At 45.6% G+C, this 127,380-nt stretch overlaps 1 pseudogene; it reads left to right on the plus strand.

Moving 5' to 3' along the window:
- The first annotated feature begins 35,799 nt into the window (after window positions 1-35,799).
- LOC136573483 (vomeronasal type-2 receptor 26-like) lies at window positions 35,800-96,112 on the plus strand (annotated as a pseudogene).
- The last annotated feature ends 31,268 nt before the right edge of the window (window positions 96,113-127,380 follow it).

The raw sequence follows: 127,380 nt of genomic DNA on the forward strand, positions 1-127,380 counted from the left end.
GGGCTGCCCAAGCAAACAGAATATATGGGACCCCTGGCTAGACACATATTCCACTTTACCTATTGAATAATTATGATACCATTGGAATAATATGACCAACACAGACTGTTTTTTATTGTTGTTGAAAGTTTGTCACAACTGCTGATTACAATAGATAGAAACTGTTTTTTTTTCTCTGATATATATATTTTTTTAAATATAATTTTTATTGTTTTTTTTTTCTTTGAAGATACATAAAGACAAAGCACTGCATATACAGAAGGTGTTGTTAGTATTTCTGCGTACACTGCTGAATAAGCCAATGAGAATTACAAGTGCTAGATATTTTAGCAAAGACATATGCAGTGAGTTCAATTATTTCCTGATAGTTGCGATGTAACAGAAAAAAAATATAAACAGAACAGACTTAAACATATCAGAACATATATTTTAACTCAAATTGCTGCCAATATTTCCAGATGCGGTTAAATTTGACGAGACAGTTATTATTTTTTGCGTATATTTTTTCATAACAGTAATGGTCTGAGGTTACATCCAGGAGGTCTTTAATAGAAGGAGGTGAGGCTACTCTCCACTTTTTGGCTATAATATTTTTGGCAGATAGAAAAAAGTGGCATATCCATTTTCTTTTTTTAGTTGGGATTATTTCGCAATCTATGAGAAAAAGAGCAAGTTGGGGCGAACGAGTTAGTCGCATACCAGTGATGGAATGGATGGTGTTAAATATGTACTCCCAATATTTTCGAATTAAGGGGCAGTCCCAGAACAGGTGGTATAGTTATCCTTCGTGGCCACAGTTTCTCCAGCACGTATTATCAAGATTTGGGAAAAATTTAGCCAATTTTGTGGGTGTATTATACCAGCTAGTTAACACTTTGTAATGGGTTTGAAGAATATTGGCAGATAGAGTGGCTTTATTTGCCCATTCAAAAGCTTTCAACCATTTTGGAAGTGATATGTTTCTTTTTAAATCATATTCCCAATTTAGTAGGTGTATTTTCTTTGAGTTGTTCATATTGCCGGAGGTGGAGTTGTTGAATATTCTAGTTTGAGAGTCATGGGAGCTTGTGCATTTAAAAATCAGGTGTTCCAGTTCCAGGAAAAGAGAAGTTGCTTATATTAGAGTTGTTGAGGAGGGAAAGTATTTTGATGTGAGAGAAGGCCTCTGTGTCGGGTAAGTTAAACTTGTTTTTAACTAGCTGGAATGGGAGAGGTTTCCTCTTATCTATAAGATCCGAAATGTATTTTGCTCCTTTGCTAAAGCCATCCCTTGAGATTTAAATCTCATATGAAATAGGAGAGAACCTCTAGGGGGAGCTATGCTGGAGGGCCTTTGGGACTTGCTCTATATCTATGTGCTAGTTGATTCCAGCAGCGAAGACTATATAGCATTAGAGGCGGAATATTGTGGAGTTGTAGAAGAGAAAAAGTCTCTGGATATAAGACACCAAGAATTGAGGCTTTAATCAGGGAGCCAAGGGATCTGTTTTTGTTTCTAGCTTTTTCTATGTGGGACCAGGAGGGGAGTTGCTAATCCCTCAACCAGGTACCAGATTGGCTTAATAAGGTTGCATCGTAATATGCTAGGAGGTTAGGTACCCCTAGACCGCCTTTTTTCCTATGGTGATATAGGATTGAAGCAGCTAGTCTGGGTTTTTTATTGTTCCAGATGAAGTTTAGCAATTGTTTTTGAAATTTAGAGATTATGGATTGGGGGATTGGATAGGACAACGTGCGAAAAAAATATAAAATTTTCGGGAGTATTAACATTTTGTAGAGAGCTATCCTTCCAAACCAGGAGAGCTCTTTTTTGTCTAATTCCTCTAGCTCTTCTTTGAGAAAGAGTAGTCATGGGTCTAGGTTTGTAGAGACCGTCTCTGATAAGTTTCGGCATAATTTGATACCCAGATATGGAATCTCTGATTTCCACTGGAAGGGAAACTCCTTTTGAATGACAGTTTTTAGTTCTGAATCTATGTTGAGACCTAAAATCTGTGATTTATCAGTATTTAGTTTATATAGGGAGGCTTTGCTGCACTTGGAGATGCAATTGCATATGCCTCTTAGAGAATTCAGGGGATCGGTTAAAGAAATAAGAATATCATCGGCGAAGAGGCCTATTTTGTGTTGCCTCAGGCCCACCGGAACGCCTCTGATTCCTGGAGACATTCTGATCAGTTCTGCTAAAGGTTCTATTAACATGACAAATAATAGTGGGGACAGAGGACAGCACTGTCGGGTACCATTGGAAATATAGAACAGTGAGGATAGTACTCCATCGACCAGGACCCTGGTAGAGGGCCTCGCATAGAGGGCCTGAACTGCACGGTGGAAGTTGTCACCCACACCAAACTTTCGAAGGACAGCGAAGGCAAAACCCCAATGAACTCTATCAAATGCCTTCCCTGCATCCAGGGAAAGGAAGAGAGAAGGCGTCCGACTCGAGCCCACCAGCTCCATCAGGTTCTGAGTTCTGCATGTACCATCTGCAGCGTTTCTTCCCCTGGTAAATCCCACTTTGTCTTTATGAATGACCGTGGGTAGGACCTCCAGAAGTCTTGATGCCAGTATTTTTGAGTAAAGCTTTACATCGAAGTTTAGAAGAGAGATGGGTATAAAATTTGCTGGTGTTGTGGGGGACTTTCCTGGTTTAGGTAGTGTGATAATGGTGGCTTGGAGCATTTCCTCAGGCATCGTGCCCTGGTTCATTGAATCGTTAAATATAGAAGCTAAGTAAGGGGATATAGGGGGGGCAAAGAATTTGTAATATTCATTTGATAGACCATCTGGTCCGGGGGATTTATGTTTTTTTAAGCTATTGATGGCGTTGGATACCTCTGCAGTGGAGATCGGTTTGTTAAGAAAGTCTCTTTGTGAGTTTAGGGTGGGGAGAGACACGCCATCCAGGAACTTATTTATAGATTCCGGTGTGGGTTGGAATATGTTTGTATTATCTGCCAGATGTATCAGCATATTTAACGTGTAAAACATTAACTAAGGAACAGGCAGAAACAGTAATAGGCCTGTTAATAGAAAAAGGTAGATATAATAAGCTACTCATGTTGTAATAGAGAGCAAGAAATGTATGGAAACTTTTGTTACATAGATACACACGATTATGCTCTCTAAGACGGGAATCTGTAAATAGAAACATATAAACCGTAATAAGAAGAAAGGTATAAAAACCTGAAGCATGTTGGGGGTAAGAAAAGTTCGGCTAGCAGACAATCAGCCTTTTGCCTTTTGCAAGCCAGGTTTAGGCCCAGCAACCAATGTTAAGTAGGCACCCAATGGAGTTCGGTTGCATCTTTTAAGGAGGAGCAGCAGGAAGAGTGCGGCGATGTGGGGTCTTGAGGGGTCTTTGAGGCTTAGCTGGTTGGGAGTTTTCTGGAAGCAAAATGTTCCATTTTGATAGGATGTTGGTGCCCTCTTCTGGAGAAGATAGTGTGTGCACAGCGTTGTCTTTGTGGACAATTATTTTGACAGGGAAGCCCCACTTATATGGTATCTTGGCGGCTCTTAACGATGAAGTAATTTGCAAGAAGGCTTTTCTAGCCTGAATTGTATTCTGAGATAAGTCAGTAAAGAGGCTAATATTAGCATATGGAGGTGGGAGAGATTCGTGGTTTCTTGAAGATGACATCAGTGCATCTTTAACATGAAAAAAGTGAAGTCTTGCAATTACGTCACGTGGGACAGAGTCTGGTAGGAAACATGGTTTCATTAATCTATGGGCTCTGTCTATTGTGCAGTCCAGTTCTGTAGAGTTTGGGAGAAAACTTTTAATTAGCTTGGTGAGGAAATTTTTTAACTCTGGTTGAGAAACGCTCTTTGGGATGCCCCTGAATTTGATGTTATTTCTCCTGCTTCTGTCTTCCAAATCAGTGAGCTTGTTTTTGATGGATTCCACTTCATCTTCTAGGGAGTAATGTGCGTCAATTAGTTTGTTGTGGGACCTGGTAATTTCTCCCATTTTATTCTCTATATGGTCAGTCCGCGTTTCAAGTTCTTGTAGAGATGAATTAATTGAGTTTGATAGGGTTTTGATATCTTTTTGTAGGGATCCACGTAATGCTAAAATCATGTGTTTTATGAAGTCTTCAGTAGCAGGAAGGTTAGATGATGGAACATTGTTAATTGGGTCCTCCTCTATCTCAAGATCCCTTTCGGATGGGCTAGTAGGTGGGGAGAGACGGGGACACTGCTTCTCGGGGCTCGCAGAGGGAGTGGAGGGAGCAGATGTGGAGTGAGGGCTTATCGGCACCATTTTGTGGCCGTCTGGAGTGACCGTGTCATGTCCCTCAGCTATATCACTCACCCGGCGCCGGGATGAAATCAGCGGCGACTCTCCTCTCGAAAGCTCCGGACTGACAGCGCAATCCGCTCCATTAGTAGAGAGGTTAGGAAATCCTCCGCGATCGTATGAGAGCTCGTGGATATGGGGGAGCCATCTTTGTTTGGCGGTCCTGATCTTCTCGGGCCGCGGGTGACGAAGAAGTCGGAGACTTTGCTGAGTGGGGTCTTTGCACTTCTTCTTTTTGGCATTGTCTTCAGAGAGACTTCCGAGCTGATGCTGGAAATTTTTCTGAGGCTGGAATAGCTTTTAGTATCTAGGCAGGCTGAATACTAACGGAGCTCAGGACTATGCGACTGTCCCAGTCTGCATCTAAGCCACACCCCCCACTCTGATATTTTTTACTCTATGCAAGAAACTGCTATTTACTATGTATGCCATAATTTAATAATTACGCTTTCTGGTCTTTTTTTATTTCTTTTATAAAAGAGACACTGTTGGGTGAACTTCAGAGTTTCTGCCTCCTCTTTGCATGGTCGCTTTCTCCCAAACCCCTCCACATTCTCCCTCTTGAGATTCTCACACTTCTCTTCTCCACGATACACCCTTTCTCTCTCCCCTCCCGACTATAACTACTACTCTAACTCCTTCCCTAAGTGTGACTCTATCCTCACGTCATCCACAATACACATAACTGTCGTAGGCTGACCTGACACACAGCACAGACATCAGTACACATGTAAAGACTGTAAGAACACATAAGAACAAACACATGCAGAAAGACACTAACTCTGGGCCATTACACATTGGTATCACGCAACTCAAAGAAGCAGTGCAAAACCAAAAAACATGGAGGAAGCTCGCATTTAAGGTTGCCTAGGGTTATGAATGACTAAATGGCTAATAACTACAACAAGGTTCTGGAAGATTTGTTTTTTCTTTAAAAAAGAAGAAAAAAAAAACACAATTCCAATTGCCAAGAAATAGACTGTGTGCAAAATGGACACACAACACTCTGCAGTTAAAACCTCTGAACAATTACTGTACACTACAGTACAATCTGTCTCTGCCCCACAATAACAGAAATGTCCCTGCACCTCTATTCTTGGCTGGAATGGCTTCTGAAGCTATGGTGCATAGCCTTTTATAGGGACTATGGCATCACCCTTACTTTACCTCCTACTTGTCTTGGATAGCTGCTTGCTAGGCATTATGGGCTACACTGAGGTCATGTGATCCTTCCTCCTCCTTTCTGTCATGTGGCGGACACTATTTTAGTGGATGCAGCTATAATGAATAGTTCAAGGTTCAGGTTCATGCAGAAGCAAATGTTTAGCATAATTCAATGTTTCTAGTTTGCCCAACACTCTGGATTATTAACTGAAATATTTGGCACCTAGCAGCCCTGGTGATCAGTTATAGTTTTAGACAGCTGCACATTTCTTCTACAGTAAAATTGTGGTATTAGCTATTAGTATTAATTGAAATATGTGGGTTGCCATGTAATATCTAGTTACACTGAGTCCCATAATGCAGAAGAAGTCATTGTCCTCAGGATCTCTCTGGGCTGACTAGTAAAGGGGAGTTGAGATTAGGAACATCCATATTCTCTTGTTAGAAAATAAATATAATGGGCGCTATTCTAGTGGGACAACCCCTTTAATTTTGTGAAGTGTTTTGTCCACGACAATTATGTTTTGGAATATTTACAATATTTACAAGAAATGCTAACATTAAAGATTATCCTATAGAGCAGTGCCTCTCAAACCATGAGACAGGGTTGAGCTGTGATCCCCCCCCCCCCCCCCCAATTGTTGGGGACAGTTTTGTTAGATGTGTTTATATGTGGCTCCAATATACCAATTTCTGTTTTAACTTCATATTGGACTCATTTTGTACTTAACCTCACATTTGCATTTATTATGACTACTGAAGTAGAACCAAATAGGAAACGAGGGGGGATATTTATAAACCCCTTTTCACAAGTGTCTTATGTAAAAAAAAGGTGCACATTGTTGTGCAAGCCGGGACTTGTGCAAGAATTTGCAGGTTTTGGCTTTGTATGTCGGCTCACCACTTTTGCCAAAAGTGGACAGGGCTTTCGGAAGAAGACGTGGATGCCCTGGACCAACAAATTCATATAATTTTTACTTTAGAAACTGGCATAACTTACTCCAGAAATGTTTGCCAGGTCGTACCTGGCGTATATTTCTAATAGGGTGCACAGAAGTGTCCAGATGTACCTAATACATGAAGAGGCTTGTTTCTCTTCATGTATTAGGTACATTGTGCATAGTGTTAAATTATACTAGGATCAACGTTGAAAATGACAGCTATAGTACATTTCCCCCAAGGTCTCCTCTGAGCGATGCAGTATTAGCCATCTTGTTTAAGGGCAAATTAAAGGAAAACCAGCAGCCTCCAGTGTCAAGGAGTAAACGTGCAGAACAATAGGTAAAAGTGTGAAACTGTGACCACTACTGGTTCATTTCTGGAAAGACAACAAAATCCTGGCAGCTTTATACCATCCCTGGTGTACCAGGGGCTGAAGGGCCTCACAAGTTAAGACCTAGGGTGCGAAGATCTGGACACCTCAGTGGCCACTCCACTAGACAACAGTAACCAATACAGGAATCTCAAAAGTTTGAGGACTAATAATTATTCTAAGCACATTATTTGTAGAGATGATCGAACACCAAAATGTTCGGGTGTTCGTTATTCGGAACGAACTTCCCGCGATGTTCGAGGGTTCGTTTCGAACAACGAACCCCATTGAAGTCAATGGGCGACCAGAGCATTTTTGTATTTCGCCGATGCTCGCTAAGGTTTTCATGTGTGAAAATCTGGGCAATTCAAGAAAGTGATGGGAATGACACAGAAACGGATAGGGCAGGCGAGGGGCTACATGTTGGGCTGCATCTCAAGTTCACAGGTCCCACTATTAAGCCACAATAACGGCAAGAGTGCCCCCCCCCCCCCCCTCCCAACAACTTTTACTTCTGAAAAGCCCTCATTAGCATGGCATACCTTTGCTAAGCACCACACTAGCTACAACAAAGCACAATCACTGCCTGGATGACACTCCGCTGCCACTTCTCCTGGGTTACATGCTGACCAACCGCCCCCCCTCCCCCCCACAGCGCACACCAAAGTGTCCCTGCGCAGCCTTCAGCTGCCCTCATGCCACGCCACACTCATGTCTATTTAGAAGTGCGTCTGCCATGAGGAGGAACCGCAGGCACGCACTGCAGAGGGTTGGCATGGCTAGGCAGCGGCCCTCTTTAAAAGGGGCAGGGCGATAGCCCACAATGCTGTACAGAAGCAATGAGAAATAGAATCCTGTGCCACCGCCATCAGGAGCTGCACACGTAGGCATAGCAATGGGGAACCTATGTGCCACACACTATTCATTCTGTCAAGGTGTCTGCATGCCCCAGTTAGACCGGGCTTTTTAATTCATAGACACAGGCAGGTACAACTCCCTATTGTGAAGTCGCTGTCGACCCACAGCATGGGTGGGTGCCAGGAAGCCACCGGCGGTACATAGAAATATCCCATTGCATTGCCCAACACAGCTGAGGTAGTAATGTCGTGCGTAATACAGGTGGGCTTCGGCCCACACTGCATGCCCCAGTCTGACCGGGGTTCTTTACAAGTGGACACATGTAGGTTAAACTCCCTGTGGACCCACTGCCTGGGTGGGTGCCAGGAAGCCACCGGCGGTACATAGAAATATCCCATTGCATTGCCCAACACAGCTGAGGTAGTAATGTCGTGCGTAATACAGGTGGGATTCGGCCCACACTGCATGCCCCAGTCAGACTGGGGTTCTTTAGAAGTGTACAGATGTATTAAAAACTCCGTGTGCACCTACAGCATGGGTGGCTCCCTGGAACCCACCGGCGGTACATAAAAATATCCCATTGCATTGCCCAACACAGCTGAGGTAGTAATGTCGTGCTTAATGCAGGTGGGCTTCGGCCCACACTGCATGCCCCAGTCAGACTGGGGTTCTTTAGAAGTGGACACATGTAGGTTAAACTCCCTGTGGATCCACTGCCTGGGTGGGTGCCAGGAAGCCACCGGCGGTACATAGAAATATCCCATTGCATTGCCCAACACAGCTGAGGTAGTAATGTCGTGCGTAATACAGGTGGGCTTCGGCCCACACTGCATGCCCCAGTCAGACTGGGGTTCTTTAGAAGTGGACACATGTAGGTTAAACTCCCTGTGGACCCACTGCCTGGGTGGGTGCCAGGAAGCCACCGGCGGTACATAGAAATATCCCATTGCATTGCCCAACACAGCTGAGGTAGTAATGTCGTGCGTAATACAGGTGGGCTTCGGCCCACACTGCATGCCCCAGTCAGACTGGGGTTCTTTAGAAGTGTACAGATGTATTAAAAACTCCGTGTGCACCTACAGCATGGGTGGCTCCCTGGAACCCACCGGCGGTACATAAAAATATCCCATTGCATTGCCCAACACAGCTGAGGTAACGTCAGCTGTAATGCAGGTGGGCTAAAAATTAATTTGATTACACTGTAGGCGAGGGCCCACAAAAATTGCTGTATCAACAGTACTAATGTACATCCCAAAAATTGGCCATGGCCAGCCAAGAGGGCAGGTGAAACCAATTAATCGCTTTGGTTAATGTGGCTTAAGTGGTAACTAGGCCTGGAGGCAGCCCAGTGTAATGAAAAATTGGTTCAAGTTAAAGTTCCAACGCTTTTAAGCGCATTGAAACTTATAAAAATTGTTCAGAAAATTATTTGAGTGAGCCTTGTGGCCCTAAGAAAAATTGCCTGTTCAGCGTGATTACGTGAGGTTTCAGGAGGAGGAGCAGGAGGAGGAGGAGGAATATTAGACACAGATTGATGAAGCAGAAATGTCCCCGTTTTGGATGGTGAGAGAGAACGTAGCTTCCATCCGCGGGTGCAGCCTACGTATTGCTTACGTATCGCTGCTGTCCGCTGGTGGAGAACAGAAGTCTGGCGAAATCCAGCCTTTGTTCATCTTGATGAGTGTTAGCCTGTCGGCACTGTCGGTTTACAAGCGGCTACGCTTATCTGTGATGATTCCCCCAGCCGCACTAAACACCCTCTCCGACAAGACGCTAGCCGCAGGACAAGCAAGCACCTCCAGGGCATACAGCGCTAGTTCAGGCCACGTGTCCAGCTTCGACACCCAGTAGTTGTAGGGGGCAGAGGCGTCACCAAGGATGGTCGTGCGATCCGCTACGTACTCCCTCACCATCCTTTTACAGTGCTCCCGCCGACTCAGCCGTGACTGGGGAGCGGTGACACAGTCTTGGTGGGGAGCCATAAAGCTGGCCAGGCCCTTAAAGACTGTTGCACTGCCTGAGATGTACATGCTGCTCGATCTACGCACCTCCCCTGCTACCTTGCCCTCGGTACTGCGCCTTCTGCCACTAGCGCTGTCGGCTGGGAATTTTACCATCAGCTTGTCCGCAAGGGTCCTGTGGTATAGCAACACTCTCGAACCCCTTTCCTCTTCGGGAATCAGAGTGGGCAGGTTATCCTAATACCGTGGATCGAGCAGTGTGTACACCCAGTAATCCGTCGTGGCCAGAATGCGTGCAACGCGAGGGTCACGAGAAAGGCATCCTAACATGAAGTCAGCCATGTGTGCCAGGGTACCTGTACACAACACATGGCTGTCTTCACTAGGAAGATCACTTTCAGGATCCTCCTCCTCCTCCTCCTCCTCAGGCCATACACGCTGAAAGGATGACAGGCAATCAGCCGGTGTACCGTCAGCAGCGGCCCAAGCTGTCTCTTCCCCCTCCTCCTCATCCTCCTCATGCTCCTCCTCCTCCTCCTGTACGCGCTGAGAAATAGACAGGAGGGTGCCCTGACTATCCAGCGGCATACTGTCTTCCCCCGCCCCCGTTTCCGAGCGCAAAGCAGCTGCCTTTATGGTTTGCAGGGAATTTCTCAAGATGCATAGCAGAGGAATGGTGACGCTAATGATTGTAGCATCGCCGCTCACCACCTGGGTAGACTCCTCAAAATTACCAAGGACATGGCAGATGTCTGCCAACCAGGCCCACTCTTTTGAAAGGAATTGAGGAGGCTGACTCCCACTGCGCCGCCCATGTTGGAGTTGGTATTCGACTATAGCTCTACGTTGTTCATAGAGCCTGGCCAACATGTGGAGCGTAGAGTTCCACCGTGTGGGCACGTCGCACAGCAGTCGGTGCACTGGCAGCTTAAAGTGATGTTGCAGGGTGCGCAGGGTGGCAGCGTCCGTGTGGGACTTGCGAAAATGTGCGCAGAGCCGGCGCGCCTTTACGAGCAGGTCTGACAAGCGTGGGTAGCTTTTCAGAAAGCGCTGAACCACCAAATTAAAGACGTGGGCCAGGCATGGCACGTGCGTGAGGCTGCCGAGCTGCAGAGCTGCCACCAGGTTACGGCCGTTGTCACACACGACCATGCCCGGTTGGAGGCTCAGCGGCGCAAGCCAGCGGTCGGTCTGCTGTGTCAGACCCTGCAGCAGTTCGTGGGCCGTGTGCCTCTTATCGCCTAAGCTGAGTAGTTTCAGCACGGCCTGCTGATGCTTGCCCACCGCTGTGCTGCCACACCGCGCGACACCGACTGCTGGCGACATGCTGCTGCTAACACATCTTGATTGCGAGACAGAGGAGGAGGAGGAGGAGGAGGGTGCTTTAGTGGAGGAAGCATACACCTCCGCAGATACCACCACCGAGCTGGGGCCCGCAATTCTGGGGGTGGGTAGGACATGAGCGGTCCCAGGCTCTGACTCTGTCCCAGCCTCCACTAAATTCACCCAATGTGCCGTCAGGGAGATGCAGTGGCCCTGCCCGCCTGTGCTTGTCCACGTGTCCGTAGTTAAGTGGACCGTGGCAGTAACCGCGTTGGTGAGGGCGCGTACAATGTTGCGGGAGACGTGGTCGTGCAGGGCTGGGACGGCACATCGGGAAAAGTAGTGGCGACTGGGAACTGAGTAGCGCGGGGCCGCCGCCTCCATGATACTTTTGAAGGACTCCGTTTCCACAACCCTATACGGCAGCATCTCAAGGCTGATGAATTTTGCTATGCGGACGGTTAACGTTTGAGCGTGCGGGTGCGTGGTGGCGTACTTGCGCTTGCGCTCCAACAGTTGCGCAAGCGACGGCTGGACGGTGCGCTGAACTACACTGCTGGATGGGGCCGAGGACAGCGGAGATGAGGGTGTGGGTGCAGGCCAGGAGACGGTAGTGCCTGTGTCCTGAGAGGGGGGTTGCATCTCAGTGGCAGGTTGTGGCACAGTGGGAGAGGCAGGGGTGCAAACCGGAGGCGCTGAACGGCCTTCGTCCCACCTTGCGGGGTGCTTGGCCATCATATGTCTGCGCATGGTGGTGGTGGTGAGGCTGTTGGTGTTGGCTCCCCGGCTGAGCTTTGCGCGACAAAGGTTGCACACCACTGTTCGTCGGTCGTCAGGCGTCTCTGTGAAAAACTGCCAGACCTTAGAGCACCTCGGCCTCTGCAGGGTGGCATGGCGCGAGGGGGCGCTTTGGGAAACACTTGGTGGATTATTCGGTCTGGCCCTGCCTCTACCCGTGGCCACCGCACTGCCTCTTGCAACCTGCCCTGCTGCTGCACCTGCCTCCCCCTCTGAAGACCTGTCCTCCTGAGTAAGCGTTGCACACCAGGTGGGGTCAGTCACCTCATCGTCCTGCTGCTCTTCCTCCGAATCCTCTGTGCGCTGCTCCCTCGGACTTACTGCCCTTACTACTACCTCACTGCAAGACAACTGTGTCTGATCGTCATCGTCCTCCTCACCCACAGAAAGTTGTTGAGACAGTTGGCGGAAGTCCCCAGCCTCTTCCCCCGGACCCCGGGAACTTTCGAATGGTTGGGCATCAGTGACGATAAACTCCTCTGGTGGGAGAGGAACCGCTGCTGCCCAATCTAAGCAGAGGCCCGAGAACAGTTCCTGGGAGTGTTCCCGCTCCTGAGCAGGTGTCATTGTAGTGGAGTGAGGAGGCTGGGAGGAAGGAGGAGCAGCAGACAGAGGATTCGGATTTGCAGCAGTGGACGGCGCAGAACTGCGGGTAGACGATAGGTTGCTCGAAGCACTTTCTGCCATCCAGGACAGGACCTGCTCACACTGCTCATTTTCTAATAACCGTCTCCCGCGTGGACCCATTAATTGGGCGATGAATGTGGGGACACCAGAAACGTGCCTCTCTCCTAATCGCGCAGCAGTCGGCTGCGACACACCTGGATCAGGAGCTCGGCCTGTGCCCACACCCTGACTTGGCCCTCCGCGTCCTCGGCCGCGTCCACGTCCTCTAGGCCTACCCCTACCCCTCAGCATGCTGTATTACCAGTGATTTGATTTCACAGGCAGCTAATAAATTGGCGCAAGACTGCAGGCCAAATATAATTTTTTCCCTTTTTTGAAAACGAAAGGCCCCACTGCCTCTAGTGAATGTATAATCTAAGTTTAATAACTGTGCTGTTTTCCTGCTAATGTGTCACAGAACGTGAGGGTAGCAGAGTTATTAACTCTGGCAGAGCAGGTATTTTTTTTCCCAATTAAGGAAAGCAAATGGCGAAGCCAGGAGTAAAACGTAGCTGGGTGCGTCTGATTTTTACAGGTTGCACACGCAGCCGACACGTGTCCACTGCCCTTAGGACGGACAGAGGCAGGACAAATAGAATTATTTTCCGTTTTTGTTGCACCAAAAGGCAGCACTGCGTATATTCTATGAACATGAGAAGTTTAATAACTGTGCTGTTTTCCTGCTAAGGTGTCACAGAACGTGAGGGTAGCAGAGTTATTAACTGTGGCAGAGCAGGTATTTTTTTTCCCAATTAAGGAAAGCAAATGGCGAAGCCAGGAGTAAAACGTAGCTGGGTGCGTCTGATTTTTACAGGTTGCACACGCAGCCGACACGTGTCCACCGCCCTTAGGACGGACAGAGGCAGGACAAATAGAATTATTTTCACTTGTTTTACAAGCAAAAGGCAGCACTGCGTATATTCAATGAATAATAACTGTGTTGTGGCCCTGCCTATACAATTCTTTCCCTGCAGTATCAATGGAGGGTGCAATGCTCTGCAGAGGCGATTTTGAGAAGCAAAAAAAAATGCAGCACAGCTAACAGCAGCCTGGACAGTACTGCACACGGTTAAATATGGCCCTAGAAAGGACCGTTGAGGTTCTTGAAGGCTACACTCACTCCTAACACTCTCCCTGCCTATGCAGCACTTCTGTCCCTAATGCCAGGTGCAACGCTCTGCAGAGCCGATTTTGAGAAAAAAAAAAATTGCCACTGCTAACAGCAGCCAACACACAGCTATCAGTGGCCCTAATAAGGACCTTTGGGGGGTCTTGAAGCCTACACTAACTACCAATTCTTTCCCTACAGCAGCTCCGGTACAAACAGCACTGTCCCTCATCTAACTCACACGGCATCTGAGGCGAACCGCGGGAGGGGCCGACTTTTATGTTCGGGTGACACCTGATCTTCCCAGCCACTCACAGCAGGGGGGTGGTATAGGGCTTGAATGTCACAGGGGGAAGTTGTAATGCCTTCCCTGTCTTTCAATTGGCCAGAAAAGCGCGCTAACGTCTCAGGGAAGGAAGTGAAAGTAACCAGAACACCGCATGGTTTTCGTTACGAATAACGAACATCCCGAACACCCTAATATTCGCACGAATATCAAGCTCGGAAGAACACGTTCGCTCATCTCTAATTATTTGAAAACTTTTTTGAGGATCACCCTGTGTACATTCAATTGTACACTGTATGCCAGTGTTTTTTTTAATATTATTCCTCTTTTTTCTGTAGATCAGCTGTGGTGCCACAGATCCTCTTTTATTCAATAAGCAAATGTATCCGTCCTTCTTCCAAACTCTTCCTAGTGATCAAACACAATATCAAGCAATTGTTAAGCTTCTCAGATATTTTGATTGGACATGGATTGGTATTATTGCATCTGATGATGATGGAGGAAACATCCAAAGTCATTACTTAAGGAAACAGATGGAAGTTCATGATATCTGCACGGAGTTCATCCTTAGGCTGCCAAGTGATGATGCGATAGAAGAAATTAAATATGAAAAGAACAAAAAGATATTTAAAAAGTCTATCTCAAAAATTGTTGTACTTTGTGGGACAATTTCAATTTTAACTAGTATGTTTCTTGAAGAACAAAGCATTGCAGGATATGGGAAGACTTTGATTATTCCAGCTGGGTCAAATACCCATATTTTATCATCAATGAAAAAGCAAACATCATACCATGGGAGTCTGATAGTCTCATCACCTGAAATGATGATCCCACAACTGAAGAAATTCTTAGAAGATGTGAGTCTTGAAAATCGCCCAAATGACCCTATACTTGAACATATCTTTATTGTACACTTCAGGTGTATGCCTTCAGACCCCATCCTAAAAATAATAGCTGAAGAATATTATCAGACCAAACTTACTCACTGCAATAAGACTATAAAATTACAAAAAGTTGGCACAAATCATTACAACACTAAAACATTTACAACCACTTACCATGTATATCAAGCTGTTTATGCTATGGCTCACGCTCTCCATGAAGCTCACCTTCATATGTCCCGAAATTTCAATTGGAAACAAATGTTAAAGGTAATTAAATGGAGTGTTTAGTAGATAACAACACATATCTCTAGTACAGCACCATGAAGGTTTAGGATTAAGGGCTATGAACAGTTCACAAACAACTTTTTTATTGCCTCGATTCACCTGAACTTTAAAAATATATATGCAGTTTTGCTAATAGACTTAATTAAAATGTTAGAATATTTAAATAAAGATTATTTGTAATGTTGTTTCAATTTTCATTCTAGATGCATTATTGCAAAAGAAAAAAATAATTGTGAAGAAAAACACAGCTGTTATTGAGAACCTGTCACCACTAAGTCTGTTAGCAAAGTTTAATGTAGTATTACAAAAGCATTCTACACATGCTTACATCCCATAAAAATCCTGCACAATTTAGCAATAACTGGAATTCTTACTTAATGTTTTTTTTATGCCCTGTATGTAAATGTGCTGTCTCAAGTTCAGGAGGCAGCACCATCAGCCCTGCAAGTAATTGCATCATAGATGAAGCCTGACCTCTGTGTGCTGAAGTCTCAGGAACACGCTGTGCACATCTATTGTACAATCAATTAGAGCTAGGATTGCTGATGTTCTCATAAAGGGGCAAGAGAGAATGAGATGGGCTTCATCTAAGACTTGCTGATTCAGAGGGCTGATGGCGCATTAGTTCTGTATACCAGCTACAGTTTACATACCAAAACATACAGAAGGGTAAAACATTTCTAATAAGGTTAATTTGCAAAATTGTGCATATAAAAGTTTAGGTGCATCAGTATGCAGTGCACTGATAAGATCAAAGTCTATGCACTTCGCTTTAGGGCAAATGTGGGGGAGAGGGATGCCCGGTGGGTGCGCGAGACTTTAGCGCAAGGAGCACTACCATTCTAACACAGGAAGTAGCATTGAGAGGAAGTAAAAGTCGGGCTTCTTCTATCATGAATGGGTGAGTGCTGCCTCTGATTGGCTCAGCACAGGGACCAATCAGGGGCATCTCTTAGCTGTCATTCAGCTGAGAGCTGCCCCTGATTGGTCCCTGCGCTGAGTCAATCAGAGGCAGCACTCACACACCCATTCATGAATTCATGAATGGGTGTGAGTGAGAGCTGCCTCTGATTGGTGAGGCTGTGACCAATCAGAGGCAGCTCATTCAGCAGGCGGGGATTATAAATCCCCGGCTGCTGAATACTACTCACAGCAGTTCAGGAGAACTGCCGGCCAGACGCGGCTGAACTCCGGCTGCAGCGGAAAGCTGAGTATACATTTTTTTTTTTACACATTTTAGGATGATTTTCAGGTAAGGGCTTGTATTTTTAAGCCCTTCCTGAAAATTAATCCCGCGCACGCCGGCAGCCCATTGCTTTCAATGGAGCCGGCTGTATTGCCGGCTCCATTGAATTCAATGGGCTCACATCGTTCTTCTCTGCCACAGCTGTTACAGCTGTGGCAGAGGAGAACGATCTTTATGCTGACAGTGCGGGGGGGGGGGGGTCTCACTCTTGCCACTATTGTGGCTTAATATTGAGACCTTGGAGCCCGAAATGCAGCCCTGCATGTTGCTCCTTGCCTGCCTTATCCGTTTCTGTGTCGTTTCCATCACTTTCTTGGGTTTTGCAGATTTTCACAAATGAAAACCTTAGCGAGCATCGGCAATATACAAAAATGCTTGAGTCGCCCATTGACTTCAATGGGGTTCGTTACTCGAAACGAACTCTCGAGCATCACTGAAAGTTTGACTCGAGTAACGAGCACTCGAGCATTTTGGTGCTCGCTCATCTCTATTCAGGATCTACACGCTTCATACAAGCTACTTAAAGGGGTTGTCCCGCGCCAAAACGGGTTGTTTTTTTTTCAATAGCCCCCCCCGTTCGGCGCGAGACAAACCCGATGCAGGGGTAAAAAAAAACAAAAACGTCCGGTACTTACCCGAATCCAGGCGCTGCTGCGACTTCGTACTTACCTTGCTAAGAAGGCCGCCGGGATATTCACCCTTGGTGGACCGCAGGTCTTCTGTGCGGTCCACTGCCGATTCCAGCCTCCTGATTGGCTGGAATCGGCACACGGGGCGGAGCTACGAGGAGCCGCTCTCCGGCACGAGCGGCCCCATTCAGAAGAAAGAAGACCGGACTGCGCAAGCGCGTCTAATCGGGCGATTAGACGCTGAAATTAGACGGCACCATAGAGACGAGGACGCTAGCAACGGAACAGGTAAGTGAATAACTTCTGTATGGCTCATAATTAATGCACAATGTACATTACAAAGTGCATAAATATGGCCATACAGAAGTGTATAACCCCACTTGCTTTCGCGGGACAACCCCTTTAAGCATATTTTTTTAAATAAAATCATTAGTTTCTAGCCAGTTAAATTTCCTTTCGGGAGGCAAAATTGGCCCTTAAATGGTGGCAAATAGAAGAATCATCAGGTAGTTGTGTATGATGAGCAAAATTGTTATAATTTAGGAAATGTGGTGAACTGAGATTTTTGACTGGTGTATCATCAAAAGGGTTGTACCAAGATTGAAAGGCTTTACTGCAACCTCTGCAGTGATGAGACTAGAGTGCTAGTTGTCCCAGTGCATTAGTGCTCCATTCACTTTCAATGAAACTTCATAGAATGTGCGACACTCATCCAATTAAAGGAATGGAGCGCTGATCGCACATGTTCAGCCAGCGCTCCTATCTTACTGACATCACTAGGAGGGAAGACACAACCTCTGCAGTGACAATCCAAACCAGACATGGGAGTTCCTTTCAGCAGAATGGCTGGAGTCTAACCCCCAAGTTACCTCCTATTCAATAGATAAATACAACCCCTTTAAGTGTCTGTTCACATCAGCGTGGTATATTCCACTCAGGACCCTTTTCATTGATTTCCACTCAACATCATGGTATGCATTTTATGTTATTCTGTTAAATCCTGTAAAATGCCGGATTGAAGGACAAAAAAAACACAGGCCCCACTATAGTCAATGCATATGTTCAGTACCTTTCAGTTCCATCATATGACAGTTATATTCGGCAACTTTTGTGCATTTTATAAGGGAGAATAAAAATAACACCCCAAAAGAATGATGTGAATGAGCCCTAAGCTGCATCCAGGTATGGGATGGTGGTATGCTTCCATTCTCTAAGAAAGAAAGCAAATGGCTTGTTTGCATTATATTATAACTACTGAGCAAGGATTCCTCTGTGTAAATGTATGCAAACAACAGTCGTTTAAATGCTAATAACTTGCTTTAGCAACTATCCTGCATGTCTATTCACATGATCCCTGCCCAGTGTGAAACCCCCCTAAGTTTAACCAACTGCTGAGATGATTGGCCTTATAGCAAATAAGAAGTCTGAAAGGGAAAATCCACCATTGAACCTCCTCAGTGTTAACTGATAGTAGGCAAATTTTGTTATCCAGAGAAAGCAGGTAAATGAGGTTCTGGACTTATTAGAAAAAGACATTGGAATTTGGCTGGTGACCATCTGCACCAGATATTACATTTGGGGAGCATGTGAGTTTTAAGATAAATGTTTCTGCAGATCCTAGGGATAATTGGAAGATCGATTCTACCCAGTAGTCCTTTGATTTTAGTAAATAGAGGGATGTCATTTTCTTTATAAAGAACTATTGGAACTGATGTAATAAAGGTGCTTTAGGAGGCCATCATAAAGGTATTCTTGAATTTTTGTTCAATTTGCGCAGAAACAAAGGTATTGATGGCTTGAGATTTTTCTTTATCAAGTTTCATGTCAGAAACATTACTAAAGTGGTCAAAGATGGAAAGCAATCTTGGAAGAGCATGGATAGGATTGGGTAGCAGATTGATATATTATTTGTTTAAAAAGACATTACCTGTGTGAGGGGTTAATTTTAGTTTTTCTCCTGTCTCAAATAAATAGGAGAAAGATACATTTAATTTCTTCTGCAACTTTTACTAATATCTGAATTTCTCTCTCTTATCTTGTTCTCACATGTCTTATCTTTCTTCCTATGTCATCCTGTTCTGAGAAACTGTTCTGGGAAACTTATTCAAGGATATTTTGCTTTGATACAGTTGTCACAGAATGCCGATATATTGTTCTTGTAGGAGATGTCTTTGAAAGAAATATTATTAATTGTAATCTCCAGATGTCCAGCGACCTTGGACATGCGCAGTGACTAACTCATTACGTAAACAAATCTTCTCTATAATTTTTGTAACTCTGCTGAATAAACTCACTTCGCTTCTTGGTATCGCATGTCATATGTGGTTGTCCATCTGCGTCGTCTATGAGTACTTATATCTAAGACTAATTCGGAAGCAGACAGCATCAGCTGAACGGTCTATCAAAGACCCCCCTAATATTACTTGGGTGCCTAAATGTGGAGCAGAAGATAACTCCTTACCTGCAGCCGATACCTGACGACCCTACCTGCCGACCAGCCGGACCAAAGGCCACGGGACCCCAGATCTGCAAAACACCGGTGAAAGGTAAGCCCTTGACTTGCCACTCCAGCTCTGGGCTCCCCTGACTTCAGTCCCGTGTTGACAGGAGGTGAGTCGCTGCATGTTATATAGGATGCTTCTGCCTGTTATTTACGGTGTTCTTAGCAACTGTGCTAGACGGAAGAACCCTTGTGTGTATATTGCCATGCTATCTGCTGTGTGCTGTAGAAAGTATTGCTTTTATTCTTGCTTTAACTGCCGGACTCATAATGTTAGCTGTAATTTGTAATAAGATTACTAAAAGCCGCGTATACGGCAAGCCGTGGTCCTCCCCCTATCCCCGTAAGAAGTAAAGAAAATTGCAAATAGAAATCCTGCCAATACTTGGCAGAAGGGCCATAGAATCCTGCCAGTTGCGGACTTGGCAGAAGGGACTGAAAAGTCCATAAGTATCCTGTCAGTTGCAGACTTGGCAGAAGGGACTGAAAAGTCCATAAGTATCCTGCCAGTTGCGAACTTGGCAGAAGGGACAATAGTGGTAAATCAAGAGATAAGTCCATAGTCAGAATGAGGTCCGACCAGTCTAAGACTTTCCTGACACCCATTGAGATAATAAGATTGGGGGAAGAGAAGGACATTTGTAGGCAAGCCTATAAAGTATACAAGCGGATAGAACTTTAACGGGAACCTTTAACTATGAGTTCTGGCAATAGTACAGGAAAAAGCATGAAAGATATCAGAGACGCCGGTTTAGAAAAAAGAACAGACAATATGGGAAACGTACAGGGCAAGGGGTATGCCTATATGGAAAACAGATAGCGAAATAGCAAAGGACAGAGAAAGCAAGTTAGCTGTGGGGAGAGAATGTAGTAAGTTGTTGAGAAAAGCAGGTGTTTAGAATTTTGGGAGTCTTAGACCAGCACGTTTGGGAAAGATTCAGAGATAGACAAAAGGTTGGATAAAAGTATGTTAGACAGATGGATTGAGGCAAGTGTAGATACAGCAGTAATGGGTTATCAGAAAAAGGGAATCCTTTTAGTCTGTGTTCATCTGTGACATTAAGCAAGTTCATGCAGAATCTGTGGACAATTGTGTGACAAATAACCACTATTGTTTGTCTTGTATGTCTTGATGTTATGTAATCTAATCTTTGTTGTACGTTTTAGTCTCCTTCATATAAGTGTAAGAAAGTTATACCCCACTCACGTCTGTGGGGGCTTTTAAGAATACAAGGGTTAAAAATGCGGAAAAATGTTGCGCTGTTAGAAGCGCTTAGCATGTTGTCTTTTCTATGTGTTTAACTATTCCCTGCCATCTGTGTTTCATATCCTCAGAGAAATATACCTCTTGTAATTACTAATAAAGTCTGAATGTTCTGGCCGCTTTCTAAAATCTTAGCTATTGTTCTGTTTCATAGAGAGATAAGATTCAGGGTTATAGAAAGGAAGGAAGACAAATGTTGATGAAATAAGAAACTTGTAATCAATTACGTGAATTATACGGTTTTAAAAATAGAGAACATATAGGGATTTTAAGGTATATATATTTTTTTTGCTTTTTGTGTAAATGTCTGTTCTGTGATTGGTTGGATGTCTGTATCACTGCTAAATGCTGTTAGTATTGTATTGTCTCAGAGAGAATGTTCTGTAGAAGAAACACGCAAACGGCCAGTATCGAAGGGGTGGAGCTAGATGATGTAAAAGTACGTAATGTTTCATCCCTCTCTTCTCCGAAAGGAGGGGTGAGAAGCTTGGGCAGTTAGGAAAAGTTTTTTTTTTTTCAAATTTGATGAGACATTGCAGGCAGGATCAGATAATAATGAATTTGCTTAAAGAATATCATATTGCAATGTGGATAGATGTTTGTGGATTATTCTGCCTTGTTGTAATGCATGTCTCTGTTATTTGTACTGATATCTTACAAGCCTTATCTGCATCCACCAAATTCTCACCAGATGGATCGGTACGGGTTGAGACCTCAGGTAACAGTTCAGAAGAGTTTTGTGAACTAACTGCTCTCTTGGTGGATCCGGCTCATGTATTTGTCTTGACAGCTACTGCAGAAATTCAGCTTTCCGCAGGTCCTGACGAATAGTAAGCCACCTCCAAGACAAACTCCAATTCTGCAAAACAAAGGTTGTTCTCCTGGGTCATCGCTTAGCCCAAGGAACTGGACATCTGACATAGGGACAAAAGGCTGCTGTCCAAAAGCCATACCTGTACTTACACCTGCTGCCAAACTCCGCACCTTTCTGGGCCTTGTTTCATACTGCCGCCCACGGATCCACTCTGTTTCCTCTCTTATGCAACCACTCTATGACTGTGTTTCAATCATTCTTTTCTCTCTCACCCCTGAAGCTTAATTCCCAGCTCTCCACCCTTTTACACTTTACCATTTATTCTTTTCTGTACTGATTTTTCATATGACGACAATATTGACACAAAAGCATGGAGGACAACCACGGCCACTTGGATACTACTCCATGAGGCTGGATCCAGTGGCTCGAGGAGCTCCCTCATGTGTTTGTACGGTGGCAGCAGTACAGGCAATGGTTGACAAATCTTTGGAGTTGGTATTGGACTACCCCCCTAGTGGTCCTCACCCCTCATGACATCCGGAGCATATACACGCAAGTGCAACCCAAGCACTTATTTCTGGCCCGTCAAATCCAGCTACAATGTGCTCTTTTCATTCTTTTCAATGTTGCTACTACTTTGAACCCGGCTACTCTTCTTCCAATTAAGTATCCTAGTTCAAAGGGGGGGGGGGGGAGAAGACATAGGTGATCTAAATATTGCAGGTCAGCTATTTTTTAATTTATTTTTTTTTGCAACAAGGTTCTGATCTATTTGAAATAGAATACCAGCCTGATTGTCTAGCGGTAATCGGTGCAAGGGGTTTCAGGAGTGGCAATTCAGCTGGCAGAAACTGAACTGCTTGAGGTAATGTTTAAAGGGTCGTGATGCCTCACGCGCTTCCTTGTGTTGGAAGGTCCTGAAAGCATATTGGGAACTGAGGTGATGGGACCCTTGGGATGTTGTATCAAACTTCACCCGTCCAGTGAGGCTCGTATACACCCCGGGTCTGAAAGTCACCCGACCTTCTGTTGGATGGCAGCAGACCAAGCGACACCTCTCCCTGTCCTCACTCTTACGCATGCAGAGGAACAAGCTCTTAGTGTCGTTTATTCGAGCCTTTGGGCTACCAAACAGACGGACCTCGGCAGACTGTCAGTCCCACCGGTAATGGTTTACCTAAAGGAAGGGGAAAAAGCCCCCTTGGTCTGTCAGTACCCCCTGGCACATGTCCAGGAAGATGCAATTGCAGACACTGTCTCTTCTTTATGTCAACTTATGTCAAGCCTTTAAAGGGGTTGTCTCGAGGAAGCAGTGAATTTTTTTTTTGCCCAGTCCCCCTTATTAAGCATACATTACTAAGCCCCCCTGTAAATGACTTTTCTAGCTGGTTTGTACTTACAGTTCCAGCGTTTCAGCAACTTATAAAAATTTTCCCAAGATGGCCGCCGGCTTTTTTCCCGTCGCTTGCTGTAGCCCGACGTGCGCGCTCCCGAGACGCTACCAGCTGTGTCTCCCTGACAACCAGACGCCCCGCAGCCGCCGACCGGACCCCTGGATTGAACGCGGCTGTCCACGTCACACAGTCACCCACTGCCAGGCAGCAGGTAACCGGCGCTAGACCCCTGACAACAGACGAAGGCCCCCCCGGCCTGGCGGCAGCCCCCCGGCCCGGCGGCAGCCCCCCCCCGGCCCGGCGGCAGCCCCCCCGGCCCGGCGGCAGCCCCCCCCCGGCCCGGCGGCAGCCCCCCCCCCCCGGCCCGGCGGCAGACCCCCTGGCCCGGCGGCAGCCCCCCGGCCCGGCGGCAGCCCCCACCGGCCCAGCGGCAGCCCCCCCGGCCCATCACTTACCTGGACGGCAGGACGGCGGGACAGCTGGGCGGCTTCTCGGGACAGCTGGGCGGCTTCTCGGGACAGTTGGGCGGCTCAAGTTTCTGCACCTTCCTCTAAGAGAGGATGGTACAGAATGGCCGCTCCAGCGCGCTCCCGAGAAGTGACAGCTCGTCTGCGCATGCGCAGAAGAGCTGTAGCGGCTAGCAGGCTGAAGCGGCTTGTGCTGTGAGCAGAAGACCGGACTGCGCAAGCGCGTCTAAAAAAGCAAGCTGCCAGCGAATTTAGACGGAACCATGGAGACGGGGACGCTAGCAACGGAGCAGGTAAGTGAATAACTTCTGTATGGCTCATATTTAATGCACGATGTATATTACAAAGTGCATTAATATGGCAATACAGAAGTGTATAACCCCACTTGATTTCGCGAGACAACCCCTTTAAGGAACGTGTCTCCCCAGCCAATACCCCTTTGTTCCCCGTTAAGAGAAAGAGTATATAGGGCCAGCCAGACTGTCAGTATTTGTTTGCATTTATTTTCAGAGGAAAGCAGTACTGTTTGACAGTGCTGCCATAAGGGGCACAGAATAGCCCAAAACCAGTTCACCAGATGCATGAAGCTGGTGTTAGACGCCTGGCCAATTCCCGAGGGCACCGCCCTCTTGTAATATGTTGATGACTTACTTTTGTGTGCTCCTGACCCAAATAGTTGCCTCAATGCATCACTAAGCCTTTTGTGTTTCCTCCATCAGAGTAGAATGGCTGCAAAGCCAGCAAAGACAATCTTCAGTTCTGCAAGTCCCACTAGTGTTCCTGGGCCACTGCTTAGGTCCAGGTACCAAACACCTGACGCCGGAACGCAGGAAGGTGGTAAGTGACATGCAACTTTCCACCTCCCATGCTCAGTTGCGTACCTTCTTGGGACTGGACTCATACTGTCGGCCAGGGATACGCTCTGCCTCCATGACCATGCAGCCTCTGTACGACTGTTTGGGTTCACAGTAGAGATGAGCGAGCATACTCGTCCGAGCTTGATGCTCGTTCGAGTATTAGGGTGCTCGAGATGCTCGTTACTCGAGACGAGCACCACGCGGTGCTCGTCTCGATTAAACGAGCACTGACCATTGAATTCAATGGAGCCGACAATACAGCCGGCTCCATTGAAAGCAATGGGCTGCCGGCTAGCGCGGGATGAATTTTCGGGAAGGGCTTAAAAATATAAGCCCTTACCTGAAAATCATCCTAAAATGTGTAAAAAGTAAAAAAAAAAAATATACTCACCTTGTCCCGTCAGAACGATGTTAGCCCATTGAATTCAATGGAGCCGGCAATACAGCCGGCTCCATTGAAAACAATGGGCTGCCGGCGATCGCACAATGAATTTTCGGGAAGGGCTTAAATATATAAGCCCTTCCCTGCAATTCATCCAGAAATGTGTAAAAATAAAAAAAATATATATACTCACCTGGTCCTGGCAGACGGAGTTCAGCTGCGGCCAGCTGGCAGTTCTCCTGAACTGCTCTCTGTAGTATTCAGCAGCCGGGGATTTAAAATCCCCGCCTGCTGAATGAGCTGCTTCTGATTGGTCACAGCCTGACCAATCAGAGGCAGATCTCACTCACACCCATTCATGAATTCATGAATGGGTGAGTGAATGCTGCCTCTGATTGGCTCAGCGCAGCTCTCAGCTGAATGACAGCAGTTCAGCAAGACAGTGCAGGGGACAGCAGGAGAAGACGCGGCTGTGCCCCGGCAGCTGAAGGGAGGTGAGTATCTATTTTTTTTGTTTTTTAAATTACTTTTAATTCATTTCCAGGGAATGGCTTATATGTAAAGCCCTTCCCTGAAAAAGAATTGAGGTGTGCCAGCGGACCATTGTCTTCAATGGAGTTGCCGCAGCAGCAGCTCCATTGAAGACAATGCCTGCATTTTTATTCTTTTTTACACTAAAATCTTTCTTTTTCAGGTAAGGGCTTATATTTTTAAGCCCTTCCCGAAAATTCATCCCGCGCTTGCCGGCAGCCCATTGCTTTCAATGGAGCCGGCTGTATTGCCGGCTCCATTGAATTCAATGGGCTAACATCGTTCTTCTCTGCCACAGCTGTTACAGCTGTGGCAGAGGAGAATGATCGTTATGCTGACAGTGGGGGGGAGGGGGCCTCACTCTTGCCACTATTGTGGCTTAATAGTGAGACCTCTGAGCCCGAAATGCAGCACTGCATGTTGCTCCTCGCCTGCCCTATCTATTTCTGTGTTTTTTACATGACTTTGGTGATTTGCTAAGATTTTCACAAATGAAAACCTTAGCGGAGCACCAGTCATATACAAAAATGCTCGAGTCGCCCATTGACTTCCATGGGGTTCGTTACTCGAAACAAACTCTCGAGCATCACTGAAAGTTTGACTCGAGTAACGAGCACTCAAGCATTTTGGTGCTCGCTCATCTCTAGTTCACGGCCATTTGCCCTGACCCCGCAGTACAGGTAACCAGTGCACCCGCACTGGGGCTGCCAGACTATGACAAACCTTTCCAAATGTACATCACTGAGATGGCGGGACACGCCACCGCTGTACTGACACAAATGCATGGTGACAAAAAGCGACCTGTAGCATACTACAGTGCCCATCTTGACGCGGTGGCTAGAGGGTCTCCATCATGCGTCCGAGCGGTTCTAGATGTTCAGGCGCTACTGGACAAAAGTTCTGACGTTGTCCTAGATCACACCATGGTGATCTACACCGCACATTACATACATGGTATCCTGACTCAGGTAAGCCGTCGTCATCTGTCTCTTGCAAGACAGATAGAAATGGAACTCGCAGTACATTCCTCCTCGAACATCTCATTCTAAAGGTGCACCACCTTGAATCCAGCCACCTTACTTCCATTAGGTGACATAGATTCAAATGGGGGAGTAAGTACAGGGGATCAGTTGTTTTACAACTCCCTGACTGACGAGCAGGAGGCATTTGACACCGAAAGCCAGCATGACTGTGTGGCCCTTATGGCCCAGGAAACGGCTGGGTTTGCATATGTCACAGACAAGCCCCTGTAGAACCCCCAGTTTGAGCTGTTTGTGGATGGATCCAGATACCTGAATGACGAAGGAAGGTTTGTAACAGGTTTTGAAGTAGTCACACTGAATGAGATACTTGTACAAAAACCACTGCCGCCACACGTCAGCGCAGGAGGCTGAGCTCCGTGCTCTAACTGAGGCCTGTACGATTGCAAAGGGTACCACTGCCAACATCTACACTGATTCTAGGTACGCGTTCGGCATCGCACATCATTATGGACCCATCTGGCAGTCCAGGAGCTTCCTCACGGCACAAGGCAAGCCTATTAAGAATAGTGTATCAGTAGGTAGACTAATGCAGGCCATCATGTTGCCGGAACAAGTGGCCATAATAAAGGTTAAAGCACACACTCGGGGGCAGTCACTAGAAAGCAAGGGGAATGATAGAGCGGATAGGGCAGCCCAGGCTGCAGCTCTTCTAAACAGGACGCAAGACCCCCAAAGCCCTGTGTGCTGTAAGGTAGACTCTGGTACCACAGTTCCCTCCGACCTAGGGCCTGCGGCCACGGGAAGTGAGGTAGAGCAGTGGACCAAGGCAGGTGCTAGGTATGTTGATGGAATGTGGAGAATGGGAAGTAGAATGTGTCAGCAGTTTTCCCGCAGATGGTGGAACTAGCTCACGGTAAGGTGCATGCCTCCAGGAATGCTATGGTTTCGGTGGTAGACAAGGTAAGGTATGCTCCAGGGTTCGACAGGTTGGCAAACGCATATGTGAAGGCATGTGAAGTGTGCACCCTGCACACTGTATCCTTTTCAGAGATTACAAATCGATTACATCCAGCTTCCCAAATCAGGCAGGTATGAGTACGTCCTTGTGTACGTGGACCTGTCCAAAGCCACCGCACAATGCAGCGACTAAACTTGTGTCAGAACTTGTATGTAGATTTGGGGTACCAGAAACAATTGAGAGTGACAGAGGTACACATTTTACAGGTGAAGTGATGCAAGAGGTGATGTCAGCCCTTGGGGTGGAACAAGCGTTTCACACTCCATACCACCCGCAGAGTTCAGGCAAAGATAAAAGACTAAAATGGTACGCTTAAGTTAAAGGAAGTATTGCTTGGCTCTATGCCAAGATTGGGGCTGTATCATCCACAGACCCTACAGCAGGGCTATGACGCAGTAGCCGGATATGTAAAGCACCTGTGTGACCAACTAAAAGTAACACAGAATCTAGTCTTTTCTTCCATTCCAGACCCAGACAACTTAGAGGGATCACACTCTCTGAAACCTGGAGACTGGGTGGTCGTAAAGAGGCGTGTCCGGCAATCCCTAGGGCCCAGATTCAAGGGGCCCTATCGAGTCCTGCTGACCACACCCACTTCCGTGAAAGTTGAAGGAACTGTTGTTTGTTTTGGGACTAATGGGACTTTTCACGCTCTGCTTTGCCCCCTATGAGAAGGAAAAAAAAATGAAGGACATTTTGTTTATTGGACTTTTGGACTCCTCGCTCCATACTTTGCCCCCATATGAGGAAGTTAAGCTTGGACACAATGCCCAGAACCACTTTGTTAGACACCACCAAATACTGGTAGATAGACTGAACACCGCACAGGTGAAGGACTGTTGGACTTGCACACACGCCACTAGTCTTCTTTTCCTGGTTGTTCCAGTTCCACCGAAAGAATTGCTTACATGGACAAATGAAAACTCAGAAACCCGGAACACATTTAGTTCTTTGAACCCTGCCAATTGGTTCTCTGGTTCAGGAGGGTGGTTCATGGGAATTTTACAAAGTATACTTCAAATGGTAATGATTTTGCTCGTCATATATGTTGCTTTAAAGTTAATCATGTCTTGTATCACACGTTGTAGTGAAAAAGCTTTTGCTAAACTTTAACCCAGATGAACTTTGGGACCACCACATGACTCTAGGGAATCTGGCAGGAGCTGGCACCACTCAGGTGAACGTACCTAGCATGATGGTGGACCCTATGTCCAAACGGGGGAATGTGAGGGGTTAATTCTAGTTTTTCTCCTGTCTCAAATAAATAGGAGATAGATACATTTAATTTCTTCTGCAACTTTTACTAATATCTGAATTTCTCTTTCTTATCTTGTTCTCACATGTCTTATCTTTCTTCCTATGTCATCCTGTTCTGAGAAACTGTTCTGGGAAACTTATTCAAGGATATTTTGCTTTGATACAGTTGTCACAGAGTGCTGATATATTGTTCTTGTAGGAGATGTCTTTGAAAGAAGTATTATTAATTGTAATCTCCAGATGTCCAGCGACCTTGGACATGCGCAGTGACTAACTCATTACGTAAACAAATCTTCTCTATAATTTCTGTAACTCTGCTGAATAAACTCACTTCGCTTCTTGGCATCGCATGTCATATGTGGTTGTCCATCTGCGTCGTCTATGAGTACTCATATCTAAGACTAATTCGGAAGCAGACAGCATCAGCTGAATGGTCTATCAAAGACGCCCCTAACACCTGCCTGTCTTTATCTTACCCTGACATACATCTGACTGACACAACAATGCTCAGCACACCCTACAGCATCAGCATAGCATTTCAAAGAGCTTTCTGCCCTCAATGTAGAGGCCGAATTGGCTAATGTAATAATGTAGGCCATTTTCCTGTTACTGTAAATCCAGAAAAAATCAGCTTTACACCAAAATTACTGAATGGTCTTTTTGCTGCAAATGTCAAAAGTGAGAATTCTCTAATGGTATTCACTAAGTTTGTGTTCTTTCATGCGTTTCCTTTTTGCAGTTCTTTTTAAGAAGATTGCATTTCCAAGATCCAATGGGAAAAGATATTTATTTTAATGAGAAAGGAGAAATGACTTTAAACTATCAGATTATTAACTTTGTATTAATGTTTCCTACTGTATTTATCTTAAAGAATGTTGGAAGATTCAATAGCTCTTTGCATGAAAATCAACTTTTAATAGATACTAGTAAAATAGTTTGGAAAAATGGCAAAGTAAGTATTAATACTTTTCCTAGACAACACATGTGAATGTATCTAGTCACATGATATTGGGCATAATCACTGAACAATGTTAGAAAGTAATTAACTTACAAAGGCTCTAAAGACCCATATACATGGGACGACTGTCAAGCAAACAATGCCTGACACTCATCCCTCTGTGTACTCAGTCACGTGCTGCTGCACAGTAGCGAGTATCGCTTGCTCGCTCATCAGCAGCGAGGCGGGGCAACTGGAGCAGATTTCTGTTCCCACTCTCCCCCATCCGTCTAAATGGCTGCTATTTCCCCTGAACGATCATTATTCAAGATTTTAAGCTACATAAAATCCTGAACGATGATCATTCAGTGTAAACAGCAGTCATTCAGTACTGAACAGCAGCTGCTAAAATGAATGGAGAGGGACAAGAGATTGCGAGAAGAGAAATCTCCTCCAGCCGCCGCTTGCAGTTCTGTGTCTGTGGAAGTTGCTATGCAACTTTTTGGTGCTCTGAAGCTTCCGAATGGAACTCGAATAACCCAAGGGGTTATTGCAATTTTACAATTAATTTAGAATTGAAATTTTAATGAATGCCATATAATTTCATGTTATTCTTTTTTTTTTTTTATAATCAATGTTTATTGAAAATTTTACAATATACACAAACAGTATAACACGAGGGAGGTCTGAGCTCCGTACACTCCGGCTCGTCGGACGCAGAAAATTAACTCTTGAAAATGACAAAAACAATTCAGGCCAACACTGAGCCTTTAGTTAAGAATGATTCTATGCGGTGAACAAGAACCTTGGAGTACATTATCAATAAAAAAGAAAAAGGCTACGTATAATGACCTCAACATTAACATAGTGAAGGGCTTACAAACCCAGGGGAAAAAAGGGGGGTGGGGGGGGGAGGGAAGGGAGTGGGAGGGTAGAGAGGGGGGGGGGGGTGGAATGGGGATAAGGAACTCATTCTACTCTGAGAAGTAGCGGTCAGGAGAACCACCGAGAAAGGTCAGCAAGAGAGTCAATGTGGGAGCCAGTGAGAAAAGCCAGTGAAAGAGGCCGGACCGGAACAATGCTCCAGAAATGGCAAAGGACCAGTACAATAACCAGGGATCATGAGTTTTTAATGGGGGGGGGGGGGGGGAGATCATTGCTATGAGCTTAGCTTAGCTTATCCTCTGCTCCACATTGGCCACAGGGCATTCGATCAGACCCTGTTGTTCCACACCACTGATCTCCAAGGGGACCATGTTTCTATGAATTTCTCATGTGTACCCCTGGTCCAACTCGAGAGCTCCTCTAGATTTGCGAGGAGGATCACTCTGTCTCTCCAAAGGTCCACCGTGGGAGGATCATTTTGTTTCCACAGCAAGGGAATTAGGGCCTTAGCTGTGTCGATTAATAGGGCAATCAATTTGTGTTTTAGGGGATGAAAGGCGGGAGTCGGCCTCCACAGGAGAACCACCTCAGGGGATAGTGTCAAGTCAGGCAAAAGCTTCTTTAGGATCTCGCCCACCGCTCCCCAGAAGGTATGATCCAGTATCCATCTCGCATCTCCAACAGCTATCCTGTGCAAGTAGTTTGTGGTCTGAAAGCCATTGTGGGGTTCTATACCATCTTGCCAGGAGCTTATAATGCGATTCCTGGGAGGTGACGCATGGAGAGAGTCCAAAGGCTTTCTTTAGGATGAGTTTGGTTTCACTAGAAGATAAAGATATATTGAGCTCTCTCTCCCATGAGACGAGGAAGGCAGGTTTCGTATCCCTCGGGGGGGATATAAAATGTTTGCAAATATAGGACACTTTCCTAGAAGATGGGGTGGGTCCCTCTAATACCATCTCGAATGGGGTATGTGGTCTAGTGGTTTTGTGTCTTTTCAAGAATTCGTTTATGACTTTTAACAAGTGCATAGAGACGAGGAACGGTTGGGGAGGATGTCTTCCAGGGAAGACAGGGGGGCCTGATGTGCTATGGATAGCACATCCTGGAAGCTTTTATCATCTAGGATCTTCCAGATTTTTGCGGAGCAAGGATCTAGCGGAAGGTCCAAATATCTATATAGTGCTGAGAGGGGTGTGTACCGGGAGGGACTTGGAGCCAGAGTCTTCCCTAGTGCGGACAAGGTCTCAAGAGCCCCTCTCAGGAGGGGGCCACCTCTCCATCTCCCTTTGCCTCTTCCCTCCGGGAAACAAAGGTCTTCCTCGAAGGTGGGTCCATAGGCGCCTCTGGCACGGGGCTGAATCAAAGGGTCCTTACTGGGATGAGCTAGTTCAAGCCAGTGGTTTAGTTGGGTAGCCAGGTATAGCTCTCGTGGGCATGGCAGGTCCACTCCTCCCTCCGAGCGCCTCTTGATCAGTATGCAGTGGGCCAACCTAGGTCTTTTTCCCCTCCAGAGGTATCTGGAGAAGATTGTACGCAATGTCTTAAAGAAATTGGAAGGGATATAAATCGGTAGGAGCCTAATTTTACAGAGGATGATATATGATTTTAATATTTTTCCTTCCCAGCCACGATATGAAGGGCAGGTCATAGGATCGTAGCAATTTTTTTACTTTAGGCAGTAACGGAAGGAAGTTTGTCGAGTATAAGTCCTCAGCCTTTTTTGTGAGCTTTATGCCCAAAAAGTCAATCGTTGAATCCGACCATGAGAAGGGGGATTTGTTTTTAATGGCCCTAAAGCGGTTAGGAGGAATAGATATATTTAAGGCAGTCGATTTAGCAAGATTGCTTTTGAAGTTGGAGAGGGTTCCAAAGTTCTCAAGAAAAGAGAAAAGGCGGGGAGGCCAAACTCCGGGTTTGTGATGAGAAATATAATGTCATCTGCATAGGCTGTGGCCGAGAGTGTCTCCCCTCCCACTCTTAAGCCTTGTATCAAGGGGTCTAGCCTGATTTTTTGTAGGAAGGGTTCGAGGTGCAAGAATGAATAAGGTGGGGGAGAGGGGGCAACCCTGCCTCGTGCCATTATTTATATTAAACGAAGGGGATAGAGAATTATTGATTTTAAGTCGTGCGTGTGGCAACGCATATAGAGATAAATTTTGGAGGGATGTTGTAGTGCTTTAGGACATGCTCCATGTAGATCCAATTGACCCGGTCAAATGCTTTTTCGGCATCCGTGCCGATAAAAGCGAAAGGAATATTATGGACTTGGCAGTATTTGGCCGCTTGGAGTAGCCTTAGGCAGTTGTCTCTACCTTCTCTTCCCCTGACAAAGCCAGATTGTTCGGGGTTAATCAATTTTGTAATGCATTTTTCAAGATGTTTGGTCAGGATTTTGGCCCAGAGCTTTACATCAAAATTAATAAAGGAGATAGGGCAGTAGCTCCCGCAGGATTTGGGATCCTTGTTTTCCTTGTGCACTAGGGTGATGTGAGCCTCCTGCGCCTGCCTTGGAAGAGGGGCGCCGTGTAATAATGAATTAAAGAGTTCAGTTAGTCTAGGTATGAGGGTAGATTTGAAAGTCTTATAGTAGATGAGAGGGAGGCCATCGTGGCCAGGGCTTTTACCTGGAGGGGAGGAGTTTATAAGATCTTCTACTTCTTGGGAGGTAATAGGGGTCAAGAGAGCGGTCGACTCCTCTTCATCTATTTTGGGGAGATTAAGTTCTTTGAGGAAGGAGTCGATTTGTCCCTTGAAGTTAAGGGCAGACTCTGGGGAGAGGGGGTCCCGAAGGTTATAGAGGCTAGAATAGAAACTTTGGAATTCCCTAGCGATTTCAGGAGTGGAGGAGACTCTCTGGCCTTCTGAGGTCTTGATAGGTTTTATAAGGTTTCTGGTACAGGCTTTTTTAATAAGTGCGGACGTATATTTACTTCCCTTGTTTCCCTGCGCGTAAGTGACATGTTTGAGGTAAAGGTGTTTTTAATTGTATTTGGATTCAAGGATGAGTTTGAGTTCTCTTCTGCGGGATCCTAATTCCTCAGAGGAGGTCTTGCTCATAGTTAGTTTCGAGGCGCGTTCATTCTTGGAAATTTGAGCAAGTTTGTTGTCAATTTCCAACTGCTGTTTTTTCTTCGCTCTAGCACCTGCTGCGATCAAGAGCCCTCTCATGAAGGCCTTATGGGCCTCCCAAATCAAAGGGATTGATAAATCGTCTGATTTGTGTAGTTGAAAAAATTCTTCCATCATATTGTTGTCGTGTTCTCTCCTCTTCAGAATCGAGAAGGGAGGGATTAAGTCTCCAGCGCCATTCGCGGGGGGAGGGATTTGGTAGATGGAGGTCCAAATGGACCGGAGCGTGGTCTGTGACCACTATAAGATCAATTGAGGCCTTCTCTACATGCTGGAGGAGGGGCAAGGACACAAAGACGTAATCAAGGCACTGGAAGGAGGAGTGGACCTGTGAGAGAAAAGTATAATCTCTAGAGGTCAGATTTAAGCATCTCCAGCTGTCGACCACATCCATCTCAAAAAGGGTGCGAATGAGTTTGCTTAATTTCCTTTGGGATATATGCGATTTTCCTGCTGAAAAATCTAATAGAGGACAGAGAGTAAGATTAAAATCCCCGCCCAGGATGATCTAGCCATTAGCAAAGTGTTTGAGAGCCTCTAATTGTTTAATCAGCCATGTCACCTGATCGGTATTAGGGGTGTATAGATTTGCGAGTGTTACCTTAGTGCTGTTTAGAAGGCCCCTTAAGAATAGAACCCTGCCCTCCTCGTCTGAATGGCGTGCCTCACAAGCGAAGTTGAGAGATTTATGTAGCAAGATTGAGACCCCTTTCGAGGCGGATGAAGGGTGTGAGCTGTGGAATGCGAGTGGATACTGCTTACCTGGTAGAGACAGGCATCTATCTCCCCTGAAGTGGGTCTCCTGCAGGAAGACGGCGCCAGATCCATACCTCTTTAATAAAAGTGCAATATGATGCCTCTTTGGAAGGGAGTTCAGACCATTAACAATGAGTGTCGTGACACGTATAAGATCGTCCATGTCGCGAACGCGGAGCAGATAGATGTTTCTTCTCTTTGCTGCGGACAAAGAAGAAGATGTTATTGGCCAAGTCAAGCTTATCTTTCAAGATCTGGCTCTCCTCTTTTTCAGTAGTGGTGTAGAATGAGGTTGGGGGAGGTTTGGGGACGTTAAGGGGGGAGAGGAGGGGGGACGGGAATTGACAGAGAAGGAAAGATTAAGACAGTTGGTGAACAAACATCAATTACACCAACGTAACAAATGAAATTTTGCGTCACCGAGTCCGAAGACCTTGGACTCGGTTCTAAGTGGGGGCGAGTTGTCTGTGCTCTAGACTAGAGGACAGATAACTATGTAGTCAGCCTGATCAGACATACGCTCACCAGGTCCGATAGATAGAATAACAAATGTAACAGTCACAGAGAGAAGGAACCTTCTCAGGAAGAAACATGAGAAAAGATGCAAGATAATAATACGAGAGTTATTTGAACTATTGAGCAGAAGGGGCCGTGTCACCCTGGGACTCCTTGATGGAGAATAGGTCCCTTGGGGGGTCTGTCAAAGGGGATGTCCCACCACGGGCGAAATCTTTCTCACGGCCTTTCAGGACAGGCCCGTGGGATCAGTCCAATGGGCTGCAATACGAGAGAAAAGGAACGTCCTCAAAATCAGGTATCCATGCTGGCTGCAGGGTCCTTAACCTTTTTCTTTTTCCCTTTGGGGGACTTAAGATTGCCAGCTACGTGCCAAGCTTCGGGTGGAGAGAGCTTCGGCAGTTTCGGGAACTCAGGAAGGGGTAGCCAACATGGTAGTTCTATAGGGTCCATCTCCAAATGTTCCCAGCAACTGCGGAGATTCTCCGGAGAGCGAACCATAAATCTGCGGCTCTTATAAAATATGCTAATGCCAAAAGGGAATAGCCATGCATAGCGTATATCGCTTGCCCTTATCGCTTCCAGAAGAGGGCGGAGAATGCATCGTTTTGCAACGGTAGCCGGTGAGAGATCCTGGAAGATCTGGATGGGGGAATCCCCGTATTTGAGATCTTTACATAGTCTTGCTGCTTTTAGTACAGCAGAAGTGTCCTGAAAAGAACAATTTGCAGACGACATCACGTGGTGGGTCTGTTGGGGGAGGTAAAGGTCTAAGGGCTCTGTGGACCCGTTCGATGGTTATTGAAGCTGCTCATTCTACTCCCAGGAGCTGCTCAAAAATTTCTGAGGTGACCTTGTGGAGGGATTCCGCCGCCCAGGACTCCGGGAGGCCCTTAAATCGTATGTTGCACCTCCGATTGCAATTTTCAAGATCCTCCTGTAGGATGAGTGCACAATTTAAATTCTCATGTTGCTCTTTTAATATGTTGGCTACGGCTAGGGCATGGGAGGTGATAGAGGCAGAAGCAGTTTCAAAGTCCTCTATTCTTCGGCCCATCTGTTTAAAGTCCTCCTTTATTTCTGCAAGATCTGCTATAATGGGGTTCAGGGCATTCAGAATTAACTCCTTCATGAAGCCCCTAGATACATTTTCAGTGTCCTCCTCGTCCGATGAGGACTCTCCCTCCCCCTCCTTACTGTAAGTAGAAGCAGTTCCCTGGGCCGGCGCCATCTTGGAGGATGGGTGCGGGGAGCGGGAGCCGCGTTCCTTTAGGTAGCGCTGCATGCCCGTCTGGTTTTTTGTTGCTTTGGGTGTGCAGGGTTGCTCTCCCCCCCTGTTCTTCATTATCCTCCTCATCTCCGTGGCTGTAAGCGGTGCTGGGAGACCTCTGTGAGCGCTGTACTGAGGGGGCTCTGGTCTCACGTGGCCATGTTGCTCTGTGGTCAGGCTCCGCCCCCCATTTCATGTTATTCAACACAACAACAAATAATGATGATGATGATTATCCTTTAGTCGCATCTGATCGGTCACTCCATGGATCTATGTTCTCCATGAATGGCAGTCTTTCAACAAACAATACAGATGCAGAATGCACTTTCTTAGAAAAACAACTAAACAGAAATCTTGTATATTTTGAATTTTTTGACATCATATATAGTAGTTGAACTCATTGATGAGGCCTACAAGTGAGCCAAGCATCCACATTTTCGAAAGATTTGCTATTTTTTGGAGTCAACCTAAAGGGAATTTCTGGGCAAAAACTATGGATAGTTAATTGCTGGAGACCTGCAGCTCATAAGTGCTGATTTTAACACTTGCTCTAGGAAAGAGAGACATAAGAGTGGTAGAACCCTACTTTTATGTGTTTTGAAATCAAGATAGCAAGTTATCACCTATCCACATTGAGTCTCCCCAAGCAGTTATGTCAGAATAAATGGAGTGCTGCGCGAGCATGCGTGGTCAACGCTCCATTGAACGGAAATAGCACAAATCTCCACAATCCCATTGAAAGGGAATGAAGAGTCAGCATGCTTGTGTGACCAGTGCTACATTCAGTGAGAGGATTAGGGACACAGGACCCCCATTCTTGGGATTAGTGGGGATTACAGATGATATCTCCCTCATTCAACTAGTTATCCGGTAGGTAGGAGATAACTTGCAATTCTGGATCAACTCCTTTAGATTTACTTTACAAAAATAGAATTCCTTACAATTATACAAAAATGTTCATCTTAATATTTTAATTCGATGACTTATGTTTTAGATACCAGTTTCTAAATGTTCTGAGGACTGCCCACCTGGTTATCGAAGAATCCTAATGAGAGGAAGACATAAGTGTTGTTTTGAATGTCTAAAATGTTTAGATGGAGAAATATCTAATGACACAGGTAATGGGTTTTATTTCATAGTCTATAAGATATTTTGATTACATTAGTAGTGCATTTTTCCAGAACAGTGGCGTTGTTACTGCCTAACACTGGGGGCATATTTACATGGTCTTTTGATGGTGCCCTGGGTCTTTTATTTCCAGCAATCAAAACATTCAATTGGATTCTGTCTGCCAGTGACTCAGGTATCTTCATTCCATACCAGTCTTATATATTTATTCATTTATTATTTATTGGGCTCTGTCTATCCTGTTAGTACAAGAGGCAAAGGGGTTTACTTACTAATAACATTAATCCTCTATCCACAGGAAATGGAATACATGACTGATTGCTGGAGATCTGATTGCTGGGACCCTGAGTAATCCCGACATCCTTACACCTCATGCTCTCAATGTTGATGGATTGGCGGACTCATGCGTGATCACCACTCAATTTACTCTTTGCGCTAGAAGTGAATGGAGTGGTGGTCATTATTGCTCACCACCAGTCCTTTCACATGAATATCTCAGGATGTGCAGATTTTGAGATCACTGGAGGTCCAAATGTTAAACCTCCAGTACTGTGAACAGGCCTTTTCGCCTATCCTATAACAGTGGATTCAGTTCATTATTGAGAAAATCCCAATAAGTATTTACTCCAATCACTGAACATTATTACAGTTTCATTGTAAATTTAAATCAATGAAAACATAATATTCTTTCATGGACAAAAAATTTCAAACTGGAGACACCAACTTAATTTCAATAAGAGAAATTAAGCCACTATACAGGGGTTTCTGCTCAAACCTCTGTGAATATTGGCACTGACAACATGCACACACTCTGGATGCAGGATAACAGACCCAGGCTGATCCACTATTGAAGGCTGGGTGTCTTTATCATTTTTGTTCTATTCTACTTATTTTGATCTTACATTTGTGCCCCTGATGAGGAAGCGAGGGCTAGGGCTGCTTAAGCATGTAGGGAAATTTCCAAAAAGATAGCTTTACAGCTTTAAATACAGTTACTGGAATAGGGACTATTATTGCATGGTATGTGAGTCAACACACCCTTTATTCATCCTGTGATGAGAATGAATAGAGGATGAGGGCCATACAGGCTATGAAAGGGTGATCAGATCTATCTAATGGGAGATCCACATTATGACTAGCTTTTCATATATAGTTCATTGCTTTTACTCTTGTAGCGGTTATAGTCCCCCTATGTAAAGGTAGCTGCTTGTTACTAATTAACAGGTCAAAAGAGGTGTTATCTTTCTTTAAGGAGAGCACCAAAAAAGTGTGTGGAGACATTAAGTTGGGGGAGGGTTTCACGGGGCAAGCCTTCATCTCTCCCCAAGGAGAACACACAGAAGGCATGTGAGAAGACACCTGAGAGGTGACTGAGTAGACTTATAAGGCCATGCATGCTCCTTTGGGTAATTTATGCAAATAAGGAAGATGAAACAATACCTCTGTAGTGTCAGCTATTAGATGATAGCATACCTTCAAATAATGATTGGGAATAAGAAACCAGATCAGAAAATTTTACATAGACAGCTGTCTTGAGGTGTTTGCCCCTCATCAGTGTGTAGTAGGTATCTGGCTTGGCTAGTGAGAGGCCTATGATGTTTTACAGACTTGTTAAAGAGTTGTACATTGATTTGATGGAATGCTACCATCCAATAGATGGGGCTGCAGAGGTACTGTTCCATCTTCAAAGTTTGGATAATTAACGGGGGTAATCTCATTCTACATCTGAGGGTATAATTGATATTTTTATGTTAGAATTAATAGTGTTATCAGATCTTTTTAATATGTCAATTAAAGTTACATTTCTATCAATAAAAATTACATTTTAGTTAACTCATTGATGTCACAAAATGGTAGTTGAGGATTTGGGACCTTTTTTATTAAAGTTTGTGGACTGGTAGAATTTGGGTTAATTAACTAATCACATTTTCAATTTTGCATTTGTTATAATAAAGTGTTCAAATAAAAAGGTGTTGTTTTATTATTTTATGTTTATGCAAAATATATATTCTTCCTTTATAGACAAGAGCTCATGCTACAGATGTCCCAGAGACCAGTGGCCAAATAATGAGAAGCAATGTGTATCAAAGGAAACAGAATTTTTATCATACACTGAAGACTCAATATCTCTTACTATAACTATTGTTACTGTACTTCTTTTTCTTAAATCTTCAGCTATCTTGGGCATCTTTATTTTACGTAGAGATACACCAGTAGTCAAGGCCAATAATCAAAGCTTGAGCTTCATTCTTCTTATCACCATTATGTTGAGCTTCCTCTGTGTATTTCTGTTTTTGGGCCACCCTATACGTATAACCTGTATGCTTCGTCAGACTTCCTTTGGAATCATCTTTTCAGTAGCTATTTCTTCTATCCTGGCTAAAACCATCACAGTCTACATGGCCTTCAAAGCCACCAAACCTGGAAGTTCCTGGAGGAAATTTTTTGGAGTAAAGATCACAAACTGTCTGATGTTTGTTTGTTCATTTGTCCCAGTGGTAATCAGCATTATCTGATTATCATTTTCACCCCCATTCCCAGAAGGCAACTTTGACTTGCATTTTGGTAAAATTATTCTCCTATGTAATGAGGGTTCAGTGGTGGCATTCTCCATTGTTCTGGGTTACATGGGTTTTCTTGCTGTAGTCAGCTTCTTGGTTGCTTTCCTGGTAAGAAATTTACCAGATAGTTTTAATGAAGCTAAAAACATCACATTCAGCATGCTGGTTGTCTGTAGTGTCTGGATGGCTTTTATCCCAGCCTATATGAGTGTTACTGGGAAAAATACTGTCATTGTGGAAATATTTGCTATAATATCTTCAAATGTTGGCATTTTGGGCTGCTTATTCTTTCCTAAGTGTTATATTATACTGGTGAGACCAGATTTAAACTCAAAAGAAATGTTACATCATAAATATAAAAAGGAAAATAAAGGTACATAATGTTTTTTTCAGCAAATCAAAAGATTCAAACTATTTCAGAAAGTGCATTTTGCTGATTTTGATATAATCTCACATTAATCTGTTTTATCAATGTGCAATTTTAATTATTTTTGTTAACACCCTGTTATGCGTTACCTATGGCTTGCTATTAGAGATGAGCGAGCGTACTCATTAAAGACAGATACTTAAGCGAGTATTGTCCTTTTCAAGTGCCTGCCTGCTCGCCCGCAAAGATTCGGGTGCTGGCGGGTGATGATGGGGGAGAGTGGGGGGAATGGCGGGGAACAGGGGGAATCTCTCTTTTTCTCCCCCTCCTCCGCTCACTCCAGCAACCCACCGCTCACCCCTGCTGGCACCTGAACCTTTGCAGGCGAGCAGGCAGGTACTCGAAAAGGACGATAATTGCTCAAGTATCTGTCCTTAACGAGTAAGCTCCCTCATCTCTACTTGCTATTCAAAAATCACTGATAGTGGCGACAATCAAAAAATATATATTCACTAAGCAAAAATGTAGATAAAACCAAACTTTATTAGATTCATCTAAAAACAGAGCGCATAAGTCCAATATATATATATATATATATATATATATAATATTATGACATACAATAATGAAAGAAACACAAAGATGTTCCACCACTATCACCCCAGTACAGACTGTGGGAAGGAAGGGTACTGTCAGTATGTTTGAGACATACTACACCTACAAGATGAACAAATAGTGGGTAAAGAAACATGCAGAACTCAAGTTTCTTATGGATAGACCCAACGCTTTTCTACTCTGAGTGTTTCATCACGGGTCTCAAAAACTGGTAATGACTAGAGATGAGCGAGCACCAAAATGCTCGGGTGCTCGTTACTCGAGACGAAATTTTCGCGATGCTCGAGGGTTCGTTTCGAGTAACGAACCCCATTGAAGTCAATGGGCGACTCGAGCATTTTTGTATATCGACGATACTCGCTAAGGTTTCCATTTGTGAAAATCTGGGCAATTCAAAAAAGTGATGGGAACGACACAGAAACGGATAGGGCAGGCGAGGGGCTACATGTTGGGCTGCATCTCAAGTTCCCAGGTCCCACTATTAAGCCCCCCCTCCCAACAATTTTTACTTCTGAAAAACCCTCATTAGCAATGCATACCTTAACTAAGCACCACACTACCTCCAACAAAGCACAATCACTGCCTGCATGACACTCCGCTGCCACTTCTCCTGGGTTACATGCTGCCCAACCCCCCCACCCCCGCATGACCCAGTGTCCACAGCGCACACCAAAGTGTCCCTGCGCAGCCTTCAGCTGCCCTCATGCCACACCACCCTCATGTCTATTTATAAGCGCGTCTGCCATGAGGAGGAACCGCAGGCACACACTGCAGAGGGTTGGCACGCCAGGCAGCGACCCTCTTTAAATGGGGCGGGGCGATAGCCCATAATGCTGTACAGAAGCAATGAGAAATCCAATCCTGTGCCACCTCCATCAGGAGCTGCACACGTGGGCATAGCAATGGGGAATCCATGTGCCACACACTATTCATTCTGTCAAGGTGTCTGCATGCCCCAGTCAGACCGAGGTTTTTTTATAAATAGTCACAGGCAGGTACAACTGCGCAATGAGAATTCCGTGTGCACCCACAGCATGGGTGGCTCCCTGGAACCCACCGGCTGCACATAAGTAAATCCCATTGCATTGCCCATCACAGCTGAGGTAACGTCAGGTTTAATGCAGGTGGGGTTCGGCCCACACTACATGCCCCAGTCAGACTGGGGTTCTTTAGAAATGGACACATGCAGTTACAACTCCGTGTGGACCGACAGCATGGGTGGGTCCCAGGAAGCCACCGGCGGTACATAAATATATCCCATTGCAGTGCCCAGCACAGCTGAGGTAACGTCAGGTTTAATGCAGGTGGTCTTCGGCCCACAGTGCATGCCCCAGTCTGACCGGGGTTTTTAATACATAGACACTGGCAGGTACAAATCCCTAATGTGAAGTCCCTGTGGACTCACAGCATGGGTGGCTCCCTGGAACCCACTGTCGGTACATAAATAAATCCCATTGCAGTGCCCATCACAGCTGAGGTAATGTCAGGTTTAATGCAGGTGGTCTTCGGCCCACACTGCATGCCCCAGTCAGACTGGGGTTCTTTAGAAGTGGACACATGCAGTTACAACTCCGTGTGGACCGACAGCATGGGTGGGTCCCAGGAAGCCACCGACGGTACATAAATATATCCCATTGCATTGCCCATCACAGCTGAGGTAACGTCAGGTTTAATGCAGGTTGTCTTCGGCCCACACTGCATGCCCCAGTCAGACTGGGGTTCTTTAGAAGTGGACACATGCAGTTACAACTCCATGTGGACCGACAGCATGGGTGGTTCCCTGGAACCCACCGGCGGTACATAAATATATCCCATTGCAGTGCCCAGCACAGCTGAGGTAACGTCAGCTTTAATGCAGGTGGGCTAAAAATTACTAGGATTACAATGTAGGCGAGGGCCCAAAAAAATTGGTGTACCAACAGTACAAATGTACTTCAGAAAAATTGCCCATGCCCAACCAAGAGGGCAGGTGAAACCCATTAATCACTTTGGTTAATGTGTCTTAATTTGTAACTAGGCCTGGAGGCAGCCCAGTTAAAATAAAAATTGGTTCAGGTGCAAGTTTCAACGCTTTATTGAATTGAGAAGTGAAACGTATAAACATTGTTTACAAAAGTTATATGACTGAGCCTTTTGGGCCTCAGAAAAATTGCCCGCTCGGCGTGATTACGTAAGGTTTCAGGAGGAGGAGGATGAATATAATACTAGAGATGAGCGAACGTACTCGTCCGAGCTTGATACTCGTTCGAGTATTAGCGTGTTCGAGATGCTCGTTACTCGAGACGAGTACCACGCGATGTTTGCGTTACTTTCACTTTCATCTCTGAGACGTTAGCACACTTTTCTGGCCAATAGAAAGACAGGGAAGGCATTACAACTTCCCCCTGCGACGTTCAAGCCCTATACCACCCCCCTGCAGTGAGTGGCTGGCGAGATCAGGTGTCACCCGAGTATATAAATCGGCCCCTCCCGTGGCTCGCCACAGATGCATTCTGACATAGTTCAAGGAAAGTGCTGCTGGTGCCGGAGCTGCTTCAGGGAGAGCGTTAGGAGTTATTTTAGGCTTCAAGAACCCCAACGGTCCTTCTTAGGGCCACATCTAACCGTGTGCAGTAGAGTGGAGGCTGCTTTTTGCAGTGTTGCACTTTTTTTTTTTTCTTGTATATCGGCCGTGCAGAGCATTGCGTCCTGCAGTAATTTTACATTGTCCAGGGCCAGTAGTGGTGAGGCAGGGACAGAAGACATATTTAGTGTATATAGGCAGTGGGCCTTTCCAAAAACATTTGGGAAAAAAAATCTATTTGGGCTGCCTGTGACCGTCCTCAGTGTACAGGGTCTCTGCTGGGGGTAGTTGTCCTAATTCATACGCAGCCAGCTAAGTGTTACAGCGGGCTTGCACAAAATTCTTTCCTGCCTCTGTGTTGCCTGTTACATCACCGCTGTATTCCTGTCCACAGTGAAACAGTCTGCAGTAATTTTACATTGTCCAGGGCCAGTAGTGGTGAGGCAGGGACAGAAGACATATTTAGTGTATATAGGCAGTGGGCCTTTCCAAAAACATTTGGGAAAAAAAAATCTATTTGGGCTGCCTGTGACCGTCCTCAGTGTACAGGGTCTCTGCTGGGGGTAGTTGTCCTAATTCATACGCAGCCAGCTAAGTGTTACAGCAGACTTGCACAAAATTCTTTCCTGGCTCTGCTGTGCATTTCGTAAGCGAAGTCAGCCTCCAACCACAGGCCAATAAGCGGCACATTTAATTACAGCGTTCTGTTTCTGCACTACTGGTGATACAGCATGCTGAGGGGTAGGGGTAGGCCTAGAGGCAGTGGACGCGGGCGAGGACCCGGAGGCCCAAGTCAGGGTGTGGGCACAGGCCGAGCCAGTGCGGTGGCCAGGGGTAGAGGCAGGGCCAGACCGAATAATCCACCAACTGTTTCCCAAAGCGCCCCCTCGCGCCACGCCATCCTGCAGAGGCCAAGGTGCTCTAAGGTGTGGCAGTTTTTCACAGAGACGCCTGACGACCGACGAACAGTGGTGTGCAACCTTTGTTGCGCCAAGATCAGCTGGGGAGCCACCACCACCAGCATGCGCAGGCATATGATGGCCAAGCACCCCACAAGGTGGGATGAAGGCCATTCACCGCCTCCGGTTTGCACCACTGCCTCTCCCCCTGTGCCCCAACCTGCCACTGAGATCCAACCCCCCTCTGAGGACACAGGCACGAGTGCCTACCGGCCTGCACCCACACCCTCACCTCCGCTGTCCTCGGCCCCATCCAGCAATGTCTCTCAGCGCTGCGTCCAGCCGTCGCTAGTGCAACTGTTTGAGCACAAGCAGAAGTACGCCACCGCGCACCCGCATTCTCAAGCGTTAAACGTGCACATAGCCAAATTGATCAGCCTGGAGATGCTGCCGTATAGGCTTGTGGAAACAGAGGCTTTCAAAAACATGATGGCGGCAGCGGCCCCGCGCTACTCGGTTCCCAGTCGCCACTACTTTTCCCGATGTGCCGTCCCAGCCCTGCACGACCACGTCTCACGCAACATTGTACGCGCCCTCACCAACGCGGCTACTGCCAAGGTCCACTTAACAACGGGCACGTGGACAAGCACAGGCGGGCAGGGCCACTATATCTCCCTGACGGCACATTGGGTGAATTTAGTGGAGGCTGGGACCGAGTCAGAGCCTGGAACCGCTCACATCCTACCCACCCCCAGAATTGCTCGGTGCTGGTATCTGCGGCGGTGTATGCTTCCTCCACTAAACCACCCTCCTCCTACTCCTCCTCCTCCTACGCAACCTCTGTCTCGCAATCAAGATGTGTCAGCAGCAGCACGTCGCCAGCAGTCGGTGTCGCGCGGGGGTGGCAGCACAGCGGTGGCCAAGCGTCAGCAGGCCGTGCTGAAACTACTCAGCTTAGGACATAAGAGGCACACGGCCCACGAACTGCTGCAGGGTCTGACAGAGCAGACCGATCGCTGGCTTTCGCCGCTGAGCCTCCAACCGGGCATGGTCATGTGTGACAACGGCCGTAACCTGGTGGCGGCTCTGCAGCTCGGCAGCCTCACGCACGTGCCATGCCTGGCCCACGTCTTTAATTTGGTGGTTCAGCAGTTTCTGAAAAGCTACCCATGCTTGCCAGACCTGCTCGGAAAGGTGCGCTGGGTCAGCGCACATTTCCGCAAGTCCAGGACGGACACTGAAACCCTGCGCACCCTGCAACATCGGTTTAATCTGCCAGTGCACCGACTGCTGTGCGACGTGCCCACACGGTGGAACTCTATGCTCCACATGTTGGCCAGGCTCTATGAGCAGCGTAGAGCTATAGTGGAATACCAACTCCAACATGGACGGCGTAGTGGGAGTCAGCCTCCTCAATTCTTTACAGAAGAGTGGGCCTGGTTGGCAGACATCTGCCAGGTCCTTGGAAACTTTGAGGAGTCTACCCAGATGGTGAGCGGCGATGCTGCAATTATTAGCATCACCATTCCTCTGCTATGCCTCTTGAGAAGTTCCCTGCAAAGCATAAAGGCAGACGCTTTGCGCTCGGAAACGGAGGCAGGGGAAGACAGTATGTCGCTGAATAGTCAGAGCACCCTCATGTCTATATCTCAGCTCGTTAAGGAGGAGGAGGAAGAGGAGGAGGAGCATGAGGAGGAGGGGAAAGAGACAGCTTGGCCCACTGCTGAGGGTACCAATGCTGCTTGCCTGTCATCCTTTCAGCGTGTATGGCCTGAGGAGCAGGAGGAGGATCCTGAAAGTGATCTTCCTAGTGAGGACAGCCATGTGTTGCGTACAGGTACCCTGGCACACATGGCTGACTTCATGTTAGGATGCCTTTCTCGTGACCCTCGCGTTACACGCATTCTGGCCACTACGGATTACTGGGTGTACACACTGCTCGACCCACGGTATAAGGAGAACCTTTCCACTCTCATACCCGAAGAGGAAAGGGGTTCGAGAGTGATGCTATACCACAGGACCCTGGCGGACAAACTGATGGTAAAATTCCCATTCGACAGCTCTAGTGGCAGAAGGCGCAGTTCCGAGGGCCAGGTAGCAGGGGAGGCGCGGAGATCAGGCAGCATGTACAGCACATGCAGGGGAACACTCTCCAAGGCCTTTGCCAGCTTTATGGCTCCCCAGCAAGACTGTGTCACCGCTCCCCAGTCAAGGCTGAGTCGGCGGGAGCACTGTAAAAGGATGGTGAGATAGTACGTAGCCGATCGCACGACCGTCCTCCGTGACGCCTCTGCTCCCTACAACTACTGGGTGTCGAAGCTGGACACGTGGCCTGAACTCGCACTGTATGCCCTGGAGGTGCTTGCTTGTCCTGCGGCTAGCGTCTTGTCAGAGAGGGTGTTTAGTGCGGCTGGGGGAATCATCACGGATAAGTGTACCCGCCTGTCAACTGACAGTGCCGACAGGCTTACACTCATAAAGATGAACAAAGCCTGGATTTCCCCAGACTTCTCTTCTCCACCAGCGGACCGCAGCGATACCTAAACAATACGTTGGCTGCACCCGCGGATGGAAGCATCGTTCTCTATCACCATAAAAAACGGGGACCTTTTAGCTTCATAAATCTGTGTATTATATTCATCCTCCTCCTCCTGCTCCTCCTCCTTAAACCTCACGTAATCACGCTGAACGGCAATTTTTGTTAGGCCCACAAGGCTCAGTCATATGACTTTTGTAAACAATGTTTATACGATTCAATTCTCATTAAAGCGTTGGAACTTGCACCTGAACCAATTTTTATTTTAACTGGGCAGCCTCCAGGCCTAGTTACAAATTAAACCACATTAAGCAAAGCGATTAATGGGTTTCACCTGCCCTCTTGGTTGGGCATGGGCAATTTTTCTGAGGTACATTAGTACTGTTGGTACACCATTTTTGGGGCCCTCGCCTACAGTGTAATCCTAGTAATTTTTATGGGCTTCGCCTGCACTCATGGTACAGCAAGGTGTGTGGGGTTGGCCTACACTTTTGCTACATAAATGTAACTGGGGCCTTGTATATAATGCAACTACTGAAATGTGAAAGAGACTCTTATCTCCCTAAACTGCTGCAACGGGAATGCTACTGTGGCCTGTCTTGACTGCTACTACTACTGAAATGGAACTAATACTGTGCTCCCCCTATACTGCTGCTTCGGAATTGTTACTGGGGCCTGTCTGGACTGCTGCTACTACTGAAATGGAACTAATACTGTGCTCCCCCTATAATGCTGCTAGTGATATGTTACTGGGGCCTGTCCCTAATGCTACCGCTGAAATGTTACTAATTCTGGGCTTTGCCTATACCGCTACTAATGCTATGTCACTGGGGTGTGGAAACGGAGGCTTCCCAAAGACATAATGGTGCCGAGGCCATTTTCCACCATCGCGGTTACTGTTAAGGTGCATATAACCACGGACACGTGGAGAGGACACGTAGTGCCTCAAAAACATCCCCCTCCTCCTCCAACAATGAAAACATTCTTGGCCAATACATTTGCATTGGTCCGTCTGGTGGCAGTCCAAGAATTTCACCTTTACCGACACAACAAGAGAGCCCCCCCACCACGGCCCACTTAATCCTGGCCACATTCCGAAAACCAACTAAATAAAACCGCGCTACTAGGTCCGCAGTTTCCACCACATTCCCACCAACGCGTTTACTGTTAAGGTACATATTACCAGTCTGACTGGGGCATGTACTGTGGGCCGAAGCACACCTGTATTGTATGTGACGTTAGCTCTGCTGAGCAGGGCACTGCAATGGGATACATTTATGTACCGCCGATGGGTTCCAGGGAGCCACCCATGCTGTGGGTCCACAGGGACTTCACATTAGGGATTTGTACCTGCCAGTGTCTATGTATCAAAAACCCTAGTCTGACTAGGCCATGCAGTGTGGGCCGAATACCACCTGCATTTAATCGGACGTAACCCCAGCTGTGCTGGGCAATGCAATGGGATATATTTATGTACCGCCGGTGGCTTCCTGGGACCCACCTATGCTGTCGGTCCACACGGAGTTGTAACTGCATGTGTCTACTTATAAAGAACCCCAGTCTGACTGGGGCATGCAGTGTGGGCCGAAGCCCACCTGCATTAAATCTGACGTTACCTCAGCTGTGCTGGGCACTGCAATGGGATATATTTATGTACCGCCGGTGGGTTCCCGGGAGCCACCCATGCTGTCGGTCCACACGGACTTCACATTAGTGAGTTGTACCTGCCTGTGTCTTTGTATTAAAAACCCCAGTCTGACTGGGGCATACAGTGTGGGCCGAAGCCCACCTGCATTTAATCTGACGTTAGCTCTGCTGTCCAGGGCACTGCAATGGGATACATTTATGTACAGCCGGTGGCTTCCAGGGAGCCACCCATGCCGTGGGTGTACACCGAATTCCCATTGCGGAGTTGTACCTGCCTGTGACTATTTATAAAAAACCCCGGTCTGACTGGGGCATGCAGTGTGGGCCGAAGCCCATCTGTATTCAATCTGACGTTAGTTCTACTATCCGGGGCACAGCATTGGGACAAACTACAGGAGCAATACAGCGCTAATGAGACGTGCACAGCTACGCTTGCATAGGAGTCCGCTGTAGGCCCGCGATTGCTGAGGGTTTGTGCAGAGGCCTATGTCGTTGGCGCAGTAAAAGTCCGCTTACTGCCTAGGATTGCTGAAGCTGTGGGCCGAGGCCTATGTCGTGGGCTCGGTGCAACTCTGCCATGTTTGGCCGCTCAGATCAATTTTTTGTTCATGTCTTGGGCTTCCTAGGACCCCCCTATGCTGTTGGTGCAAACTTAGTTCCCATCGCGGTGTTTGACCTGTCTGGCACAAAGGCCCTGACTGACTTGGGTAGAGGGCAGAGCGCTGACGGCTTTCCCCTTGCAGTGTGGATTGAGCTATGCGACACCTTGATAGAATGAATACTGTGTGGCAGATGGATTCCCCATTGCTATGCCCACGCTTGCAGCTCCAGATGGAGTTGGCACAGGATTGGAGTTCTCATTGCTTCTGTACAGCATTGTGGGCTATCGCCCCGCCCCTTTTAAAGAGGATCGCTGCCTGGCCCTGCCAACCCTCTGCAGTGTGTGCCTGCGGTTCCTCCTCATGGCAGACACACTTATAAATAGACATGAGGGTGGCGTGGCATGAGGGCAGCTGAAGGCCGCGCAGGGACACTTTGGTGTGCGCTGTGGACACTGGGTCGTGCGGGGGGGGTGGGGGGTTGGACAGCATGTAACCCAGGAGAAGTGGCAGCGGAGTGTCATACAGGCAGTGATTGTGCTTTGTTGGAGGTAGTGTGGTGCTTAGCTAAGGTATGCATTGCTAATGAGGGTTTTACAGAAGTAAAAATTGTTGGGAGGGGGGGGCACTCTTGCCACTATTGTGGCTTAATAGTGGGACCTGGGAACTTGAGATGCAGCCCAACATGTAGCCCCTCGCCTGCCCTATCCATTTCTGTGTCGTTCCCATCACTTTCTTGAATTTCCCAGATTTTCACAAATGAAAACCTTAGCGAGCATCGGCGATATACAAAAATGCTCGAGTCGCCCATTGACTTCAATGGGGTTCGTTACTCGAAACAAACCCTCGAGCATCGCGACAAGTTCGACTCGAGTAACGAGCACCTTTTGGTGCTCGCTCATCTCTATTCTTGACGGAACCTTCTGACAAGCTACTAACTGACACGGAGACTGGGTGCTAGGAGACTTAAAGGGGTTGTCCCGCGAAAGCAAGTGGGGTTATACACTTCTGTATGGCCATATTAATGCACTTTGTAATATACATCGTGCATTAAATATGAGCCATACAGAAGTTATTCACTTACCTGCTCCGTTGCTGGCGTCCCCGTCGCCATGGTGCCGTCTAATTTCAGCGTCTAATCTCCCGATTAGACGCGCTTGCGCAGAAGGGTCTTCTCCCTTCTCTTGGGTCTCGGTACGAGCGGGGTTCTGGCTCCGCCCCCTTCTACGCGTCATCGCGTAGCTCCGCCCCGCCACATGTGCCGATTCCAGCCAATCAGGAGGCTGGAATCGGCAATGGACCGCACAGAGCCCACGGTGCACCATGGGAAAGGACCCACGGTCCATCGTCGGTGAAGATCCCGGCGGCCATCTTGGCTGCAAAGAAGAAAGAAGCTGCAGAGACGGGATTCGGGTAAGTAAAATTATAATTTTTTTTTTTATCACGTCCCTTAGGTTTGTCCCGCGCTGAACGGGGGGTCTATGGAAGAAAAAAAAAAAGCCGTTTCGGCGCGGGACAACCCCTTTAAACGTGGTTATCAAAATGGGAGTAGATTGATGTAGCCAGGCTGCCTAGGGCAACAACATTAGATACAATGACTCCAATCTGCAAAATTTGGTCCATGCATCTAAACTCAGGGATATGTGGCAGGAGGTCAGCCCAGATGGACGAGAATTCACACATTTTTCACATATGCATAATTCTTGGTCTAGAATAGACTACATACTTATGTCACCCCACTTGATGCCATAATTGACTACATTTATTTTATAGGGGACATGGTGTTTCAGACCTTGCTCCAGTGGTATTGTCCCTGTGCAAGGAGCTCCTGAGATGTGTGGATTATATATATGCAGATTCCCATCACATCTGGCAGAGGATGAGACCTTTTGTGCACTATTGAAGGGATGGTGGCTAGAATACATGTCAGATAATGAAGAACATTCTAATAACCCTCAGTTGCTCTGGAATGCGTCCAAAGCAGTTATCCGAAGCAAGATAATTGCCTTTGTGATTTCTTTAAAAAGAAATATCAAGGACAAAATAAGTCAGTTCAGTGAACAATTATGCGATACATACACCCGGTTTCAGGATAGGCCAAGTGACCAGAATATGCAGAAATGGACAACAGCAAAAGAATCTTATGAAACTTGGCTACATAAAAGGTAGTTATCCTCGTATTCACGAAAGGAAGCAAAACTATCTAAATATAGGAATTAGACAGGCAACATTATGGCTAATTTAGGAAGGGGGCCCTTTCATAGGTGAAGTAGCCGCAGTTATCAGCACTATCCACTGGCTTTATAGCTTTCTGCCCCTGTGCAGAGCATCTCACAATATCCTTTCCTTGGGGGGGGGGTTAAGGTAGCCGCAGATATCAGCACTATTCACTGGCTTTTTAGCTTTCTGCCACTGTGCAGTGTCTCACAATACCCTTTCCTTGGGTGCGGTGAAATAGATGCAGTTAGCAGCACTATCCACTGGCTTTATAACTTTCTGCCACTGAGCAGAGCATCTCACAATATCCTTCCCTTGGGAATCAAATAGAAAATAGCTATTAGCACAAAAAACTTTTCTGCGCTCAAAGAATTGTACGTTTCAACAACTGATAGTTGTCAACTAATAAACAGGAGTTACACTTACTCGGGAGGAGGGGGGTATGAAGACAGAAAGCCCCCTCCTTTTAGTGATGTCTCCTCTCTGTCCAAGTAAACGTCACGTTCCAAGCGTGTAGGTAGGAAAATATCACTTTTATTCCAATGTACGGTAAAACGGGCAACGCGTTTCTGTGCCAACAGGCACCTTTCTCAAGCCATATTTAGATAATAAAACAAACATACATATATAGTCATATAAGTTAACTTACACTAGGAGTCATCTGTGTCTGCCGGTAGTCGCGGCGGTATTGGGGGCGTGTCAGGAATTGCCAACGTCATCACGGCCGTCACGTGATCGGCGTGTGTCGTTCCTAGGATCAGTTACATTGAGGATGTTGTTAGAGGCGTGTCAGGTGTCTCCGATGTCATCACGGCCGTCACGTGATCGGCGCGTGACGTCCCCATGTTCCACATGTTGTGGGCAACGCCAAGTATATGGATGCAACGTCAGGTTGAGCTAGCTGCAGTTATCAGCACTATCCACTGGCTTTATAGCTTTCTGCCACTGTGCAGAGCATCTCACAATACCCTTTCCTTGGGGAGGGGGGGTTGAGTTAGCTGCAGTTATCAGCACTATCCACTGGCTTTATAGCTTTCTGCCACTGTGCAGTGTCTCACAATACCCTTTCCTTGGGTGCAGTGAAGTAGCCGCAGTTAGCAGCACTATCCACTGGCTTTATAACTTTCTGCCACTGAGCAGAGCATCTCACAATACCCTTTCCTTGGGAAGGTTGAGGTAGCTGCAGTTATCAGCACTATCCACTGGCTTTATAGCTTTCTACCGCTGTGCAGAGCATCTCACAATACCCTTTTCTTGGGTGCGGTGAAGTAGCTGCAGTTATCATTACTATCCACTGGCTAGTGTTTAGCGATGAGACCTCTGCACTGAACTCATAGAATGGTATAGCTGAAATGGTGTGCAGTGGCCCAGGAAATATTAGAATACTGTTGAGCGATAAGACCTCTGCCTAATGCACTGCACACATAGAATGGCATTGCTGAAATGGTCTGCAGTGGCCCAGGAAAATTTAGAGTACTGCTTAGCGTTCACAAATCTGCCTAATGCACTGCACACAGAGAATGGTATATCTGAAATGCTCTGCACAGGCCTAGATGCTTTAAAAAACGGTGCACTCCTGCTCCCAGCCAGCTACAACAGTAAGGCACACAATGAGGAGTAGCCCTAAGAAGGACCAATGGGGTTCTTGAAGAGAGGATGCCTACTCCAACACGTTCCCTATATCATCATCAGCACTTTCCCTAACCTCTGCCAGCATGCGTCTGAGGCGAGCCGCAGGTGGGACCAGTTTAAGTACTCGGCGGTCACCTGATCGGCCCAGCCACTCACTGCTGTTGGCAGGCAGAGGGCTGGCACGTCACAGCAGGAAGTGGTAATGCCTTCCCCGCATGTTTATTGGCAAAAAAATGGTGCTAAACATGTGGGGAAGGGAAATGAAATTCTCTCGAGCACCGCGTGTTGCTCGACTCGAGTACCGAGCATCTCGAGCAGCCTAATACTCGAACAAGTATCAAGCTCGGACGAGTGTGTTCGCTCATCTCTAGCTGGGACACATTGGTGGAGGCAGTGGAGGACCATAGAGGTGAGGGTGTGGGTGCAGTCCCGGAGGCACTCATGCCTGCATCCTGGGAGGGGGATTGCATCTCTGTGTCAGGTTGTGACACTGGGGAAGAGACAGTGGTGTGACCCGCAGGCGGTAAATGGCCTTCGCTCCACCTCATGGGGTACTTAGCCATCATATGCCTGCGCATGCTGGTGGTGGTCAGGCTGGTAGTGGTGGCTCCCCGGCTGATCTTGGTGCAGCACAGGTTGCACACCACTGTTCGTCGGTCGTCTGCGCTCTCAATAAAAAACCTCCAGACCTTCGAACACCTAGCCCTCTGCATGTAGGCTTGCTGCAAGGGGGTGCTGTGGGGAACAGTTGGTGGATTTTTTGCTCTGGCCCTGCTTCTCCCCCTTGCCACCCCACTGCCTCTACCAACCTGTTCTGCTGCAGCACTTGCCTCCCCCTCTGAAGCCCTGTCTTCAGTAGGCTTAGCAAGCCAGGTGGGGTCAGTCACCTCATCATCCACCAGCTCTTCCTCTGACTCCTCAGTCTGCTCCTCCCTCAGACTTACTGCCCTAACAACCACCTCGCTGACAGACAACTGTGTCTCATCCTTCTCATCCACAAATAGCTCTTGAGACAGTAATTAGAAGTCTTCACCCTCATCACCCAAATCAGTCTGGGAAAGTTCCACATTTCCGTCATCGGTCACGACAAACTCCTCACATGGCTGTGGAACCGGTTTCTCAGACTCAGGGCAGGGACCTGAGAAGAGTTCTTGGGTGTATGCCTATTCATCATAATCTCTCCTTTTCCTGGAGTGACCAGGCTGGGAGGAAGGAGGAGAAGCCTGAGGATTCAGAGGTGCATTCCCTTGGGTGGCGTGAGTGGACTGCGTGGAAGACTGGGTGTTGAATAAAGTAGTGGAGGCGTCATTCGCTATCCACGTCAGCACCTGATCACATTGCTCTGCTTTTAATAATGGTCTACCATGCGGACCTGCAAAATGTGACATGAAGCTGGAGAGTGGAGATACGCGGCGCTCTACCAATCCCTCAGCAGCCGGCGCTGTTTTACCCTGCCCAGGATCTCGGACTCTAACCACACCCTCATTTGAACGCCCGCGTCCACGTCCTCGACCTCGACCCTTACCCTATTCTTCACCATGTAGGAAAAAGGATAGAGCAGGGCTAGAAACAATTTAATCAGTATACACCACTGATCCCTGGGGCTAATTCACCACCCACAGAGACTGGTAGATTTGAGAGACTCTGAGCAAGGCCAGAAAATATTTAACGAAGGTATAATGCTGCGAACTAGGCTTAAGTCACCGCCCACAGAGACTGGTCGATTTGAGAAACTCTGAGCAAGGCCAGAACAAACTTAACCAGTGTGTAGCACTGAGAACTAGGGATAATTGACTGCACACAGAGACTGGAAGATTTGAGAGACACTGAGCTGCGCCAGAAATAATTAACCCACTGTATACCTCAGATACCTAGCCCTAATTCACTGCCCACAGACTTGTAGATATGAGAGGTTGTATGCAGGGCCAGAAAAAATTTAACCAGTGTGTAGTGCTGAGATCTAAGGCTAATTCACTGCACAGAGACTTTTAGATTTGAGAAACTGTGAGCAAGGCCAGAAAAAATGTAACCAGTGTGTAGCGCTGAGAACTAGGGTGTTATGTGTGCTGCTGGGATCTGTAGTTCTAAGCTTCCTAGCAGCACAGACCTCACAGGGTTAATTGATTGAGCTGGCTGGGTGTGGTACTTCCTGCCAGCCAATCTCCTGAGTTTGTGCTCACATATAAACCCAGCTCCTGGTCAGTCTTTGTCTGGTGTTCAGGGTGAGCAGTCATGAATCCTTGTCTGTTGAAGCTTGCTGTGGGATCTGTGTCTTGCTGGTTCATGTCCGTTTGTTCATTTATATTCTGTCAGTTTTGTGTTAGCTTGCTGTGTGACCTGCTATCTGTGTCCTGTCCTGTTGCAGCGTTCTGTGTGAACTGTGTCCTGTTCTGCTGGACTCCTGGTTAGTGTAGGGACTAGCAGTATACCCAGAAGCTGTGAAGTGGCCAGCTAGCTTTCATGTTTTGCACAAAATGTCAACTAATACCTGGTATTTATATTCCGCTTCCTATCTGTTACTAGTGGTTGCATTTTGACTGCTGAATGCTGTGTATTCTGTCTCTATGTATCCTGTTGTTCAGTCCCAGTCATGTGGCATTTGAATGCATCCTGTTCTGGTGCGTGGCTCCTAGGATCAGCTAGGGCCGAGATCCGAAGACCGCTGGGCTGCCCTTATTGGGGCAATGTCCCCACTCAGGTAGGGCCATGTCATCCTCCGGTAGCACAGGGTCAATTTGCCTGAAAACCGTGTGACCCTGGTGAAACCTGTGTGCGTACCCAGTTCTCCTTGGTCGCGATTGTGTGGGCCCCGTGCTTAGTTTGCCGCACAACCGTAACATAGGGCTCATAGGGCACACAGAGACTTGTAGATTTGAGAAACTTTGAGCAAGACCAGAAAAAATTTAACCAGTCTATAGCACTGAGAACTCGGGATAATTGACCACACACAGAGACTGGTAGATTTGAGAGACGCTGAGCTGTGCCAGAAATAATTAACCGATTGTATACCTCAGATACATAGCCCTAATTCACCGCCCACAAACTTGTAGATATGAGAGGCTGTATGCAGGACCAGAAAAAATGTAACCAGTGTACAGCGATGAGAACTAGGCCTCATTCACCGCACACAGAGACTGGTAGATTTGAGACCCTCTGAGCTGCGCCAGAAAAAATAACCCACGGTATAGCACTGGTAGATACACTGCAAAACAGCACCCACACATGGGTATGTAGTGTACAGCAACACATTTGGGCAGATTACAGCCGGGATGCTTGAAACAAAACATTGGTGAACTACTGGTCCCAGCCAGCCAAAATGCTAATGCTAATGAGAGGAGTAGTCCTAAGAAGGACTGTTGGGTTCTTGTAGTGAGGATCTCTGCCTAACCGCAGCCTGATCCCTACACTAACACTTTCATGCATGGTGCTCGACTCGAGTAGCTAGCATCTCGAGTAGTCTAATACTCGATGGAGCATCAAGCTCGGACAAGTGTGCTCGCTCATCTCTAAACATGACATATCTTGTAAATGAGTAACCAGATCCAAGAACAAGCAACAGTTTTCAACTCAACAAGCCTGATAATTAAAAACTCACATTTGGGCACAAAAAACAGACTTTAGGTCACTTTATTATGGCACAGTTTTCGTCAATGTTTGACATCAGTATTTGTAAACCAAAACCAGAAGTGGCCCAAAAGCAAATGGGGAGATAAGGCACTATCACACTGCTGTTACTATAGAATTACAGATCTGCAGACCTCCTTTACTTTAGAAATACGTGTCTTAATATGCTCCTTAATTTTGAGATACTATAGGTAATTTTGTCACCATGGACTATGAGTTGGAGATGCACCAGATAGAGATGTCTTCTCTAAAGGACGAAATTCAGAGTCATTTGTGCAGTTAATAAAGATAAGGAGGGGTGTACTCCTAGTTTCTCCATTGATGAGTCAGCCCAAGGTGTAAGATTTGGCAGAAGGGTAGAAAGAGGTTTGCATGGAATACCTCTGTGCTTTAAATTTTATCAGAAGAAGGTGAGGAAATTAAGGACACAGAAGAGAACCTCACTTCTATTGTAAACAGGACTCTCTTGGCAGCAGTACCAGTGCTTTCAGTCCTGAATAAGTTCTACTGCTAACAATGAGTGAACACCGCTCTAAGTCTCGGAGAGTTGTTGGAACCCCTCTGGAGAGGAATTCTGCCTTGTGATGTCTAAAGTTGCTGGAGCTGTAGAGGATGGAGGCATATAGTGGTTGTGTACCCTTTTGTGATCAGAAGTGGTGTGGGTGGAGATTGGGTTATAGGTGTGATACTGAAAGCACAATATATATTCTCATTCTTGGCTTCTCTGAAGCACATAGGAGAAGTGGAGAAACCTATAGGATTTGATGGCAGACAGGGGGCACATATGCTTCCTCCCGGACCTCAGATGAAGCCACACTGTGGACTTGGAAGACCTGCCAGGAGCCAGAAATACTTCATGCCAATGAAGGACACACCAATTATGGTGAGGCTAGTAGGAATCTCCTCAGGATGTAAATCAATGTACTCAAAGTTGCTGGTTATATTGTGGTGACACCATATGGTCTCATTTAAGACTAGAGATGAGCGAGCACCAAAATGCTCGGGTGCTCGTTAGTCGAGTCAAACTTTTCGCGATGCTCGAGGGTTCGTTTCGAGTAACGAACCCCATTGAATCAATGGCGACTCGAGCATTTTTGTATATCGCCGATGCTCGCTAAGGTTTTCATTTGTGAAAATCTGGGAAATTCAAGAAAATGATGGAAACGACACAGAAACGGATAGGGCAGTCAAGGGGCTACATGTTGGGCTGCATCGCAAGTTCCCAGGTCCCATTATTAAGCCACAATAGCGGCAAGAGTGCCCCCCACTCCCAACAATTTTTACTTCTGTAAAACCCTCATTAGCAAGGCATACCTTAGCTAAGCACTACACTACCTTCAACAAAGCACAATCACTGCCTGCATGACACTCCGCTGCCACTTCTCCTAGGTTACATGCTGCCCAACCCCCCCCCCCCCCGCACGACCCAGTGTCCACAGTGCACACCAAAGTGTTCCTGCGCAGCCTTCAGCTGCCCTTATGCCACACGCTGGATTCATAGCCACACCACCCTCGTGTCTATTTATAAGTGTGTCTGCCATGAGGAGGAACCGGAGGCACACACTGCAGAGGGTTGGCAGGGCCAGGCAGCATCCCTCTTTAAAAGGGGCAGGGCAATAGCCCACAATGTTGTACAAAAGCAATGAGAAATCCAATCCTGTGCCACCTCCATCAGGAGCTGCACACGTGGGCATAGCAATGGGGAACCCATGTGGCTCACACTATTCATTCTGTCAAGGTGTCTGCATGCCCCAGTCAGACCGGGGTTTTTTATAAATAGTCACAGGCAGGTACAACTCCGCAATGGGAATTCTGTGTGCACCCACAGCATGGGTGGCTCCCTGGAACCCACCGGCTGTACATAAATGTATCCCATTGCAGTGCCCTGGACAGCAGAGCTAACGTCAGATTAAATGCAGGTGGGCTTCGGCCCACACTGCATGCCCCAGTCAGACTGGGTTTTTTTATAAGTAGACACAGGCAGGTACAACTCCCTATTGTGAAGTCCGTGTGGACCGACAGCATGGGTGGCTCCCTGGAACCCACCGGCGGTACATAAATATATCCCATTGCAGTGCCCTGGACAGCAAAGCTAACGTCAGATTACATGCAGGTGGGCTTCGGCCCACACTGCATGCCACAACCTGACCGGGGTTTTTAATTCATAGACACAGGCAGGTACAAATCCCCAATGTGAAGTCCCTGTGGACCCACAGCATGGGTGGCTCCCTGAAACCCACCGGCGGTACATAAATAAATCCCATTGCAGTGCCCAGCACAGCTGAGGTAACGTCAGGTTTAATGCAGGTGGGCTTCGGCCCACAATGCATGCCCCAGTTAGACTGGGGTTCTTTATAAGTAGACACATGCAGTTACAACTCCGTGTGGACCGACAGCATGGGTGGGTCCCAGGAAGCCACCGGCGGTACATAAATATATCCCATTGCAGTGCCCTGGACAGCAAAGCTAACGTCAGATTACGTGCAGGTGGGCTTCGGCCCACACTGCATTCCCCAACCTGACCGGGGTTTTAATCCATAGACACAGGCAGGTACAAATCCCTATGTGAAGTCCCTGTGGACCCACAGCATGGGTGGCTCCCTGGAACCCATAGGCGGTACATAAATGTATCCCATTGCAGTGCCCTGCTCAGCAGAGCTAACGTCACATACAATACAGGTGTGCTTCGGCCCACAGTGCATGCCCCAGTCAGAGTGGTATTATGTACCTTAACTGTAACCGCGTTGGTGGGAATGTGGTGGCGACTGCGGACCTAGTAGCGCAGTTTTATTTAGCTGGTTTTTGGAATGTGGTCAGGATTAAGTGGGCCGTGGCAAAGGGATGGTGGGGAGGCTCTCTTGTTGTGTCGGTAAAGGTGAAATTCTTAGACTGCCACCAGACGGACCAATGCAAAGGTATTTGCCAAGAATGTTTTCATTGTTGGAGGAGGAGGGGGATGTTTTTGAGGCACTACGTGTCCTCTCCACGTGTCCGTGGTTATATGCACCTTAACAGTAACCGCGTTGGTGGGAAATGGCCTCGCCACCATCATGTCTTTGGGAAGCCTCCGTTTCCACACCTCAGTGACATAGCATTAGCGGCGGTATAGGCAGAGCCCAGAATTAGTAACATTTCAGCGGTAGCATTAGGGACAGGCCCCAGTAACATATCACTAGCAGCATTATAGGGGAAGCACAGTATTAGTTCCATTTCAGTAGTAGTAGCAGTCCAGACAGGCCCCAGTAAAAATTCCGAAGCAGCAGTATAGGGGGAGTACAGTCTTCGTTCCATTTCAGTAATAGTAGCACTGAAGACAGGCCCTAGTAACAATTCCGAAGCAGCAGTATAGGGGGAGCACAGTATTAGTTCCATTTCAGTAGTAGTAGCAGTCAAGACAGGCCCCAGTAACAATTCCGAAGCAGCAGTTTAGGGAGATAACAGTCTCTTTCACATTTCAGTAGTTGCAGTATAGACAAGGCCCCAGTTACATTTATGTAGCAAAAGTGTAGGCCAACCCCACACACCTTGCTATAGCATTAGTGCAGGCGAAGCCCATAAAAATTACTAGGATTACACTGTCGGCGAGGGCCCCAAAAAATTGGTGTACCAACAGTACTAATGTACCTCAGAAAAATTGCCCATGCCCAACCAAAAGGGCAGGTGAAACCCATTAATCGCTTTGGTTAATGTGGCTTAATTTGTAACTAGGCCTGTAGGCAGCCCAGTTAAAATAAAAATTGGTTCAGGTGCAAGTTTCAACGCTTTAATGAGAATTGAAACGTATAAACATTGTTTACAAAAGTAATATGACTGAGCCTTGTGGGCCTAACAAAAATTGTCCGTTCAGCGGGATTATGTGAGGTTTCAGGAGGAGGAGCAGGAGGAGAAGGATGAATATAATACACAGATTGATGAAGCTAAGAGATCCCCATTTTTGATGGTGATAGAGAACGATGCTTCCATCTGCGGGTACAGCCTACGTATTGTTTAGGTACCGCTGCTGTCTGCGGGTGGAGAAGAGAAGTCTGGGGAAATCCAGGCTTTGTTCATCTTTATGAGTGTAAGCCTGTCGGCACTGTCAGTTGACAGGCGGGTACGCTTATCCGTGATGATTCCCCCAGCCGCACTAAACACCCTCTCTGACAAGACGCTAGCCACAGGACAAGCAAGCACCTCCAGGGCATACAGCGCGAGTTCAGGCCACGTGTCCAGCTTCGACACCCAGTAGTTGTAGGGAGCAGAGGCGTCACGGAGGACGGTCGTGCGATCGGCTACGTACTCCCTCACCATCCTTTTACAGTGCTCCTGCCGACTCAGCCTTGACTGGGGAGCGGTGACACAGTCTTGCTGGGGAGCCATAAAGCTGGCAAAGGCCTTGGAGAGTGTTCCCCTATCTGTGCTGTACATGCTGCCTGATCTCCGCGCCTCCCCTGCTACCTGGCCCTCGGAACTGCGCCTTCTGCCACTAGCGCTGTTGGATGGGAATTTTTACCATCAGTTTGTCCGCCAGGGTCCTGTGGTATAGCATCACTGGCAAACCCCTTTCCTCTTCGGGTATGAGAGTGGAAAGGTTCTGCTTATACCGTGGGTTGAGCAGTGTGTACACCCCGTAATACATAGTGGCCAGAATGCATGTAACGCGAGGGTCACGAGAAAGGCATCCTAACATAAAGTCAGCCATGTGTGCCAGGGTACCTGTACGCAACACATGGCTGTCCTCACTAGGAAGATCACTTTCAGGATCCTCCTCCTCCTCCTCCTCAGGCCATACACGCTGAAAGGATGACAGGAAAGCAGCATGGGTACCCTCAGCAGTGGGCCAAGCTGTCTCTTCCCCCTCCTCCTCATGCTCCTCCCCCCCTCCTCCTCCTCCTCCTCAACGCGCTGAGATATAGACATGAGGGTGCTCTGACTATCCAGCGACATACTGTCTTCCCCCGCCTCCGTTTCCCAGCGCAAAGCGTCTGCCTTTATGCTTTGCAGGGAACTTCTCAAGAGGCATAGCAGAGGAATGGTGACGCTAATGATTGCAGCATCGCCGCTCACCATCTGGGTAGACTCCTCAAAGTTTCCAAGGACCTGGCAGATGTCTGCCAACCAGGCCCACTCTTCTGTAAAGAATTGAGGAGGCTGACTCCCACTACGCCGCCCATGTTGGAGTTGGTATTCCACTATAGCTCTATGCTGCTCATAGAGCCTGGTCAACATGTGGAGCATAGAGTTCCACCGTGTGGGCACGTCGCACAGCAGTCGGTGTACTGGCAGATTAAACCGATGTTGCAGGGTGCGCAGGGTGGCAGCGTCCGTCTTGGACTTGCGGAAATGTGCGCTGAGCCGGCGCACCTTTCCGAGCAGGTCTGACAAGCGTGGGTAGCTTTTCAGAAAGCGCTGAACCACCAAATTAAAGACGTGGGCCAGGCATGGAACGTGCAGCAGGCTGCTGAGCTGCAGAGCCGCCACCAGGTTACGGCCGTTGTCACACACGACCATGCCCGGTTGGAGGCTCAGCGGCGCAAGCCAGCGGTCGATCTGCTCTATCAGACCCTGCAGCAGTTCGTGGGCCGTGTGCCTCTTCTCTCCTAAGCTGAGTAGTTTCAGCACGGCCTGCTGACGTTTGGCCACCGCTGTGCTGCCACGCCGCGCGACACCGACTGCTGGCGACGTGCTGCTGCTGACACATCTTGATTGCAAGACAGAGGTTGCGTAGGAGGAGGAGGAGGGTGGTTTAGTGGAGGAAGCATACACCGCCGCAGATACCAGCACCGAGCTGGGGCCCGCAATTCTGGGGGTGGGTAGGACGTGAGCGGTCCCAGGCTCTGACTCGGTCCCAGCCTCCACTAAAATCACCCAATGTGCCGTCAGGGAGATATAGTGGCCCTGCCCGCCTGTGCTTGTCCACGTGTCCATTGTTAAGTGGACCTTGGCAGTAACCGCGTTGGTGAGGGCGCGTACAATGTTGCGTGGGACGTGGTCGGGCAGGGCTGGGACAGCACATCGGGAAAAGTAGTGGCGACTGTGAACCGAGTAGCGCGGGGCCCCCGCCGCCATAATGTCTTTGAAAGCCTCCGTTTCCACAAGCCTATACGGCAGCATCTCCAGGCTGATCAATTTGGCTATGTGCACGTTTAATGCTTGAGCGTGCGGGTGCGTGGCGGCGTACTTGCGCTCAAACAGTTGCGCTAGCGACGGCTGGACACTGCGCCAAGAGACATTGCTGGATGGGGCCGAGGACAGCGGAGGTGAGGGTGTGGGTGCAGGCCGGGAGACAGGTCGTGCCTGTGTCCTGAGAGGGGGGTTGGATCTCAGTGTCAGGTTGGGGCACAGGGGGAGAGGGAGTGGTGCAAAGTGGAGGCGGTGAACGGCCTTCGTCCCACCTTGTGGGGTGCTTGGCCATCATATGCCTGCGCATGCTGGTGGTGGTGAGGCTGGTGGTGGTGGCTCCCCGGCTGATCTTGGCGCGACAAACCTTCCACACCACAGTTCGTCGGTCGTCTGCACTCTCAGTAAAAAACTGCCACACCTTTGAGCACCTCGGCCTCTGCAGGGTGGCATGGCGCGAGGGGGCGCTTTGGGAAACATTTGGTGGATTATTCGGTCTGGCCCGGCCTCTACCCCTGGCCACCGCACTGCTTCTTCCAACCTGCCCTGCTGCTGCACTTACCTCCCCCTCTGAAGACCTGTCCTCAGTAGGCTTAGCAAACCAGGTGGGGTCAGTCACCTCATCGTCCAGCTGCTCTTCCTCCAAATCCTCTGTGCACTCTTCCCTCGGACTTACTGCCCTTACTACTACCTCACTGATAGACAACTGTGTCTCATTGTCATTGTCCTCCTCACCCACTGAAAGCTCTTGAGACAGTTGCCGGAAGTCCCCAGCCTCATCTCCCGGAGCCCGGGAACTTTCCAAAGGTTGGGCAACGGTCCCGACAAACTCCTCCAGTGGGAGAGGAACCATTGCTGCCCAATCTGGGCAGGGGCCCGAGAACAGTTCCTGGGAGTCTGCCTGCTCCTCAGAATGTTTCATTGTAATGGAGTGAGGAGGCTGGGAGGAAGGAGGAGCAGCAGCCAGAGGATTCAGAGTTGCAGCAGTGGACGGCGCAGAACTCTGGGTGGTCGATAGATTGCTGGATGCACTTTCTGCCATCCACGACAGGACCTGCTCACACTGCTCATTTTCTAATAAAGGTTTACCGCGTGGACCCATTAATTGTGAGATGAATCTGGGGACACCAGAAACTTGCCTCTCTCCTAATCCCGCAGCAGTCGGCTGCGATACACCTGGATCAGGAGCTCGGCCTGTGCCCACAAACTGACTTGGGCCTCCGCGTCCTCGCCCCCGTCCACGTCCTCTAGGCCTACCCCTACCCCTCAGCATGTTGTATTACGAGATTAGCAGAAACAGAACACTGTAATAAAATGTGCCGCTTATTGGCCTGTGGTTGGAGGCTGACTTCGCGTACGTAACGCACTGCAGAGGCAGGAAACAATTATGCGCAAGGCTGGGTATTAATTCACCAACTACTACCCCCCGCAGAGACGCTGTAAACGGAAGGTACTGATAGGCAGGCCAAGTATTGTATATTTTTTTACTTTGTGGGAACAACCACACTGCCTGTGATATACACTGTATTTCGATTGCCCTGTTGGAGGCTGACTTCGCGTAGGTAACGCACTGCAGAGGCAGGAAACAATTATGCGCAAGGCTGGGTATTAATTCACCAACTACTACCCCCAGCAGAGACGCTGTAAACTGAAAGCACTGACAGGCAGGCCAAATATTGTATATTTTTCAACTTTGTGGGAACGACCACACTGCCTATATAGCCAGTATACCTCTTTTCCTGCCTCACCAGTACTGCCCCTATACTCTGTAAAATGACTGCAGACTGAGAACGCTATGGTCTGCACGCCCGATATACAAAAAAAATAAATTGTGCAACACTGCTCCCAGCAGCCTCAACAGTACTGCACACGGTCAGATGTGGCCCTAAGAAGGACCGTTGGGGTTCTTGAAGACTAAAATAACACCTAACACTCTCCCTATAGCAGCTACATTAAGACAGCACTTTCCCTGATCTCCGTAAGCATGCATCTGTGGCGAGCCGCGGGCGGGGCAGATTTTAATACTCACGTGTCACCTTATCTAACCAGCCACTCACTGCAGGGGGGTGGTATAGGGCTTGAACGTCGCAGGGGGAAGTTATAATGCCTTCCCTGTATTTCTATTGGCCAGAAAAGCGCGCTAACGTCTCAGAGATGAAAGTGAAAGTAACTCGAACATCGCGTGGTACTCGTCACGAGTAACGAGCATCTCGAACACGCTAATACTCGAATGAGTATCAAGCTCGGACGAGTATGCTCGCTCATCTCTATTTAAGACCTTTTCCCCAATTTGGTAACCAGTGTGTGAGATTTGTACCCCCTTTTTTAAAACAGGTCTGAGGAGCAGCAAAATTATTGTTCCAGCTTCTGAAGTGACCAAACATGATACACAATACTTCATGTTCAACACATCACATGCCACTGAAAATCTCAAGTTAAAGTTTGCTAGATCTTTCCACTAATTAATATTTCTTGGAATCTGGATTCCTGGGCCTTCAGAATATCAGAAAAATAAAAAATGTAAATGTACTGAATTGGCAGTCTGTCAGAGAACAGAATTAAGAACTTCTATTCCTTTACTTTAATATGTTTAGGAGATATTCATAAAAAAGTCTCAGCTGGATATACTATGTCCTTTTTTAATTATTTGCAAATCTTCATTTGGATTCTGTAGCTTGAATTCTCACATGACTGTATACAGCAGAAGATGATTTTATTATTTAAACATCACATATAAAATTACCCTGAAAATACTCCCTTACCATCTCTCACATACACCAGCTACAGTATATAAGGCGGCTCATTGTGAGACCTGCTTCTGTATAGAACACTTAGGATGCTGCACTACAGAAATGTGTCTGCTAGGCTGGGATTTTTCTATTGGGAGAACTACAAGAACAATCACTTACCTGTAGAGCTGCTAATATTTATCATTGTTATATCCAATGACTTATTGCCAACCCAATGCCAAAAGCTGAGCTCAGGGCCTAATTGTTTTATTGAAAAAAATCCTTCTTTAAGCATAAATTATGTCCAGGCTGGAGATTTCATTTTCGGAGGCATATTCACTGTCCATTATTTTTATGACAGTTCATCACAACTGTTCATTGATACAGCTTGTAAAATGTAAGTACATTAATACAGGATTGGACATGTCTTAATTATTTGCTTAACATTGATCACCACAGACTAAACAGTTGGCGAAACGCAAATATTAGATGTGTTCGTTTCCCACTCTGTATGTCCAAATGCACTTGGAAGCACATTTATTTGTTTGGATCTGATAGATACAGCAATTTGTGGTTTCCTGAGTATATACCTTTATTTTTACACTCTGCGCTGTCATGTTAGCTGAAATTACTGGAAAATTGCGTGAACGGGTACATTTGCACTCACATTTCCTATCTTTTGCAGGTGGAGGTATTTTGCACATCTGCAAAATGGACATGTGAACATTTCAATACGAAACCATTGGTTCTAATACAAGCAATATTTTTGCACGGTTATCTATGCGCAAAAAAAACCGCTCATCTGAATGTACCCTCAATATGCAGGTTTCCCACATATGTGTGATGCGTACACGCATGGCTATTGATTTCAATTGGGTTTTTCGCTTCACAAATGTGCAGAAAATAGAGCAGCCGAAATCTGGGCGCAAAATACCGACCTGTGAATAAACTCATTGAAGTAAATGGGTTGTATTCACTGTATATTGTGTGCACAAATTTTGCATGGGCATTATGCTGTGCAATAAGGGTCTTTTAATTTAGTATTACTGCATAAGGGCTCAGTCAGACGGGCGTTTTTTGCTGCGCCTCTTTTTTGCATTTTTGCAATCCGCATCTATTTAAATCAATGGTTTTCCATGGCAGCGGGCACATGTCTGTTTTTCTTACCTGTGCACAAAAATTTGCATGGGTAAAAATAGGGCTACAGCTTTTAAAACGCAAGTAACTGCGTCATTCAGGATTTTTTGGATCTGAAATCCAAGGATGCTATAACATCCAGGGGTTTCACCTTATAGTCAATGGGGCCAAGGCAGCAGCATCAACCTCATTGAGAACATACAGTGAAGATCGCGGAGAGGTGAGTATATATTTTTTTATTTTTTTTTACATAGTCTAGGGATGATTTTCAGGAAAAAGCCCTTGCCCGAAAATCACTGCCAGGGTTGCTGGCAGCCCTTTTCTTTCAATGGGACTACACAAGTGCAGTCCCCATTAAAAGCAATGGGAGAACATCGTGCTCCTGGGGCACAGCTGTTGCAGAGGATTTCTTCATCTCTGCAGAGAGTCACCTCATCACTGAACACTGTGACAGCATTGTCAAAGTGTCCAGTGACAAGGGGACTCCCTGCGGGGACGAAGAATTCTCCTGCCAAAGGCCCAATTGTAGGGCTGATATGTGACTGCTTGCTACATCCTCCATTTTTTAATGGTCTGAATAAAGAAGTATTTTTTATATATACTGTGATGCTGCCTGAATATAACAAATTCTCCTGCCACAGTTTTCACAGCTGTGCCCCAGGAGCATACGGATGCATGCAAATATTATCTAGGCCAGCTATTGATCTTAGCCTTTTAAGCCCTGCCACAGGCAGGTATTAATAGGCTGACAGCAGAAGAAAAATATACAACTATATTTTTAAAAGCCATCAGATAATTGGAAGTTCCAGTCCCCTAAGATGAATGAAAAGAAAAAGAAGCATAAATAAGTTAGGACAAATTTTTTTTTTTCTATAAATGTTGCAAAAAGTAAAAAAAATATAAAAAATGCATAAAAATGCAAAACTATGAACAAAATAAACATATACTCGAGTATAAGCCGACCCAAGTATAAGCCGAGGCACCAAGTCTTACCCCCAAAAACTGGGAAAACTTGTTGACTCAAGTATAAGCCTAGGTTGGGTTTATACTCGAGTGAGGTCCGTGCATTATTCCTTTTAATAGGGGCGCCGCTGCTGCTGGTGGCCCCATTGAAATCAATGGGCTTTGTACAGTGATTTTTGGGGAAGGCCTTTAAATATAAGCCCTTCCCTGAAAATCATCCCTAACATGTGTAATAAAAAAAATAAATACTCACCTCTCTGATGCTTTTGGGGCTCAGGTGAAACTGCATCATCGCCGTCCCTCAATCCCACCACAAACTGCATTATAGCCGCCCCTCCATCCCACCACAAACTGCATCATCGCCGCCCCTCCATCCCACCACAAACTGCATTATAGCCGCCCCTCCATCCCACCGCAAACTGCATTATAGCCGCCCCTCCATCCCACCACAAACTGCATTATTGCCCTTCTATCCCACCACAAACTGCATCATGATCATCATCGCCCGCCCCCCACGCCCTCCCAGGGCCTGTGCCGAGAGAAGAAATGGGATGTGAATGCCACCACCAGGGAGACCCTGCATGCCTCAGGGAACAGAGCAGCAGCGGCGCAGAAGCTCACTCATCCGCAGCCACCAAGAGAGAAATCTCTGCAGCGCCGGCGCGGTAAATCCAGACTGTCACCGCCGGAATGGTGAGTGCAGCTAATCAGTCACTGGGGGCGTCACCTGGCTACACAAACCACTTCTGGCATGGACAACACAGCGGTGGCTGGTGTGCAGAAGAAATGAAGAATGGCGATATCATCAGACCACACACAGAGGCTGCAGGCACACCCAGATGAGCAGGAGAGACCGGTCACTAGGTAAGCAGCATGGTTGGCACCGTATTCACTCGAGTATAAGCCGAGGGAGCTTTTTCAGCACAAAAAAATATGCTGAAAAAGTCGGCTTATACTCGAGTATATACAGTAGTTGGAATCACCCCATCACCACATTCTCAGCCCCACCATTTCAAACAACTCTGAAACTAAAATCAGTGTTTTAGCCTTCACACCACAACGATAATCAAATAGAAACTTTTTTACTCCATCTCATTCTATTGAGAAATAAAGGTGCATACTTTGTCAAGACCCATAGCTACAAAACAATATCCTGCCTATTCCAAGAATCCCATTTAGGAGGACACGAACCCCCCCAAAATATTTTAGCACCATTCAGGGTAAAAAAGAAAAACCCTCCTACTTTTAAGTTTAATCCCCCCCTCAGTACTAGCTCTACTAGTTAGGTTATTTACTTACTGGAATGCTCATGTGGCCTGCAATACATTGGAAGAAATACACAGTTTTTATGCACTAATGAAATAAACAAACATAGGTCGAAATCCAGTAATGATTTCTAAAATCCAGTGTTTCACAACATGCAGTAATAGCGCACAACTCTGATTTTAATGCTTTTATAATCACAGTGCTGAGCCGGTACCATTAACCCAAACATAGATTTGATGTTTAAAAAAAAAACATTACATGTACTAGATCTATTAATGAAATACATAGGAGCCACTAGGACTGAATGAAAGCTTCGAAAATATCTATGATTAGTATCCGTGATTATACACAATCCATATATAATAGTCATGTTAAAAAACTCTTTTATTCATCTTATGAGATATATGAAATAAAACAATACCAGAGATCTCATGTAACTATTTGCTTTATTTTCATCATTTATTTGGAAATATGACACTGATGTTCAGTTTATAATCATTGTTTAATTTTAATCAATTGATCATCATTCTCCCTCTTTTTCTAATTTATATAAATTCTACTAGCACAGCCTGCATGTATAAACATCCACAATAAGGCTTTGTTCACACAAGGCCAAAACGTGCCAAAACACATGTGAATAAAGCTGAGTACCCATTGTTGCCAGTTGCCCCATTGAAAGCAATGGGCTACAGGCACCTTCTGCAGTGATTTTCGGGGAAGGGCTTTAAATATAAGTCCTTCCCTGAAAGTCATCCATAGCTTGTATAAAAAATTTTTCTTAAAATATACTCACCTCTCTGCCGCTGTCGAGGCTCAGCGCGTCTAGCTGGCTTGGTCCCCGACACTGTAATGCAGTTCTTTCAGCAAGTGGGGACTTAAAATCCTTGCATTAAATGAATTCGCATTTAATGAATGGCTGAGCACTGCCTGTGATTGGCTGAGTGCTCAGCCAATCAGACACAGCCCTTTAAGGAGGCGGGAATTTTAAATGCCCACCTGCTGAAAGAGCTTCAGTACTCTCCCGGGGAGCCAAGCAGCTAGATGCACCGAGCCCAGACAGGAGTGGAGAGGTGAGCATATATATTTTTTATTTCTTTACACCACCTGGGGATAATTTTCATGGAAGGACTTAAAATTAAAGCCCTTCCCTGAAAATCACTGCAGTGCGTGCCTGTATCCCATTGCTTTCAATGGGGCCACTGGCAGCACTGGCGCCATTGAAATCAATGGGAGAACATCTCATTCCTCTCTCACAGCTGTGACAGCTGTGGCAGGGATTCTTTACTCCCCATGGGGATTCGCATTGTCACTGAACACTGTGACAGTGCTGTCAAAGTGCTCAGTGATGAGGCAACTCATCGTGGGGAATATTTACACGGAGCATGGACCCATGATGCACGCATGTCCTATCTTTTACAGGTGCGCACATTTGTACGCCTGTAAAAAATGGACATGTGAACACACCATAGGGAACCAATGGTTCTAATAGACATGCAGTTTTGTGTGCACATAGATGCACACAAAAAAAAGCTAGTGTGAACGAGGCTTTACTGACATTCTGTCAGTATTACTATTTATTTCTATATCCAGATCTGTCATTTCAGCATTAATGTGTCTTTAAAAAGTGCAAAAAAAAACAAACACCGACACTGCAAGCTTTAAAAGCACACGTGAGAGGTGCTTTGTTTGAGATTTATTTTTTCAACACAGCTAAATTTTGTAATTTTCACCCTATATTCTCTACCTACTGCCAGAGTTCAGGTCAATGTTCAAAACCGTTCTTGATTACAGATGGAACATAGAGATGTTATGTATGAATTGGGGTAATGCCAACTTTCTTCAGGGCTTTCTGTAGTTCGACCAGAAATCTCATGATAATTTGGTGACCATCTTTTGATGTTGTGAGGTCAAAGGCAAAAAGCATCTCAAAGGAAGCTTTTTAGAGCGTAGAACATCCACAAAGGATTTTAAAATGTGTCTTTTGGACAGTGTACTTCCAGTTATATCCTGGAATAATAACATTTTGTTACCTTCAAAGACAATATCTTGGGTTTCTCTTGCTTTCTGCAAAATGGCTGTAGTGTCTACATAATTGAAGAGCCCACAAATAATGACACGTGGAGGAACAGAAGTTGTTGGCTTGGTTGTAGAGCTTTGTGAATGCACTCAATAATGATTGTTTCAGCTCTTGTATTGCCTAGAAGGAATTGAAAAATCTGTAAAACGGTGATGGTTCCATTGGCTATTGATTCTAAAAATTCCTTGAATCTGTTGTTTTCCTCCCACTTGTGTTCCTCCAGTCCTCTATGATGAGAAGGACTTGATTAATGTAGTCTTGTTGAGACAGCAAATTGCTCTGCACAGCTTCACCGTTTCATAGGATTTAGCAATGTTGTACTCTTTAATGCTTCTCTCCTATGGCCAATTTGTTTTATGTTGAATTTTATGTTAAAAATTCTTTCATCAGTCGGGAGAGTGACTGTATTAAAATCTCTTTAATAAAGGATCAAGAGATTGGGTTGTTATCCTGGTCTTTAGTATAATCAGAAGTATTAGACACATAGTCTGCGTCCAAGTCATCAAATTCTTGTCCAGAAAGGGTGGTACTTCACATGCTTGTGTTAAGGACCGCTACACATGACCGGTCACATTAACCTTTCAGGCCTTGGGTTCCAAATTGGTTCGTACCTGGATGCATCAAGGAGGCCAAAAACCATATAATTTATAGTTATCAGTTCCCACAGATACGTAGAGATGAGCCATGGCAAGTATACAGCCCACTCTCCTTAAGGCGCGTACACTGAAAGTTTATTCACTTTGGTATAGTTCTAATACAGGAAAGGAATACGTCATTAGTCACGGGGTTAATCTCATTGGGTTAGAAAAACATTAAGAATCATGCATTGTTCAGCAATCAGTGTAGTAAGAATATATCTGTTATGTTCTCAAGTGTCTGTTTCTCCCAGCGTTATCTTGGTCCTCCCTGGTCCTCCCTTGTATTCACTTTGTTATTCAGGTGGCTGTAGCACAGTCAGTTCCTTTGTCCAAGTCTCCGAATGGAGTTGTGGGAGGGCTTCTTCTGATAACAACTGTGTCCAGACTTGGTTCTCATGAAAAAGAACAGAGACACATCATTAGACATTGCACCGAATCTCATGCTCTAAAGCTATTTCTGCTTGAATTATTGTTTCACTACACACAAGCTTATTTACATCTTATAATGCTCCATTTTGTATCTAGCGGCCATTTTGAGACAGATTCTTTATTTTTTATGGACCTGTACTTTCTCAACCCCCCCCTAGAAACTATCTCAAAATAAATGATACTTTATAACTTCTACAGGACGGGGTAAGGTTTGCTTTCCCTATTTCTAGCTTATGATCTATGCCCTACCTATCATTGTTGGTCAGCTGTTCAAGGGCTAATCCCTTCCCCGACAACTAATCCTAACTAACTAAACGTGAAGACCTGATGGACACAGAAGGGATCTACAACACACATGCTATTCTATTCTAATGGCTGGGAAACTAGAGTGGTCACCTCTGCTTCTGCTGAGACAGATCCATAAGGGGACAAATCGCTCTGTTGTATCATGGGCATATAGCCTGGGGTCTCTACATTTACGTATACGGGGGCGACAGGTACCATCTGATCTGTAAGCTTAGCACAGGAGCGTCTTATGCAGGGCACAATACAGACAGAAAGTAGCAGGAGTATGATAAGAGTAACCAGAATCCCTATTCCTATCTGCATTAAGAATTGTTTCCATTGTCCGGTCCATGCAAACCACTCATCCCAGGGGTTAGTTATCCCAGAATTACGCTTCAGTTCTTCTGACAATGTGGCCAATTTCTTTATTGCGATAGTCACTTTACCTGTGGGCCCTGTGTTATCTGGAATATATGTACAGCAAGTTTCACCAATCATTTTACAAACACCACCTTTCTCGGCTAGTATCATATCCAAAGCCATTTTGTTCTGGAAAGTCATGGTGGCTGTGGGGCCTAATTGTTCAGCAAGCCCTTGAAGTGCATCTCTTGTATAGTTCACGAACCTTTGTTGGTTGTTATATGTATCAACATTCTTATTGATGGTTACTATTCCAAACAGGGACTCAAATCCGGCCTTAACTTGATCCCTGGCTTTAAACTCATCTGGCACCCCCCTTGGCACTCCTGTTGCATCTATATATACAAGTGGATCAAACCTGCCACCTGGATCATCAATTTCACTCTTAGCACGATGCGGTGTTGGATTCTCACCCTCAGTGTAGTCTTATTGATTGTATTAATTTGTTCTGGTCCCTGAAACAGGGGGCTAGTGTACAGTAGTTAAAGGTGTGTGTGGCTACTTGTGTGTGTTAGAGGAATTGTACCACAATGTCACTGTGACAGCCACTTCCGCCCAGGTCCCCAACCCTGCCCATAGCCTGTAAAGGATATGCAGGATCATGAGTTCTGTGCTCCGGGACCCAGGGCCTTTTTGCAGCGCGAGGTGTGGATCCAAGTGGACTTTCTTTCGAGCTTGACTGCAGTTGGGGTGGTGAACAACATCTGGTAGGGACCTTCAAACCGGGCTTTTCTCTCAAACTTTTTCACATAGACCCCGTCACCTGATTTTTAGATTGTGACACTCGTCTGTATGACCTGAGAGAGAAGCAGAGACTACAGAATGTGTTATTGACAATTCCTTGGAGAGACCTATGACAAAATTAACAAGAGAATCATTTCCCAAACTCGGCTACTGTGGCATGTACCCTCCGGAGAAAAAGAAAAACTAATGGAAGACACTCAATTCAAAATTTGCCCGTTTCCTCCATTGCCTTTTGGATCTGCTTTCCCACTACTCCGTGGATGGTAGAGTGTGTGAAAAGCCTGGGATATACCCAAAGCAGACATGATGTGTTGCATTATTTCACCTGTGAAGTGTGTACCTTTGTTTGACTCAATCACTTCCGGTACCCTGTATCTGCGGATTACCTCATTCATGAGCTTCTGTGCGGTTACCTGCTTATTTACTTTGGTAACAGGGTAGGTCTCCAACCTGAAAAGAAATCAACAACAACAAGCACACATTCATACTTCCCAACAAGTGGGAGCTGAGTGTAGCCAATTTGCAATCCCTGAAATGGGTGGCAAATTTACTTCTGCCCTGCTGCTTACGGCAAAGATCATGCAAAATTGGACAAATGATGCAGCAGCTACAGAAAACCCAGGAGCCACCCGTCCTTGTTCAAGCGCCATCATTGCTGCTTTGAGAGGTGCGTCTTTCCGTGCATCAGCTGGGCCATCATGGGGCACAGGGACCGTGGTAGGCAAGTTCTGTTGACTGTTCGCCATACACCGTCTTGTTTCTGTTGCTCCCATATTTAGTCCATTTGTCTTTTTCTTCTTTGCTGGCTTGTAACTGTAAAGTCCTTAGCATATCAAAGTCCAAGTTTTTATCAATGTCCAAAGTTTAGTCAATGTCCAAAGTTTTTGTCAAATTCTTCTTTTCTTCTTTTCTTCCACGGCTTGAGGGCCGCTGCCTTTGCTGTGTGGTCTGTGATGGCGTTGCCTCTTGCTTCTCCAGTGTAGGAATTGGTGTGAGCTTTCCACTTTCTTAGGTATAAGTAGGGCCTCCGTGAGACTCTGCACCGCTGCACCATTCTTAATTGACTGTCCTGCTGAGGTAAAAAACTGTCTGGCTTTCCATATTGGGCCATAATCATGAGCTATGCCAAATGCATACCAGGAGTCAGTGTAAATGTTTGATGTCTAACCTTCTGCCACTCTACACGCCTCAGTGAGGGCCTTCAGTTCCGCTTCTTGTGCTGAGACATGCGGAGGCATTCTGCTTTTAGGACATCTTGTTGTGTGACCACTGCATATCCAGTGTGGAGTCGTCCATCCTCACCCTGGGACCATCTATAAAAAACAACTCAAAATATGCATTGTTAACAGGGGCTTCAGTAACCTCTTAAAACTTACATTTTCTTGTTGCATCACTGCTAGACAATCATGCTGATATTCTATTTCAAATAGATCAGAATCTTTGCTGGGGAAAAAAAAAATTAAAAATAGCTGATCTGCAATACCTAGATCACCTATGCCTTCTTCTCCCCCCTGTGAACCAGGATACTCAATTGAAAGAAGAGTAGCCAGGTTCAAAGTAGTAGCAACATTGGAAAGAATGAAAAGAGCACATTGTAGCCGGATCTGACAGGCCAGAGATAAGTGCTTGGGTTGCACTTGCGTGAGTATGCTCCGAATGACATGAGGGGTGAGGACCACTAAGGAATGGGGGAGTGTAGTCTAATACCACCTCAGAAGGTTTGTCAACCATTGCCTGTACTGCTGCCACCGCACAAACACATGAGGGAGCTCCTCGAGCCACTGGATCCAGCCTCATGGAGTAGTATCCAAGTGGCCGTGGTTGTCCTCCGTGCTTTTGTGTCAACACTGCCGTTACATGGCTAGAAAGTTCAGTACAGAAAAGGCTAGAAAGTTCAGTACAGAAAAGGCTAGAAAGTTCAGTACAGAAAAGAGTAAAGGGTAAAGTGTAGTTGGGAATACCCAAGACTAGAGAGCTGCTTCAGAGGTGAGAGAGAAAAGAATAATTGAAAGACAGTCATAGAGTGGTTGCATGAGAGAGGAAACCGAGTGGATCCATGGGCGGCAGTATGAAACAAGGCCCAGAAAGGTGCGGACTTTGGCAACGGATGTAGGTACAGGTATGGCCTGGACAGCAGCCTTTTGTTCCTCTGTCAGATGTCCAGTTCCTTGGGCTAAGCAATGACCCAGGAGAACAACCTTTGTTTTGCAGAACTGGAGTTTGTCTTTAGAGACCTTACAGACATTTTCTGCAAGAAAAATTAACAGTGAAATTGTGGCCTGTTGGCAGGCTTCCAGATCATCAGCACACAGCACCTACATGCGGTAGGTGGCTGACTGACACCTCATCAGCACACATCACCTACATCACACAGCACCGACAGCACACAGCACCTACATGCGACAGGTGCCTGGCTGACCCTTTAGTGTCTTTTCTGGACTGGAAAAAAGAGGGGTGTTTGTTGGAGCAGTTAGTTTACAAAACTCTTCTGAACCGGCACCTGAGGTCTCAACCCGTACCGATCCATCTGGTGAGAATTTGATGGATGCAGATAAGGCCTGTAAGATATCAGTGCCAATAACAGATACATGAATTACAACAGGGCAGAATAATCTACAAACAACTATTAATATTTGGAATGTGACATTCTTCAAGCAAATTCATTATTAATCTGATCCTGCCTGCAATGTCTCATCAAATTTGAGGAAACAAAAAACTTTTACTAGCTGCTCAAGATTCTCAACCCCTCCCATTACGTACTTTACATCATCTAGCTCCACCCCTTTGATACTGGCCGATTGCGTCTTTCTTCACACTTTCGTTCAAACTCCACAGTCTGCCCATCCACATCACAAACAAGCAAAGTCTCATGCAGAAGGAGAAAAAACACTTTTATCCCCAGTCAATACCTGCATCACACATCTTACATTCATCAGAGTCCAAACACGGGGCATTAACTCTCATCCGTTCATGCGGTCAAATCTGGCTCTCTCAGTCAAATGCCTATGAATTACCACACACACAATGTTTGCGCTGTTACAGAGTTCAGGAAATTGTGGATACATTGCACTAGGATGCACACCGTTCACACCAGGAGATAACGCGTATGATGCAACTGTCCTCATCTTGCAAACAAATGCATTCAATCACTACCACCTCTCCCTGGAATCAGACAAACTTTAACTGTCTGTAATACTAGAGATATACAACAGATTCCACAGCAACCACTTCATCACTAATATTTCCCATAAAAGGAACACACATTTAGCAATTATGCACACGTCCAACCAGTCACAGAACTGACATTTACACAACAGCAAAAATATACCTTAGAATTACCTTTCCTATTTTTAAGACAGTAAGATTCACTGGATTCATTACGGGTTCTATTCTATTCAAGCAAACATAATTACTGTCCAGGGTTCTCTGCTCTAATCTTTGGCCTTGAGAAGCACACATTCCTTCTCTGCAAATCTCACTAAACTCTGTTCCTCCTCACTATACCCCCCCCCCTTTTGGAGACAAGGGGGGTGACTTGCAGCTGTGGCTTTTCACAAACAAGCATTAACCCTTTATCTATTCCTGTATGTATGTATATATATATATATATATATATATATATATATATATATATATATATATTTATATATATAATCACGTATTGACCCTTTCCTTCCTTCTGTAAACTTTTCTACTGCCGTCCGCGATCCTAGCACCCATAGTGACCTTTCTTCTCAGCAGTATCTGACTTATGAGATATGGACAACACGTACAGCAATGACACAGTGTTAGAACATTAAGACATACAGGACAAACAGCAAGGTGGTTAATTGCACATAATTGTCTGCAGATTCTGCATGAACTTGCTTCATGTCATAGGGAGACACAGACTAGAGGATTCCCTTTCTCCTCCATTTTCCCCCTTGCAAAGTGAAAAAGATTTTTTTCAGCAACAACTACATTTGTGGGCAATTTTAAGCACAAACCTACTTGGGATGGGGGTGCTAAACACAGACTGCAGACCGAGAGGAGGCTATTTGCAGGCGCGATGAGGGGACTTGAATGTTTCTATGCAAAATTCAGAAAAGGCACTCGTCATTGCAGTGCGTAGAATTGGTATGCCAGGTAAAAACATACATAGATGGGAGGTCAGAGGCCAGCTCATTTCTGCTGCGGAGCTTAGATGACACCTGAGCGGCAGCTGAAGGTATTGTTATAGCAGATGCTAAAATGGCCACTGGGCCATGGCTGGCACTGAAATGGCCACCGAAGGTGTGGCCTGACTGGGCGATGGTGACGGGAGGGTCCAGGAATACTACATACTAGACACGTATCAAGATTTACCGACTGGTATTGGCCCCAATAACAACATGGCCATGTAGGGGCAGGGCAAAGGGAGAAAAACATCATCCATGACACGGCCGGGGCGGTGCCCTCAGATGGTGAAGAAGAGCTGCCTTCCTTTGTCTTCAACTCAAAGCATATGAATAATCGCCATCTTGAAACTGCAACTTTCTTACTTCAACTTTACGTCACTTACTGAAACATTTGAGCAAACTTGAGCAATCGTCTATCAACCAAAATTCCTTCATTATTAGCTAACACACTTTTCAAGCCTTATCCGACAGCCCCCACCTTTGCAAAACAACTGTCAGCTCTCTGTGAATATGAACTATTCCCTGCATTTAGACTCATAAATAACACATATGCTGGGACCTTCTGATGACGCCACATGTTCTGCATTTTCAACTCCTCTCTACATACTACCAACTGGACAGGATCCAAAAGACCATCATCTACAGTTTTTTTCTTAACAATTTAAACATCGTATATTACGACGGCCTAATTATGAGTATCTATAACTGCCTGAGACCCTGGTATGTCTTTAGCCTTATGCTCAATCACGTAATGTAAGAACTCTAACGTCTGACGCCCTTTCACATAACTTCTTAACTTTCTTAACATACTCTTTGCCTGCTCTACATGACACCAAGTGGACAGGATCCAGGAGACCCTGATCAGTAGTCTTCTTCTTAAAGAACTTCAACATGTTATTACGTATGATACAACAAGACGTAGTGTTCAAAGACTTCCGCGCCAAATAACTTATACAACAAGACGTAGTGTTCAAAGACTTCCACGTCTAAATGCCCTGTCCTCGATGACGTAGTGTTCCCAGACTTCTACGTTCGATACAGTTAAACAGCCAAAATGCCCTGTACCGTTAAACAGCCAGTCCTAATGGACCCACAAAATGCCTGGTACAGTTAAACAGCCAAAATGCCCTGTACATTTAAACAGCCAGTCCTAATGGACCCACAATGAAAACACATATATATGTATATAGTCAAATTACAGATTCTGTCCCTCGGTGTCACTTAAGAGTACCCAAGACCTGAGGTAACAACATCTATTGATGACAGCTTAACAATTGTACATTGAAATAACGACTGACCGCAGGACAGACTACAATCAAACGTGCCAAAACAGACCACGGTAGACATCATATATATGTATATATGCGACTTACCGCGCTGTATATAAGGGTGATCAGTCCTATGACTTTGGCACGGCTGATATCATCAGTCCAGGTCTGTGTCGTAGTCCAATGGTTATCATCAGCGTCAATCAATAAATCCTGCTGACTACGCCAGTTGTTAAGGACCGCTACACATGACCGGTCACATTAACCTTTCAGGCCTTGGGTTCCAAATTAGTTCGTACCTGGATGCATCAAGTAGACCAAAAACTATATAATTTATAGTTATCAGTTCCCACAGATACGTAGAGATGAGCCACGGCAAGTATACAGCCCACTCTCCTTAAGGCACGTACACTGAAAGTTTATTCACTTTGGTATAGTTCTAATACAGGAAAGGAATACGTCATTAGTCATGGGGTTAATCTCATTGGGTTAGAAAAACATTAAGAATCATGCATTGTTCAGCAATCAGTGTAGTGAGAATATATCTGTTATGTTCTCAAGTGTCTGTTTCTCCCAGCGTTATCTTGGTCCTCCCTGGTCCTCCCTTGTATTCACTTTGTTATTCAGGTGGCTGTAGCACAGTCAGTTCCTTTGTCCAAGTCTCCGAATGGAGGTGTGGGAGGGCTTCTTCTGATAACAACTTTATCCAGACATGGTTCTCATGAAAAAGAACAGAGACACATCATTACACATTGCACCGAATCTCATGCTCTAAAGCTATTTCTGCTTGAATTATTGTTTCACTACACACAAGCTTATTTACATCTTATAATGCTCCATTTTGTATCTAGCAGCCATTTTGAGACAGATTCTTTATTTTTTTTGGACCTGTACTTTTTCACTTGTGCATCTAGAAAATTATGTTTTTTTTCTCAAATATTTATCCACTTCGGTCCGGCTTTTTTGAGGTTCCGAAGTTCCTGTTAAGTCATCATTTTTGTCTTTCTCCAGTTTTTCCATTGTGCTATGGATATGTGGTTATTAATAAAACTCTGCTGTGGTTTTAAATGAAAAAGTGTTTTTAAGTAATTTCATTTAGATTAGGTCATCCATCCAAACCCAGGGAGGTCTACTTAAATGCAGTAGTGATAGGTTAGTATTTTGCGGTGTCTCTCAATACAAATCAGGGAAGTTTCACCCTTATTCTTTCTCCCACACCATTTCCATGTTCCTCTAAAGTGTTAAGTGGTGCAGTAAAACAATGAACAAAAGCTTAAAAGAACAGGGTTTTTTTTAAGCTTCTAGAAACACTGTTCTCCTGTTCAAATGGGAGTTTGATAGGAGTTGCAGTTTAGGTCAGATTAAAGCTTTTTCTAACACTAGCAGCATCCTGCCTGATAGATTTATTGATAGCTAACAGGCCATGAGTCACATGAGGGTTCTATGCTTAGCAGGAACAAAAAGTCCAAGAAAACAAGCTTTTATATGACTTTGCTGACAGAAAAATTAAAAAAAAGTTAAATTTCTTGGAACACATGGATGAAAAAAACATTTGGTGGTGAAAGGGTTAAAATCTCTACATCAGGCAGGGTATAACACAAAATCTGAAGTCACATATTTATACATACAAGGCCATAGGAATAGTGTGGTAAATATAACATTGATGAAAAAGCAAAGCCATCAATATGAAGAGTAAGCAGTTGAAGCCGTAAATAGTTAGGGCAGCTCCTAGACAAGTACTGAAAGATTTTGTCCTAACTGAGATCTAGTCCATGGTTATGATGCCCTTAAATGATGTACAGTAGAATGATACAGTAGAATCCTGCTAAAGATTCATTCTCGATCGCAGTATGTGAGAGGGTTCTTAAGCTTGTACTGCAAGTCTACTGCATACCAATACTTTCATATAGTGTTTGCTGTTTGTTACTATACCTCACTCTGATATTTAAATTCTAACTTTCTCCTTGATGCCTATTTGCAGCCCAATAACCTCATTCTATCAATATGTTCTGGCATTTATATTTGCCATTGATGAGATTAACAACAATCCACATATTTTACCCAATGTGACCCTTGGATACCATGTGACTGATTCCTGTAATAATGAAAATAAAGCCATGGAGGGTGCCTTACAGTTTTTATCCGGTCTAGGGAATATAATCCCCAACTATTCTTGTTTCAATAATGGAGTAATGGTTGGTGTAATTGGTGATCAGTCATCCAAGACATCATTGTGCATAATAGAACTTTTAAATATTTATGGATATACCCAGGCAAGTATCATGTATTACACAGTAAGTAATCAAAACCAAATCAATGGCCGGGTTTTTATTAGAAAATGTATTATTCATGATGGCTAATTGCTTTTATGGTTGTAAATTGCCATTGTTTACTGAATAGAGTTTTCCTACTGATAAACTGGAATATAACACTTTTGCTAAGTTCACACTATCGTTTTTTCAACTGATCCAGTTTTATTAAAAGCATAAATGAAAAGCATCTATAATAATCCACTTGCATTCATTTTTCAGCATGTAAGTTTCATGCCCCTTCATTGCATGTGGTCTAGTGGTTAGCACTGCTGGGTTCAAAGGGCAATGTTAACTTTGATAAATTCCATCCAGCCATCAGCTTTTGTCAGATTTGACCCTGCAACTCCAGCATGGCACGGCACCAGTGGTAACCACTGAGTCATCACACATGTTCTTTCTTTGCCAGAAAAAGAGAAGAAAAGAAGATTTCTTACTGACAACAGTGCTAAGTAATGAGCCGCTATGCTTGTTTTTCCTTCTCTATCTCTGTTGGAGGAGGAAAAGAAACACAAAGAGACCATACAGAGTGCATGCGGATGTTGTATTTCACAAATCTGAAACTAGGACCCTAACTCAGAAAGACAACAGCAGTGAAGACTATGCCTTCCTCTTTCTCCTTTTTCCTTCTCCTCCAAAGTAGAAGAAAAATGTGAAGAAGGGGAAGGGGAAGGAAGACAAGGAAGGTCTTCTCCTCCTCCGGAGAAGGAAGAAGCAACAAGGTTTGATGGCTCTGTAGCTTCTACCATTGCCTTGTAATACTAGAGTTCTACGTTTACGTTTGACTATGAACAACATCTGCCTAGAGGTTGTGTGTTCTCATTGTGTTTGCTCTTCTCAAGCATGGTAGCTCAGTCATTAGTACTGCTGCCTTGCCATACTGAAATTGTAGGTTCAAAACTGAGCATGGGTGATAGCTGTATTGAGTTTTGCAAAGTTGTTGTTGCCATTGATGAGCTTTGAACCTAGAATCCCCGCATTGCAAAACAACAGTGGTAACCGCTGAGCCATGTTCATAGAAAATTCCATCTGCCTCCTTCTGCAAAATAAGGGTCCATCTGTATTCTATTTCTGAAACTGGAAAGAAAAGCGCAGCAGTCTGTGCTTTCGTTTCTGTAAAAAAAAAATGGAATGAAGATAGAAAATGCAGAAATACAGGTGGTATCTGATGCTCACAATTAGTGCTCAAGGTAATTGCAGCTGTTAATCCTTCAAATCCTGTCCGTTACTAATGGAAAGTTACCAGACCATGAGGTTGAGCCATAAGGTAATGATGATTGCACACACATGTGACTCTGTAAAGGTGATTGGTGGTGGTACAACTGTAATTGTGTTATATGTTGGAGTTTGTTGTATGGTACCCTTATGCTTGACAAAGACCCCAATGGGGTCGAAACGTAGCAAGATTTTGGAGGAATAAATTACTGCTTTGCATTACGCCCAGGATGCTGCCATTCCTTTATTGAGACATTAATTGGGCAAGTACCATTAAATACTTCCAATCAGAGTTTAGAGATCCCAAATGGCCTCGCTGCAATGAGATTGCGGGGTGCTGTTCGGTTACCATTGCAACCGTGGGCCTTCTGAAGTCTCCTAGTATTGCCATTGCAGATTGCCTATGATGCCATGGCTGTAGCGTGGCAGCATAGACTGCCTATTAGATTGCAGTAAAATGTAATATAAACTTACATAATACTTCAAGAGAGATCAAACTATCACAAGTTCAAATCCCCTATGACAACTACCGAAGACTGAGTAAAATTTATTCTTCTAATTATTAGAAATTAAAGGCAATAAAAGTTTATCCCTTCCCCTATCCCATATTTCTAATTAAAAAAAAAAAAAAAATTGCTGCATCAATAAAAGTCTGATCTATCAAAATAATACATTATTTATTCCACATGATGAATGTCATCAGAAAAAAATACACACCATCAGAAATTGCGTCCTGCGGCAGATGTTTCCTTCATCCCCGCTAGTAAAAAGAATTCTCTGCTGCTACATCTGCCACATCTGTGACAGATGCAGCAGAGGAATTCTTCAATTCTCTACCATAGCTATCTCACATGACAGCTGCAGTAGAGGGTCCTGCTGCCGGCACCCCGTGATTAGTTTTCAGGGAAGCAATTGAAAGATACGCCCTTCCCTGAAGAACAATAATTTTAGTGTTAAAAAAGAACAAACTTACGTGTCCACCGCTGCCATGTCCCTGCGAGGATGAAGAACACATCTGTTGCATGTGGCAGATGTTTTTTTCATCCCCGCGAGAGAAAAGTATTCACTGCTGCACCTGCCACATCTGTGACAGAAGCAGCAAAGGAATTCTTCATCCCCGCAGGGAATAAAGAATTCCCTACCACAGCTGTCACAGATGACAGCTGCGGTAGGGGATCCAGCCTCCGGCATCCTGAAATGGCTTTTCAGGGAAGGGCTTTATATATAAGCCCTTCCCTGAAAAACAATAAGAAATGGTGAATAAAATTTAAAAAAAAGAATGTTTACCTTTCCTCAGCTGCTGGGGCTCAGCCGCGTCCAGCCTGCTCTTCTCCCTGCACTGCTCTCAGTAGTATTCAGCAGGCGGGGATTTTAAATCTCAGCCTGCTGAATGGGCTGCCTCTGATTGGCTATTGAATGACAGCTGAGAGCTGCCTCTGATTGGTCCCTGCGCTCAGCCAATCAGAGGCAGCACTCACCGATTCATGAATTCATGAATGGGTGAGTGCTGCCTCTGATTGGCTGAGTGCAGGGACCAATCAGAGACAGCTCTCAGCTGTCATTCAATAGCTGATAGCTGCCTCTGATTGGTCACAGTGCTCAGCCAATTTTTTTACATGAAAATTATTGTTTTTCAGGGAACAGTTTATGTTTAAAGTGCTTCCCTAAAAACCAATGACGGGGTGCCGGCAGCAGGATCCTCTACCGCAGCTGTCATGTGTGACAGCTGCGGTAGGCAATTGAAGAATTCCTCTGCTGCATCTGTCACAGATGTGACAGATGTAGCAGCAGGGAATTCTCTTTACTAGCGAGGATGAAGGAAACATCTGCTGCATGGGGACATGGCAGCGGCAGAGAGGTAAGTTTATTTTTTATTTTCTTTACACTAAAATGATTGTTTTTCAGGGAAGGGATTATATGTAAAGCTCTTCCATGAAAAACAATTTAGAGGTGTCAGCAGAGCATTGTTTTCAATGGGGCCGCCAGCAGCAGCCGCTGCTCCATTAAAAACAATGCAGAGCATGGGTCACCTTGAAAAATGCTCGAGTCTCCCATTGACTTCAATGGGGTTTGTTACTCGAAACAAGCTTTCGAGCATTACAAAAAGCTTGGCTCGAGTAACGAGCAACCGAACATTTTGGTGCTCGCTTATCTGTAATAGAAACGTAAAAAAAACACCTTTATAAATTATGTATTCTCACAATCATATTACTGCATTGTGTACACCGTAAAGACAACACCCCCCACAGATGGCAAAATTGATTTTTTTTTTATTTTACTCCCTTTAAAAAATGTTTACGTTCTTTCAGTACTTTACATGGTACATTAAAAAGCATCATTGAAAGATACACTTCATCCTGCAAAAAAGAGGGCCTCAGTGTGCGTTCACATGAGCGTGTTTTGGTGCGTACATACGCACGCACAAAAACACGTTTCTATTTGCAACAATGCATTCCCTATGGTGTGTGCACATGTCCGTACTTTGCAGGTGCGTGCCTGCAAAGATAGAACATGCATGCACCATAGGGAATGCACACATTGCTTTCAATGGAGCCGCGGCTGCTGCCGGCGGCTCCATTGAAAGCAATGGTCTGCCAGCTCCCTGCATTCTTTTTCAGGGAAGGGCTTTACATATAAGCTCTTTCCTGAAAAAATAAATTTTAGTGTAAAAAAAAAATGCAGGCATTCTCTTCAATGGAGCCGCTGCTGCTGCCGGCAGCTCCATTGAAGACAACGGTCAGCTGGCACACCTGAATTGTTTTTCAGGGAAGAGCTTCACATATCAGCTCTTCCCTGAAAAAGAAAAATTTTAGTGTAAAAAAAAAATATATATATATATATATATTACTTACTCGAGTCAACTGAGAGGAGTATTGACTGTGCTGAGGAGCTGGAAGTGACGTCAGACGCCAGGAGCAGCGCGCCGAGACAGAGGCACGAGTGGGGGGCTGAAGGGGACAGCGGAGCAGCTCAGCAGCTGATACCGGCGCCGAAGCAGGTGCAGGGGCAGTAGGAGAGACCGGAGCGCAGTAGCCGGCGCCAAGAGGCCACCAGGAGTCCAGCGCCAGCAGCAGCGGAGGGGACCAGAACGGAGCAGCTGAGACAGGAGGGCAGAGTGAGCGGCCGCCGGGATAGCGGGTGACGTCACCAGGAGGAGTGGAGGAGCTGATAAGTATCTTCTGTGTGTGTTTGTGAGCTAAGTGTGTGTCTTCTGTGTATCTGGTTAGTTGTGTCTTCTGTATGTGTGTGTGTGTGTGTGTGTGTGTGTGTGTGTGTGTCTGGGGGTCTAAGTGATTGTGAGGAGAAAAAAATTTTTTGTGAACGGTTGCGCATAAGTGTCAGCGGGTAAACAGTTGCGCGAGAGCGGCAGCGTGTGAGTGGTTGCACAGAGGCAGCAGCGTGTGAGCGGTTGCAGCAGCGTGTGAGCAGTTGAGCGGTTGCAGCAGCGTGTGAGCGGTTTGCAGCAGTGTGTGAGCGGTTTGCAGCAGCGTGTGAGCGGTTTGCAGCAGCGTGTGAGCGGGTTGCAGCAGCGTGTGAGCGGAGGCAGCAGCGTGTGAGCGGTTGAGCGGTTGCAGCAGCGGGTGAGCGGTTGCAGCAGCGGGCGAGCGGTTGCAGCAGCGTGTGAGCAGAGTTTGAACAAGTCTATCTTCACTACTTCTGTAAGTAAATTGTAGATCCCCATTAGGATGAGCTCCATGTCTGGCAATGTCATCCAGTGTGCTACTTGTGCAATGTATGCGGTCCTTGATCAGCCGATCGAGGGTGCATACTGTTGCGCAAGATGCGTGCGCGTCGCACATTTAGAAGCCCAAATTCTGGATCTAAATGAGCAACTGGCAACACTGAAAGCCATTGACAACATGGAAAGGAGTTTGCTGCTCACTGAAGCAGACACTCGCTGGGGTAAAGGTTGGGGCGGATGGTGCTACGGAAGTGCAGGGGGAGCAGGCAGTCAGCTGGGTGTCAGATAGAAGGAGACGTAGAGGGAATAGATCCAGGGAGGCTGGTCCTGAACTGGCACAACCCAACATGTCTGCAACATTGGCAGATGAGGGCGATGCCATTACAGAGCCAGCACCACTGCAGCATGACATGCCCTCTGAACGCCAGGGGGATGACTGCTCCGGTGAGATGGGGACGGGGAGTGCAGGGCAGGCTAGACAGGTTCTAGTGGTGGGGGACTCAATTATTAGGGGGACAGAGAGGGCAATCTGCCATAAAGACCGGGATCGTCGAACGGTGTGTTGTCTTCCTGGCGCTCGAGTTCGACACATCGCGGATCGGATTGACAGATTACTGGGAGGGGCTGGTGAGGATCCAGCCGTCATGGTGCACGTTTGCACCAATGAACAAGTTAGAGGTCATTGGAGGGCCCTCAAAAATGATTTCAGGGACTTAGGGTCCAAGCTTAGGGCACAGTCCTCCAGGGTAGTTTTCTCGGAAATACTACCTGTACCTAAAGCCACACTAGAAAGGCAGCAGGACCTTAGGGAGGTAAACAAGTGGCTCTGGAGTTGGTGTAAGAAGGAGGGATTTGGGTTCCTGGAGAACTGGGCTGACTTTGCTGTCGGCTACAGGCTCTACCGTAGGGACGGGCTGCATCTTAATGGGGAGGGTGCAGCTGTGCTGGGGGATAAGATGGCTAGAAGGCTGGAGGAGTGTTTAAACTAGGGACTGGGGGGAGGGTAAAATGAGAAATAGTGGGGTAGCCAGTGTAACTAGCGATCCGGGTCCAAGCAAAGGGAATGGGGGTCGAGCAGGGGGTGGGGTTAGTACAGTTAGAACTGATAGATCAGCCATAAGTACGAATAGCAACAAAAGAAATTTAAAAAACAAAAAAAATTATATAAATTGTATGACCACGAATGCAAGAAGTCTGATTGGTAAAGTGGGTGAGCTTGAAGCGAGAATGACTGATGAAAATTATGATATAGTCGGAATTACGGAAACATGGCTTGATGATAAGTGCGATTGGGCGGTGAATTTGCAGGGGTACAATCTCTTCAGAAGTCACCGAAGGAACCAGAAAGGGGGAGGGGTATGTCTGTACGTCAAATTGAACTTGAAGCCGAGGCTACGGGGGGATATAGGGGTAGGAGACGAACAGGTGGAATCTCTGTGGGTAGAAATACAGGGAGGAAAAAATAACAAAATCCTGATAGGGGTCTTCTATAGACCACCAAAAGCAACAGAAGAAACTGAAAACTTACTACTAAGGCAAATAGAAGAGGTGTCAAAGCGCAACGAAGTAATTATCATGGAGGACTTTAATTATCCAGATATAACATGGGAGAAGGAAACCTGCAAATCTCACAGGGGTGATAAGTTCTTGAGAGTAATTAAAGACAATTACCTGAACCAACTTGTGCAGGAACCAACAAGAGGGAGGGCCATTCTGGACCTAGTACTAACCAACAAACCGGAACGTATAAAGGGGGTGCAGGTTGAGGGGCACTTGGGGAACAGTGACCACAATATAATCAACTTCCAGCTGTCAATCAATAGGAAGCCTTATCAAGGAGCGACAAAGAAACTAAACTTTAGTAAAGCAAAATTTGATGAGCTTAGAACTACTATCGGTAACATTAATTGGGACAACATCCTCAAAAGTAACGGTACGGAGGACAAATGGGAAAAGTTCAAAAGGATCCTAATCACCTCATGTGAGCAGTTCATTCCCTTTAAAAATAAAAGAAACTCAACTAAAAGGAAACCAATGTGGCTCGACAAGACGGTAGAAGGGGCAATAAACGAAAAAAAGAAAGCGTTCAAACTACTAAAGCAAGAAGGCAGCGAAGCAGCGCTAAAATCATACAGGGAAAAAAACAAAATATGCAAAGATAAGATGAAAACTGCCAAGGAGGAAGCAGAAAGACGGATCGCCAAAGAGAGCAAAAACAACCCGAAGCTATTTTTCAACTATATTAACAGCAAAAGGATTTGCAGGGACAGCGCTGGCCCTTTAAAAAACAATGTAGGAGAAATCATTGATGATGACGAAGGGAAAGCAAATCTACTAAACAGTTTCTTCTCAAGAGTATTCACAAACGAAAAGGAAATGCCACACGAGATGCAGGGGAATAAAACGAACCCCTCACAAAATATCTCATACCTAACGCAGGAGGAGGTGCGGAAGCGTCTAAAGAAAACTAAAATTGATAAATTGCCGGGCCCAGATGGATTACACCCAAGGATACTAAGGGAACTAAGTGACGAGATAGCTTGGCCGCTATACCTAATATTTCTAGACACTATCAAGACCGGTGTAGTACCATTGGATTGGTGCATCGCCAACGTGGTTCCAATTTACAATAAAGGGAGCAAAAGTGAGCCTGGTAACTACAGGCCAGTAAGTCTCACTTCAGTAACGGGAAACATTTTCAAGGGGATTCTGAGAGACGCCATCGATGAGTACCTCAAGGAGAATAAGGGAATAACTCCTCACCAGCATGGATTCATGAAGGGTCGCTCATGTCAGACAAATCTGATCAGTTTCTACGACGAAGTAAGCTCTAAGCTGGACCAGGGAGAATCTATTGATCTCGTATATCTGGACTTCTCTAAAGCCTTTGACACCGTGCCACATAATAGGCTAATATACAAAATGAGGCAGCTCGGACTGGGCGAAAATGTGTGTAAGTGGGTAAAAAATTGACTCAATGATAGAAAGCAGAGGGTGGTAATAAATGGTTCGTACTCTAATTGGACCACAGTCGCTAGCGGGGTGCCACAGGGTTCAGTATTAGGCCCCACTCTGTTCAACATATTTATCAATGACTTGATAGAGGGGCTGCACAGCAAAATATCAATATTTGCAGATGACACAAAAATATTCAATATAATTAATACAACGGAGGACAATGTGCGGCTACAAACGGACCTGGATAAGCTGGGGGCTTGGGCAGGAAAATGGCAAATGAAGTCCAATGTTGAAAAATGTAAGACTATGCACATGGGCAGGAGAAACGGATGTCACCATTATTCACTTAATGGGGTACCACTAGGGAAAAGTGATATGGAAAATGATCTGGGGGTATTAGTGGATAATAGACTAAACTGGAGTAACCAATGCCAGTCAGCTGCTGCAAAGGCAAATAAAGTCTTGGGGTGCATTAAAAGAGGTATAGGGGCGAAGGACGAGAACATTATCCTTCCATTATATAAGGCACTTGTCAGGCCTCACATTGAATACTGCGTACAGTTCTGGTCACCGGTGCTCAGGAAAGATGTCACAGTGCTTGAGGGGATTCAAAGAAGGGCAACTAAACTAATACATGGAATGACGGGACTGGAATACCCAGAGAGGCTATCCAAATTGGGATTATTTACTCTAGAAAAAAGAAGGTTAAGAGGCGATCAAATACCCATGTATAAATACATGAGGGGACAATACAAGGATCTCTCCCAGGATCTGTTTACACCCAGGACCATGACGGTAACAAGAGGACATCCGCTACGATTAGAGGAAAGTAGGTTTCATCACCAACATAGAAGGGGATTATTTACTGTTAGAGCAGTTAGACTGTGGAACTCTCTGCCTGAGGAAGTGGTGATAGCAAAATCCATAGAGGAGTTCAAAAGGGGACTTGATGTCTTTCTGGAGAAGGGCATTACAGGATATAAATCTTAGGTTAATTGTCAATCCGGGTATATAGGAAGGTAGGAACTATTAGGGGTTGATCCAGGGAACAGTCTGATTGCCATTAGGGAGTCGGGAAGGAATTTTTTCCCCAAAAGGGCTAATTGGCTTCTGGCCTTGGGGTTTTTTGCCTTCCTCTGGATCAACATGGGAGGATAGACAGGTTGGACTGGATGGACATTGTCTTCATTCAGCCTTACATACTATGTTACTATGTTACCTGTCCGCTGCTGCTGTGTCCCCCGCGGAGATAAAGAACACATCTGCCGCATGGGGCAGAAGTTTCCTTCATCCCCACTAGTTAAAAGAATTCCCTGCTGCTACATCTTCCACATCTGTGGCAAATGCAGCAGAGGAATTCTTCAATTCTCTACCCCAGCTGTCACACATGTCAGCTGTGGTGGAGGATTCTGCTGCCAGCAATTGATTTCAGGGAAGGGCTTTAGATATATGCCCTTCCCTAAAAATCAAGTAAAAGTGGTTTAAAAAACAAAAAAATAGATACTCACCTTCCTTCAGCTGCCAGGCTCAGCCGTGTCTTCTCCTGCTGTCCCCTGCACAGTGCTGCTGATTTATCAGCAGCCAGGGATTTAAAATTCCCGCCTGCTGAAAGAGCTGAATGTGATTGGCTGAGGTGCTCAGCCAATTCCAGGCAGCTCTCTCTGAATGAATGACGGGCGAGAGCTGCCTGTGATTGGCTGAGCACCTCAGCCAATCACGTTCAGCTCTTTTTAGTAGGCGGGGACTTGAAATCCCCTCCTGCTGATAGATCAGCACCACAGTGCAGGGGACAGCAGGGGAACAGGCGGCTGTGCCCCCACAACTGAAGGGAGATGAGTATCTATTTTTTTCTATTTTTTAAAACCACTTTTACTTGATTTTCAGGGAAGGGCTTATATTTAAAGCCCTTCCCTGAAATCAATTGCCGGCAGCAGAATCTTTCACCGCAGCTGACATGTGTGACAGCTGCTGTAGAGAATTAAAGAATCTAAAATCCCCACCTGCTGGTAGCTCTGATTGTGATAGGCTGAGCAGTGCAGCCAATCACAATCAGAGCTACTAGCAGGTGGGGATTTTAAATCCTTGACTGTTGATAGTTCAGAACTACAGAGCTGGGGACAGCTGCAGAAACCGCGGATGAGCCCCGGCAGGTGACTATAATTTTTTTTTTTTGTGCAATATTTTAAAAGCCATTGACAGCTTCTGGGGCTCAGCGGCGACTTCTGCCGCTGTCCCCGGCTCTGTAGCGCTGCTGAGCTACCAGCAGCTGGGGATTTAAAATCCCCACCTGCTGGTAGCTCCGATTGTTATTGGCTGAAGCGCTCAGCCAATCACCATTAGAGCTACCAGCAGGCGGGGATTTTAATTCCCCGGCTGCTGATAGCTGAGAGCTACAGAGCCCGGGACAGCAACAGAAGTCGTCGCTGAGCCCCGGCAGGTGAGTATTTTTTTTTTTTTTCACTATTTTAAAAGGCTTTTCAGGGAAGGGCTTGTGGAGCCCTTCCTTGCAAAGCCATTGACAGCTGCTGGTGCTCAGCGGCGACTTCTGACGCTGGCCCCGGCTCTGCAGCGCTGCTAAGCTATCAGCAGCCGGGGATTTAAAATCCCCGCCTGCTGCCAGCTCTGATTGTGATTGGCTGCTGGCAAGTCTTGTTGCCTCTTCAAAAGGACTCAGCATGCAACATGTGTCTCTGATCAGCTGCCAATGCTTGAGCTGAGAATTACACTGGTTCAAAAAGCCCTGCGTTTGCTGTGTGAGGAATGCATTCATGGCTTTTCGCTATTCATACAGATGATCGAACACCTGCAAAGTGCAATTCTTGTGCATTGGAACATATCAAGCATTGTTCAGGGAGAATTGAAGTAGACGAATTGGAATTTTGGGTTAAAATAGGTGGAAGAAACATCAACAACCTTTGTTATGCAGATGAAACAACTCTGCTTGCAGAAACAGAAGCTGGTCTGAAGCTGCTGATATGTAAGATTAAAACTGAAAGTGAAAAAATGGGCCTCTACCTGAATTTAAAGAAGACTAAAATTATGACAAAGAATGGCCAAATTCAAATCAAAATTGATAATGAGGTCATAGAATACGTGCAAGACTTCGTCTTCCTTGGCTCAAAAATTGACCAGGCAGGAGAGTCTATGCCAGAGATAAAACGTAGGATAGCATTGTGGCGAAGAGCGAGGCTAAACATGGACAAAAACTAGAAAAGTAGTGATATCAGCATAGCAACTAAATGCAGGATAGTGCAAACCACCCTTTTCCTCATAGCCAAATATGGATGTGAAAGCTGGACTGCAAAAAATGCTGATAGAAGGACAATTGATGTGTTTGAGCTGTGGTGCTGGGGAAAGCTGCTGTGTATGCCCTGGACAGTGAGAGTAACAAACAGGAAAGTCCTGAATTGTATAAAACCTGATATATACCTGAAGGGCAAGATGAGCAGGCTCAGACATGCGTATTTTGGCCATGTAATGTGAGCAGAGTCGCTAGAAAAATCTATAATGCTCGAACAGATCGAGGCGTGGCCAGCTGCCAAGATGGACTATCGCATGTGAGTGAAGCTCCGCAGGGGACTATATTATCCTGTAATCTATCCTGGCCTCCCTACCCGAACTGTTACCCTGACGGGTTAATCCTGCCCAGCTGATCCTGCTGCAGGTGGCTGGCTCAGGCATAAGCGGTTTCCCTGCCCCTGAATGATCTGATCTGGACCGCGCGCTGGACCTGAACTGCACGCCAACACCCCGCTCGCTGGTGTCTGCCGTCTTGTACCACCTGTGCTTGGTGATCGTCGCACTCCACCCGGCGGATACCGCTGGAACCTTGCTGAGCGCTACCCTCTTCCTCCGATGCTGACCAGAGAGCAATCCACCTCTCGTCCGGATGCGGGAATCATCTGGAGCGCTGCAGGCGGGACTTGCAGGAGAGTGAGGGCTGTGACTGCGTTGATCGCCCGACCGTGCTGGGCCTCCTTGCATGTGGCCCTGGGAGCTCAGTGACCCAAACAATCTACACACCTGTGGAGACGCCGGAGAGGGAGACTCCTGTCCAGACCCTGGTTCCCGTGGACACCGGCGGCAAGTAAGTCCCTGGTGAAGGCTGTGGAGGGAGGCTTTGTATTTAGAGGAGACACTAGGATTGTGACCATAGGCGGCAGGAGCATAGGGCCTGCCGTGGTAGGCTCTTTGAACATCTCTGGGAGGACCCCCCTCATGCTGCCTGGCGCCCTCTTGTGCCCTTAGCAGCAGTATTTCAAGCAGTGTCCTGGCTTGTCGGCTGCTGCAGTCTGTGAAACCTCTTTATACTATTTGACCCTGCCCGAGCCTGTGATTTACACTTTCCACAACGGATATGGCTTTCTGTGACCCCTAATTTGTGGGCGCGGCAGGCTGTCAGGTTGCCTTCTTGCTCCCTTGTTGTTCTGCAGCTGGACGAGACCACTGTGGGGACTGCTCTAATAGTGACCAGGGACTTTACTCACTACCTCCGTCCAACTACTATAACCTACGACATGGTGGACTCTTGTTGCACTACTCATTTAAAGTCCCATGTGAGAACTCACTATTTTTTGAACTGACATTTTACCTTTTTCTCAAGTGATATGGTCAATTCTACTAGTCTACTACTGTGGCACAGAAGTGCTAATACACATTCTGTTAATGGTCTCGGCTTCACGACTGCTCAACCTGAGCACCCTAACCAAAGGCTGCACCACTGCGGAAAAATTAAAAGAATTTTCACGTACTGATACACCCGATTACACGCCGTGTTCAACGCGGACTGTCCAGGCAAGAGACAAGGAGAGCAATCCTGGGCAAGGCCCAGAACCAACTATGCGCCAACTATTAGAAGCAATTAACACCTGCAAGTCCTCCCTCACGGGCAAGATAGAGGAAGTTAAATCAGATGTTACTCTATTAAGACAGGATCTGCATAACATGCGGGGTAGGATACATGAGATGGAAGACCATGTCTCTGGCTTGGAAGACTCCCTGCGTCCGCTACCGGCGGCAGTGCAGAAAGCCATAAGACAATCAGAGTTTTGCCAATCCAAAACAGATGACTTGGATCATTTGCAGAGAACTGGGTTAAATCCACATTGGGAGACGACACCTTCTCTGCCTCCTTTACGGTGGAGAGAGCTTATTTTTTTTCTCAGACACCCACGATGCATCACTATTAAGCGAGACATCAATTGTTAGCTGTTCAGACTGTTTCAGTTTAGTTCCTATTAGGTTGCAAATAAGTCTGTGCTGGTATAATTTTCTTTCTAATACGTGCAAGACGCACCTCTATTTAGAAAGTCCGACTGTGTTATATGCCATTATGTTTTCCAAAGTCGTTGTCATGTTTTAGTTGGAATGTGCGAGGTCTGGGTATTGCTACCAAACGAAAAGCAGTTTTCTCCTATATTAAACAAGTTAACCCCCACATTGTGGGTTTGCAGGAAACTCACCTTACTATAGATAAAGCTGACACCCTTAAAAAAATGTGGGTCTAGTGGATATGCCACTCCTTTCATATTTGCATCTCTAGAGGAGTCTCACTCCTTATCCACAAATCATTAAGGTGGAATCCCATAAATGTTAAAAGCGACCCAGAGGGTAGATTCATGTTTTTATATGCAGAAATTGATTCTAAACCCTATGTTATTTTATGTATATACAACCAACCTCATAACAACCTTTACCTTTTACAGGCTGCTTTAATGTTTGCTCATCAGTTTCCTTCGGCTTATGTTATCTGCATGTGGGGCTTCAATCAGGTAATGAACCCAGCTAAGGACAGGTTCCGTTCATCTTCCGGAGCCCATATCACAATAGCTGTCCTATGCAACAGCTGTTTGATAGTGTGGGCTGGGTAGACCTTTGGCTTTTGCGACACCCTGACACCCTCAAATTCACGTGTTATTGACCGGCCAAAACACGCTATCAAGAATAGACTATATATTATGTTCCTCGACACTGGTGCTCTACCTATCTAATATAATTCATTGCCCACGAGGTATATCGGACCATAGCCCGATATTACTATGCCTAAAATTTCACAGCTTTAAGATCACCCCAACTTGGAAATTACACCCATTTTGGCTTAAACTTCTAAAATATAATGACCAGACGCCAATCCACATATCTATGTTTTTAGATGCTCATGATGGTAACAATCACTACACCCTGAAATGGGGTGCCTTTAAGGCATACCTCAGAGGATGCCTAAAATCTGCCATCTCCTACATTAAAAAAAATCAACATCTAAAGTCAATAAGGAGCTTGAAATCCAGACATCTGAGGCCGAAAAAACATACATTTTCAACCCTACAGACTCCAATAGGGCAAAATATATGTTAAAACCAAACGGAAATTATTCTTTACTAAACAATACTATTTTGAACTAGGCAACCAATCTAGCCATCTGTTGGCAAACATTATCAAACGAGAAAACCAAGCTAACACGATCCAGAAAATTAAAAACCTTCAAGGTATAGAGTTCACTGACGCGCAGTCCATAGCAACTTGCTTTAGGGAGTTTTATGCTAATCTCTATATTTCCTCCTTGGACAAAACTACCCTAGATGTTCTTAATTACCTACAAGACTTGACATTCCCAACATTCTCTGCTGAACAAGTTGCGTTTCTAGAAGCCCCAATCACTTTAGAGGAAATTCAACAAACTATCAAAGACATGGCGATTAATAAATCCCCTGGTCCTAACGGCCTCCCTATAGAGGTATACCGGAAATATAGCGAATTTCTAAACCCACTCCTACATGATACCTTACATCAAGCTCACCTAGAGAAATCCCTTCCTCCCTCTCTATACGAAGTGACCATTATAGTTATATTAAAACCTGACAAAGACCCGACGGAATGTAGCTCTTATCGCCCCCTCTTATTAGTCAATGTAGACTGTAAAATCTTAACAAAAATTCTGGCCACTAGATTGAAACAGGTAATTCTATCTATCATGCACGCCGCCAGACAGGCTTTATGCCAGGCAAATCCACCACGATTAATATTCATAAGGTTCAGACGGTCATTCAATTGGGTAGCCCATACAATATGCCTTGGGCTCTTGTATTATTGGACATGATGAAAGCCTTCGACTCCCTGCAGTGGAACTTTCTAGAGGCCAGCCTGGCCCGTTTTCAGTTCGGTCCCAAGTTTAGGCAATGGATTAGAATTATATACAAATCCCCGAGGGCCAATGTGGTAGTAAATGGTGTCCCTTCTACTGACTTCCTACTCTCAAAAGGCACACGTCAAGGATGCCCTTTGTCCCCAGCCTTGTTTTCCATAGCCATAGAAGCTTTGGCGATCTGTTTGAGATCATCCACCAATGTGTTGGGCATCAGGTGGGGGGGACTTGAGAGCAAGGTGGGTCTTTATGCAGACGATACAATCCTTTTTTTATCGGACCCTGACATCTCCTTCTCTCGAGCTATGAACCATATAGATAAATATTCCCAATTTTCTGGGCTACATGTCAATTGGACTAAATTCACAATTCTATACACGGGACATAACCCTAAAAATGATCCTTGTGTTTCTAGGTATAATCTGACCGTAGTCTCCACATTCAAATATTGTACCTTTACAAGAAACCTTAAGGTACAAGCTTAAGAAAAGGGATAAATTACCACTATCAGTAGCCGGATGCATAAATCTGGTCAAAATGGTTATTCAGCCCAAATGCCTATATGTATTGCAACATATGCCACTGAGTGTTCCAAAGCATTTTTTTCCAATCCTTTAATTCCCTTATTATATCATTAATATGGAATTCTACGCATTCTAAACTAAGCCTTCCATCGCTACAAAGGTCCAAAGATCGGGTAGGAATGGCCCTCCCAGACCTCCAGTTATACTACTTAGCAGGACAACTGTGGAACATTCAACTGTGGTTTTTGAATCAGGAGATACCCACTGCAGATCAATATAAACAAGTAGCGGGCAACAATTTACTAAACTATTTAGAATTTCCAGAATGCACAAACTCCTCTGAAATATTACCATTACATAAATTGGCTCTTTGTGTGTGGAGGGAGGCTAAGTCCCTTAAAAAATATCAGGATGTGGTGTCAGAACTTTCCCTCTGGGACAACTCCGGCCTAACAGCCCTACATTTGGTTCCAGATCCTCAATATTGGATCGGCTTGGGGGTTATTTTATTGGGAGATGTATACACAGATGGTGTATTCCCTACGTTTACTCATTTACATGAGACGCTCCAGTCCCCGCATCTTCAACTATTTAGGTTCCTTCAATTGCGACATGCATTGAATACCCAGTTCCCCCCTGCCTTTACCCAGATCTCAAAGTACCCTACAATTGGTATTCTCAAATCCCAAGGTCCCAAAGGTTTGATTTCAATACTTTACACGCATTTACTCTCAGCAAGGGTAAGTTTTAACCCACTTCCTGTTTGGAAACTCTGCATCCTGTCTTTAACACCTGAAGAATGGTCAGTATAGAAGAGTCCCACTTGTCAATCTCCCCTGCTGTAAACAACAAATTGATCCAACTTTATATTATCCATCAAGCATATCTCACCCCTAGTCATTTATTTAAAATTGGGAACACTCATTCAAACTCCTTCCATAGATGTCGCCAACCAGATGCGAATTTTTGGCATCTGATGTGGGATTGCTCGTTTGTTAGAGATTTCTGGTCTAATATAGTTTCTTTCACAAACCCACTTCTAACACCCCCCCTCAAAATAAATCTAGATCCCAAAATAATTCTATTAGGTCTGTTAGCAGAAAAGCTATGGCCAAAATATGTCTGTGTATTTCTTAGAGAGGTTCTATTCCTAGCACTTAAAGTGGTAGCCATGCACTGGATGGCTACAGAACCACCTATGTTATCACACTGGATCCAGTTGGTAAATGCTGTAATCCCCTATGAAAAAATCATTTACCAAAATAGGGGCTGCCCAAGCAAACATATGAAGGGGCTGCCCAAGCAAACAGAATATATGGGACCCCTGGCTAGACACATATTCCACTTTACCTATTGAATAATTATGATACCATTGGAATAATATGACCAACACAGACTGTTTTTTATTGTTGTTGAAAGTTTGTCACAACTGCTGATTACAATAGATAGAAACTGTTTTTTTTTCTCTGATATATATATTTTTTTAAATATAATTTTTATTGTTTTTTTTTTCTTTGAAGATACATAAAGACAAAGCACTGCATATACAGAAGGTGTTGTTAGTATTTCTGCGTACACTGCTGAATAAGCCAATGAGAATTACAAGTGCTAGATATTTTAGCAAAGACATATGCAGTGAGTTCAATTATTTCCTGATAGTTGCGATGTAACAGAAAAAAAATATAAACAGAACAGACTTAAACATATCAGAACATATATTTTAACTCAAATTGCTGCCAATATTTCCAGATGCGGTTAAATTTGACGAGACAGTTATTATTTTTTGCGTATATTTTTTCATAACAGTAATGGTCTGAGGTTACATCCAGGAGGTCTTTAATAGAAGGAGGTGAGGCTACTCTCCACTTTTTGGCTATAATATTTTTGGCAGATAGAAAAAAGTGGCATATCCATTTTCTTTTTTTAGTTGGGATTATTTCGCAATCTATGAGAAAAAGAGCAAGTTGGGGCGAACGAGTTAGTCGCATACCAGTGATGGAATGGATGGTGTTAAATATGTACTCCCAATATTTTCGAATTAAGGGGCAGTCCCAGAACAGGTGGTATAGTTATCCTTCGTGGCCACAGTTTCTCCAGCACGTATTATCAAGATTTGGGAAAAATTTAGCCAATTTTGTGGGTGTATTATACCAGCTAGTTAACACTTTGTAATGGGTTTGAAGAATATTGGCAGATAGAGTGGCTTTATTTGCCCATTCAAAAGCTTTCAACCATTTTGGAAGTGATATGTTTCTTTTTAAATCATATTCCCAATTTAGTAGGTGTATTTTCTTTGAGTTGTTCATATTGCCGGAGGTGGAGTTGTTGAATATTCTAGTTTGAGAGTCATGGGAGCTTGTGCATTTAAAAATCAGGTGTTCCAGTTCCAGGAAAAGAGAAGTTGCTTATATTAGAGTTGTTGAGGAGGGAAAGTATTTTGATGTGAGAGAAGGCCTCTGTGTCGGGTAAGTTAAACTTGTTTTTAACTAGCTGGAATGGGAGAGGTTTCCTCTTATCTATAAGATCCGAAATGTATTTTGCTCCTTTGCTAAAGCCATCCCTTGAGATTTAAATCTCATATGAAATAGGAGAGAACCTCTAGGGGGAGCTATGCTGGAGGGCCTTTGGGACTTGCTCTATATCTATGTGCTAGTTGATTCCAGCAGCGAAGACTATATAGCATTAGAGGCGGAATATTGTGGAGTTGTAGAAGAGAAAAAGTCTCTGGATATAAGACACCAAGAATTGAGGCTTTAATCAGGGAGCCAAGGGATCTGTTTTTGTTTCTAGCTTTTTCTATGTGGGACCAGGAGGGGAGTTGCTAATCCCTCAACCAGGTACCAGATTGGCTTAATAAGGTTGCATCGTAATATGCTAGGAGGTTAGGTACCCCTAGACCGCCTTTTTTCCTATGGTGATATAGGATTGAAGCAGCTAGTCTGGGTTTTTTATTGTTCCAGATGAAGTTTAGCAATTGTTTTTGAAATTTAGAGATTATGGATTGGGGGATTGGATAGGACAACGTGCGAAAAAAATATAAAATTTTCGGGAGTATTAACATTTTGTAGAGAGCTATCCTTCCAAACCAGGAGAGCTCTTTTGTGTCTAATTCCTCTAGCTCTTCTTTGAGAAAGAGTAGTCATGGGTCTAGGTTTGTAGAGACCGTCTCTGATAAGTTTCGGCATAATTTGATACCCAGATATGGAATCTCTGATTTCCACTGGAAGGGAAACTCCTTTTGAATGACAGTTTTTAGTTCTGAATCTATGTTGAGACCTAAAATCTGTGATTTATCAGTATTTAGTTTATATAGGGAGGCTTTGCTGCACTTGGAGATGCAATTGCATATGCCTCTTAGAGAATTCAGGGGATCGGTTAAAGAAATAAGAATATCATCGGCGAAGAGGCCTATTTTGTGTTGCCTCAGGCCCACCGGAACGCCTCTGATTCCTGGAGACATTCTGATCAGTTCTGCTAAAGGTTCTATTAACATGACAAATAATAGTGGGGACAGAGGACAGCACTGTCGGGTACCATTGGAAATATAGAACAGTGAGGATAGTACTCCATCGACCAGGACCCTGGTAGAGGGCCTCGCATAGAGGGCCTGAACTGCACGGTGGAAGTTGTCACCCACACCAAACTTTCGAAGGACAGCGAAGGCAAAACCCCAATGAACTCTATCGAATGCCTTCCCTGCATCCAGGGAAAGGAAGAGAGAAGGCGTCCGACTCGAGCCCACCAGCTCCATCAGGTTCTGAGTTCTGCATGTACCATCTGCAGCGTTTCTTCTCCTGGTAAATCCCACTTTGTCTTTATGAATGACCGTGGGTAGGACCTCCAGAAGTCTTGATGCCAGTATTTTTGAGTAAAGCTTTACATCGAAGTTTAGAAGAGAGATAGGTATAAAATTTGCTGGTGTTGTGGGGGACTTTCCTGGTTTAGGTAGTGTGATAATGGTGGCTTGGAGCATTTCCTCAGGCATCGTGCCCTGGTTCATTGAATCGTTAAATATAGAAGCTAAGTAAGGGGATATAGGGGGGGCAAAGAATTTGTAATATTCATTTGATAGACCATCTGGTCCGGGGGATTTATGTTTTTTTAAGCTATTGATGGCGTTGGATACCTCTGCAGTGGAGATCGGTTTGTTAAGAAAGTCTCTTTGTGAGTTTAGGGTGGGGAGAGACACGCCATCCAGGAACTTATTTATAGATTCCGGTGTGGGTTGGAATATGTTTGTATTATCTGCCAGATGTATCAGCATATTTAACGTGTAAAACATTAACTAAGGAACAGGCAGAAACAGTAATAGGCCTGTTAATAGAAAAAGGTAGATATAATAAGCTACTCATGTTGTAATAGAGAGCAAGAAATGTATGGAAACTTTTGTTACATAGATACACACGATTATGCTCTCTAAGACGGGAATCTGTAAATAGAAACATATAAACCATAATAAGAAGAAAGGTATAAAAACCTGAAGCATGTTGGGGGTAAGAAAAGTTCGGCTAGCAGACAATCAGCCTTTTGCCTTTTGCAAGCCAGGTTTAGGCCCAGCAACCAATGTTAAGTAGGCACCCAATGGAGTTCGGTTGTATCTTTTAAGGAGGAGCAGCAGGAAGAGTGCGGCGATGTGGGGTCTTGAGGGGTCTTTGAGGCTTAGCTAGTTGGGAGTTTTCTGGAAGCAAAATGTTCCATTTTGATAGGATGTTGGTGCCCTCTTCTGGAGAAGATAGTGTGTGCACAGCGTTGTCTTTGTGGACAATTATTTTGACAGGGAAGCCCCACTTATATGGTATCTTGGCGGCTCTTAACGATGAAGTAATTTGCAAGAAGGCTTTTCTAGCCTGAATTGTATTCTGAGATAAGTCAGTAAAGAGGCTAATATTAGCATATGGAGGTGGGAGAGATTCGTGGTTTCTTGAAGATGACATCAGTGCATCTTTAACATGAAAAAAGTGAAGTCTTGCAATTACGTCACGTGGGACAGAGTCTGGTAGGAAACATGGTTTCATTAATCTATGGGCTCTGTCTATTGTGCAGTCCAGTTCTGTAGAGTTTGGGAGAAAACTTTTAATTAGCTTGGTGAGGAAATTTTTTAACTCTGGTTGAGAAACGCTCTTTGGGATGCCCCTGAATTTGATGTTATTTCTCCTGCTTCTGTCTTCCAAATCAGTGAGCTTGTTTTTGATGGATTCCACTTCATCTTCTAGGGAGTAATGTGCGTCAATTAGTTTGTTGTGGGACCTGGCAATTTCTCCCATTTTATTCTCTATATGGTCAGTCCGCGTTTCAAGTTCTTGTAGAGATGAATTAATTGAGTTTGATAGGGTTTTGATATCTTTTTGTAGGGATCCACGTAATGCTAAAATCATGTGTTTTATGAAGTCTTCAGTAGCAGGAAGGTTAGATGATGGAACATTGTTAATTGGGTCCTCCTCTATCTCAAGATCCCTTTCGGATGGGCTAGTAGGTGGGGAGAGACGGGGACACTGCTTCTCGGGGCTCGCAGAGGGAGTGGAGGGAGCAGATGTGGAGTGAGGGCTTATCGGCACCATTTTGTGGCCGTCTGGAGTGACCGTGTCATGTCCCTCAGCTATATCACTCACCCGGCGCCGGGATGAAATCAGCGGCGACTCTCCTCTCGAAAGCTCCGGACTGACAGCGCGATCCGCTGCATTAGTAGAGAGGTTAGGAAATCCTCCGCGATCGTATGAGAGCTCGTGGATATGGGGGAGCCATCTTTGTTTGGCGGTCCTGATCTTCTCGGGCCGCGGGTGACGAAGAAGTCGGAGACTTTGCTGAGTGGGGTCTTTGCACTTCTTCTTTTTGGCATTGTCTTCAGAGAGACTTCCGAGCTGATGCTGGAAATTTTTCTGAGGCTGGAATAGCTTTTAGTATCTAGGCAGGCTGAATACTAACGGAGCTCAGGACTATGCGACTGTCCCAGTCTGCATCTAAGCCACACCCCCCACTCTGATATTTTTTACTCTATGCAAGAAACTGCTATTTACTATGTATGCCATAATTTAATAATTACACTTTCTGGTCTTTTTTTATTTCTTTTATAAAAGAGACACTGTTGGGTGAACTTCAGAGTTTCTGCCTCCTCTTTGCATGGTCGCTTTCTCCCAAACCCCTCCACATTCTCCCTCTTGAGATTCTCACACTTCTCTTCTCCACGATACACCCTTTCTCTCTCCCCTCCCGACTATAACTACTACTCTAACTCCTTCCCTAAGTGTGACTCTATCCTCACGTCATCCACAATACACATAACTGTCGTAGGCTGACCTGACACACAGCACAGACATCAGTACACATGTAAAGACTGTAAGAACACATAAGAACAAACACATGCAGAAAGACACTAACTCTGGGCCATTACACATTGGTATCACACAACTCAAAGAAGCAGTGCAAAACCAAAAAACATGGAGGAAGCTCGCATTTAAGGTTGCCTAGGGTTATGAATGACTAAATGGCTAATAACTACAACAAGGTTCTGGAAGATTTGTTTTTTCTTTAAAAAAGAAGAAAAAAAAAACACAATTCCAATTGCCAAGAAATAGACTGTGTGCAAAATGGACACACAACACTCTGCAGTTAAAACCTCTGAACAATTACTGTACACTACAGTACAATCTGTCTCTGCCCCACAATAACAGAAATGTCCTTGCACCTCTATTCTTGGCGGGAATGGCTTCTGAAGCTATGGTGCATAGCCTTTTATAGGGACTATGGCATCACCCTTACTTTACCTCCTACTTGTCTTGGATAGCTGCTTGCTAGGCATTATGGGCTACACTGAGGTCATGTGATCCTTCCTCCTCCTTTCTGTCATGTGGCGGACACTATTTTAGTGGATGCAGCTATAATGAATAGTTCAAGGTTCAGGTTCATGCAGAAGCAAATGTTTAGCATAATTCAATGTTTTTAGTTTGCCCAAGACTCTGGATTATTAACTGAAATATTTGGCACCTAGCAGCCCTGGTGATCAGTTATAGTTTTAGACAGCTGCACATTTCTTCTACAGTAAAATTGTGGTATTAGCTATTAGTATTAATTGAAATATGTGGGTTGCCATGTAATATCTAGTTACACTGAGTCCCATAATGCAGAAGAAGTCATTGTCCTCAGGATCTCTCTGGGCTGACTAGTAAAGGGGAGTTGAGATTAGGAACATCCATATTCTCTTGTTAGAAAATAAATATAATGGGCGCTATTCTAGTGGGACAACCCCTTTAATTTTGTGAAGTGTTTTGTCCACGACAATTATGTTTTGGAATATTTACAATATTTACAAGAAATGCTAACATTAAAGATTATCCTATAGAGCAGTGCCTCTCAAACCATGAGACAGGGTTGAGCTGTGATCCCCCCCCCCCCCCCCAATTGTTGGGGACAGTTTTGTTAGATGTGTTTATATGTGGCTCCAATATACCAATTTCTGTTTTAACTTCATATTGGACTCATTTTGTACTTAACCTCACATTTGCATTTATTATGACTCTGGTGGGTAATAAAAGTAAAGAAGTTTAGCTGAAGACCGTTTAGATTATTGAAGGAGCTCTTCACTGTATGTGAGGAATTCAATGTGGTAGGTAACCATAAGAATATTAGAACAGTCTGCTAAAGGGACTTCCCTGGGGCATGAGAATAGAGCTAGATATAACAGCTTAGTCACAATGCTCAAACAAGGTTAAAGCTTTCTATGACAACTGAAGTAGAACCAAATAGGAAACGAGGGGGGATATTTATAAACCCCTTTTCACAAGTGTCTTATGTAAAAAAAAGGTGCACATTGTTGTGCAAGCCGGGACTTGTGCAAGAATTTGCAGGTTTTGGCTTTGTATGTCGGCTCACCACTTTTGCCAAAAGTGGACAGGGCTTTGGGAAGAAGACGTGGATGCCCTGGACCAACAAATTCATATAATTTTTACTTTAGAAACTGGCATAACTTACTCCAGAAATGTTTGCCAGGTCGTACCTGGCGTATATTTCTAATAGGGTGCACAGAAGTGTCCAGATGTACCTAATACATGAAGAGGCTTGTTCCTCTTCATGTATTAGGTACATTGTGCATAGTGTTAAATTATACTAGGATCAACGTTGAAAATGACTGCTATAGTACATTTCCCCCAAGGTCTCCTCTGAACGATGCAGTATTAGCCATCTTGTTTAAGGGCAAATTAAAGGAAAACCAGCAGCCTCCAGTGTCAAGGAGTAAAAGTGCAGAACAATAGGTAAAAGTGTGAAACTGTGACCACTACTGGTTAATTTCTGGAAAGACAAGAGAATCCTGGCAGCTTTATACCATCCCTGGTGTACCAGGGGCTGAAGGGCCTCACAAGTTAAAACCTAGGGTGCGAAGATCTGGAAGCCTCAGTGGCCACTCCACTAGACAACAGTAACCAATACAGGAATCTCAAAAGTTTGAGGACTAATAATTATTCTAAGCACATTATTTGAAAACTTTTTTGAGGATCACCCTGTGTACATTCAATTGTACACTGTATGCCAGTGTTTTTTTTTTATTATTATTCCTCTTTTTTCTGTAGATCAGCTATGGTGCCACAGATCCTCCTTTATCCAATAAGCAAATGTATCCGTCCTTCTTCCAAACTCTTCCTAGTGATCAAACACAATATCAAGCAATTGTTAAGCTTCTCAGATATTTTGATTGGACATGGATTGGTATTATTGCATCTGATGATGATGGAGGAAACATCCAAAGTCATTACTTAAGGAAACAGATGGAAGTTCATGATATCTGCACGGAGTTCATCCTTAGGGCTTAGTCAGACGGGCGTTTTTTGCCGCGATTTGCGCATGCGCATGCGTCCGGCGATTTTTTAAAACCATTGCTTCGCAATCGTATCGGACACATGAGCGCTTTTTATGCGCTCGTCCGAAAAATTATAGAACAAAAAATCGCAGATCGCACCTATCTGCGATCTGCGATTCCTGTTCGCTTCTGTATATGCGCTCAATGGGGCCGGCGGCAGCAGCGCCGACCCCATTGAGAACATATAGAAGACAAATCATTCTTCTCTGCCACAGCTGTAACAGCTGTGGCAGCGAAGAACGATGTTTGCCCATTGAATTCAATGGAGCGGCAATACAGCCGCTCCATTGAAAGCAATGGGCTGCCGGCGTGCGCGGGGTTAATTGTCGGGAAGGGGTTAAATATATAAACCCTTCCCTGCAATTCATGCTAAAATGTGTTAAAATAAAAAAAAATTGTATACTCACCTTTCCGCTGCAGCCGGAGTCCAGCCGCGGCCGCTGTCAGTTCTCCTGAACTGCTTCTCGGCACTATTCAGCCGGCGGGGCTTTAAAATCCCCGCCTGCTGAATGATCTGCTCTGATTGGTCACAGCCTGACCAATCAGAGGCCGGTTTCACTCACACACCCATTCATGAATTCATGAATGGGTGAGTGACTGCTGCCTCTCAGCGCTGAGCCAATCAGGGGCAGGTCTGACTCACATCCATTCATGAATTCATGAATGGGTGTGAGTGAGGCATGCCTCTGATTGGCTCAGCGCTGAGCCAATCAGGGGGCAGGTCTGACTCACACCCCCTTCACACCCACTGCAGGACGGCTGCCCGGAGCTGCAGGCAGAAGGTGAGAATGCAATTTTTTTTTATTTTAACACATTTTAGGATGGATTGCAGGTAAGGGCTTATATATTTAAGCCCTTACCGACAATTCATCCCGGGCTCGCCCGCAGCGCATTGCTTTCAATGGAGACGGCTGTATTGCCGTCTCCATTGAATGCAATGCGCTGGACAGCTCCGGCCCGTTTCTAATGAAACGCGGCTAGGAGCAGATTTTCGGGCGATTTGCGGGCGACTTGCGCGCACCGGTCACGCGATTTGCGGATGCGCATCCGTCATGCGATCCGCAAATCGCGGCAAAAAACGCCCGTCTGACTAAGGCCTTAGGCTGCCAAGTGATGATGCGATAGAAGAAATTAAATATGAAAAGAACAAAGAGATATTTAAAAAGTCTATCTCAAAAATTGTTGTACTTTGTGGGACAATTTCAATTTTAACTAGTATGTTTCTTGAAGAACAAAGCATTGCAGGATATGGGAAGACTTTGATTATTCCGGCTGGGTCAAATACCCATATTTTATCATCAATGAAAAAGCAAACACCATACCATGGGAGTCTGATATTCTCATCACCTGAAATGATGATCCCACAACTGAAGAAATTCTTAGAAGATGTGAGTCTTGAAAATCGCCCAAATGACCTTCTACTTGAACATATCTTTATTGTACACTTCAGGTGTATGCCTTCAGACCCCATCCTAAAAATAATAGCTGAAGAATATTATCAGACCAAACTTACTCACTGCAACAAGACTATAAAATTACAAAAAGTTGGCACAAATCATTACAACACTAAAACATTTACAACCACTTACCATGTATATCAAGCTGTTTATGCTATGGCTCACGCTCTCCATGAAGCTCACCTTCATATGTCCCGAAATTTCAATTGGAAACAAATGTTAAAGGTAATTAAATGGAGTGTTTAGTAGATAACAACACATATCTCTAGTACAGCACCATGAAGGTTGAGGATTAAGGGCTATGAACAGTTCACAAACAACTTTTTTATTGCCTCGATTCACCTGAACTTTAAAAATATATATGCAGTTTTGCTAATAGACTTTATTAAAATGTTAGAATATTGAAATAAAGATTATTTGTAATGTTGTTTCAATTTTCATTCTAGATGCATTATTGCAAAAGAAAAAAATAATTGTGAAGAAAAACACAGCTGTTATTGAGAACCTGTCAGCACTAAGTCTGTCAGCAAAGTTTAATGTAGTATTACAAAAGCATTCTACACATGCTTACATCCTATAAAAATCCTGCACAATTTAGCAATAACTGGAATTCTTACTTAATGTTTTTTTTATGCCCTGTATGTAAATGTGCTGTCTCAAGTTCAGGAGGCAGCACCATCAGCCCTGCAAGTAATTGCATCATAGATGAAGCCTGACCTCTGTGTGCTGAAGTCTCAGGAACACGCTGTGCACATCTATTGTACAAGCTATTAGAGCTAGGATTGCTGATGTTCTCATAAAGGGGCAAGAGAGAATGAGATGGGCTTCATCTAAGACTTGCTGATTCAGAGGGCTGATGGCGCATTAGTTCTGTATACCAGCTACAGTTTACATACCAAAACATACAGAAGGGTAAAACATTTCTAATAAGGTTAATTTGCAAAATTGTGCATATAAAAGTTTAGGTGCATCAGTATGCAGTGCACTGATAAGATCAAAGTCTATGCACTTCGCTTTAGGGCAAATGTGGGGGAGAGGGATGCCCGGTGGGTGCGCGAGACTTTAGCGCAAGGAGCACTACCATTCTTACACAGGAAGTAGCATTGAGAGGAAGTAGAAGTCGGGCTTCTTCTATCATGAATGGGTGAGTGCTGCCTCTGATTGGCTCAGCACAGGGACCAATCAGGGGCAGCTCTTAGCTGTCATTCAGCTGAGAGCTGCCCCTGATTGGTCCCTGCGCTGAGTCAATCAGAGGCAGCACTCACACACCCATTCATGAATTCATGAATGGGTGTGAGTGAGAGCTGCCTCTGATTGGTGAGGCTGTGACCAATCAGAGGCAGCTCATTCAGCAGGCGGGGATTATAAATCCCCGGCTGCTGAATACTACTCACAGCAGTTCAGGAGAACTGCCGGCCAGACGCGGCTGAACTCCGGCTGCAGCGGAAAGCTGAGTATACATTTTTTTTTTACACATTTTAGGATAATTTTCAGGTAAGGGCTTGTATTTTTAAGCCCTTCCTGAAAATTCATCCCGCGCTCGCCGGCAGCCCATTGCTTTCAATGGAGCCGGCTGTATTGCCGGCTCCATTGAATTCAATGGGCTCACATCGTTCTTCTCTGCCACAGCTGTTACAGCTGTGGCAGAGGAGAATTATCTTTATGCTGACAGTGCGGGGGGGGGGGGGGGTCTCACTCTTGCCACTATTGTGGCTTAATATTGAGACCTTGGAGCCCGAAATGCAGCCCTGCATGTTGCTCCTCGCCTGCCCTATCCGTTTCTGGGTCGTTTCCATCACTTTCTTGGGTTTTGCAGATTTTCACAAATGAACACCTTAGCGAGCATCGGCAATATACAAAAATGCTTGAGTCGCCCATTGACTTCAATGGGGTTCGTTACTCGAAACGAACTCTCGAGCATCACTGAAAGTTTGACTCGAGTAACGAGCACTCGAGCATTTTGGTGCTCGCTCATCTCTATTCAGGATCTACACGCTTCATACAAGCTACTTAAAGGGGTTGTCCCGCGCCAAAACGGGTTGTTTTTTTTTCAATAGCCCCCCCGTTCGGCGCGAGACAAACCCGATGCAGGGGTAAAAAAAACAAAACGTCCGGTACTTACCCGAATCCAGGCGCTGCTGCGACTTCGTACTTACCTTGCTAAGAAGGCCACCGGGATCTTCACCCTTGGTGGACCGCAGGTCTTTTGTGCGGTCCATTGCCGATTCCAGCCTCCTGATTGGCTGGAATCGGCACACGGGGCGGAGCTACGAGGAGCCGCTCTCCGGCACGAGCGGCCCCATTCAGAAGAAAGAAGACCGGACTGCGCAAGCGCGTCTAATCGGGCGATTAGACGCTGAAATTAGACGGCACCCTAGAGACGAGGACGCTAGCAACGGAACAGGTAAGTGAATAACTTCTGTATGGCTCATAATTAATGCACAACGTACATTACAAAGTGCATTAATATGGCCATACAGAAGTGTATAACCCCACTTGCTTTCGCGGGACAACCCCTTTAAGCATATTTTTTTAAATAAAATCATTAGTTTCTAGCCAGTTAAATTTCCTTTCGGGAGGCAAAATTGGCCCTTAAATGGTGGCAAATAGAAGAATCATCAGGTAGTTGTGTATGATGAGCAAAATTGTTATAATTTAGGAAATGTGGTGAACTGAGATTTTTGACTGGTGTATCATCAAAAGGGTTGTACCAAGATTGAAAGGCTTTACTGCAACCTCTGCAGTGATGAGACTAGAGTGCTAGTTGTTCCAGTGCATTAGTGCTCCATTCACTTTCAATGAAACTTCATAGAATGTGCGACACTCATCCAATTAAAGGAATGGAGCGCTGATCGCACATGTTCAGCCAGTGCTCCTATCTTACTGACATCACTAGGAGGGAAGACACAACCTCTGCAGTGACAATCCAAACCAGACATGGGAGTTCCTTTCAGCAGAATGGCTGGAGTCTAACCCCCAAGTTACCTCCTATTCGATAGATAAATACAACCCCTTTAAGTGTCTGTTCACATCAGCGTAGTATATTCCACTCAGGACCCTTTTCATTGATTTCCACTCAACATCATGGTATGCATTTTATGTTATTCTGTTAAATCCTGTAAAATGCCGGATTGAAGGACAAAAAAAAACACAGGCCCCACTATAGTCAATGCATATGTTCAGTACCTTTCAGTTCCATCATATGACAGTTATATTCGGCAACTTTGTGCATTTTATAAGGGAGAATAAAAATAACACCCCAAAAGAATGATGTGAATGAGCCCTAAGCTGCATCCAGGTATGGGGTGGTGGTATCCTTCCATTCTCTAAGAAAGAAAGTAAATGGCTTGTTTGCATTATATTATAACTACTGAGCAAGGATTCCTCTGTGTAAATGTATGCAAACAACAGTCGTTTAAATGCTAATAACTTGCTTTAGCAACTATCCTGCATGTCTATTCACATGATCCCTGCCCAGTGTGAAACCCCCCTAAGTTTAACCAACTGCTGAGATGATTGGCCTTATAGCAAATAAGAAGTCTGAAAGGGAAAATCCACCATTGAACCTCCTCAGTGTTAACTGATAGTAGGCAAATTTTGTTATCCAGAGAAAGCAGGTAAATGAGGTTCTGAACTTATTAGAAAAAGACATTGGAATTTGGCTGGTGACCATCTGCACCAGATATTACATTTGGGGAGCATGTGAGTTTTAAGATAAATGTTTCTGCAGATCCTAGGGATAATTGGAAGATCGATTCTACCCAGTAGTCCTTTGATTTTAGTAAATAGAGGGATGTCATTTTCTTTATAAAGAACTATTGGAACTGATGTAATAAAGGTGCTTTAGGAGGCCATCATAAAGGTATTCTTGAATTTTTGTTCAATTTGAGCAGAAACAAAGGTATTGATGGCTTGAGATTTTTCTTTATCAAGTTTCATGTCAGAAACATTACTAAAGTGGTCAAAGATGGAAAGCAATCTTGGAATAGCATGGATAGGATTGGGTAGCAGATTGATATATTATTTGTTTAAAAAGACATTACCTGTGTGAGGGGTTAATTTTAGTTTTTCTCCTGTCTCAAATAAATAGGAGAAAGATACATTTAATTTCTTCTGCAACTTTTACTAATATCTGAATTTCTCTCTCTTATCTTGTTCTCACATGTCTTATCTTTCTTCCTATGTCATCCTGTTCTGAGAAACTGTTCTGGGAAACTTATTCAAGGATATTTTGCTTTGATACAGTTGTCACAGAGTGCCCATATATTGTTCTTGTAGGAGATGTCTTTGAAAGAAGTATTATTAATTGTAATCTCCAGATGTCCAGCGACCTTGGACATGCGCAGTGACTAACTCATTACGTAAACAAATCTTCTCCATAATTTTTGTAACTTTGCTGAATAAACTCACTTCGCTTCTTGGCATCGCATTTCATATGTGGTTGTTCATCTGCGTCGTCTATGAGTACTTATATCTTAGACTAATTCGGAAGCAGACAGCATCAGCTGAACGGTCTATCAAAGACCCCCCTAATATTACTTGGGTGCCTAAATGTGGAGCAGAAGATAACTCCTTACCTGCAGCCGATACCTGACGACCCTACCTGCCGACCAGCCGGACCAAAGGCCACGGGACCCCAGATCTACAAAACACCGGTGTAAGGTAAGCCCTTGACTTGCCACTCCAGCTCTGGGCTCCCCTGACTTCAGTCCCGTGTTGACAGGAGGTGAGTCGCTGCATGTTATATAGGATGCTTCTGCCTGTTATTTACGGTGTTCTTAGCAACTGTGCTAGACGGAAGAACCCTTGTGTGTATATTGCCATGCTATCTGCTGTGTGCTGTAGAAAGTATTGCTTTTATTCTTGCTTTAACTGCCGGACTCATAATGTTAGCTGTAATTTGTAATAAGATTACTAAAAGCCGCGTATACGGCAAGCCATGGTCCTCCCCCTATCCCCGTAAGAAGTAAAGAAAATTGCAAATAGAAATCCTGCCAATACTTGGCAGAAGGGCCATAGAATCCTGACAGTTGCGGACTTGGCAGAAGGGACTGAAAAGTCCATAAGTATCCTGCCAGTTGCGGACTTGGCAGAAGGGACTGAAAAGTCCATAAGTATCCTGTCAGTTGCAGACTTGGCAGAAGGGACTGAAAAGTCCATAAGTATCCTGTCAGTTGCAGACTTGGCAGAAGGGACTGAAAAGTCCATAAGTATCCTGCCAGTTGCGAACTTGGCAGAAGGGACAATAGTGGTAAATCAAGAGATAAGTCCATAGTCAGAATGAGGTCCGACCAGTCTAAGACTTTCCTGACACCCATTGAGATAATAAGATTGGGGGAAGAGAAGGACATTTGTAGGCAAGCCTATAAAGTATACAAGCGGATAGAACTTTAACGGGAACCTTTAACTATGAGTTCTGGCAATAGTACGGGAAAAAGCATGAAAGATATCAGAGACGCCGGTTTAGAAAAAAGAACAGACAATATGGGAAACGTACAGGGCAAGGGGTATGCCTATATAGAAAACAGATAGAGAAATAGCAAAGGACAGAGAAAGCAAGTTAGCCGTGGGGAGAGAATGTAGTAAGTTGTTGAGAAAAGCAGGTGTTTAGAATTTTGGGAGTCTAAGACCAGCAAGTTTGGGAAAGATTCAGAGATAGACAAAAGGTTGGATAAAAATATGTTAGACAGATGGATTGAGGCAAGTGTAGATACAGCAGTAATGGGTTATCAGAAAAAGGGAATCCTTTTAGTCTGTGTTCATCTGTGACATTAAGCAAGTTCATGCAGAATCTGTGGACAATTGTGTGACAAATAACCACTATTGTTTGTCTTGTATGTCTTGATGTTTTGTAATCTAATCTTTGTTGTACGTTTTAGTCTCCTTCATATAAGTGTAAGAAAGTTATACCCCACTCACGTCTGTGGGGGCTTTTAAGAATACAAGGGTTAAAAATGCGGAAAAATGTTGCGCTGTTAGAAGCGCTTAGCATGTTGTCTTTTCTATGTGTTTAATTATTCCCTGCCGTCTGTGTTTCATATCCTCAGAGAAATATACCTCTTGTAATTACTAATAAAGTCTGAATGTTCTGGCCGCTTTCTAAAATCTTAGCTATTGTTCTGTTTCATAGAGAGATAAGATTCAGGGTTATAGAAAGGAAGGAAGACAAATGTTGATGAAATAAGAAACTTGTAATCAATTACGTGAATTATACGGTTTTAAAAATAGAGAACATATAGGGATTTTAAGGTATATATATTTTTTTTGCTTTTTGTGTAAATGTCTGTTCTGTGATTGGTTGGATGTCTGTATCACTGCTAAATGCTGTTAGTATTGTATTGTCTCAGAGAGAATGTTCTGTAGAAGAAACACGCAAACGGCCAGTATCGAAGGGGTGGAGCTAGATGATGTAAAAGTACGTAATGTTTCATCCCTCTCTTCTCCGAAAGGAGGGGTGAGAAGCTTGGGCAGTTAGGAAAAGTTTTTTTTTTTTCAAATTTGATGAGACATTGCAGGCAGGATCAGATAATAATGAATTTGCTTAAAGAATATCATATTCCAATGTGGATAGATGTTTGTGGATTATTCTGCCTTGTTATAATGCATGTCTCTGTTATTTGTAGTGATATCTTACAAGCCTTATCTGCATCCACCAAATTCTCACCAGATGGATCGGTACGGGTTGAGACCTCAGGTAACAGTTCAGAAGAGTTTTGTGAACTAACTGCTCTCTTGGTGGATCCGGCTCATGTATTTGTCTTGACAGCTACTGCAGAAATTCAGCTTTCCGCAGGTCCTGACGAATAGTAAGCCACCTCCAAGACAAACTCCAATTCTGCAAAACAAAGGTTGTTCTCCTGGGTCATCGCTTAGCCCAAGGAACTGGACATCTGACATAGGGACAAAAGGCTGCTGTCCAAAAGCCATACCTGTACTTACACCTGCTGCCAAACTCCGCACCTTTCTGGGCCTTGTTTCATACTGCCGCCCATGGATCCACTCTGTTTCCTCTCTTATGCAACCACTCTATGACTGTGTTTCAATCATTCTTTTCTCTCTCACCCCTGAAGCTCAATTCCCAGCTTTCCACCCTTTTACACTTTACCATTTATTCTTTTCTGTACTGATTTTTCATATGACGACAATATTGACACAAAAGCACGGAGGACAACCACGGCCACTTGGATACTACTCCATGAGGCTGGATCCAGTGGCTCGAGGAGCTCCCTCATGTGTTTGTGCGGTGGCAGCAGTACAGGCAATGGTTGACAAATCTTCGGAGTTGGTATTGGACTACCCCCTAGTGGTCCTCACCCCTCATGACATCCGGAGCATATACACGCAAGTGCAACCCAAGCACTTATTTCTGGCCCGTCAAATCCAGCTACAATGTGCTCTTTTCATTCTTTTCAATGTTGCTACTACTTTGAACCCGGCTACTCTTCTTCCAATTAAGTATCCTAGTTCAAAGGGGGGGAGGAGAAGACATAGGTGATCTAAATATTGCAGGTCAGCTATTTTTTTATTTTTTTTTTTTTGCAACAAGGTTCTGATCTATTTGAAATAGAATACCAGCCTGATTGTCTAGCGGTAATCGGTGCAAGGGGTTTCAGGAGTGGCAATTCAGCTGGCAGAAACTGAACTGCTTGAGGTAATGTTTAAAGGGTCGTGATGCCTCACGCGCTTCCTTGTGTTGGAAGGTCCTGAAAGCATATTGGGAACTGAGGTGATGGGACCCTTGGGATGTTGTATCAAACTTCACCCGTCCAGTGAGGCTCGTATACACCCCGGGTCTGAAAGTCACCCGACCTTCTGTCGGATGGCAGCAGACCAAGCGACACCTCTCCCTGTCCTCACTCTTACGCACGCAGAGGAACAAGCTCTTAGTGTCGTTTATTCGAGCCTTTGGGCTACCAAACAGACGGACCTCGGCAGACTGTCAGTCCCACCGGTAATGGTTTACCTAAAGGAAGGGGAAAAAGCCCCCTTGGTCTGTCAGTACCCCCTGGCACATGTCCAGGAAGATGCAATTGCAGACACTGTCTCTTCTTTATGTCAACTTAAAGCCTTTAAAGGGGTTGTCTCGAGGAAGCAGTGAATTTTTTTTTTGCCCAGTCCCCCTTATTAAGCATACATTACTAAGCCCCCCCTGTAAATGACTTTTCTAGCTGGTTTGTACTTACAGTCCCAGCGTTTCAGCAACTTATAAAAATTTTTCCAAGATAGCCGCCGGCTTTTTTCCCGTCGCTTGCTGTAGCCCGACGTGCGCGCTCCCGAGACGCTACCAGCTGTGTCTCCCTGACAACCAGACGCCCTGCAGCCGCTGACCGGACCCCTGGATTGAACGCGGCCGACCACGGCACAAAGTCACCCACTGCCAGGCAGCAGGTAACCGGCGCTAGACCCCTGACAACAGACGAAGGCCCCCCCGGCCCGGCGGCAGCCCCCCCCCCCCGGCCCGGCGGCAGCCCCCCCGGCCCGGCGGCAGACCCCCCCGGCCCGGCGGCAGACCCCCCCCGGCCCGGCGGCAGGCCCCCGGCCCGGCGGCAGACCCCACGGCCCAGAGGCAGACCCCCCGGCCCAGCGGCAGACCCCTGGCCCAGCGGCAGCCCCCCCAGCCCATCACTTACGTGGACGGCGGGATGGCAGGACGGCGGGACAGCTGGGCGGCTTCTCGGGACAGCTGGGCGGCTTCTCGGGACAGTTGGACGGCTCAAGTTTCTGCACCTTCCTCTAAGAGAGGATGGTACAGAATGGCCGCTCCAGCGCGCTCCCGAGAAGTGACAGCTCGTCTGCGCATGCGCAGAAGAGCTGTAGCGGCTAGCAGGCTGAAGCAGCTCGTGCTGTGAGCAGAAGACCAGACTGCGCAAGCGCGTCTAAAAAAGCAAGCTGCCAGCGAATTTAGACGGAACCATGGAGACGGGGACGCTAGCAACGGAGCAGGTAAGTGAATAACTTCTGTATGGCTTATATTTAATGCACGATGTATATTACAAAGTGCATTAATATGGCAATACAGAAGTGTATAACCCCACTTGATTTCGCGAGACAACCCCTTTAAGGAACGTGTCTCCCCAGCCAATACCCCTTTGTTCCCCGTTAAGAGAAAGAGTATATATGGCCAGCCAGACTGTCAGTATTTGTTTGCATTTATTTTCAGAGGAAAGCAGTACTGTTTGACAGTGCTGCCATAAGGGGCACAGAATAGCCCAAAACCAGTTCACCAGATGCATGAAGCTGGTGTTAGACGCCTGGCCAATTCCCGAGGGCACCGCCCTCTTGTAATATGTTGATGACTTACTTTTGTGTGCTCCTGACCCAAATAGTTGCCTCAATGCATCACTAAGCCTTTTGTGTTTCCTCCATCAGAGTAGAATGGCTGCAAAGCCAGCAAAGACAATCTTCAGTTCTGCAAGTCCCACTAGTGTTCCTGGGCCACTGCTTAGGTCCAGGTACCAAACACCTGACGCCGGAACGCAGGAAGGTGGTAAGTGACATGCAACTTTCCACCTCCCATGCTCAGTTGCGTACCTTCTTGGGACTGGACTCATACTGTCGGCCAGGGATACGCTCTGCCTCCATGACCATGCAGCCTCTGTACGACTGTTTGGGTTCACAGTAGAGATGAGCGAGCATACTCGTCCGAGCTTGATGCTCGTTCGAGTATTAGGGTGCTCGAGATGCTCGTTACTCGAGACGAGCACCACGCGGTGCTCGTCTCGATTAAACAAGCACTGACCATTGAATTCAATGGAGCCGACAATACAGCCGGCTCCATTGAAAGCAATGGGCTGCCGGCTAGCGCGGGATGAATTTTCGGGAAGGGCTTAAAAATATTAGCCCTTACCTGAAAATCATCCTAAAATGTGTAAAAAGTAAAAAAAAAATATATACTCACCTTGTCCCGTCAGAACGATGTTAGCCCATTGAATTCAATGGAGCCAGCAATACAGCCGGCTCCATTGAAAGCAATGGGCTGCCAGCGATCGCACAATGAATTTTCGGGAAGGGCTTAAATATATAAGCCCTTCCCTGCAATTCATCCAGAAATGTGTAAAAATAAAAAAAATATATATACTCACCTGGTCCTGGCAGACAGAGTTCCGCTGCGGCCAGCTGGCAGTTCTCCTGAACTGCTCTCTGTAGTATTCAGCAGCCTGGGATTTAAAATCCCCGCCTGCTGAATGAGCTGCTTCTGATTGGTCACAGACTGACCAATCAGAGGCAGATCTCACTCACACCCATTCATGAATTCATGAATGGGTGAGTGAATGCTGCCTCTGATTGGCTCAGCGCAGCTCTCAGCTGAATGACAGCAGTTCAGCAAGACAGTGCAGGGGACAGCAGGAGATGACGCGGCTGTGCCCCGGCAGCTGAAGGGAGGTGAGTATCTATTTTTTTTGTTTTTTAAATTACTTTTAATTCATTTCCAGGGAATGGCTTATATGTAAAGCCCTTCCCTGAAAAAGAATTCAGGTGTGCCAGCGGACCATTGTCTTCAATGGAGTTGCCTCAGCAGCAGCTCCATTGAAGACAATGCCTGCATTTTTATTCTTTTTTACACTAAAATCTTTCTTTTTCAGGTAAGGGCTTATATTTTTAAGCCCTTCCCGAAAATTCATCCCGCGCTCGCCGGCAGCCCATTGCTTTCAATGGAGCCGGCTGTATTGCCGGCTCCATTGAATTCAATGGGCTAACATCGTTCTTCTCTGCCACAGCTGTTACAGCTGTGGCAGAGGAGAATGATCGTTATGCTGACAGTGGGGGGGGAGGGGGCCTCACTCTTGCCACTATTGTGGCTTAATAGTGAGACCTCTGAGCCCGAAATGCAGCACTGCATGTTGCTCCTCGCCTGCCCTATCCATTTCTGTGTTTTTTACATGACTTTGGTGATTTGCTAAGATTTTCACAAATGAAAACCTTAGCGGAGCACCAGTCATATACAAAAATGCTCGAGTCGCCCATTGACTTCCATGGGGTTCGTTACTCGAAACAAACTCTCGAGCATCACTGAAAGTTTGACTCGAGTAACGAGCACTCGAGCATTTTGGTGCTCGCTCATCTCTAGTTCACGGCCATTTGCCCTGACCCCGCAGTACAGGTAACCAGTGCACCCGCACTGGGGCTGCCAGACTATGACAAACCTTTCCAAATGTACGTCACTGAGATGGCGGGACACGCCACCGCTGTACTGACACAAATGCATGGTGACAAAAAGCGACCTGTAGCATACTACAGTACCCATCTTGACGCGGTGGCTAGAGGGTCTCCATCATGCGTCCGAGCAGTTCTAGAAGTTCAGGCGCTACTGGACAAAAGTTCTGACGTTGTCCTAGATTACACCATGGTGATCTACACCGCACATTATATACATGGTATCCTGACTCAGGTAAGCCGTCGTCATCTGTCTCTTGCAAGAAAGATAAAAATGGAACTCGCAGTACATTCCTCCTCGAACATCTCATTCTAAAGGTGCACCACCTTGAATCCAGCCACCTTACTTCCATTAGGTGACATAGATTCAAATGGGGGAGTAAGTACAGGGGATCAGTTGTTTTACAACTCCCTGACTGACGAGCAGGAGGCATTTGACACCGAAAGCCAGCATGACTGTGTGGCCCTTATGGCCCAGGAAACGGCTGGGTTTGCATATGTCACAGACAAGCCCCTGTAGAACCCCCAGTTTGAGCTGTTTGTGGATGGATCCAGATACCTGAATGACAAAGGAAGGTTTGTAACAGGTTTTGAAGTAGTCACACTGAATGAGATACTTGTACAAAAACCACTGCCGCCACACGTCAGCGCAGGAGGCTGAGCTCCGTGCTCTAACTGAGGCCTGTACGATTGCAAAGGGTACCACTGCCAACATCTACACTGATTCTAGGTACGCGTTCGGCATCGCACATCATTATGGACCCATCTGGCAGTCCAGGAGCTTCCTCACGGCACAAGGCAAGCCTATTAAGAATAGTGTATCAGTAGGTAGACTAATGCAGGCCATCATGTTGCCGGAACAAGTGGCCATAATAAAGGTTAAAGTACACACTCGGGGGCAGTCACTAGAAAGCAAGGGGAATGATAGAGCGGATAGGGCAGCCCAGGCTGCAGCTCTTCTAAACAGGACGCAAGACCCCCAAAGCCCTGTGTGCTGTAAGGTAGACTCTGGTACCACAGTTCCCTCCGACCTAGGGCCTGCGGCCACGGGAAGTGAGGTAGAGCAGTGGACCAAGGCAGGTGCTAGGTATGTTGATGGAATGTGGAGAATGGGAAGTAGAATGTGTCAGCAGTTTTCCCGCAGATGGTGGAACTAGCTCACGGTAAGGTGCATGCCTCCAGGAATGCTATGGTTTCGGTGGTAGACAAGGTAAGGTATGCTCCAGGGTTCGACAGGTTGGCAAACGCATATGTGAAGGCATGTGAAGTGTGCACCCTGCACACTGTATCCTTTTCAGAGATTACAAATCGATTACATCCAGCTTCCCAAATCAGGCAGGTATGAGTACGTCCTTGTGTGCGTGGACCTGTCCAAAGCCACCGCACAATGCAGCGACTAAACTTGTGTCAGAACTTGTATGTAGATTTGGGGTACCAGAAACAATTGAGAGTGACAGAGGTACACATTTTACAGGTGAAGTGATGCAAGAGGTGATGTCAGCCCTTGGGGTGGAACAAGCGTTTCACACTCCATACCACCCGCAGAGTTCAGGCAAAGATAAAAGACTAAAATGGTACGCTTAAGTTAAAGGAAGTATTGCTTGGCTCTATGCCAAGATTGGGGCTGTATCATCCACAGGCCCTACAGCAGGGCTATGACGCAGTAGCCGGATATGTAAAGCACCTGTGTGACCAACTAAAAGTAACACAGAATCTAGTCTTTTCTTCCATTCCAGACCCAGACAACTTAGAGGGATCACACTCTCTGCAACCTGGAGACTGGGTGGTCGTAAAGAGGCGTTTCCGGCAATCCCTAGGGCCCAGATTCAAGGGGCCCTATCGAGTCCTGCTGACCACACCCACTTCGGTGAAAGTTGAAGGAACTGTTGTTTGTTTTGGGACTAATGGGACTTTTCACGCTCTGCTTTGCCCCCTATGAGAAGGAAAAAAAAATGAAGGACATTTTGTTTATTGGACTTTTGGACTCCTCGCTCCATACTTTGCCCCCATATGAGGAAGTTAAGCTTGGACACAATGCCCAGAACCACTTTGTTAGACACCACCAAATACTGGTAGATAGACTGAACACCGCACAGGTGAAGGACTGTTGGACTTGCACACACGCACCTGGTGCCACTAGTCTTCTTTTCCTGGTTGTTCCTGTTCCACCGAAAGAATTGCTTACATGGACAAATGAAAACTCAGAAACCCGGAACACATTTAGTTCTTTGAACCCTGCCAATTGGTTCTCTGGTTCAGGAGGGTGGTTCATGGGAATTTTACAAAGTATACTTCAAATGGTAATGATTTTGCTCGTCATATATGTTGCTTTAAAGTTAATCATGTCTTGTATCACACGTTGTAGTGAAAAAGCTTTTGCTAAACTTTAACCCAGATGAACTTTGGGACCACCACATGACTCTAGGGAATCTGGCAGGAGCTGGCACCACTCAGGTGAACGTACCTAGCATGATGGTGGACCCTATGTCCAAATGGGGGAATGTGAGGGTTAATTCTAGTTTTTCTCCTGTCTCAAATAAATAGGAGAAAGATACATTTAATTTCTTCTGCAACTTTTACTAATATCTGAATTTCTCTCTCTTATCTTGTTCTCACATGTTTTATCTTTCTTCCTATGTCATCCTGTTCTGAGAAACTGTTCTGGGAAACTTATTCAAGGATATTTTGCTTTGATACAGTTGTCACAGAGTGCTGATATATTGTTCTTGTAGGAGATGTCTTTGAAAGAAGTATTATTAATTGTAATCTCCAGATGTCCAGCGACCTTGGACATGCGCAGTGACTAACTCATTACGTAAACAAATCTTCTCTATAATTTCTGTAACTCTGCTGAATAAACTCACTTCACTTCTTGGCATCGCATGTCATATGTGGTTGTCCATCTGCGTCGTCTATGAATACTCATATCTAAGACTAATTCGGAAGCAGACAGCATCAGCTGAATGGTCTATCAAAGACGCCCCTAACACCTGCCTGTCTTTATCTTACCCTGACATACATCTGACTGACACAACAATGCTCAGCACACCCTACAGCATCAGCATAGTATTTCAAAGAGCTTTCTGCCCTCAATGTAGAGGCCGAATTGGCTAATGTAATAATGTAGGCCATTTTCCTGTTACTGTAAATCCAGAAAAATCAGCTTTACACCAAAATTACTGAATGGTCTTTTTGCTGCAAATGTCAAAAGTGAGAATTCTCTAATGGTATTCACTAAGTTTGTGTTCTTTTCATGCGTTTCCTTTTTGCAGTTCTTTTTAAGAAGATTGCATTTCCAAGATCCCATGGGAAAAGATATTTATTTTAATGAGAAAGGAGAAATGACTTCAAACTATCAGATTATTAACTTTGTATTAATGTTTCCTACTGTATTTATCTTAAAGAATGTTGGAAGATTCAATAGCTCTTTGCATGAAAATCAACTTTTAATAGATACTAGTAAAATAGTTTGGAAAAATGGCAAAGTAAGTATTAATACTTTTCCTAGACAACACATGTGAATGTATCTAGTCACATGATATTGGGCATAATCACTGAACAATGTTAGAAAGTAATTAACTTACAAAGGCTCTAAAGACCCATATACATGGGACGACTGTCAAGCAAACAATGCCTGACACTCATCCCTCTGTGTACTCAGTCACGTGCTGCTGCACAGTAGCGAGTATCGCTTGCTCGCTCATCAGCAGCGAGGCGGGGCAACTGGAGCAGATTTCTGTTCCCACTCTCCCCCATCCGTCTAAATGGCTGCTATTTACCCTGAACGATCATTATTCAAGATTTTAAGCTGCATAAAATCCTGAACGATGATCATTCAGTGTAAACAGCAGTCATTCAGTACTGAACAGCAGCTGCTAAAATGAATGGAGAGGGACAAGAGATTGCGAGAAGAGAAATCTCCTCCAGCCGCCGCTTGCAGTTCTGTGTCTGTGGAAGTTGCTATGCAACTTTTTGGTGCTCTGAAGCTTCCGAATGGAACTCGAATAACCCAAATGATTGCAATTTTACAATTAATTTAGAATTGAAATTTTAATGAATGCCATATAATTTCATGTTATTCTTTTTTTTTTTTTATAATCAATGTTTATTGAAAATTTTACAATATACACAAACAGTATAACACGAGGGAGGTCTGAGCTCCGTACACTCCGGCTCGTCGGACGCAGAAAATTAACTCTTGAAAATGACAAAAACAATTCAGGCCAACACTGAGCCTTTAGTTAAGAATGATTCTATGCGGTGAACAAGAACCTTGGAGTACATTATCAATAAAAAAGAAAAAGGCTACGTATAATGACCTCAACATTAACATAGTGAAGGGCTTACAAACCCAGGGGAAAAAAGGGGGGTGGGGGGGAGGGAAGGGAGTGGGAGGGTAGAGAGGGGGGGGTGGAATGGGGATAAGGAACTCATTCTACTCTGAGAAGTAGCGGTCAGGAGAACCACCGAGAAAGGTCAGCAAGAGAGTCAATGTGGGAGCCAGTGAGAAAAGCCAGTGAAAGAGGCCGGACCGGAACAATGCTCCAGAAATGGCAAAGGACCAGTACAATAACCAGGGATCATGAGTTTTTAATGGGGGGGGGGGGGGAGATCATTGCTATGAGCTTAGCTTAGCTTATCCTCTGCTCCACATTGGCCACAGGGCATTCGATCAGACCCTGTTGTTCCACACCACTGATCTCCAAGGGGACCATGTTTCTATGAATTTCTCATGTGTACCCCTGGTCCAACTCGAGAGCTCCTCTAGATTTGCGAGGAGGATCACTCTGTCTCTCCAAAGGTCCACCGTGGGAGGATCATTTTGTTTCCACAGCAAGGGAATTAGGGCCTTAGCTGTGTCGATTAATAGGGCAATCAATTTGTGTTTTAGGGGATGAAAGGCGGGAGTTGGCCTCCACAGGAGAACCACCTCAGGGGATAGTGTCAAGTCAGGCAAAAGCTTCTTTAGGATCTCGCCCACCGCTCCCCAGAAGGTATGATCCAGTATCCATCTCGCATCTCCAACAGCTATCCTGTGCAAGTAGTTTGTGGTCTGAAAGCCATTGTGGGGTTCTATACCATCTTGCCAGGAGCTTATAATGCGATTCCTGGGAGGTGACGCATGGAGAGAGTCCAAAGGCTGTCTTTAGGATGAGTTTGGTTTCACTAGAAGATAAAGATATATTGAGCTCTCTCTCCCATGAGACGAGGAAGGCAGGTTTCGTATCCCTCGGGGGGGATATAAAATGTTTGCAAATATAGGACACTTTCCTAGAAGATGGGGTGGGTCCCTCTAATACCATCTCGAATGGGGTATGTGGTCTAGTGGTTTTGTGTCTTTTCAAGAATTCGTTTATGACTTTTAACAAGTGCATAGAGACGAGGAACGGTTGGGGAGGATGTCTTCCAGGGAAGACAGGGGGGCCTGATGTGCTATGGATAGCACATCCTGGAAGCTTTTATCATCTAGGATCTTCCAGATTTTTGCGGAGCAAGGATCTAGCGGAAGGTCCAAATATCTATATAGTGCTGAGAGGGGTGTGTACCGGGAGGGACTTGGAGCCAGAGTCTTCCCTAGTGCGGACAAGGTCTCAAGAGCCCCTCTCAGGAGGGGGCCACCTCTCCATCTCCCTTTGCCTCTTCCCTCCGGGAAACAAAGGTCTTCCTCGAAGGTGGGTCCGTAGGCGCCTCTGGCACGGGGCTGAATCAAAGGGTCCTTACTGGGATGAGCTAGTTCAAGCCAGTGGTTTAGTTGGGTAGCTCTCGTGGGCATGGCAGGTCCACTCCTCCCTCCGAGCGCCTCTTGATCAGCATGCAGTGGGCCAACCTAGGTCTTTTTCCCCTCCAGAGGTATCTGGAGAAGATTGTACGCAATGTCTTAAAGAAATTGGAAGGGATATAAATCGGTAGGAGCCTAATTTTATAGAGGATGATATATGATTTTAATATTTTTCCTTCCCAGCCACGATATGAAGGGCAGGTCATAGGATCGTAGCAATTTTTTTACTTTAGGCAGTAACGGAAGGAAGTTTGTCGAGTATAAGTCCTCAGCCTTTTTTGTGAGCTTTATGCCCAAAAAGTCAATCGTTGAATCCGACCATGAGAAGGGGGATTTGTTTTTAATGGCCCTAAAGCGGTTAGGAGGAATAGATATATTTAAGGCAGTCGATTTAGCAAGATTGCTTTTGAAGTTGGAGAGGGTTCCAAAGTTCTCAAGAAAAGAGATAAGGCGGGGAGGCCAAACTCCGGGTTTGTGATGAGAAATATAATGTCATCTGCATAGGCTGTGGCCGAGAGTGTCTCCCCTCCCACTCTTAAGCCTTGTATCAAGGGGTCTAGCCTGATTTTTTGTAGGAAGGGTTCGAGGTGCAAGAATGAATAAGGTGGGGGAGAGGGGGCAACCCTGCCTCGTGCCATTATTTATATTAAACGAAGGGGATAGAGAATTATTGATTTTAAGTCGTGCGTGTGGCAACGCATATAGAGATAAATTTTGGAGGGATGTTGTAGTGCTTTAGGACATGCTCCATGTAGATCCAATTGACCCGGTCAAATGCTTTTTCGGCATCCGTGCCGATAAAAGCGAAAGGAATATTATGGACTTGGCAGTATTTGGCCGCTTGGAGTAGCCTTAGGCAGTTGACTCTACCTTCTCTTCCCCTGACAAAGCCAGATTGTTCGGGGTTAATCAATTTTGTAATGCATTTTTCAAGACGTTTGGTCAGGATTTTGGCCCAGAGCTTTACATCAAAATTAATAAAGGAGATAGGGCAGTAGCTCCCGCAGGATTTGGGATCCTTGTTTTCCTTGTGCACTAGGGTGATGTGAGCCTCCTGCGCCTGCCTTGGAAGAGGGGCGCCGTGTAATAATGAATTAAAGAGTTCAGTTAGTCTAGGTATGAGGGTAGATTTGAAAGTCTTATAGTAGATGAGAGGGAGGCCATCGTGGCCAGGGCTTTTACCTGGAGGGGAGGAGTTTATAAGATCTTCTACTTCTTGGGAGGTAATAGGGGTCAAGAGAGCGGTCGACTCCTCTTCATCTATTTTGGGGAGATTAAGTTCTTTGAGGAAGGAGTCGATTTGTCCCTTGAAGTTAAGGGCAGACTCTGGGGAGAGGGGGTCCCGAAGGTTATAGAGGCTAGAATAGAAACTTTGGAATTCCCTAGCGATTTCTTAGTGGAGGAGACTCTCTGGCCTTCTGAGGTCTTGATAGGTTTTATAAGGTTTCTGGTACAGGCTTTTTTAATAAGTGCGGACGTATATTTACTTCCCTTGTTTCCCTGTGCGTAAGTGACATGTTTGAGGTAAAGGTGTTTTTAATTGTATTTGGATTCAAGGATGAGTTTGAGTTCTCTTCTGCGGGATCCTAATTCCTCAGAGGAGGTCTTGCTCATAGTTAGTTTCGAGGCGCGTTCATTCTTGGAAATTTGAGCAAGTTTGTTGTCAATTTCCAACTGCTGTTTTTTCTTCGCTCTAGCACCTGCTGCGATCAAGAGCCCTCTCATGAAGGCCTTATGGGCCTCCCAAATCAAAGGGATTGATAAATCGTCTGATTTGTGTAGTTGAAAAAATTCTTCCATCATATTGTTGTCGTGTTCTCTCCTCTTCAGAATCGAGAAGGGAGGGATTAAGTCTCCAGCGCCATTCGCGGGGGGAGGGATTTGGTAGATGGAGGTCCAAATGGACCGGAGCGTGGTCTGTGACCACTATAGGATCAATTGAGGCCTTCTCTACATGCTGGAGGAGGGGCAAGGACACAAAGATGTAATCAAGGCACTGGAAGGAGGAGTGGACCTGTGAGAGAAAAGTATAATCTCTAGAGGTCGGATTTAAGCATCTCCAGCTGTCGACCACATCCATCTCAAAAAGGGTGCGAATGAGTTTGCTTAATTTCCTTTGGGATATATGCGATTTTCCTGCTGAAAAATCTAATAGAGGACAGAGAGTAAGATTAAAATCCCCGCCCAGGATGATCTAGCCATTAGCAAAGTGTTTGAGAGCCTCTAATTGTTTAATCAGCCATGTCACCTGATCGGTATTAGGGGTGTATAGATTTGCGAGTGTTACCTTAGTGCTGTTTAGAAGGCCCCTTAAGAATAGAACCCTGCCCTCCTCGTCTGAATGGCGTGCCTCACAAGCGAAGTTGAGAGATTTATGTAGCAAGATTGAGACCCCTTTCGAGGCGGATGAAGGGTGTGAGCTGTGGAATGCGAGTGGATACTGCTTACCTGGTAGAGACAGGCATCTATCTCCCCTGAAGTGGGTCTCCTGCAGGAAGACGGCGCCAGATCCATACCTCTTTAATAAAAGTGCAATATGATGCCTCTTTGGAAGGGAGTTCAAACCATTAACAATGAGTGTCGTGACACGTATAAGATCGTCCATGTCGCGAACGCGGAGCAGATAGATGTTTCTTCTCTTTGCTGCGGACAAAGAAGAAGATGTTATTGGCCAAGTCAAGCTTATCTTTCAAGATCTGGCTCTCCTCTTTTTCAGTAGTGGTGTAGAATGAGGTTAGGGGAGGTTTGGGGACGTTAAGGGGGGAGAGGAGGGGGGGACGGGAATTGACAGAGAAGGAAAGATTAAGACAGTTGGTGAACAAACATCAATTACACCAACGTAACAAATGAAATTTTGCGTCACCGAGTCCGAAGACCTTGGACTCGGTTCTAAGTGGGGGCGAGTTGTCTGTGCTCTAGACTAGAGGACAGATAACTATGTAGTCAGCCTGATCAGACATACGCTCACCAGGTCCGATAGATAGAATAACAAATGTAACAGTCACAGAGAGAAGGAACTTTCTCAGGAAGAAACATGAGAAAAGATGCAAGATAATAATACGAGAGTTATTTGAACTATTGAGCAGAAGGGGCCGTGTCACCCTGGGACTCCTTGATGGAGAATAGGTCCCTTGGGGGGTCTGTCAAAGGGGATGTCCCACCACGGGCGAAATCTTTCTCACGGCCTTTCAGGACAGGCCCGTGGGATCAGTCCAATGGGCTGCAATACGAGAGAAAAGGAACGTCCTCAAAATCAGGTATCCATGCTGGCTGCAGGGTCCTTAACCTTTTTCTTTTTCCCTTTGGGGGACTTAAGATTGCCAGCTACGTGCCAAGCTTCGGGTGGAGAGAGCTTCGGCAGTTTCGGGAACTCAGGAAGGGGTAGCCAACACGGTAGTTCTATAGGGTCCATCTCCAAATGTTCCCAGCAACTGCGGAGATTCTCCGGAGAGCGAACCATAAATCTGCGGCTCTTATAAAATATGCTAATGCCAAAAGGGAATAGCCATGCATAGCGTATATCGCTTGCCCTTATCGCTTCCAGAAGAGGGCGGAGAATGCGTCGTTTTGCAACGGTAGCCGGTGAGAGATCCTGGAAGATCTGGATGGGGGAATCCCCATATTTGAGATCTTTACAGAGTCTTGCTGCTTTTAGTACAGCAGAAGTGTCCTGAAAAGAACAATTTGCAGACGACATCACGTGGTGGGTCTGTTGGGGGAGGTAAAGGTCTAAGGGCTCTGTGGACCCGTTCGATGGTTATTGAAGCTGCTCATTCTACTCCCAGGAGCTGCTCAAAAATTTCTGAGGAGACCTTGTGGAGGGATTCCGCCGCCCAGGACTCCGGGAGGCCCTTAAATCGTATGTTGCACCTCCGATTGCAATTTTCAAGATCCTCCTGTAGGATGAGTGCACAATTTAAATTCTCA

The sequence above is a fragment of the Eleutherodactylus coqui genome, chromosome 7 (assembly GCF_035609145.1).
Source record: "Eleutherodactylus coqui strain aEleCoq1 chromosome 7, aEleCoq1.hap1, whole genome shotgun sequence".
Lineage (NCBI taxonomy): Eukaryota > Metazoa > Chordata > Amphibia > Anura > Eleutherodactylidae > Eleutherodactylus > Eleutherodactylus coqui.